Raw genomic sequence first — 138,626 nt, 5'->3', positions numbered from 1 at the left:
TTCTTAACCTGAGGTACTATTTCTGGGTTAGCGGTGTCTGTAACCTGAAGCGTCTGTAACCTGAAGCGTCTGTAACCCGAGGTACCACTGTAGAATAAAAGAAGAAAAACATTTGTTTAAAGATGATTGGAAAATGTTTATTGAATATATGGGGGGACATCGTGTACACGTGAAAATGTTGGCAGCATTAAGATAAATTCAACAGTGATGTTTTACTGTGGTTATATATTTTTTTGGAAACTGACCAGAGTGGCTGGGGCAACCCAGTCAGATTGGCAGCAAACAAACAAACAAACAAACAAACAAACAAACAAACATTTATTTACTTACTTTGCTAGATGAGCCTCTAGTCTGATCCATTAGGTTAATTATATTCTTATGATCTGGACTGGGATCCTGGTGGGAGACCCAAAGATTAAAAACCCCAAGCCTCAAACCTCTCTGCCAGAGTTTATTTATTTTTATTATTTATTTATTTATTTTAAAAAACACCAATTTTCGCAATCGCTAAATGATGCAGCAACCTTGCAGCAGCTAAACAGGGTCTGGTCATCTGCCTGGATTTGTGGCTACCTGAAACCTCTATGTGTGACACTTTGCATCCCATGGAAGAAAGGCAAGATTCATTGTAATAATATGTCCTATATTTCTTTATTCTTTATTTCTTCACTATATTAGATTCAGGTGCAAACATCAAACATGCAATAAAACACAAAGGAAAGATAAAGAAAAATAAAGCTTCATTCACTGAAGCTGTAATGATGGTTATAAATATTTGTAGGTAATGTAAAAAGGAAGCGATTCCTGCTGATTAAAAACCATGGACATTGGTACAAACTCTTAAATGCATCTGAGAAACAGAGAGAGATATTTTTGAATGGAGTCCAAAATTTATAAACTGCACAAGCCTCTTAATTCTTGACACTTGGAATTAAAAATTAAATAGGAAAAGTTTAAGCAAGCAAGCTCTTCTTGTTTAACTAAGGCTTTGCATCTTTTTAAATTGGCTTTTCTCTCTAGCATAGTTGGAGACTCCATGTGTATTAGCTTATTTGCTTTACAGCTTGTGGCTTTAGTGGTTTAGGCCTGTATTTTAAGATCATTGCCCTTTACAGGAAAGGGAAAGGTATGGAATGCAAAAGATCAGTTTAATAGAAATAAATACCACCTAACAAAAGCCCAAATGATTTAGTGTTTGTGTGCAAAAAAGACAAGGGCCTCACAATTTCAAAATACACACCAACCAATCTCAATAGCATTTTTTTTCTTCCCCGGAGAAGGATAGATACATGCTATCAATATTGATTTGTTGTGCTTATCTATGCTGTGCCTTTATGTAGCTGTCAGCAAGCACTGAACTGCAGAAATTATACTTTTAATGTGAAGTTTCTGGTTTTAACTCGTCTCCAGCCCACAAACCACCCAATAAATTGACACAAGTCTATCCGGCAAACCAATCACAGCTGCAAGGAAGAACAGGGCAGAATTAGCAACACTTGTCAAATAAAATAAATATTTATGGTCTCCCTGCTTCAAGTCTCTTACCCACATGTTACTTGGCCCCGTGCGATGGAAATGTTTTTCTTGGAATGGATAATTTGCTAGAGGAACTGAGTGGGGTGACATATATACACACAACACATCCTTTCGACACAGTTCCCACAGTCTATACTCACAGAGGGGTCCCGTTGTGGCAATGGTTATTCATGCAGCAGGTCCAACTCTGGCTATACACGGAGGTGTCCTTGCACATGGCTGGGCAGGGCTTTTTTTCAGCTGGAACTCAGTTCCGGCACCTCTCGGGTGGGCACCACTGCCATTGTTGTTATTGTTGTTTAGTCGTTCAGTCGTGCCCAACTCTTCGTGACCCCCTGGACCAGAGCACGCCAGGCACTCCTGTCTTCCACTGCCTCCCACAGTTTGGTCAAACTCATGCTGGTAGCTTCGAGAACACTGTCCAACCATCTCGTCCTCTGTCATCCCCTTCTCCTTGTGCCCTCCATCTTTGCCAACATCAGGGTCTTTTCCAGGGAGTCTTCTCTTCTCATGAGGTGGCCAAAGTATTGGAGCCTCAGCTTCAGGATCTGTCCTTCCAGTGAGCACTCAGGGCTGATTTCCTTCAGAATGAATAGGTTTGATCTTCTTGCAGTCCATGGGACTCTCAAGAGTCTCCTCCAGCACCATAATTCAAAAGCATCAATTCTTCGGCGATCAGCCTTCTTTATGGTCCAGCTCTCACTTCCATACATCACTACTGGGAAAACCATAGCTTTAACTATACGGACCTTTGTTGGCAAGGCGATGTCTCTGCTTTTTAAGATGCTGTCATTACTGCCACTGCCATTACCGTATAAGAGAACAAGGGAGATGTTTATGGTGAGTTCCAGCACCTCTTTGTCTAGAATAGCACTGGGATGGGGAACCTGACGCACTTCAGATGTTGTTGGACTCCAACTCCCATCATCATCATTATTATTATTTATTGAATTTACATACCGCCCTATACCTGGGGGTCTCAGGGCGGTTCACAGAATAAAATCAAGATATAAAACCACAAAATACATTAAAAAATGAAAACAACAACCCAATAGCCCCCCCCCAAAAAAAAACACATTTTAAAAGGGCATAGGATGTAAATCGGATCAAGCAAAGACCTGGTTAAAAAGGAACTTTTTTACCTAGTGCCTAAAGGTGTATAACGAAGGCTCCAGGCGAACTTCTCTGGGGAGAGCATTCCACAGATGGGGAGCTACTGCAGAGAAGGCCCATTCTTGTGTTGCCAGCCTCCAGACCCATCAAGTAGGAGACACATGAAAGAGGGCCTCAGAAGATGATCTCAGGGTCCGGGTAGGTTCATATGGAAAGAGGCGGCTTGGGCCGATGGGAAGTGGAGTCCATCATTACCACAGAGGAACAGGTTCCTCACACCAGGTTTAGGGCTTATTTATTTATTTATTTATTTATTTATTTATTTTATTATGTATTTATTTATTAAATTTGTATAGCCCTGGTGGGAGCATATTGCAGATATTAATACAGAGTCTGTGGTAAATCTGGCAATGGAAAATTTCTGTGGTGCCCCTACTCCCTTGATGCCCTAAGCATGTGCTCATTTAGCTCAGCAGTTAATCTAGCCCTGCCTATCAGCATGGTGATAGTTTCATCCCTATATGTGCCCATTCAGTCACCTCAATCTATGAAACTGGTTTGGCTCTGTTACAGGCGCCAAAGAATACTTGTTCCCACTTGTAAAATATCAGAATTTTTGCATGCGGCACCTAAATGGAATTCCCTGCCTATGGACGTCAGGCAGGAAACTTTGCTGTCCTCTTTTTTGTGTGCCCCCATTAAACACCACCGTTCATTTTAACCATCTCTTGAATGCTTTTGTATACTTGTTTTTGACTGTTGCTCGCCTGAGAATTTTAATGTTTTATTTTATATTTTTTGGAAACTCCTTATGGGTGGAGTGTTTACATATATATATATATATACCCTCAATCAGTGTATGCATTATGTGAAACAAAATATATAAATAAAATCCTATGGTGAGTAGCAGGTTAGACGAGGTGTCCTCTAAGGCCCTTTCCAACCCTATGATCCTATGTCCTTGCGCTGCTCCATTCAAGAAGGCTTGCTCAGAAAAAAATGTCACCGGAGGATTGTGCCTGATATAAATCAAGGTTTCCCTTAAGAACAACATGCCAGCACAATCCTACAAAAATCTGTAGCCAATGATACTGCTAATTCCAATAATAAGATTAAATGAACATTAGTTGGGCCATTTCCGGCAGAAATAACCTCACTTGACCTTGGCATTCACCTTGTGAATGATCATCCCATGTGATTATGCCCACCTGCAGAGCAATCCATATTTTCATATAAGTTCCTCTGGGATGCCAGTTTGAATAATTAGACTTGACATTTCACTGACCAGCAAAAGAGAGGTCTTTTATTTCCTAAAGGAAACCACAAGGATAGCAATATCTTTATACCAATCTGTGCACTGCCGTCAAAATCATCTAATTTGTTTTTTTCATGCATTTGCAATGTCATTTGGCCACCAGGCATATCCTTTTTCACTAAAGGTGAAGTACAAGGGAAGCCTCAGAATTGGTGTTTGCCTTTTAATACTTCTTTTTTAAAAATGTAAATAATAACATGCTGATTACGTAGATTCCTCCCCCCTGTTTTTGGCCAGTATTTTATCACTTGAAACATCTATGTCTTAGATTCTAAGACACACTCACTTTCCTTTCTTTGTTCATGGTTCAAATGTAACTGTGGAGTTGGGGCACCCGTTTTGAAACTGAAGAAAGATAATTGCTGCTGTTCTGAAAGTTCATTTACAACGTCCTGCAACCAGACGTCGAGCTTTTAACAGTAACAGTTGATGAAAACTGATAAATGTGCAGAATATGTGAGTGGAAAGAATAAGAGTTATGATAGCCTCATGTTATTAGGATTTAGCCTATCATGAATGTGCACACATTGTAAAAATGAAGGCGGTGTATTTTTCGTGAATAAACCAAAAACCCTAAGTAGAAGCAGCCTGCTCTGGAGATATTTGGATCCCTTTGGATCCAACCAAGGCAATGTGTGATGTCTGTTCAGACTTCCAAATAAAGTCAAATCCACTATCCAAGCCAATGAGCTGGGTTCTGAAACATTTTATAGCACTCTAGGTATATATGCACTGAACAGTTCTAGAGGATAATGAATTGTGCCTTCTGATTCATCACTCCACATAGACAACATTTAATTCTGAAAGAGGCTACACATGTCCAAACCAGGGGCAGCCTGTGCAATAGGCGAATGAAGCCATTTGCTTCAGGCTATAGACTGCCACCATTGGGCTGCTGTCAGACCCATCAAGGCTTTGCCTGGACCACAAATACAGCCCTGCCATCCCTCACTGATGTGTTAGGCAGCAGTGCAGACATGACAGAGGGGGCAAGGTGGGGCCCCAGATCTGTAGAGGGGTTGTGGGGGCAAAGGCAGCATTGAGGTGTTCTGCCTATAGTGGCAAAACTTCTTGGGCCAGCCCTGTTCCAAATTATATGCATGTAAAGAAGAAGAAGAAGAAGAAGAAGAAGAAGAAGAAGAAGAAGAAGAAGAAGAAGAAGAAGAAGAAGAAGAAGAGGAGGAGGAGGAGGAGGAGGAGTTTGGATTTGATATCCCGCTTTATCACTACCCAAAGGAGTCTCAAAGCGGCTAACATTCTCCTTTCCCTTCCTCCCCCACAACAAACACTCTGTGAGGTGAGTGGGGCTGAGAGACTTCAGAGAAGTGTGACTAGCCCAAGGTCACCCAGCAACTGCATGTGGAGGAGTGGAGATGCAAACCCGGTTCACCAGATTACGAATCTACCGCTCTTAACCATCACACCACACTGGCTCTATAACAACAACAACAACAACAACAACAACAACAACAACAACAACAACAACAACAACAACAACAACAACAATTTATTACTTATACCCCGCCCATCTGGCCGGGCCTCCCCAGCCACTCTGGGCGGCTCCCAACAGAATATTAAAAACACGATAAAACATCAAACATTTAAAAACTTTCCTAAACAGGGCTGCCTTCAGATTTCTTCTAAAAGTCAGATAGTTGTTGATTTCCTTGGCATTTGATGGGAGGGCGTTCCACAGGGCGTGTGCCACTACCGAAGAGGCCCTCTGCCTGGTTCCCTGTAGCTTCACTTCTCACAGTGAGGGAACTGCCAGAAGGCCCTTGGAGCTGGACCTCAGTGTCTGGGCTGAACGATGTGGGTTGAGACCCTCCTTCAGGTATACTGGGCCAAAGCTGTTTAGGGCTTTAAAGGTCAGCACCAACACTTTGAATTGTGCTTGGAAACGAACTGGTAAAGAGATGATAAGGCCAATGAACATGAGCCAGCTTCCTTGCCATCTGGGTTCAGTGAACACAGTTAAAATGCATATAGTTGTCTTCTCTGCTATGGATTAGGATGAGACATTAGGGTTCCTGGAACTTTCCTTCAACGCAGAGCACTGATCAAATAAGAAATGCTTTCTTTGAGTGATAATATTGAACAGCGTAAGATCATTTTGCAACTGATGAAAAAGATGTAGTATAAGTTCTCACACGGAGGCATCTTCATTAGTGTCTTATATTCTGAAGTAATGTTTTGAAGTGCTGGAGTATTGAGCCCTGTTAATGCATCATTACTCGTGTGTAGGGTTCAATACTCCTGCTGAAGGTGGAGTGGGGTTGTGCTTTCGGCTGCAACTCCTTCCTGCAACAACCACATGTTGCTTTTGTGTTCAAGATAACTGAGAGTTTGATTCCGTGGCTATTGCAAGAATTTGGAAAGGAACAGAGGAGGTAGCCTGTCTCCACCTCCAAGAGTGTTAGGTTGACCTTTATATAGCAAAAATCAATCACACTGACCAGGAAATTGGGAGAGAAGGACTGACACAGCATCCTCAAATGAATGAGTAGTGGAGCATTGCTAAACCTGTTGGACCTTTGCCCTCATAGAACCCCTGCAATCCAGGAATATGCAGCTGTCTCTGATGAGCACTAGAGTCTTTTGATTATTTACCTACTTGGAAATGTGTAAAAATATCCAAGCAGTGGATAAAATATTTAATTACATAACAGGTACATTTAAAATATCATTAAAAATACTAAACAATATGTATAATTCCTTCATATAACTGTATTAGCTGCAATCAAAACTATTAATAGTTCAGTTGACAAATCTCCTTTGTTTCAGCATGCAACATGTATTGGGGTGGTTCTAAGTAAATAGGTATTTTAAAACATCTGCAGCTGCATTTACACCATACTACATTTAAAGCACATTATCTCAGTTCCAAAGAATCCTGAGAACTGTGGCTTGTTAAGGGTACTGGGAATTGTAGCTCTGTGAGTGTCAAACTACAGTTCCCAGGATTCTTTGGGTGGGGTGTTCTTTAAATGTATGGTGTGCGCACACATCCCAAAAAAGTGGGAAAGATGACAGTTGGAGCCGTACCATCTTAAGGCACCAAAACACAGCTGTCAGTAGACTCAGAAAGAACACTTCTATTTGTTCTCCAAAAGACAGCCAGCCATTATCAACAGAATTTGTAACAGTTGTAACATGTTGGTAATACCTAAAAAGGACATGAAAAACCAGTGCACCCAAACATCTGCTGTGGTCATCATGACCAAAACCCTTTTATACAAACGGAGAAGATTTGGACGTTCAACTGCCTATTCTACTTGCTGACACAGATAAGTAATCTTGGATAACCGTAACATTTTATACACGGGTTTAATCTGCCCCTCTAGAATAATTCCCACAATATACTGAAACAAACAAACAAGCCAGCCAGCCAGCCAATAAAAGGCCAGTATTAATGCACTTGAATTCCTACAGCTTTCAGTTGTGTGATTCTAAGTTCCCACCGTGAAACCTGTGCATAAAAGCTTTGTCCCTCAACGGCAACCATGTTTGCTTCCTGAACTCATTGTTCTTCACATTTCTTTATTCTTGAGGCTGCTTATTTCCCCTGATCTTAGGGTATGGATGTGTGATTTACAGTGTCTTGAAACCGGATTCCACTAAAGACCCTTCTGCTGTGCAAGATGGCAGCTGTTTTCTTTTTTTAAGAAAGCAAATCTTTGAATGAGCGTCTCAGTCTCTTCCTGCACGCAGCTATCCAACGGAAAGTTCTTAGCCTGTCTATATGAAAGGGTGCTTGTATATTGAGCGTTGTTGCCTGCAGTTCTGTCCTTCACAGATGGGCCACTGGGAAATTGGTGAAACCAAGAAAATAGGGGCATTTAGCCAGGAATTTTTGTTTTCTCTCAATACACACAGCTGTAACATCGCTAGGTTGTTATTTCCTTCGGAACCCATACATGTCTGTGTTGGCTTCTTAGATGCAAGGCCTCATTCAAAGTACAATCCACCCTTTCTTTCTGCAAAAGCAAACAAGAAACCTGCCATCAGTTTTTCATGGAAACTACGCGAAGATGCTTTCAGAGAAGCTTTTTAATTAAAAATATGAATTAAGCAGACATATGTTATTGTCTAATCTGACTGAATGCAAGGGCTCTTAACAATGTGTTGTTGTTTTTCAAGTTTGGATACCTGAACTCTTTTGAATTGGAAAAGCAAGAGGCTGAAGGTGCTGTAAACTTGTTGGGAACTTTTGAGGCGTGTGGTAGAAGCTTCTACAGAATGACAAATCCCATTTGTTGTAATGTGACAATCAAACAGGCATACCTCTCAGAAGGGCATGGAGGGCGGACACCCACCCACCCCGAGAATCTTCCACTCATCACTGAAATGTCAAATGATGACTTCCCAAAGATGACACTCAGAGGTGTCAACATGCCATTTCTTGTGGCTGTTATTCCACTGAAGCCAATGCAAATATCAGGAGGAGGAAGTTTGCAAACTCCTAACCAAGCTTGCCTTGCAGCTGGTTCTGAATGCGGAAAACAGTATATGCAGATCAGCTTTCCTCCAACTGGTACCTTCCAGATGTTTTGGATCACAACTCTGATCATCTTCAGCCAGGTTGGCCCAAGGTCAGGATGATGGGAATTGTAGTCCAAAATATCCAGAAGGCAGCATGTTGGGGAAGACTGATATAAATCGTATTTTCTTCAAATGTAAATTGGTGCATCACTGGCCTGAATTTTCCTATACCAGTGCTTCCCAAACATTTGAGACAGAAGGGTGGTTTCTTTGGGGGGTATTTGCTGCTTCATGTGACAGTATAATGTAGCCAGCCTGGATATTATTTACCTTATTCTACTCAGGGACATGTGGAAGGAACCTCAGCTGTGGTTCCTTCTCAGGCACCAGAATGTTTTCATCATCCAAGACATTGCTTTCCTTAAGTTGCTTTCAAGAGTTCTCCAAAGATCAACACTCATGAAGACAATAAAACTGTCAATTAATTTGCAGCAAGCGGACTGAATTATTTAAGGCAAGAGATTTTGTGCTGTTTGTCGAAGATAGCCACATGCTCAGACAGAACGATGTTGTATACAGCCAACAATATTGTTCAAAAATAGAATATTGTGGAATAGTATGAAGGGAAGTATATAAGAGATTAATGACTATCTTGCAGTTTTATTATTATGGGGCATTTTGGATTCCACTATTGGATGCATGTAAACCTAACAGGAAGACACCTTGCAAGAATGCTGCAATCCTAATCCCAGTGATCTGGTAGTAAATCCCACTAAATTCAATAAGATTTCCGGCTGAGTAGACACGTTTAGGATTGTGCTGTTCTGATTTTCAGAGAAGGTGATGTGCTGCTGCTGGAATCAGCTTTGGGCCAGGAATTGCTGCGTCGGGATGTTGCCCAGACGTGGTCCAGATGGTTTGGTGCCTGCTAGGACAATTTCCCGGAGTGCAAAAGAGACTACAGTACAGAGAAATGGGAAATTCATGCACAGATCTGCTTCAACTCAAAGCTTTCCACTGGCTCACAAGGCCAGATTGCAGCAGCACCTAACTGTTTGGTATCGTTCCTTCATTCTTCCCTACCTAAAACACTACCACTTCTAAACGGGAGACGTACCATGGTGATGACAGGCCTTGCAGTGAACTGGACAATAAACAAGAAGTCCTTGTTTGACAGGGAACACTATTTCTATGCAGAGATATGCTGTGAATTAGAATTTGCCATACATTCTGTGCACAGGGAAAAACCAGAATGAAACGGTAACCAGAAATGTGAGGATCAAGCAGATTTTCAAGGGATTGATAATGACTTAAACCACAATGTGAACAAAGAGGGTCGCAGTTAAAAAAATAGTCCCTTTCCCACAAAATTACAAAAACCCACTGCATGGAGAAAACTAGCATTTCAGAGATCTAGATTAGAACTTGGGCAGCCCAAAAAGTTTTATCATGTGATGAGTTGTATGGTGAATTGGGCTGAAATCAGCTATATTAGCTGCCATTTGGTTATGCCATGTCATTAAATATTGCAAGAAAGGTGCCTGAATATTGAGACAGACATTTGTCATAGAAATATTTATTCCACACCAACCTCACTTGATGCGAAAGTTGAATCTTTATCTTCTTTCATTTATTTGTGGGTTTAATATTTGATTTCATCATTTGATGTGCTTAAGAGGTGAATAATAATAATAATGTGGGTTTTGCTGTTTTGTTTTTAATCATTTACTTGTTTTTATCCTGTATTTTATTCTGTGAACCACTCTGAGATCTTACGATGAAGGGCAGTATATAAAACTAATAATTTTATTAGATGAGGTGTGTAGATCAGCAAGAATAAGCCAGTCATAAAGCAAAGCAAAGAGACAGCATTTGTTCTATTTATTCACAGTTAAATTTCAAATTAAAACCTTCACAATGTTGTATATATTTTATACATTAAGTTGCTGTGCATCTTTGCATGCAGGATTTGGGGGAAGCCAGTAAGCCTTGACAGACAGCACAATGAGCATTTAAAACAGATTGCTCTTCCCACATGAAGATTTGTGAAGGAGTCTTTTCAATGTGCTTAATCCTATTTACACCCCCTAATTGGAGTAATCTGTTTGTTAAAAACACCAAAGTCTCCAGTCTTCAGGCAGGCTCATCAGTTTCAGAGGAAATAAAAGTGCTATTTGTTTTTATCATCCATCAAACCCAATCCCAAAAGAACATCATAACGATGTCAATTTTAATGATGATCTATTTCATCTTAAATTAGAATAAAGCTAGCCTGTGCTTGGCAAAACGACAATGGCAGACTCTGTTAAGAGACCTTGTAAACACAACCTAGCAAAGTGATTTTGAATCCTTCGTCCCTTTCTTCAACTGGGAAAAGAGCAGATTACGCACACCTCCTGATTTTCCAATTCAGTTTCAGTGCATGGAAAGCACACATAAAAGGATGGAACAGTATAGTACACACAGCTCTAGGATAGCTCAGATGGTAGACTCTTAATCTCAGGGTTGTGGGTTCAAGCCCCATGTTGGGCAAAAGATTCGTGCATTGCAGAAGGTTGGGCTGGATGAGTCTAGTGCTCCCTTCTGTTATGTACTGAAGTTCTCACCCTGGGCCAGCAGGGGGATACTGTAGATAGTTTTTACTCAGGTCCACATATGTAAATAAGGGATCAAAAGTGACATTCAGTGATTGGATAGTTACAGAAAGTTGTTACAGTTACGTTGTACTGGAGCTCTATATAAGCAGGCTGGCTGAACCCTTCAGTTCAGTTCTGTTCTGGCCTGTGAATAAACAAGAGCTGTTTGAAGAATTGCTGTGTCATCTGATATGTTCACCCACAACTTAACACCTTCAAACTCTACAATTGTATGATTCTGTGACAGATCTATGACTGAGCACCACCAAGATTGAAATGGGACAGAATCAGCTGCTCAGTCCGTCCCTATCTACATTTGAACTGGGCCAAAGTATTTTTTGGCCACTTCTATCTATTAGAGGAGTTTCAATGTGCAGCGCATACTTAGCAATCCTCCTTAGCAAGTCAATTTTCTCCAGCATTTCCAGAAATGATTGATTAGCATAATAGCATCTCCATCTGCATCATTCTGTATGATTAAAAAAGCACATTTTGAGTCTCTCTCTCTCTCTCTCTCTCTCATCTCCCTCCCTCTTTGAATAAGTATATACATGAATATGTGAGCCCTAGGGTTCCTGTGGCATCCCTGGGGCTTATTAAAAAAAAAGTGTGTAGAGTGTCCATTGATTTGTAAGGAATTCGCCATTTCCTTCTGTTCCCTTAGGAACCACAATGCAACTCTAAGGATTCTAGGAATATCACCTATCCCCACTTCAGACAACAGAGGAGCTGAAGAGTTTTTCAATAAGGGATATGTCTTTAAAACTACATATGTATCCTGTTATCCCATGTTACCTTTGCAAAAATCCCGTGAAGTAAGGAAGGCTGAGAGATTTCCCAATACTATCCAGTGACTTTCAGGAGACCTTCAAAAATTTGAACCCTCAACACCACCACGTTGCCCAATCTTTCAAACAAAGAACAGCCCCTTATACCACAACAAGAAGAAAGGGGATATATATATATTCATTAAATTTGTTTCCTGCTGGGTCAAGTATTATGCCACTTCTATTCTTGCTAAGATTTCTGAAACAAATGTGATATATATGAATAGAAATCACTCTCTGAAATGGTTTCATCATGGTGACAATACTAATGGTTGAGCTTCTAAAAGTGAAAACGCTAGACTGTCTATGAATCCCGGGGAAGAAATGGAACCACACATTGAAGTGCAAGTTGAACTTGAGGTTAAGCATGAGGTTTTAGTGCGTTGTTGGAAAATCTTTTGTTGAACTTAAGTGCCTTGAAACAGGCTCATTGTCTCTCAGTGTGTCTTGCCTGTTGCCTGGGAGCTCTGGGGTGCACAATACAGTTTCTCTAGCTAATTCTAGGATGAATGTGAGCTCCTAAAGTGGGGGGTTTATAATTAAAATTGCAACTGAACAGGCCAGAAGGGAATGAAGTGCTCCAATTAAACTCCTCCTAAAACGGGACTCAGCTGCTGTTACACTTCTTCCAGGCCAGAGGTGACTTCTTAGTAGCCTTGCTGGTAAATAAAGAATGAGGCTGTATTGTATGAGTCTGATGTGCTATGTAATTGGCTGTGCACAAGTCGGTTGTGATATGTAAATGTTCTCCTGACTCAGTGCTGTTTTGTATAACTAAAGGAGAAATCCTCGCGTGTCCTATTGCAGTGATTGGGACTTATTAGTCTGTGATGGGCGTCTTCTAGGTAGACTGACGCAGACCAGGGCAGGGGAGAATCGCATGTGGGGTTTTCTGCCACAGGACCATGTCTCCCCTTATGAGCCTGCCAGGGCTTTGAGATCTTCTGGGGAAGCTTTTCTCTCCATCCTGCCACCTTTGCAGGCATGTTTGGTAAGAACACAAGAAAGGGCCTTCTCAGCGGCTGCTCCCCACTTGTGGAACTCCCTTCCACAAGAAGGGAGAGGAAGTACCCTCTCTGCTTTCCTTTCACCAGCAGGAAAATACGTATTTTGTTCCAACAGACCTTTGGTCACTAATATCCATGATTTCTGATCGTTTGATATGCTTATAGGATGAGATGATAGTAGGTCTAATAATAAGACGTTTAAAACAAGTTGGAAGAAAAATTAGGAACCTCTTATTGGAATCTCATAGAGTTAATGGTTTTAGGAGAAAGAGAATTACAGCATATCATTGCAGTAGCTGGACAGTGCTATAACTGGCTATAGAATACCTCTTGCTTCTTGGGAAAGTGTGTTTTAAGGGAAATTAACCCGTGTGGTTCCTTCTTCCTCTCCCCTCCTTCTCCCATGCTCATTACTTCATCTACTTCTTGTGGTTTTGAGTTGTTTTGCGAGGACATTTGAACCGGCAAACTATGGTTTGGGATAATTTTTGATCCTGCTTCAAAGCATGGTTTCAATTTGCAGTTAGGAGGCAAAACACTTACCTTTTGCAGCTGAAGAATGAGATAAAAAGGTTTAAAATAAATAAATACCATAGTTTGCCAGTTCAAGCGATACAGCAAATGATGCTTAGTGGAAACCAGGAGGGGAAGAGGGGAACCATTTCATGTAAGGGTAGGTGACTGGGGACAGTGGGAGGGAGCTTCGTTTTGCCATTCCGTCTGAATTAGCCTTCATTGCCAATATGAAGCCTGCATCTACTTTTGCTGGCAAATAAGAGGTGATATCCAATTTAAGTCATACAGTGGTACCTCGGGTTACAGATGCTTCAGGTTACATACGCTTCAGGTTACAGACTCCGCTAACCCAGAAATAGTACCTCGGGTTAAGAACTTTGCTTCAGGATGAGAACAGAAATTGCGCTGCAGCGGTGCAGCTGAAGTGGTGTCTCAGGTTAAGAACAGTTTCAGGTTAAGAACAGACCTCCGGAACGAATTAAGTTCTTAACCCCAGGTACCACTGTACTTAGAGTGGGCCTATTGAAACCAATGGATTTACTTAATGATGAACACTGGATATCATTCATAGAAATTATATAATAAGCAGGAAGTTATTAGAATGTATAATACCAAAAGAGTAGGCAAAATTAGTGACGGGTGAAAAGTTCAGTTTCAGTTGGCTCAGAATCAGCTTTGTCATCCCTCTGGCAAAAACCTTGTTTATTCTGATCCAATCGGAATCAAAATTTGCTCTGTTGCCCGGTTGGCAGACAGTTCAGGATATGAACAGTTGTAAGTTTAGGGGGTTAGACTAGATGGTGCCCCTTGCCCCTTCCCGTTCTTGGGGTCCTTAGCCCAGCAAGGTTTGAAGCTGACAAGAGGAGTTTCCAGAACACCAATACAGTAATTGTGGGTGCCATGAGGCCTGATCCCTTCTCTGTTTCCCTGTGAGTCACCAATACCCTTCCACTTAAACACCTCCAAATTCCTACCCACCTACCTGCAAATCTCAAAGCCTCTTCTACCCATATGTTTACCTGGCTGTGAGGAAAGTTGGAGGTCTATCTCTCTTCTCTGGCTTCTGGTCCCCGAAGCAATGTAACAGAGCGCATCAAACACAACCCTCCCAGGGATACAAATGCCTGCAGCCGTTGTGGAAAAATTAAATTTTCCAGTATTAATTTGTGCCTGAAAGAGAAAGCCCAAAACAGAAGTAGCCAGGTGTCAGCGTTAGGCTAGTGGATTTTGAGGGGGAAGGCGCTGTGTTCTTATTTGGTTCCGATTAAAATCTAAGCTGAAGAAGAACTGGGTGTGCTTCATGCTTTTCATAATTATGGCTAGAAGCAGATGAGCATAAAACAAATGTACTGGTGGCAAGTAATAAAACTCCCTTTATCACAGATAGGAAACAAAGTGAGCAAGTATGGGAAGCATAATAAATGAAGACAGAAGATTCAGAAAAGATAAATAATTTCATAAGAAGAAGCACATGCTAGCCTGAGGAATATTTTTCAGCGCTGAAAAACAAATATACCCACACACATACGCATAGATATGGAGCAGAGGCTCATACAGATGTTTAGCAAAATGGAAGAAAGGAGACTTGAGGCTTTTGAGATGAGGGTCTGCAGAAAAACACATAAACTTTATTAGATGTAAAGGAAAACTAATAAAGAAATATTGGACAGGACTGGAGAGGGACGGAGGCTGCTGCAAAATGTGAAGAGGTGAGGTGATCAAATAGGATCAAGGCCTCCCACCAAGACACAGGCCGAGAGAAGGTTTCCATCTCTCAGGGAAGTGGGCAAATCCAGCTGTAATCCACACTTGGACAGCCCCCACCTTCATGCCATGGTCACCCTACCTTCCTGCCTTCATTTGCTAGACCCTGGCAATTTTCTGGGCTACATGGCACCCATGCTGGACAGAGTCAGCTGTCAATAAGAACTGACCTGGGTGACAGTAACAGTAGCATAGGGCTTGTGGTGTTGTTTGGTTTCAGTTTAGTTTGCTAGGACACAGATGTTATGTACTGAAGTTCTCACCCTGGGCCAGCAGGGGGATACCGTAGATAGTTTTCACTCAGGTCCACATATGCAAATAAGGAATTGAAAGTGACGTTCAGTGATTGGATAGTTACAGAAAGTTGTTACTGTTGCGTTCTAGTAGAGCTCTATATAAGCAGGCTGGCTGAACCCTTCAGTTCAGTTCTGTTCTGACCTGTGAATAAACAAGAGCTGCTTGAAGAATCGCTGTGTCGTCTGATATGTTCACCCACAACTTAACAACAGAGGTGGCTTCTCAGGTGTGCCAGAACTTTTACGCTGACTGTGAAGCTACCTTGAACCAGCTACTGAATTTGCAGCTGTATGCTAGCTATTTGTATCTGTCCACGTCCTACCACTTTGACCGCGATTATGTTGCCTTGTGTCACGTGGCCAAGTTCCTGAAGGAGCAGTCCCAAGAAAAGTGGGAGCATGCAGATAAGTTCCTGAAATATCAGAACAAGATAGGAGAGCGCATCTTGCTGAAGGACCTCAAGAAGTCAGAGAAGGATGAGTGGGGCAACAGTCTGGATGCCCTGCAGAGTGCCCTGCAGGTGAAAATAAATGTGAGCCACGCCTTGCTGGATCTGCACAAGCTCGCAACAGAGAAGGGAGACACTCATCTGAGTGACTTCCTGGAGTCTGAGTACCTGGGAGAAGAGGTGAAGGTCATCAAGCAGCTGGGAGACCACCTCACAAACCTGAGAGGCCTGGGACTGCCGCAGAACGGCATTGGGGAGTACCCGTTTGACAAGCTCACTTTGAAGAAGAGCAGCTGAATGCACTCATCACTTTAGAAAAAGAGTGAAATTTGTAGTCAAGTTTGTGTAGTGTATGTTCAAGAATAAGAAAGAAAGAAAGAAAGAAAGAAAGAAAGAAAGAAAGAAAGAAAGCGAGCCCACCTGGGTAAAGAGGCCATTAAATTGTTTGATTTGATATTTGCTTCTCGCCTTTCCAACAATAATGTCGACCGCAAAGCGGCTTACAATAGCACCATTAAAAATTAACAAATATTACAGTCACTATAATCATATCAAAAACACAGCAGCATAGAAATAAGGCAGAAAACAAACAAATTCAGCCAGCGATATACAATTCAATGCAAACTCGTAGTTATTCAGAATATCAGAAATGGCTGCAAGTCGTCTCCAGTCTCCATCCAGGCAAGCAAAAGTCATTATTAAAAGAGTCTAAGACATATCCCAGGCAGGCCAAAGCACTCAAGACAGGTACAAAACATGGCTGGTGAGCAGTGTGGCCTGGAAAAAATGGTGCAATTAGGGTTGCCACCTGTCCTGTATAATACAGGATTGTCCTGTATTTCAATGTAAATTGCTATGCCCTGTACTGATACAGTTTTGTCCTGTATTTCAGGTCTTCTCTATCTCACTCCTGTCTCCCCAACCCTGCCAAGTTGGGGGTCCTCTCCAAATGAATGTGTTTGAAAGGGTGTGCGAAAGGTAATGTATTTAAGTTCTGGACAGCCAAGCACAGAGAGATCCACAAATTAATGCAAATCAGTCAGATGGGTGGGGTACAAATAATAAAACTATTATTAGTTGTAGTATGGTGTGTGTGTGTGTGTGTGTGTGTGTGTGTGTGTGTGTGGCAAATTCCAGAGAGGCCATCCTATTAGGCTGCCATGGATTGTAATGGATTGCTTTGAAGTCACTTTGGCACCGGGGGGGGGGGGGATCTCCCACCAACTGCCCCGCCCTTTCCAGTATTTTGCCAGAACAAATGTGGCAACTGTTAAGTTGTGGGTGAACATATCAGACAACACAGCGATTCTTCAAACAGCTCTTGTTTATTCACAGGCCAGAACACAACTGAACTGAAGGGTTCAGCCAGCCTGCTTATATAGAGCTCCACTATACACAACAGTAACCATTTTCTGTAACTATCCAATCACTGAACGTCACTTTCGATCCCTTATTTGCATATGTGGACCTGAGTGAAAAACTATCTACAGTATCCCCCTGCTGGCCTGGGGTGAGAACTTCAGTACATAACAGCAACGCTAGGTCCAGCAGGGGAGGGGGCGCCTTGGGAGAAGCCTAAGAGAGGCTCTGAGGGATACATTTGGCCTCTGGGTCTATGGTTCGCCACCCCTCCTCCAGATGCTTTCAGTCCAGGCGCTGCAAGCTAACAGCAGATTGACACAGCTTCAGTTCACTATTAACTCATAATAAAGTTTCCAGTTGTATTTAAACTGATTTTACAAAGGCAACGGCAAAAAACCCCTTTAGCTAAATAATTATGTGTCATACTTCTTGATTACATTTTTTTATTTAAAAAAAATATGTCATGGGGTTGGTTTTTGTTGGGTGTTTTTAAACCACAGGCAGATCAGAACCTTTCAGTGTAAGTTACCATGGCAAACCCACTTGCTGTTATACTACTGAACTAGATAATGAATTAACCACAGCACCATCCGTATCTCTTCAACTAAGAACAGACATTGTCTGCATTATATCGTTTACTGGCTGGCCACGTAATACAACTGTGATCGGCAAGAAAATACGTTATCTTGCACTGATAGGACATGAATATCTATTTTTATGCCGTTTCTTCGACAGAGGCCCCCTTTCTTAACGATAAGAAATAATTATCTCCCTTGAAAGTAAGTCTTTGTGTTCATGTGGAACACATACATGTGGTTTTTCAAACAGAGTTGTCCCATATTGAATGGTGCTTGGTGCCCCAGTGAGGCCAGGGAGAGGGATCTATGGTTCGGTCACAAGGGGGCACTCAACGTTAGTTGTATCTGGGAGCAGTCTGGAGTTTCATATTTTTCGCCCTATAGGACACACTTTTTCCCCTCCAAAAATGAAGGGGAAATGTGTGTGCGTCCTATGGGGTGAATGCAGGCTTTCGCTGAAGCCTGGAGAGCGAGAGGCATTGGTGCGCACCGACCCCTCTCGCTCTCCAGGCTTCAGGAAGCTATCCGCAAGGCTTGCGAGCCCGGGGGAGTTCCCGCGGGCTCGCAAGGCTTGCGGGCAGCAGCCTGCAGCCCGAAGCACGGGGTGCCCTCTGGAGGACACCCCGTGCTTCGGGAAGGTGTCTGCAAGCCTCCCGCGCCCAGCGGGAGGTCCCGCCGGGTGCGCGAGGCTTGGGGTGGCAGCCTGCATCCTGAAGCACGGGGTGCTCTCCGGAGGACGCCCCATGCTTCGGGAAGTTGTCCGCAAGCCTTGCGCACCTGGCGGGAGGTCCCGCCGGGCTCGCAAGGCTTGCAGGCAGCAGCCTGTTCTGGGGGCTGGCGTCGGGGGAAGCTCGGGCTTCCCCCGCGCCAGCCCCGCGCCTGGGGGGGGGAATTCTTTATTTCCCCTCCCCAAAAAAACTAAGTACGCCCTATGGGGCGGTGTGTCCTATGGGGCGAAAAATACGGTGTGTCCTATGGGGCGAAAAATACGGTGTGTGTGTGTATGTGTGTATATATATATATGTGTGTGTGTGTGTGTGTGTGTGTATATAATTTCCAACATATCATTTCCAACAATCATTTAGCATACATTCTTATCTTATACAATATTTTAGACTTCCGTCAACCACCTCTGAAGATTTTCCATTCTTCATCACTTAATCTGCATTTCTTAATTTCTCTATTACTTTTAATTGTCCTTAACTAATAATTCTCTTCATAGTCTTCCTTGCAATATTTTGCATATTCCTCCCTCCTTACAAAACTTCTTGCAGTAATCTGTTTATTACGATTGCTTTTCATATAGTTCAAATATTTACTCCAGTACTCTAAGAATCTCTGATCCCGCAGGTTTCGATTCCTTCCTGTCAGTTTGTCTAATTCTGCATAGTCCATTAATTTCATTTGCCACTCTTCTTTCGTCGGCAGTCTGGAGTTTTCTGTATGTGTTTAAGAAAGAATCAATAAAGTTATTGCCTCAAATCCTTACAGGGTGTGTGTGTGTGTGTTGCGTGGCTCTTGCCTGCCATTTCTGCTCTGGTGTGAGGCAGGTTCCCAGACAATGGCTGTGTACACATCGTACATTTCAAGCACATCCCTCAAAGAACCCCAAGAACTGTAGTTTACCCCTCACAGAGCTATAATTCACAGCACCCTTAACAAAGGAAAAGGTGATAAAGTTCCACTACCTGCAGCCGTTAACTGTTCATCAGCTGCTATAGCCTATGTCTTACTCCTCCTCCTCTGTCCAGCAAGGTTTGGGCAGCAACAGCAGCAGCTCCAAGGCAATTCAAGGCAGTGGCAGGACCCTGGTCTCTTGGAGGAAGGTTCAATTTTGTCTCTTTGGAACCCAGTTTTCATCATGACTGTAATAATGGTTGTTCTTGTCCTGTCTTGTCAGTTTACAGAAATCAGCTGGGAGAGGATGTCTTCTCTCCCTTCCCCTCCATGAAGAAGAAGAAGAAGAAGAAGAAGAAGAAGAAGAAGAAGAAGAAGAAGGGGGGGGGAAGAGTTTGGATTTGATATCCCGCTTTATCACTACCCTACACGGGTGGGTTAAAACCTCAGAGCCTATGGCGGCAGTTCGAATCCCCACGACGGGGTGAGCTCCCATTGCTCGGTCCCTGCTCCTGCCAACCTAGCAGTTCGAAAGCACGTCAAAGTGCAAGTAGATAAATAGGTACCGCTCCGACGGGAAGGTAAATTGGCATTTCTGGTTCACTGCTCTGGTTCACCAGAAGCGGCTTAGTCATGCTGGCCACATGACCCGGAAACTGTACGCCGGCTCCCTCGGCCAATAAACCAAGATGAGCACCGCAACCCCAGAGTCGGCTACAACTGGACCTAATGGTCAGGGGTCCCTTTACCTTTACCTTTAAGGAGTCTCAAAGCAGCTAACAATCTCATTTCCCTCCCTCCCCCACAACAAACACTCTGTGAGGTGAGTGACGTTGAAACGCTTCAGAGAAATGTGACTAGCCCACATGTGGAAGAGCGGGGACGCGAACCCGGTTCACCAGATTACAAGTCCACTACACCACACTGGCTCTCTCATGGAAACAACTCTGATTTCCTGCTAAAACCTGCAGGGCATGTACAGGCAGAGGAGCAGAGGGCAATTGAAAAGTTGGCAACACTTTTAACATGCATGAGGGTCTCCTTCTGTAGAAAAAGTTCAGGAGGCTCAGAGGGATGGTCTCATCTGACTATCAACATGCAAATTCGAGCAACTACTCCTCCACTTTCATTTGCGCATAGGAATAAATATATGCGAATCTTTTGCATACCCTCTTCTTTAATAACATGCAAGTGACCACTCTAACCCTATGCTTACTTTGCTTCCAAGGAAAATGTCAGAGAGAGAGAGAGAGCTGGATTGATATATCCCCCGCATTCCCTAGGAGAGGATTGAGAGCTTTCCAATCCTCAGCAGACACTGGGGCTGAGCCACTGTTGTAAAGTGAGTAGTGTGGGTATGTGAAGTGGCAGGCATTAAAAAGGAAAATAAGAAATTGTATCCCAGTCAACTCTTTATTGTTGAATGTGCTATTGTTATGCTGCTCATCATGAGATATAACACAAGATTGGGAGACAGAACGTTAACATGCCTTTGGCAACAAAATACCTGGGTTCAGACCTGGCCTATATAATTACAATAAAGCAAGGCTAGACGTTTGCACGGAGACCTCACTGTTATCTAGTGGTGGTTCTAGGCTAAACTATTTCACAACAAAGTAAATCAGTGTTTTGCAGAGTTGTAAGGTAAAAAGGTAAAGGACCCCTGGACGGTTAAGTCTAGGCAAAGGCGACTATGGGGTTGCGGAACTCATCTCACTTTCAGGCTGAGGGAGCAGGCGTTTGTCCACAGACAGCTTCCTGGGTCATTTGGCCAGCATGACTAAACCGCTTCTGGTGCAACGGGACACCGTGACAGAAACCAGAGTGCACAGAAATGCCATTTACTTTCCTGCCACAGCAGTACCTATTTATCTATTTGCACTGGCGTGCTTTCGAACTGCTAGCTTGGCAGGAGTTGGGACCAAGCAACGGGAGCTCACCCCATCACAGGGATTTGAACCGCTGACCCTCTGATAGGCAAACCCAAGAGGCTCAGTGGTTTAGGGCACAGTGCCACCCACTGAGTTGTATGCTAATAGAAAAGATGGAAAGCCAGGGAACCTTCTCTCCAGTTTAACTTCTGGGCCATCTTAATGTACCCTAGTTTAAAAATAGTGGAGTGGACTTGAAAGAGGATTTACTGAGTATCCAGGCTCAAGGAATTTGGCTGCAGACTTACTCTAGTCATGTTAAAAGTGTTCAAATGGGTAGCATAATCTCCCCCCCCCTTTTTTTGTAGGACATCCCAAAGGTATGTTGAGGGACACAGGGCCTTCACTTGGTACCAAGCAATCTTGATTGTGTGTGTGATTTTTCATCTTATGATTTTCCATCCTAATACTCTAATCCCATTCTAAAGTTAAATAATTAGCGGTTTCCCCCCTCATGTTTAGTGTTTTTGAATCCGCTTCCTTTTATCCTTATAAAATGGTTGATGCCTCTGACTCCGGCATTGGAGACATAAAACGCGAAAGAGCATTTGAAAGACTCGTTGGGCATAAATGCTTCACTTTAATCCTCCCAGACCCTTTGGCAACCAATAATGTCACAAGGGCAAGTGGACAATGAATGCTTTTAAACTTCCTCGTTTCCTCCAGCTGTTTAAGCGAAGTGAGAACCTACAAGGCTGCCCATAAATATAAGTCAGACTCACGCAAGGGGAAAAAATAAAGGAAGTTTGTAAGCAAACTCTATCTGTAACCACAGCAGATGCTCTTGAAATACTTTAGGTTGTATCTAGACAAAGGTGCACATAAGTTCTGCAGAAATCAACCAGAACAGTTGGCCATGGTTAGCACTGTAGCCTTTGCCTGGATCCGGCCCATTACTTTTAAAAACAGTGTTTCCTTTGAACTGGCCTTTGATCATAGAATCATAGAACTGTAGAATTCTACAGTTCTAGTCCAACCGCCTGCGATGCAGGAATACTGCCACAGCCAGCCTTCTGGTTCACAGCCAGACACACTGACAAATTTGTTGACATGAATCTTGCCCCCACCCTGTCCTGACATCTCTTCCCCGCAGCAGAAACTAGGAATGTTACCTTTGTTAAGCAGTGAAGCGCAGCACTATAAATATTTGGAAAGCAATGCCGAAAAGGTGCTGGATATTGAAAATTGCTGTTAGTGGGTTCATAGAATCATAGAATCATAGAATCATAGAGTTGGAAGAGACCACAAGGGCCATCGAGTCCAACCCCCTGCCAAGCAGGAAACACCATCAGAGCACTCCTGACATATGGTTGTCAAGCCTCTGCTTAAAGACCTCCAAAGAAGGAGACTCCACCACACTCCTTGGCAGCAAATTCCACTGTCAAACAGCTCTTACTGTCAGGAAGTTCTTCCTAATGTTTAGGTGGAATCTTCTTTCTTGTAGTTTGGATCCATTGCTCCGTGTCCGCTTCTCTGGGTTCAAATGCAAAAAGGTAGCATTTGGACATCTACAGGTGTGAGAACCAACAAAACACTGCAGTGTAGATTGCTGTTCAAGATTCTAGCCGTCTCCTTTCATTCATTCTCCCAACTCTATGCTCGATGGTCATTTCCCTATATTTCTTTGTACTTTTGCAAAACTTGGAGCCTGGTGATACCTGCCATTTGTGAGTTGTGCCGTTTTGGTTACCTAAGCAACAACACTCAGGACTTGAGCATCAGAAACCCATCTTACCAGAAGAAGGCAAGGGAACCCCATTTTCTGAAACCCAGAAATTCAACCCAAATAGCAAAATAAATGGTTTTATTTAGTTCCAAAGGTAATGAAGTTGTCGATGGAGGGGAGAAGACCTGAGTAGCCATGTGGGTGAGTTAGGGTCAGCCATCATCCCCGAGATGTGACAGCATAGACTCAGGATTCCCCTTCTGACTGGCAGATTGGGCAATATCATACATTAGAAAGGGCCAGACAGAAGCCCATCATACTCACAAGATAGTGTATGCAATTCACCAGGCACAGCAAGAAGAGACAGAGCCAACTGATTCAAGATAATAAAGGGGAATGTAAATACTTTCTTTAAAAGGTGAAAAACAGATGTATAATCGCTGCCTTGAGTGACAGAGGTGTGTCTGGGACTCACATTTATGCTTGTCACCACACTTCTTTCCAGACATATTTTCCGACATGTTGATGATGCTTTTTAAAATGCATTATGGGAAACTTTAAGGTAAAGGTAAAGGGACCCCTGACCATTAGGTCCAGTCGCAAACCACTCTGGGGTTGCAGCGCTGATCTCGCTTTATTGGCCGAGGTAGCCAGCTTACAGCTTCTGGGTCATGTGGCCAGCATGACTAAGCCGCTTCTGGTGAACCAGAGCAGCGAAGCAGAAATGCCATTTACCTTCCCGCCGGAGCGGTACCTATTTATCTACTTGCACTTTGACGTGCTTTTGAACTGCTAGGTTGGCAGGAGCTGGGACTGAGCAACGGGAGCTCACCCCATCGCGGCGCCACCTTTTAGGAACTTTTAAAAGTAGATGTTCTGGGTGCTTCTTCTTTGCTTTGCTTGGGAGTAGAAACTTTGTTGCAGCAAATAAAATGATCAGGCTTATTAGCCAATGTTTTGCTTCTTTAACTTGGCTCTCTCTCTTGAACCTGACTGGTTTTGAAGCCGCAGATCCTGACAAAGTTGGGAAACCTTTCAAGTAAGGTACCCCAAGTTTTGATACTTCCTTAAGTGCATCATCCTTCAGTACAAAGTTTTTGTACCTTGCAGCGGCGTAGCGTGAGTTGTCAGCACCCGTGGCAACGCAAGTAATTTGCGCCCCCTAACCCGGGGCAAGGCAAGTAATTTGCGCCCCCTAACCCCTAACCTGCGAGTTGCCGCTGGTGCTGCTGCCCAAACGACGCCGCTTGCCCGGAGGAGGAGGGGGGCAGAGAGGCGAGGAAAATGCAACGGCCCAGCAGCTGCAGCAGCACCGGCGGAGGCGGGGCTGTGAGGAGGGGCTGCCTGGCGCGTCCTCCGCGGCGAGCGCTGAGAGCCGCTGCCTGCCGGGTGCCTTCAGCCCGGACGCGCGCACAGCTCGTCGGTTCCGCGAGACATGCGGCTCCGCTACAGCCTGCGCCCGAGGCTCTTCAGCGACTCCGGAGGCAGCGAGCGCGCCCCCCCCCCAGATGTTGCGCCCGGTGCGGCTGGCACCCCTGGCACCCCCCACGCTACGCCACTGGTACCTTGTACCAACAGAGGAGGTAGGACAGATAGGATACCTGAGGCAGACACAGCTCCTGTGGCACGAATTACTCCTTGTTCTACTGCATCTTAAACTACTCCATAGTAGTGGGCTGCTGAACCAGTTTACTGACCTACATAAAGATCAGTTTCCTGTACCTGGTGTCTCTCTGCATTCACACTGTTATAGGATATACAGTCCTTGTTGTGCAGAGCAAAGGGGCGAACTCCTCTCCACATTTTGCCAAGTGAGGTAGGTGAAGGTGCTTGCTTAACAAGCTGTTCGGTCTCCTGAGCCAAAAATGCAAGTCACTCCCAGCTTCCACCTGGGTATGTGCATGTGGCAAGGAACGTGAGGTTAAGGGAGAAAGACAGTGACATCTAACAGGAGCTTTTATAGTTGGCTAGCAAGAGGTACAGTGCTGTGATAATAAAATAAGAATAATACATAATATATATATATTATTATATTAATATAATATATTAAGGATGGAATAACAAATAAAGTGAATAACACAACAATAACAAAAATAATAGTAGGTAAAGAAGATCACACAGGGGTGGAGGGAAGTACTGGGCTGTGGGGGAGGGAGGTAAAGGGATTAATTGAAATTGTTAAAGATTGGTATAGGATTTAAGAGATTTAAATTTTTATAAAGTTTCTATAAGGAAAGCAGAAAGCAGCAAGAAATATGAAGTAAAGGTATTGGAGGGGAGTTCAGTGTAAATGAAAACATGGTTTTGTTACATATGATTTTATTTTGGAATTGTCTGTTTATTTTGGAGTTGTTTGTTGTAAAGAATGTATATTATGTGAATAAAATAATAAAGGATTTGAAAAAAGGGCTACCACAAAAAAAGAGAGAATAAGACCTCCAAGCAGTAGCAGCTGGTACATGCATGGGGCTGCACCACTCTTTAGCCTTCCAAACACCATTTAGCAAGAGGGGAGGGGGGCAAGGCAGTGGGGCTCAGTATGTTGTGGTTGCAACATGGTCACAGCAACAGGATCACTGGGTTGTCTCTGCCACAATGCCCCCGCTGCAGTCCTCCTCCCCTGCCTGGCCTCTCAGTAAGCAGCAGCACCATGACAAAGCAACATAGCCCCACTGTCTCCTATAACCGCCAAGTGACATGTGACACATAGCTTCTAGGCAAAGGGCCTTCTTGGTGGTGGCACCCTAAATTATGGAAATCCATCCCCAGAGAGGTTCTCCTGGCACCTTGGTAGTCTTTCCAGTGCCACATGGAGACCTGCGAACATTGCAATCCACAGATTGGAACAGCTTGCTCTTTGGCATGGAAAATTTTCTGGCGAATCTGTCTGCTGGAATTTGAATGCTGTTTGTATTATTCTGTGACTTATTTATTTTTTAAAAAATGGTATTTTAAAATTGTATTCCTATTGCTCACAAGCGGTCCGGAGAAAACTGAGCAGCATGTACATGCTGAAAATACGTCTATAAAATAAAGGCCAGCACTACCTCTCCAAGTTCCTTCCCGCTAACCTTTCTATTTGTAATTAGCCATATATTATAGAACATACACTTTCCAATGGGGTCTCCTCGCAAGGACATGGATCCCTTTCAGGACTGCCTCTGAAAACTTCTTACAACCCAGAAAAATGGAGGGGAGGAGGCAACATCGTGTAAGACCAGAAACTGTGCACATTTAGCTTATTTTCCCTATTTATTTCACTGATGAATTGACCTTCTTCACTTGGAAGAGACCAATATTGTCTAGATCGGAGATTATCAAGTTTTCCGCCTATTTTATCCCAGCCATGGGTGACTGCCGAATTTTAATCAATAGACACAAAAAGAAAAGTAATCTGTCAAGATTTAAGGCCAAGACATAGGCTTGGGTCCTAAGAACAATTAACTAAAGGAAGTACTCTCATCCCTGCATCTGCCTATGATCCACTTTTCCACATATTACTCTATGGATTTTCTACAGATTTCCCCAGTCCATAAAGACTAAGAGGCCAGTTGTGTGGCAAATGTATCTATGACCCTCCAAAACCAGTGTCTGGAGAACAGTGGGCACCCCTAGCCTAGACAGCAGCACTTATCTGCAGCATGTCCTGCCATTAATTGAAAACACAATGTTCTCTCAGCTGTGCTGATGTTTATTGTGAAGTGCTGTATAGCAAGGCAGTTAAGCTAAACCCGCCCGTTCTGTAATTTTTAATATGCCTCTGTAATTAATAACTGCCAGCCTCTTATCTTGTGTTGCAGTTGAGAAATATTTTGATTATAACTAACAGCAAACTGAAAAATTGGTTGTTTTGCTTGTATGCTGCTACAATTCCTGTGACAGCAAAATATACAACCAGGAGACTAAGGGCCTGTCTGAAAATATATATGCCGTTGGAGCATCCTACAGTTTAAACAAGCTAGCCAGTGAAAAATAGAAAGTAGTTTGGGAATCCGTTAATTTCAGGGAATAAGGAAAACAACAACAACAAATAAAATAAATTTTTATTTGTTCTCTGCCCTCCCCAGCCGGAGCTGGCCTCAAGGCGGCTAACATCATAAAACTAACACAGTATACAAAGGGTAATAGTAGTATTATTATTTTTTTAGAATTATACTAATACTATTTGGAATACTATTTACTTGACTATTCTTACGGAAAGGCCTACCAAATCCTGCTTTAGCCGCAGGTATTTCCGGTCTACACTCTTCAACAACACAGCCTCCCCCGCTTTATGCTTCTTGTGTTTTGCATTTCTCATTTGTTCTTCTCAGTTGTGAGTGTTAAGCCTGTTCCTCTGCTAATTTTCTCCACGGGGCTGGATTTGTGAATTAATGGATTAAATTGTAGCATACCCTCCAAGTGTCCCTATTTTCCAAGGCCCTCCTTAATTGAGAAAAGCCGTCCCGGTTTCTGATTTGATCCCGGAATGTCTGCTTTTCCTTAGGATGTCCCTATTTTCATTGGAGAAATGTTGTAGGGTATGGAATTATCCATCCTCCAAGCTGTCTGAAGGCAATCCTGTTTTTAAAATGTTTTCATATATGCTGCAAGCTGCCCAGAGTGGCTGGGGCAACCCAGTAAGATGGGTGGGGTATAAATAGTAAAATTATAATTATGGAACGGGACGTCCCTATTTTCACCAGAGAAATGTTGAAGTACACTAGTAAGAATCTCCTTCCAGGGTAGTCAATGTCCTCCATATACGATCGCCAAATGCTTACTGTACAAGACAACAGTCCTCTCTTTGAAGGAGACCAGTCCAAGTCCACTTGAAAGATAAAGAACCAGAAGAAGGGAGAGTAGAGGCCTCAGAGCTGGCACACCCATGAAGTTGGGTGAGGTGGTCACCTCAGGAAGCACCTCCCAAGGGGTGGCACACCAGTTCCACCACCCAGCTCTGCCACTGGTCTCCTCAGCCTCCAACTCCACAAAATGCCTCCGCTCCTGCCGAGTTGGCAAGAGGGGAGGTGTTCCACCATCCAGTGGCATGGTGACGCCATGGGCTTTTCCTGCTGAACAGCAGCCTAAAGGTGGAGAAGGAGGAGTGAGTCTACCTGCAGCTGATCTGTCTCTTCAAGGACACGGAGGAGAAGGAGCTGATGAGAAGCCTTCTTGCAAAATTAATGAATGTTAGAATGATGTCAGAATGAAGTTAAGTGGTTTAAGCAGCAATGTTATAAAGGTGCATGTAAAAATGGATTGTAAACAGGTGAGAATCCAAAGTTATAATATATTATGTTAAAGGACTAAGATAAAAACAAAGAGGGAAAGAAATTGCTGAATTAACTAACTGAATTGGAATACAAAAAAGGGAGGCGTGAGGAGGTCAGGGAAACAAGGAAATGAATGTAAGGTATGGAAAGACTGATGTATTTTTTCTTAAGTGTTTTTTATCTTTTTTGTGTTTTGTATTTTTTCTTCTATTTTTATTTTTGTTTTTCTTCTTTTTTTAAATTCATGCAATTCTTTTCTTTGAAACTTTAATAAATATCATTAAAAAAAAAAGATGAGAAGCCTTCTTAAACAGAGTTTTCAGCAGCAGTCAGATGCTGGAAACAGCGCTTGTCGTTCCTGGCCTGACCCTGCTTCTTCTTGCTCCTCTTGAACTTTGATCACCAGATTCGCTGACCCCTAGCCATGTGAACTGCTGTTCTCCTAACCCTACGGCTGGACCTGACTTTGGATACGGACTCTGCCTACAGGCAAGTACACCAGTTGGTTGGCTGGCCTCCCACTCCACTGAGCTCACTCGTTGTTGCTCACCATGAGATGACGACAGGTGGGGCTTAGCATCAGCTTCTACTGGAGGGAGGAACCAGTGCAAAACTTCACTGGTGGTCTGGAGGGGGGTCTGGAAAGGATCCCACTCCCAGCCTGCAGGAGAAACTCCTTGTGGAGTTTGTACGCCCATCATGGGGTAGCAGGTGCTGAGGTTCCTTGGGCTGCCCCTAGGAGGTCTTGAAGTTGGCCATCAGCAGTTAGGATTCGGACAGCAGACTTAGGCACACAGGTCACCTGATTACAGCGCCCCCCCCCATGTATTGTATTTCTGTTTTAAGTATAATAATTAGTTCCATCAACAATTAGAGACATCACCTTGTCAACAAAGGTCCATATAGTTAAAGCTATGGTTTTCCCAGTAGTGATGTATGGAAGTGAGAGCTGGGCCATAAAGAAGGCGGATCGCTGAAGAATTGATGCTTTTGACTTATGGTGCTGGAGGAGACTCTTGAGAGTCCCATGGACTCCAAGAAGATCAAACGCATCAATTCTTAAGGAAATCAGCCCTGGGTGCTCACTGGAAGGACAGATCCTGAAGCTGAGGCTCCAATATTTTGGCCACCTCATGAGAAGAGAAGACTCCCTAGAAAAGACCCTGATGTTGGGAAAGATGGAGGGCACAAGGAGAAGGAGATGACAGAGGACGAGATGGTTGGATAGTGTTCTCGAAGGTACCAGCATGAGTTTGACCAAACTGCAGGAGGCAGTGGAAGACAGGAGTGCCTGGCGTGCTCTGATCACGAAGAGTCAGACACGACTAAATGACTAAACAACAACAAGTAATTGTTTAGCTATCCATACAAATCAGCACATTTTATGCAGATCTGTGTCCCCTTTTGGGGGGTGATATGCTAAGTGTCCATCCTACCTGCATATGCTTCAGGAATCAATGTATCCTATAGTTGGGGAGGGTGTAGACTATTCTTTTGAGTTTCCCATTTGGAATACAAGGTTTCCACCCTACTCAGTAACAAAGCTCAGCATGAATAGCAATTTTAACATACCCTCTTCAAGTAGCTGGTGCATATCACTGAAATGCAACAGACAAACACGACCTATTTATTTTGGAGCAGAATGCCACAGGCTGACATCTTAATAGAAACTGTGTGAGAAAGAACAGATTAAACAAAGATTGCCCGTTACTGGCCTTTATTCATCTGTTGACAGGATCTGGGTATATTTGCATAGCCGGTATTGCCAGCTACCAATATCCAGCAGGATCCTGTTGTCATTAAGCCCTACCTGACTTATGCAAATATTCTTTCATGCTAAATAATCTCAAGGCAGCCTTACCAACCGTACTATTGTTGTGTCACTTGTGTCTTAAAACAAAAGTGCAACGTGTGATATAAAATTATCTGGAGAGGAAGAAATTTGCAGTATTGTTCAACAGATGCATAATAAGGCCTGATTTGAAAGCGGGCTGTTTTTGTCAGTGTTAAAAAGTGTCTTTCCATTTTGACCATTCGGGGAGAATTTCTACAAAATGGGACAAAAGTATTGTCCTAGTGCACTCTGAATAAGACTTGTTGCTTTCAGGACATTGGTATGGGCTCAAATCTTGGTTACAGAATAGTGTAAAATATTTTCCCTGTCCTGCTAAGCCAAGAGCAGGTTCATATACCCGCTGTTTCTCTTCCGACATGGTGAGGAACCACTTCAAAAAAAAAAAGACAAAGTTTCATATATTTGGGGTGTATTTTTTCCTCTTCAGAAAATATTTCTGCTTCCTTGTGTTTACTACTTTTAACTTTAAGCAGATAAGCATCTGACGTAACCTTAATTATAAGCATGCAATATTTATGTATGGAAATGCTACACTGAAATCTCAAGGGCAAAACAAGGATCGGTTTACTACTATTATAATATGCACAATATTATTAGAATAATTATGCAAAATAGCCACTGCTTTTTCCTTTTATCAGCTGGAGAACAAAGGCTGTGAGAAAATGGATTTCCCACTCAGAGTTAGCCAGTGAGGCTGCAGCTAAAATGGAGGCCAGATTCAATTAGGTAAAGGTAAAGGGATCCCTGACCATTAGGTCCAGTCACGGACGACTCTGGGATTGCAGCGCTCATCTCCACCACCTTGCTGCAGCTAAGCAGGTCTGAGTCTGGTCAGTGTCTGCATGGGAGTCTCCTGGAAACTGCACATTTGCCACTTTGGGTTCCATGATGGAAGGACGCTGGTATATAAACGTAAGTAAATTAAAATAAAAAAAATCTGAAGAAGTGTGCATGCACATGAAAGCTCATACCAAGAAAGCTCATACCAAGAACTAACTTAGTTGGTCTTTAAGGTGCTACTGGAAGGAATTTTTTATTTTGACTATGGCAGACCAACACGGCTACCTATCTGTAAGTAAATTAGTTTCTCACATGTATAATTTGAATGAAAAATCTGCCTTGACTATGAGACCTCCTTCTTCAGCTTCCTATCCAGCTTGCAAAGGATTTCATACCTACACCTAAAGAATGTGAGAGAAATTCAGAGGCAGTTTTGAATAAAGTGTGGAACTATTTACTTCATTATTTTCTTTTACTGAGGAGGGGGCGTCATAGAACCATGGAATTGTAGAGTTGGGGATGGAATTTCACCATCTGTTTTAAAATTTATATTGCTAACCAATAATGTATTTATTATTATTTTATTGATGATTACATTTATATCCCACTTTTCCTCCAAAGAGCTGAGGGTAGTATGCACATTTTTCCTCATAACAACCCTAAGCAGCTTAGGCTGAGAGTTGACTGACCTAAGATCACCACAGCGAGAATCATAGCCCAGTGGGGATCTGAGCCCTGGTCTCCTAGGTTCCTAGACCATCACCCTAACCACTACACCACACATTTAGGGTGGGCAAATACCTAAGGTGAGGCATAATCAGCTAGGCCTTGGCCCCCTGGTCCCTTGGCCCCATGTTTGTGGGAACCACTGAGAATCAAGCTTCCTTTTAAACAGAGCCAATGAAGTGAACTGTGGGTAGGGAAACATTAATGGATGATTTCACATCAGACACATTTTTTGCAATGTGTTACTAGCAAGGAACAGGGGAGGCACTATTGCTGGTCCCTGTAACATGTGACTGCTCTTTCATAATGCTTTACTTATTTTTTTAAACCTAGTGCAATATCACATTATAAATGGTCATCATAAAGAACCTAGGGCCCTCCGGATTAGGACTGGGTGATATATTGATATATTGTCTAAAACTGGTTTGAGGTCCATATTGCGATATCGGTTTCATACGTTTTGACTTAGCAATATAGCGTGAAGCGTGTACCATGCAAAAATCACAATGTGGGAAAAACCATAAAGCCAGCCAATGTTCTTCTCGATTCCTGCCACCTCTGTTAACTCTGTCGGCTCAACTGTCCCTTGCCTCCTGCAGAGGGGAGCAAGTCACAAGAGCAGGCACTGCATAAATCACGATGCAGGAAAAACCATGAAACCAGCTGTTATGTACTGAAGTTCTCACCCTGGGCCAGCAGGGGGATACTGTAGATAGTTTTCACTCAGGTCCACATATGCAAATAAAGGATCAAAAGTGACGTTCAGTGATTGGATAGTTGCAGAAAATGGTTACTGTTGCGTTGTAGTGGAGCTCTATATAAGCAGGCTGGCTGAACCTTTCAGTTCAGTTCTGTTCTGGCCTGTGAATAAACAAGAGCTGTTTGAAGAATCGCTGTGTCGTCTGATATGTTCACCCACAACTTAACACCAGCCCATCCTTATTTCGGACATTGTGATATATTTAGCTGGTGATATATGGCAATGTTGAAAACCAGCTGGAGGGCCACAAGATTCCATATCACTTATTCATTTTGTTGAAGCTTGTCAGTCATGGTTAGCAGCCGGCGACAAACACTCTTGCATCACAGGAAGAAATCTTTCTCAGCTGCAAGACCCCCCTCAGCTGAAGTTTCTGGGGAATGCAACACGAGGTTCTGAGCGCTAGGATGCAGCCTACCCTGTGAATTTGAATTGTTGCATTTGCAACCCAACAAAGAGATCATTTAAAGAAAGGGCAAGCGTATGCTTTTCTCTGTCATAGGTTATATCTACATTTTACCAGGGTTGATTATGCCACTGAGATCCAGCCTGACCATCTGTTCCTAGGAGGCCTTTGATGAACTTTTAGTTCATATGCAAATGTCCATAATTCCCAAGTGTTTGCAATTATATAAATAGAGCCCTAAGGACACGTATCATTTGTCAGGTCTCAGGATAACATGCGTTGCTGAAATACATTTTTCTTCACCCATATGCTTATATTTCCATTTTGTAGTCATTCAGTATTGCAGAAGGTAGCCTAAAGGCAGAAAAATAATGAGACTCCAATATAACATGAGGTTGGCTTTAAATTCATTAGATTTCTCCCACCACTATTTTAATTTTTTTAAAACACACACACACACACACACACAAAATTTGGGACTCAAGAATTATTTACAATTATAAGATTGAGAACTAGAGGAGGGTGGGACTGGTGATCCTGCAATTTATACATTCATCCTGTCCAGTGACGTAATCCCTGAGAGAGTTCTTTGTTTCACGAAGTACGGGTGATCTGTATGGTTAGCAAACTTGACATGACTTTGTAGGCTGGCAAAGTGGGTAAGTCTCAAGGTTCAAGACAGATCATCCAGGAGACTGCTGGCAAATCTTACATCTCTATGGCTTGCTGAAAAATAATTTGGGGTAAAACGAAAAGAAAAAAACCCTTCTGGGAGGGATCAGATATCAGATATGGTTTCTCGTGCAAGCTTAATTTTCAATGCAAGTTCCACATTCTAATTCCAGAAAATAATGTTACATGCCACTGCAATCTCCCAGCAGTGAGAGATTCCAGGCACTTAGTCAGGGTTTGCGTTTCCTTTGGAAATGAAACACAGTGGAGACTGTGGTGTCTTTATGATATATGGTTTATTTACACATATATACAACCTGAGCCTATGATGGTGGGGTTCAAAGCATTAAACGGCCATCACAGATCAGACACCACAGACACATTAAGGGCAACAGGTCACATCTGACTCTGAATTAGGGTCTATACCTACTAGAATATTTTCCTAAGAAAATAAAGAATCATGTTGCCATCAAGGCACTAGGCTAGTTTCGTTAGTAACCTTTTCCTAAATTTCAGTTTTCAATAACAATATCAAACTTTTTAAAAAAGTTGTGATTTATGATGTTTGGAAACCACTTTGAGATTTGGATTGGAATGGACTGTATCTAGTAAGCAACTGCTGCTTTAAAAGAAAGAAATAGGCATGCCTAAGATTCAGTCATATGATCCACTGCTGAGCATCCAAAGATAATGAAAATTAGGCTATGTCTCCTTGTCTAATGTGTTCTTTGGAAGGGAGTGTTGATGGCACAACGTAAAGTTATGATCATTTTAAGTAATCATGTTTTTGTCATGCTTCATGCTTGGTCTATTCTGCTGGTATATTAGTCAGGAAGCCACATTCCAAACAAATATGGGGATTTATGTATTGCAACTGCTCAGGAACTGCTTGAAGGTATAACAGCAAGCAAAAGAATCATTTCCATCAGGTTACAAGACATGGTGCCTGATGAGGGAAAATGTTATTAATGGTTGGTAACCTGTCCACTTGAACGCTAGGGGACTTTCATGTAGTTTCTTTCCAGATATCCCTTTCAAAAATTCTCTTTTCATTTCCAGTCACTTATTCTAGGGCTCACCCAGACTTGTACTTGCCCCACTGCTTTCCCCCAAGGAAACTCAATCTTCACTGCTGAATCAGAGCCAACATCAGTCTGGTTTCCTCCATATTGACGTTTGCTCCCATTTATCACTAAATAGTGGGTTTTCCCAAGGAAAGGAGCAAACGCACTCAGACCCATGTCTAGAAAGTGTGGGATAGGTGGGAAACTGCTTGGACCTGTGCACAGGATAAGTGGAAGTGGGGATGAGCCCCTAATTTAGTTGCATACTGGACTAGACTACTGGTGCTACCAAATCTCAAAATTGGTTGGCTCTTAAGTCAAATCTTGAATGTATCTTAAGCCGTGACTTCAGTCCAACAAAGTTTGTTCCATAATTCAAACCGAGATCAATTACAAGTTGATTTGTATTTCCTGTACCTGAACAGTAGGCAAAGGTTAGCTTGCCTTATCAGTCAAACTGCCATCTTTGCACACGCTCAGTTGCTTGTTGCCATAAATTTATGCTAACTTTCCTGAGGAAACGGAAAAGGCACATTTGCGATGCACATTAGTACCTGATCTACTTTGGCAGTTCCTGCCTCCAACTGTTGCTCCAGGTCCAGGTCTACCTTCCATTGTAAACAAATCACATGTGATATCAGAGAAGAATACATCACGACACAAGAACATTATATTATATACAACATGTTCCCAGTATGCACTTTGGTGACATGCCAGCACAAGGATTAATTGAACTCTTGTAGTAATAGTGTGCCTTTGTCTCCTCACTAAAAAACACAAATTATTCTCTTCACATCTGTGGGCGGCAGAAGAGGTTCCATGTAAGAGGTGCCACGTATGATTTGTAAGCCATGCCTCTTATTCAGAAATTACGGTAAGTCACACCACAAGACATAAGTTTTTGAATGAGTGTATTGATTACACCTTTGTCTCCAAACTAAACAACACACACAATTATTTTTTTTTAAAGGTGAGGAACATTTGCTTCTGGTTGCATGCAGTATTCATCCCGACAAAAAACAAGTTAACTTTTCATTATCCAAACCATTTTTTTCTATCTAAATCAAAAGAGAAAAGGATTTCAAGCAACAGACACACACACAAAAAAAGGCAATTGTTTCGTTTGAGCCAGAGCATATTTGCAATGCATGGCTCAGCCCTGAAAATGTGAAGTAATAATTTGTGCTCTTGTGCAAAGTGCATCACACCCATGAGTAATCATCAGTCCCTTGAGTGTGAGATTATGGAGAATGTCTTCCAAGGTCTGGAGAAGGATGTGGAGTTGGACAGGCATTGAGCCTAAACTTTTCACTGTATAAACTCGTTGACAAATTTACAAAAGAGCAAGTTTGTTGTGGTGATGGTTCTCGCCCAACTCAGTGTTATTATAGTCCAGCTTTGGGGTCTGTATATGAGAATCTCATGCAAACACTACATAGGTAGTGGCACTGGAGATATGTGATGCTTTGTGAGTATTATCTGAGCCTAGAACAAACTAGTTTAAGACCCATGAAACATAAGCTAACCGCACTCACATTGAGCCGCATGAAATAGAAATCCATCAACCTCACCATATATAAGGGTCTGGCGACTTCTGTTTCAGTGTATCTGAAGAAGTGTGCATGCACACGAAAGCTCATACCAATAACAAACTTAGGTGGTCTCTAAGGTGCCACTGGAAGGAATTTTTTTTTATTTTGTTCTCACTTAAGTGGCTTTGGGAACTACATTTCTCTTTTACTGGTTCAAAGCTGGAAGATATAAAGATCATCTGTAAGGTATGCCCTCTCTGGGAGAACAGAATATGATGAATGGAAAGAGTATGAGATATATTAGAGTCTCAGACCTCTCCCCCCCCCCAATTTTCCCTATTTTTGATGGACAGACCCATATTTACAGAAGCTGTCCCAGTTTCTGATTTGATCCCAGAATTTCCTGCTTTTCCTTAGGATATCCCTGTTTTCATCAGAGAAATGTTGGAAAGTATGGAGTAATGCAACCTGTGAGCCAAGGAGATAAGTATCCATACAACTTTTAGAAGACATCTGAAGACAGCCCTGTATAGGGGAGCTTTTTAATGTTTAATGTATTATTATACTTTTATATATGTTGGAAGCTGCCCAGAGTGGCTGGGGCAAGCCAGTCAGATGGGTGGGGTATAAGTGATGATGATGATAAATTAATTAATAGAATAGGATGTCCCTATTTTCACCGGAGAAATGTTGGAGGGTATGGAGTCTCCTCTGGCCAGAGGTCTGCTGTTATTTAAAAAATAAATAAAATGTCAGAACTGTATGATGATTCACCACTCTCACTGATATTTATTGGAAAGTTTAGTTAAAAGCTATTTTAAACTTGAAGCAACTTAGAGCAACAACTTAATGGCCGTTGCAGATCCTGCATCTCTTTTATAAATGAGATCATAAAGTGGCTCTTTACAATATTTGTTGATGTTTTTGAGATGAAAGCTAAGATTCTAATGGGCAACAATGAGAAATTATTAAAGGTGTAGAAGTAATGAAAGTTGCAGCCAAAATGTTTGTTAAAAACAACAGGGTAAAATTGGGTTTTTTTGCAAAATCTGTTTATCGTAACTGATAGCTGATCCCTCTGGAAGCAAGCTTGGATCCTACTGTATCGATTCACTTAACAGATCTGAGCATCCCCCAGGCCAGATTTTTTTAAAACAAACAAAATTGACAAAAATGTGGTCCTTAAATTGATCTCCCTTTTAGGCTTTCCAAAATGCATCAGTAGAAGAATCCGCTAGTTAGATAATTTATGCCTAAACCTGCTTAATACCATTTCCCCCCCCGGGGCATGATTTACACATCTCCAATTTCAGATGTGTATTGTCTTATTTATTTATATGCAACTTAATCTTTAGCACATTTTCTGTAAGATTTAGAACACAATGCCTGCTCTTTTAATTTGGGTTATTGTTTCGGTGACATTTATATTTACTTCCTTGCTGTCTTACGCTGATCAGTTTAAAATGGCCTCCAGCAATCTGCTGTGTGTTTGTATGTGTTGCCATTCCTCTGTGTGCCTTTCCTTCCAAGAACTTATTTTTTGAAGGGTATTTCATGGAAATAACTCATCCCTAGAATGTTAAGCTTATATGTCCAATAATAACATTTGTATAGCATTTTCAAGTGTCCAGCACACTTGATATGTGTTATCTAGTTGTAGTTCTTACAACAACCCTGCAGGGCAGCAAGGAACCATAATTGTTCAATGTACAGTACAGTGGTACCTTGGGTTACATACGCTTCAGGTTACATACGCTTCAGGTTACAAACTCAGCTAACCCAGAAATAGTACCTCAGGTTAAAAACTTTGCTTCAGGATGAGAACAGAAATCGTGCTCTGGCGGTGTGGCGGCAGCAGGAGGCCCCATTAGCTAAAGTGGCGCTTCAAGTTAAGAACGGACCTCCGGAACGAATTAAGTACAGTGGTGCCTCGCAAGACGAAAAGAATCCGTTCTGTGATTCTCTTCGTCTAGCGGTTTTTTCGTCTTGCGAAGCAAGCCCATTGACAGATTAGCGGATTAGCGCTATTAGTGGCTTATCGGATCAGCTGATAAGCGACTTAGCGGCTTAGAAAAAGGGGGGGAGGGGAAAAAAACCTGCAGGAACTCACAAGACATTTTCGTCTTGCGAAGCAAGCCCATAGGAGATTCGTTTTGCGAAGCACCTCCAAAACGGAAAACTCTTTAGTCTAGCGAGTTTTCCGTCTTGCGAGGCATTCGTCTTGCGGGGCACCACTGTACTTAACCTGAGGTACCACTGTATATGGTATTGCGTTTGATATTATAGTGACTGAAATGTTTGTTGCTGTTTAATGCTGATGTGGCCTGGAGGCAGTTGGAGGATGGATGGCAGCTAACAGATTGAGGTTGAATCCTGACAAGACAGAAGTACTGTTTTTGGGGGACAGAGGGCAGGTGGGTGTGGGGAATTCCCTAGTCCTGAATGGGGTAACTGTGCCCCTGAAAGATCAGGTACGCAGCCTGGGAGTCATTTTGGACTCACAGCTGTCCATGGAGGCGCAGGTTAATTCTGTGTCCAGGGCAGCTGTCTACCAGCTCCACCTGGTACGCAGGCTAAGACCCTACCTGCCCGCAGACTGTCTCGCCAGAGTGGTGCATGCTCTAGTTATCTCCCGCTTGGACTACTGCAATGCGCTCTACATGGGGCTACCTTTGAAGGTGACCCGGAAACTGCAATTAATCCGGAATCCAGAAACTGAGGCCAAGAGATGGTGGCTTGCTTAAGGCTGCCTAGTGACGTCATGGCAGTGTCAGGATTTGAATGGGGACTTCATGATTCAAAGTTCTCTCTCTCAGCCGGTATGCTACATCAGCTCTCAGTCAGTTATGGGTTGTAAGTATGGGCGCCAAGCCTAACTTTTACAATCAATTTTCTCCCACAACAAGAAAAGACATTCCGGCTTGTGGCGACAGATCAGAAAAAACAAAACTCTTTGGTATTAAAGAACTCTCTATGTGACAATATGACTGAAATCTTCACAAGAGATCTAGATTTCCTCAGGCTGGTGTTGAAGGAAGAGAAGCCAACTCTGTTGACAAACTCCTTCTTAGTCTTTAATTTCCTCAGTAGTCAGAATCACATGAACCCTCAAAAGGACTGGATCGGGGATGATTATGAAATCATTATTCATTGTAACGGCTTACAGAAGCACAAAGCAGGAAAGGCACTGAAGACTGAAAATTTTAAAAAAGGAAAATAGCATTTTCTCAGTGAATAAAAAAATGTCTACCACAGTGATCATAAGCAAATGAGCAATAATTCTCCTCTGTCTCCCAAATGCCTAATATTTACTTAGAATTAAAAATATATATATAAATACAGTCATATATTTATTTTGCTCGCAAAGAAATGCTGCCCTGGCAATGATATTATTATATTTTGATGGATAAAAACTGACCTGTGTCAAACACTGACAAAGAGAAATATGAAGCCCTGGTGGGTAGAAAGTTAAAAGAGCCCTTGGCTAGCATCTCGGAGTCAGAGTGAGCAGTTCAGGCACACATTAAAGGGAGGGTTTATGGGACTAACAAGCCTTTTGCTTTTGTGTCTCCATTTGGAGCAGCAGTGTTTGTGTGTGGACATCAGTGGCGCTGCTGTTTTCCTGGTTGGGGCTGGGCTGGGGTAGGGCAGCAGTGAGGTCAGGGCACCATCACTTAGTTGTAGTTCTTGCAGCCCATCTCGTTGTTTGGGGATGCAGATCATTGCGGCTAACTACTCCGCCACGGCTACTGTCCCTAGACCAAAATGGTCCAACAAGACCTGGGAGACCAGGGTCCAAAGTTGCTATGAAGTTCACCATCAAGGTGGGATGCAACTAATGAAGTAAATAAATAGGGCCTCAGAAGAAGAACATAGCAAATCCACGCTAGGATTTGTATTTTTTATCCCATGGGATAAAAATCAATGGGATTTCCTTAAGTCCCATTTCTTGAGGAATTCCCATTTCCTTAACTCCCATTTCTTAATGAATTCAGCCCTGAGTGCTCACTGGAAGGACAGATTGTGAATCTGAGGCTCCAATACTTTGGCCACCTCATGAGAAGAGAAGACTCCCTGGAAAAGACCCTGATGTTGGGAAAGATTGAGGGCACAAGGAGAAAGGGACGACAGAGGACGAGATGGTTGGACAGTGTTCTCGAAGTTACCAGCATGAATTTGACCAAACTGTGGGAGGCAGTGGAAGACAGGAGGCAGTGGAAGACAGGAGTGCCTGGCATGCTCTGGTCCATGGGGTCACGAAGAGTTGGACACGACTAAAGGACTAAACAACAACATCCCATAACTGCTCAGTTTGGTATTTACCAAAGAAAATTCAAATCAGACAAAGGAACATGTCCATTATAACAAAATTAACAGAGCACAATTATGCAGGGTGGGGAAAAGCACTGGGCTTTCTTAAAGAACCTAATTTCTTTAGACAGCTCAGATGGAAGAAAAAGGGAAATATCCAGTGTTGATGTCTTGTGAAAGCTCAGAGTGCTTTCAGAGCCCTTTCAAAGACTAAAGAAAAAGGCCACACCTGAAAGGACAGTAGGGTTTGTTTACCATTCCCAACAATTGTCAACAGCACCTCAGGGTTGATGGTATCAAGTAGCAGCTGCTGGGTCTTCTTATCTCTTCCCAGGGATCACAAGGCACAATAATGTCTGTGGAACATTACCTAAAACTCTGACATAGCAAGAGACAATGATGTTAGCATCCAAAGTTGCATGGTACCTGAAAGTCTTTTGGAATGGATTTTGTAAGACCAGACTCTAGGTGTTGCTAGGATAATTTAAAATGCCTTAGCGTGATTTTAAACTATTCAGAATCCAAGAAAAGTGGAGAGTCTTGTTCTGGTGTCAGAGTTTCACTCAGAACTTCATTCTCAGTTGAGTTGCTCTTTTTATTGTGATTGTGGCTGTTATTATAGCACCATCATTGACAAGGAAGGAAGGAAGGAAGGACTACCCCTACTTTATTGGGGAAGGGACAGGGAGAGTGTGACCTTGCTGGTCCTCCATGACCTTTCAGCAACTTTTGACACTATTGACTATGGTGTCCTTATGGAGCAACTCAAAGGGATAGGACTTGGACATATTGTACTACAGTGGTTCTGCAGGGTCACTACCAGGAAGTAGGATATTGTTGCCCAGCTTCATAGCTTCGGGGCTCTGGGGTGCCACAAATCTGGGGATTTGGAGGTCCATGCAGCTCTATCTGTACATTTCATCATAATCAGAAGAGGCTCTAAAGGCGCCAAATTGGTATCTGGTAGCAGTGATGTATGGAAGTGAGAGCTGGACCATAAAGAAGGCTGATTGCCGAAGAATTGATGCTTTTGAATTATGGTGCTGGAGGAGACTCTTGAGAGTCCCATGGACTGCAAGAAGATCAAACCTATCCATTCTGAAGGAAATCAGCCCTGAGTGCTCATTGGAAGGACAGATCCTGAAGGCTCCAATACTTTGGCCACCTCATGAGAAGAGAAGACTCCCTGGAAAAGACCCTGATGTTGGGAAAGATGGAGGGCACAAGGAGAAGGGGACGACAGAGGACGAGATGGTTGGATAGTGTTCTCGAAGCTACCAGCATGAGTTTGACTAAACTGCGGGAGGCAGTGGAAGACAGAAGTGCCTGGTGTGCTCTGGCCCATGGGGTCACGAAGAGTCGGACACAACTAAACGACTAAACAACAACAACAAAAGCAGTGACCTACTGGATGGGGGACAATACACTGAAGCTGAATCCTGATAAGATGGAAGTGTTGTGGATGGGTGACTAGGATTAAGTGTATGGCCTGTTCTGGTGGGGCTTGGGGAGAGTTGCACTCCCCATGAAGGAGCAGGTTCAAAACCTGGGAGTATTCCTCAATTCCAGTTTGTCACTAGAGTCTCAAATGGTTTCTATGACTAGGGACACTTCTGCCCAGCTTAGGCAGATTCACCAGCTATTACTATTTCTGGACTAGGATAGCTTGTCCTCAGTTGTCCATTTGGACTCCTGTGATGTGCTGTCTGTGAGGCCGTCTTTGAAGATGGTCCGGAAGCTGCAGCTAGTGCAGAATGTCCTTGCTAGGCTGGTAAGTGAGGCAGCCCTATGGGACCATTTGTGACCACTCCTCAAAGCACCACACTGCCTGCTGGTGAGGTACAGTGTTACCTCGGGTTAAGAACTTAATTTGTTCTGGAGGTCTGTTCTAAACCTGAGGTACCACTTTAGCTAATGGGGCCTCCCACTGCCACTGCCCAATTTCTGTTCTCATCCTGAAGCAAAGTTCTTAACCCGAGGTACTATTTCTGGGTTAGTGGAGTCTGTAACCTGAAGCGTCTGTAACCCGAGGTACCACTGTACTTGGTCCTATTCAATGTGTTACCCATAGTATAAGAAGTCCTAAATTACTTGGGACCCAAGTACCTAAAAGAGTGCCTATTCCAGTATCAACCATCATAGAAATGCAGAGTTGAAAGGAATCACAAGGGGGTCATGCAGTCCAACCCCCTACGATGAAGGAATCTCTTGCCCACCGCGGGGCTCGAACCCATGACCCTGAGTTTAAGAGTCTCATGATCTTCCAACTGAGCTAAAGCTAACGATCTGCAGGTGAGGCCTTGTTGGTGGTTCTGCCACTGGGGACTCCCCAGTTGGTGTTGACCTATGACAAGGCCTTCTCAGTGGCAGTTCTCCATTGGTGGAATGCCCTCTCTGATGAGATGGAGTTGTCCCCCTTATTATTGACTTCTGGGTAGAATTTAATAATATTGCTTTTTACCCAGGCATTTATCGGCTATTTAAAAAACCAACAACACTTTTGCTCAAAGTAGACCCATTGAATTTAATGAACCTAACTTAGTCTTGTTCATGACTTTCAATGGGTCTAAATTTGAGTAAGAATACTACCCACAATTCCTGGTGGCTGTGAAATCATTGGATGACAGAATGTGACGGTTTTAAACAGTTTTAGAATGTGTTTAATGATACTTTTATTTATATGTTTGCTGCCCCACCCTCCTTTGGGAAGAAGGGCAGGATATAAGTGTAATAATAATAATAATAATAATGGCTTGAAAGCTAATATTTGTCAGTGAGAAGAGAATAGGTGGATTTGAGGGAAGGTGAGGGTATCATGGGATGTTTGTCTTCCTTGCATCAAAAAAGATGTCTCACTTCTTCCTCCTTACCACCGAGTAGGGTAACTTAGTCAGCTCATCAACAAACTCGTAGAATGAGTCCTCATAAAATCTAAAGATTGTTGATATGTCTTCTTGTATGCTGTTTTAAAATTCCATTGGGGAATATAGTATATATGAAATACACAAGCTGAACATTTAATAACTCCACAGTCAGGAAATTAAAAAAGTAATGGTTCCCACTGCTGATCCATTGCCACTGCACACCTGATATTTACAAGCACATAAAATATGAAAATAGATTTAGCAGTTGCTGAAGGAAGTATACTTCTGAATTTCCTGAGAGTTGCGCGCTTCTAGTCTCAGGCATAACTTTGCAGTAACTGATTTTTCAGAATGGCGTCTTACCTTTCTGCAATGTATTGGGTTACATAATCACACAAAATGTTGTTTTATTTTTAAAGGAGAGAAAAATCCACTGCTGCCCGGTTTGATTGGACACAGGAATTAGAGACACACTTATTGAAAAGAAGTGCTTTTAAGCTGCTGCTCAAGATAGTTTAAAATGCCATGCAACATGGATGTCACGCTGCAAAAATAGTTATCTACTCTGAACCCTGAAATCATTAGCTTGAACTGCAAATCATTATAGCTAATTAGCAAAACCAAACAACGTTAAAATAAGTGAGCCATTTTGATATATGCAATAAGCGACTCTTTGATTACGAAGGCATCCTGTAACATTATGGCTCCTTCTTGCACACCAGAGTCTTGTTGTGGAACAGTTGGTATCTCCATCCAAAATGGATGTGATCATTACCCCAGACTTTTTCATTAGATTACTGTATAGAATACAAATATAGAATGCAAAATTTACCCAGAGTCAGTGACTTTTGAAAGCTAGACATCCATAATCCCAGACCAATTTTGTTACGGAATATATAAGATGGAGTTGTCAACCAACTAGTATTCTACTTATCTGATCTGACCAATGAAACTGTATTTTGCAGTGGTGTAGAGGCATACAATATTTTGAAGGACAAGAGCAGCAGTGACTGTTAGCAGCCTTGGGTATCTCAGAGATGCAAAAAAGGTGGAGTAGAAATATTTTAAATAAGTAAGAGTAGCAGAATCCTACATAAACCACAGAGCCTAGGGCTTGCAGATCAGAAGGTCGGAGGTTCAAATCCCCGTGACTGGGTGAGCTCCTGTTGCTCGGTCCCTGTTCCTGCCAACCTAGCAGTTCGAAAGCACATCAAAGTGCAAGTAGATAAATAGGTACCGCTCCAGCGGGAAGGTAAACGGCGTTTCCGTTTGCTGCTCTGGTTCGCCAGAAGCGGCTTAGTCATGCTGGCCACATGACCCGGAAGCTGTACGCCGGCTCCCTTGGCCCATAAAGCGAGATGAGCGCCGCAACCCCAGAGTTGTCCACGACTGGACCTAACGGTCAGGGGTCCCTTTACCTTTACCTTTAGGTTCATATTGTGAGTTGTACCTCATTTTAGAGCTCTGCAGATGAATCCCCTCAGGAGGGACTCTAAGAAAGAATGAGTCTCACACCCAGCTCTCACAGGCCTGAGCTGCACACCCAAGCAAGTTTTGGTGCCCTCCCCACCACTCACCTTTCTGGTTATAGTACTTTATTTTGATGTTTTCCCTGTACACAATGGAAAAAAACTTAAGAGATCTTACAATCCGATATCATACCCTCCAACATTCCTCCGGTGAAAATAGGGACATTTCTCACATCCCACAACTGACCCTCCTTCACACACACACACCATTTTTGGCCCCCTACCCAGAGCATTTCCACTACCACAAACCAACAGGACACACACACACACACACACACACACACACACCCTCCACCGTCCTGAAAACACCCCTTAATCTCGATTTTATTCTTTGGTAGATTTACAAAAAGAAAAGCACACACCAATAAATAAATTTTAGAAAGGGGCAAGGTTAGATGTGGGCACGCAAAGCATTAAAAAACAACACCACCTCTGGTCCTCTCCCCCTTTCCTCTTGCCCAGGGCAGGCCTATGCTCTGACTGTCCCCCAGACCCACAAGCTGCCCAAGGGAGGAGGCTGGCAGCGGTGGAGAGGCAACCAAGAGGCAACAGGATGCTTCAGTGCAACTGCTGCTGCCGCTGCCGCCACTCAGAACAAGCACTGACTCATCGTCTTCCCCAAGCTCGGTGGTGGTGGTACTGGCGGGGGAAATAGGGACATTCCGGGAATCAAATCAGAAGACTTCCATAATTCCTGGACTATTCCTGGAAAACGGGGGCACGTGGAGGGTGTGCAATATAAGCGTGTCTGTTTCCAGTTGCGCTTTCCACATCAATGAATTCCGTAAGGCCCGGAAATCTGATTGGTCATGCGTGCCTGCCATAAAATAAAAAAAAAATCTGCAGTCCTTTAAACTAAGCATATTACAACTCACAGGTGGGCCACCAGCCATATATTGACCTATAAGGGATTGACAACCCCACCCTTTTCCTTTGCATTCCCAACCAGGCAAGAAAAGGAGGTTTGTTGATTTCCCCCACTCTACATTTTTTTGCTTGGTTGGTCATAAGTGGTGCTGGCCTGCTCTAAAGAACCAAAATCACCAAATCATCATACTTTGCATGGTGATTTGTGCGTGTTGTTTCTTGTTTTGCATCTGACTTGAATTTGCAAAATAGAATTAAGTGAAATGCATTTGTTAAAATCTTACAAAATGAATAGATCTGTGAGGAGATATTTGTGTCATCGTGATGTGTGTACCACAGGCAACTGGACTCATGGAGGAACTTTGAATGATTTCCTTATTTCTGAAGAGATTAAGTCATATCCATTCTGCAGAATCTAGGACAAATAACCACAAAATATGGGCTAGTCATGACTTTTATTTTATTTTTTGGTAATTTTTTAATCCCCCTCTTCTTCTCCTCCCCTTAAAAAAAAAAAGGTATGATGAGATTGACCCTAATGTGAAATGAGTTTTGAAGTACTCTATCTGATGTAAATATATCAATATTTTACTTTGCAAAGAAGGATGGATCCACCAGACAAAAGAGAGTCCCTGTCAAAAAATGAAAACGAGCAAAGAAATGGAGAGACAGACAGTTTCTACATACACGGCAAATCTTTCATCTGATGCTGCCAGACTATGTGGGATAAGGCTGTTAACCTTTGAAAAAAGATTTGCAGTTTGGGACAGCAACAAAACTAACATCTCACCACTGGCAATTTCTTTCAAGTATCTGATGGCCTTGAAGAGGGAGGAAGAGAAATTCTCTTTTATCCTGATAGTGGCTGCATTGTTATGAACAGCAATATGTCTTTCTCTCAATCTTTGTATGGATTTTTTTCTGGCAAGTTGTTTTGAATTCTTCCATCAGTAAGCAATGTGCTACCTTTGGAATATTATACTATGAATGAAGATAGGACTTTTGTATACATCTTTGCTCTCTCATTGTTGATACAGCCTTTCGAGACCCATCTACTCCTACCAATTCATAAAACTGAGATCCATGGTGTGTACGTTAATTCCTGCCTCCCCATATTTTAGGCCCCATGGAATTATTTATCAGGGCCACCGATATCTCTGGACAAATGCCTGCTCTAATAAAGCCAGAAGGCCCTCAGCGCTGGATCTCAGTGTCCGGGCTGAACGATGGGGGTGGAGACACTCCTTCAGGTATATAGGACCGAGGCCGTTTAGGGCTTTAAAGGTCAGCACCAACACTTTGAATTGTGCTCGGAAACGTACTGGGAGCCAATGCAGATCTCTCAGGTCCGGTGTTATGTGGTCCCGGCAGCCACTCCCAGTCACCAGTCTAGCTGCCGTATTCTGGATTAATTGCAGTTTCCGGGTCACCTTCAAAGGTAGCCCCACGTAGAGCGCATTGCAGTAGTCCAAGCGGGAGATGACTAGAGCATGCACTACTCTGGCAAGACAGTCCGCAGGCACGTAGGGTCTCAGCCTGCGTACCGTAAGTTTCTGCTTCCATTTTAGCTTAATCACAGTTTAGTGTTACATCCTAACTTTCAAATTATGGTTAATCGTAACTACGGTTTGTTGAAAGGAGCTGTTTTCTTAAGCTATGGAAGGCCTCCGCTTCTCCACCTGGAAGGACACACGTTCCCCATCCCTGCTTTTCTTGTTTGCTGCTTCTTTGGAAGCGATTGGAGCAATAGAAGAACAAGCACAAGCCAAAGGGCATAAATTGGGTCTGAATCTAAGCAGAACTAGAATGTGGTGCAGTGGTGTGAGAATAGTTAGCCATGAGCCGGATTCACAACGTTACATTAATTTCCTAAGGTGGAACAATTTAAACCTCACTTCGAAACTGTCACACATGCATACACACAAACATCTTCATATCATATCACATACCAAACTCTGTATCCATTCCCTCATTTTGCCCTGATATGCCTATTTGGTGCATGTGTGAATTGGCTATTCGTCAGTAAAAATATTATAATAGCAATGGTTCATAATGCACATGATTTAGCCTAACTCAAGCCCTTTTGATGTCCACTGATTTCAGCCCTTCCATTGCAATTAATGCAACATAAACATGCTTAACTTGGGGCAGATCAAGACTTTCCCCCCTCTGGAGTTGCACAACTTCATGTGTTCTGCACACCTGGGTGCTAAACAATAGAAAAGGGTTCATATTTTGGCACAATATATCTCATAAAGAACAGGTGACTCCATAACAGCAACTGTTATAAATGTTTTCTTTGTAGAGTTTTGAAGGGAAGTCATGGTGGCTTTCATTGTTGGAGAGCTACTTCTGCTCTGCCTCTTCCCCTTTCCATAAAACAACTACAGTACTACCTTCTTAATTAACACCTCTCCCTTGGAGTGTCTGGGAGACTTGGAGGGGAGAGAGCGGTTTATTTATTTATTTATTCAACTGAAAAGGGAAAGGATTCCTCTGTGTACATTAGAACGCTTCCAGGAAAAAAGGAGAGATAATTTGCTAGGTCTGATAGGCTCCCTTCAGCCCTCAACATTGCAAGTCCCCCCACTCACCACCCCGCGCCAGCCCCTGGAGTTTGTCGCGGGAATATTGTCTGTCGGAGCCAGTGGGCTGCTGGAGAGAGAGAGAGAGAGACAGAGGCGTGGCCGCAGGAGGCGAGAGGCAGTGCGAGTCCGGCTCCCCGCGCGGAGCTGGCTTTGCTCGCGTCTCTCTCTGTGTGTGTCTTTACGCGCGCAGGGGACCCTTCTTCCGAAAGGTCAGCCTCTGCGCTTGGAGGATCGGACGCCGGGCTGCGGCACCATGGAAGGCTCCCCAGCTTTCTGGGCGGTCGCTTTGCTGGCTCTTCTTCTGGGCGAATCAACAGGTGGGAAGCGAGCGGGTCGGATCCCTTCTTAACGGCGGCGTTCCGGGAAGCCACCGGCGGCACCTGGCGCGCTGAGGACGGTTGCGCACGGCAGCCGAACGAGGGGCGCGCGCGGAGAGGCACAAACGGTGCCCGGGTGGGAGGCGCGTCCTCGGGTTTCGCGCCTCTCCCTCGAGATCCTTGCCGGGGATCTGGGGATCGAGGAGCACAGAATATGTACACGCCTGAGGGTCAGGCGGAGAGTGGGGAAATTGGGGGCGTGGGGGGCAGAAGGGATTGTTTGGCAACCAGCTTGGAGGGCTTCGCGCGTTTGGGTAAACAGCTCGGCTTCTTTTTTCCCAGAGGAAGGGCAGTTGGAGCTCGAGGTCAGCTTCACCCGCTTCCCATTGGGAAGGGATCTCGAGCCCGGTTTAAGTTGTAGGTCAGTATTTGCAGTCATGCCAATCACGGGATGCGCCTTCCCTTAGGCTCCAGCGCTCCGATCCGCAGGAGCTTTAAGCGTCAGAAAAGGCGCTGCAGGTTTATTTTGCAAGCCGCGATACTTAAATGCGCAACTTTAAAGTTATGATATTTTGAAGGGTGGGGATGGTAACAAAACAAAACAAAACACAGCGTTTCATTGATTGCGAAGGAGCTTTTTCCAAATAACGTGTTTTAGTAGGATTCAAATGACCGCCTTAGTGTATCGCGTCAGTGAGTCCTGTCCTAAATTCTCTGGAGAAACGGGTATTCTGCAAGGAGCACTCCCGTCCTAGAGGGAAAATCAAGTTATGTGGCAAAATCAAGGGGACAACGCAGTCACATCCTGTGCACCTTAGAGCAGAAGCAAGCCCATAGGACTTGGAATCATGCCAGTTTGTCCCATTGACTTCAGTGGGTCTACTCGGAGCATAACTACCCTTTATAGAAAAATGTTGCTTTGAAAATGCAGGGTGTTTTTTTAATTATTGCATAAAAAGCAAGTTGTAATTTCTACAAATCTTTTGATATTGAGAAATAATTTTTGTCATGTTAGGTTAGTAGAGTGGACCTACTCGCCGGTACTTGCAATAGTTTGTGTGGATTCCCCCTACCACTTGGTTGTGTAGCCACTGCTGAAGAATCTTGCTCATCCCAACTCCCAAGCCATGTCTCCACAGGTCATGTGTATTGACTATCACACACAATTGCTATTGCCACTGCTGTTTTTTTTAGTGTCAGACAACACGTGCTGAGAGCGGAACCTGCATATGGCATATAAAATGACCTGTTTCTTTGGGGAGCCAGCATACTGAGTCTTAAAGTGGCAACTGCTGCCACGTTGTTTGCCGGATCATTCCTTTCCCCCAACCTCATAAGGTGACTTTGTCAGGCGATTCCCACTCTTTGCTGGCACCTGTCAGTGAGAGCCATTTGGTACATAGAAAGGACATATTATATAGTGAACATGCGTTTTTCAGCCTGCTACCGGTGGACGTACCTGTTGCTGGTAGGTGCATGTCAGAAGCCACTCAAAGAGGCTTAATTGTATTCCTACAGCAGTGAAACCTAAGCAGAAATGTGTTGTTAAACCTTGCCACTAATTCCTACCCGAAACTCAGTGCAGCTGAAATCGGTGAGTGAAATCAACTGAGATGTCTGAATGGCTCTGGACATCCACGGAGCAAAGGTCCGTGGATTGCCACATGCATGGTGTATTATTCTGTTATACAAACTGTGTGAAGTGCCTATCTCACATGTAAAGAAACAACCCTTCATTCACTTTGCAGACCTGCTATTGTGATCTTTTAGGAGTGTTATTTACTGGAAATACGGAACATTGAAATGTGTTTTGGAGCAGGACGTTAGTCAACAACAACAAAAAGAAGTGCTGAGATAATCCTTTTGGGGGAAGAGGGTGTTTCCGTATAGAGTAGTTACAGATAGAAAGCTTGTCTAGGATTAGTAAGGATCTGGGTTAGGAACACCATACAGAAGTCACAGTATTCCCTGGATATCATTGTAGAGGCATAATAGAGTGGTTTACAGTGCTGGTTGCACAGGAATAATTGCTTAAATGTTCTCAAGTTGCTCTATGTTGGCTGCAGCTACAGACGTCCAACATGTTGGTTTTGTTGCTCTTAAAATACCTTTTTAACCCCACCTTTTAATACCATTTCACGAGGAGTCAGCTGCATCCTGCGCAGGTGCAATATTAGAATTTGCCACTGAGAGGAGACTCCAGCAACCATATACAGTTCTCACTCCCGAATGCCTGCAAAACTGCCTATGCGAACAACTTTTGAAACTTCTGTATTATTATTTTTTTAAGCAAGTTGATGGGTTTTTCCGTATCGTGTCTGTCATGGGGGAGCGAGTGTTTTTGAGGCTAACTTATCTCCTAATCAGTACAGCGTGCCTTTGCGGTTGAAATGAACGTTGCAAAGCGTACAGCGGTGAAATAATGCACGAGATTGAGGGCTGTGTCCAGCACTTTTCTAGTGAAGGAGAAACCAAAGCTGTTTATATCTGTTCTTGGTTAATGTAAATGGGTTTGTTGGGTCTACATTTGTCAGTGCAACAGATACGTTGATGGTTTCTTGGTCTAACCCAGCACACCTAATTCAGGGTTTCCCCAATGGCTAATTAAGGAGCCCAGCAATGTAATTTTATTCCTTTGGTCCCAGTTGCAGTTCTGCATTGACCTTGTCACAAATCCCTCTGCTCTGTTCTGTCAGTTTGCATGGAGCCATCTAGGTAAAACATGGTTTGCATTGCAGTTTTAAAACCATTAACTTGGAGGTATAAGAACCAGCTCGCATGGCACTTTTGGTAACCTCAGATCCTTACATGATTTGAAAACAGCTGCAGCTGCACCTGTTTCTTATTAGGCATACCTGGTGACCAGCTGCAGCTTTTAGCAGCAAAAGACACCTGCCCAGTCTTTACCAAGCTACCACTCACCTGTCTTTTGCCAGTGGACTCCCATAAACGTGCACTTGGTTATTTGATGTAGCATTGACTGTGAGCACAAACAGCAGTTTACAAAGCAGAATCTTAATAGCTTGATCCCAAGAGCAACTGCACACAGCAGGAGTAACACAAATTGCTGCACAAGCCCAGCATTGTATTTACATTATTGTTGTTTACCACCTTGAGCGCCATTGGTGAAACAGTGGGAGACAGCGTATCGTAATAAATAAATGAGCACACACCACAATTTGTGCGGCAGAAGTGTTGGCAATTCTACATTGGCAAAAGCTGCCGCTGCCTTTCAAGAGCTTTGTGATTGAATATGGCTTTTAACCATGATAGCTTAACAATGTGAAGAGGCTGCCTGGTTAGCCCCACACCCTAGATATCTGTACACGTATTGGCCATATCCACAGCTGGCATTTGATTGGCATCAATGCGAAAAGGAGGCATGCCTTTAAGGAGATGTCTTTGTAGAGCTGTCCCCACAAGGAGGCGAACTCTAGGCCATCTGAGATCGTATCCTCATGTGCATGGACCCCCCATTCAAACTGGCACCAATCATGCATCTAGGGCTAGCTGCCATTTTCTCAGAAGAACCTCCATGTGTTCTCTGCACCTGAGTACAGGGCTGAGTACAACTGAAGAGGGCTCATGTTTTTGTGCAATACATCTTGTGAGTACCAGATTATGTGAACCGCCCAATGGCAATAAGCAAATAAATAGCTAGGAATTGGACCTAGTGGTTGGTGGTAGTGGAATCTAGAAGTAGGAGAGGGAATGGGCTTATCTATCTGATATCCTGAAGGTCTTTGGACACTGCACATTCAGCTATGTTTGTTAGTGATTGCAGTAAGAGGGCTGTGGAGTTGAGCTATTGTGGCTAATAGCCATTGATAAACTGCTTAGTGTCTGCTGTATTGTTGCAAAATGCTATAATTGAATTGCAATTGGCAGGTGGTATGGGGAGAACAGATTCTGATCTTTCAGAGGATGGTGCGGCAGCAACAGCTGCGTAATTAGAATCAAGACAAAGCCAGGGACACAAATTGGAGGAAGTTGAAACAATACTTAAGCCCTGTTGAAATCATTGGCTTAAATTCACACACTTTAGCATCTATGTGTCATTTATTTCTGTTGGGCTTAGCACTACAGTGGTACCTCGGGTTAAGAACTTAATTCGTTCTAGAGGTCCATTCTTAAACTGAAACTGTTCTTAACCTGAGGTACAGTACCACTTTAGCTAATGGGGCCTCCCACTGCCGCCGCGCCACCGGAGCACAATTTCTGTTCTCATCCTGAAGCAAAGTTCTTAACCTGAGGTACTATTGCTGGGTTAGCGGAGTCTGTAACCTGAAGCGTCTGTAACCTGAGGTACCACTGTATTCATTAAGGGTAGCTCTCCTGATGCATGACTTAGAAATGGTGACTTTTGTGGTCCACAAAATCTGATGGGGACCACTTTGGCTACTGATGAACTTTAGAACTGAACTTTAGGTGAACTTTAGGCTTTTATAATAGTTGGATTGAGCAAAACTACCGGGAAACAACCTCTTGAAGACGCTGAGATAGATGCTTTGTTTCAGGCTGATCTCAAGTTGTGCCATGCGAACATAGAAAAGTCTTAATATTAGATCAGGTTGCACACTAATACCCAAGGTTGTACAGTACATGCCTTCTACAGGAATATGCGAGGTATGTTAGTGACATCTTTACTCTTCTGCCCTGGCAAAGGACATGTCGCAGAAGAAGGTGTGGTTTGTTGTGAGCAAAGTTGATGGAATCCATCCGATAGAGTGATCCAGGGAGTTATGTTAACGTTCACAAAAAGAAAGAAAGAATTGCTGGCATTCTTAACCCAGGAACAGGGAGCGATTGGTCCTGATTCCTTGCCTGAAACATTGCTTAGAATTACAGTGGTGCCCTGCAAGACGAATGCCTCGCAAGACGGAAAACACGCTAGACGAAAGGGTTTTCCGTTTTTGAGCTGCTTCGCAAGACGAATTTCCCTATGGGCTTGCTTCGCAAGACGAAAACGTCTTGCGAGTGTTCCGATTTTTTTCGCTTTCCCCCCTTTTTCTAAGCCGCTAAGCCACTAATAGCCTTTTAGCCGCTAAGCCTTTAATAGCCGCTAAACCGCTAATAGCGCTAATCCACTAAGCCGCTAATAGGGTTGCTTCGCAAGACGAAAAAACCGCTAGACGAAGAGACTCGCGGAACGGATTATTCTCGTCTTGCGAGGCACCACTGTACTGTTATCAGCTGGGTACTTCTTAAGAAGGCATCAGTACATCCCTGAGAAGCTGTAACCTTAAACTTGCATCATTATGTTCTGCTTACCAGGAGCAAGTAGCAGTTATCCCTTGACAGGAATACAGGTGGCAAACTGCTGCACCTATTACAGCACATTCTGTCCCCGCAACCACATGGGCAGGCTGCATAGTGCAGCAACATATTGTGCAAGTCTTGGCCCGGTTTACATGTTTACAGACCAGTTCTATATATTTCTTGGTTGGAGGAGTGGGTTGCAGTCTCCATATACAACACATGTAGCTGTGTGTGTTCGTGTGTGAAAGAGAAATCACACAAATTGGATTTCTGTGCACATAGCCTTCCATTTGGAATATCCACTTCGCACTGTGTGTGGGTATTCACTGCTGTGGAGAGGAAGGGTGTGTATCTGTCGCTGTGCCATTCACATCTGCAGATTGCTGCACAATCTTCCCAAAATGTGAGCCAGGCCTATGGCAGTACTGTGTGTGTCTCTGTGTGCAAGAGGGTCACTAGACAGCAGGTTTTTAAGGTGAAATGAGCTAAAGGCTGATCTACTTAAATCCGTCATCTCAGCAGTGCTGTCCCATTAACACAGAGAAACAGTGAGTTGGAATTCTCCTTCCGTGTTCTGCCCCCTGAGACCTACCAGCCAGCCCACTAAGGGGCGAATCAGAGCTGCCTCTCTGTCATGGTGGTGACAACAAGAAGGAGGAGGATAAAAAGCAGAAGCAGGCAAATGGAGCTAAACCGGGCAGACCACCCCCTATACAAACACAAACCCTGCTGTAAGCTTGCTCTTTCCACCTGTTGACCTCCATATTAATAGTGAAAACCACATCCATTTTTAATGCATTTCTGAACATTCTGCCTCAAAACATGGTCTCGCATTATTGACATCAATGGTTTAATTATTGCAAAGATTAAATACTACACCAGAGATAAGGCAACTGAGCTTTTCTTGGTTCCCCCCCCCCCCACATGTGTGATGGGTGCCTCATGATTTCTGTCGGATCCGATAGTGTGTCTTTTTTTCTTCGGGGAAAAGCTGGGAAAACAGGGTTGGCCTTACAGCTTCTTTGGAAGGTCAACACACCTTCTTAAGCGTTGGTGTGCAAAGGACAAGAGGTTGCTGGAGTGATTATTTCTGCCTCCTGTTTCTTTGTTTAACTATATTCGGGCATTGGGTGTTCTCTGGAGCCTCACAGAAGAGAACGTTTGTTTGTTTTTTCTCTGAGTGACACATTGGATTAATTTATTAATATGGAGGAGAAGCATGAAGATACAGAAGGAGACACACTGCCCTAATGGATCTCTACCTAGGCAAACATAGCGCAGACATTTACATTAGGTTTAGTTTCTTTGTTTACTGTTCTGCTTCACGCTTTTCAATAGAGGGGAACTGGCACAGTACCTAACTTTAACCTTCCTATGAAACTGAGCTATTAACACCTTCAACTCTTCAAATTTTTCACATTTTGCATCTTTGTGGCCTTGGCTGGGTGGGCTTCCAAACTTTCCATACAGTTCCCCCCCCCCCATTTTACACCTTAACTGGAAGGTTGCATACTGTGGCCTTCCTTTCTCCCTCAAACCATGGACATTTCGGACTCGTTGAATTCCCAGTTGGTCATGAATTTCACGGGCTGACCTTGATCAAGTCGCAGTCTCTCTGTTTAACATCCTGGCAGGGTGGCTGTGCTGATGAGGTTGAGAAAAACCCATGCATGCCACCTCCATGAACCTTTGAATGTAGCTGCCACCTTACTGTTTTGATTTCATCCGACCTGCTTCATGAGACATGGTTGAGAATTGCAAATGAGGATTCACAACTAGAGACTTCTGTAGCACCTTAAAGGCTGATTTTATTACAGCATAAGCTTTCATAGGCTATGACCCACTTCATCAGATGCATGCTGCATCTTGGAAAGTTGTCCAGTAATACACAAGCATATTCTAGAAATATTTATATATTGTATTGTATTGTATTGTATTGTATTGTATTGTATTGTATCGTATCGTATCGTATCGTATCGTATCATATCATATTATTATATTATATTATATTATATTATATTATATTATATTATATTATATTATAGAAATATAGTATTTCTCAAGCTTGGCTATATAGAAGCCTCTTCTCTCCATAATCTCGTGTCTTGGGCCAATTCAAATGGATAGTTTTTCACTTTAAAGCCTTATATGACCTAATTCTTCCTATCACCTTTTCCTGTATATTTGCCCACATGCAGTGTTAGAAACTGGGATAGAAAAGCTAGGAGCCAGATGGCTTCTGCGACCTGTGTTGTGGGTGCCAAAACAGAATGGCTACAGCAACCCTTTTTATTTATAATTTTGATAAGCATGAATTAATACACAATTCACATAAGTGACACATTGTTAATACCACATTTTTGGCAGAAATAGTTAATAAATGTTTAATTTGGTGTTTACAATAAAAATAATGGTACCATACTTCAGTTTTCAACACACTCTACTCTTTATTGTTAAACTCCATATATTGTCTGTTCTTAACATATACAGAAGTTGCTTCAGGTTGAGTGCTTTCGGATTGTGCTCCGCAGCGACCCGGAAGTAACGGAACGCGTTACTTCTGGGTTTTGCCGCATGCGTAGCCGGTCAAAATGACGTCATGCGCAGAAGTGGCGACCCACAGATGCGCAGACGCGGGTTGCGTTTGCTTCAGGATGCGAACAGGGCTCCGGAACAGATCCTGTTCATATCCAGAGGTACCACTGTACTTCAAGGCTTCAAAGAACATACATTTCAATAATCCTTGAGTGTCAGCCAGGCACCCAAAAAATGGCACCCAGATTTTTGGAGGTGCTGGCAAATGGAGAATCCTTAGGTGCGAAATGAGCCTGGCACTCTGCTAATTTCGAACCCTGCCCACATGCACTGTACAAGGATTGTACAAGGAGCCTCTCTTCCAAGCACCTCCATCATCTCAACTATGTGTACAGGATTGCAAGCCTTCTCACCACAGCTGTGAATGTCCCTGCCTAGAGAGGTTTGCTTGGAACCCTCCCTGTTGACTTTTAGATGGCAAGTGACACTCTGAAAAAAAATTCAGAGAGATTTTAATTAAAAAAAAATTTTTTTTTTTGCTTGTCTTTGTGGTGTTCGTACGGAGCCCCCAGTCGTCTCACGGACTATTGACCCGTACACCACTAATCCGCTGCCACCAACCAGGTCCTCCCTGGTAAAATCACTTCAGTCTCAGTCAAGTTCTCAATTAATAAAGAAGAGTGTATTTTATTTCAATCACAAACAAAACTTTTACAGCATTCCAAACGTTGTTGCTCTCTACTTTCTTAGTCTTATTTTCCTCTCTATCTCTTCTACCTCCCCACACTCAAGAACCCACTGCCCTAACTGTCTCTCTTTTACCAACTGCCTTTCCCAACCAGCCAACCCACTAAATCCCACCAACTACCCCCCACCAACTACCAACAAACTCCTCTCAGAACTCCTCCCAGAACTGGTTTTATAGTCCCACTGACTCCACCCCCCCCCCGGGTCCTGTCTGTGCAACCTATTTAACTATTTCCCCTCCAGCACTCTCTCATATATGTTAACGTCACAGTATTTTACCTCTTACTACTTTTACCTCTTACTATTTATTTTTTTAGTTGGGTATGGTATTTTGTTGTCGTTTATTGTAAACTTCCCTCCCTAAATCTGCTCCAGAAGGTTTTTCCGGGGCGTGGGATCGTCTCCAAAACAGATTTACTGGAAGGTGGGGATACACAGGGAGAAGAGAAGTAGAAGTTCCATGGTGTAGCCAAAAGTCCTTGCAATATTGGAACTGGTTTTTAAAAAATATACCACCCAGTGTCTACACTGCAATTTATTTTTTCCCTACCCGATGCCATGCTGAGCTTTGAGGATCTCCCAGATTTGATGACCTAGAATTATAGAATTTTACAGTTGCAAGAGTTTTTGGAAGTCATCCAGCCCAACTTCCTGCTCAGGGCAGGAATCTTGCAGTTACAACATCCCTGACGGATAACCGTCCAGCTTCTACTTCCAAGGAAGGAGCGCCTGCCCCCTTCCTGAGGCAGTCTGTTTTCTGGTAGTTCACGAAACATTATGGGGGGAAAGAAAACACTGGTTCAGAGGATGAAATAATCCACACAGAGCAAAGAATGACAAAATAACAGTGCAACATAAGACACCTTTATTCTCTCTTACCAACTCTTCTCACTGTATGATCATGGAAGGTGTTCTGAATTACAGTCCTTTGTTGAATAGCACAGTGTAAACAGAAATATTGCAATATTTGGAACTGGCAGCATGGCAGGTGTTTGGGTGGGGTGGAGATATTTGCATTATTGTGCCCTTCCTCCCTTACCTGTCCAATAGTGGAAAAATATTTCAAAATATCTAGAAACCAATGTCAAGAGTTTTGATATGTCAGGAAAAAAGCGAAGTAAGTATTTCAAGTTTGTAGGTACCAGCATCATATTTCTTGGCATCCAGACAGCCACCTGTCTGGGATTTTTCCAGTACTGTCAGCGCCTTCCTCCTCCACTCATCGTTTTTGTCCACAAATATTGACTTGGCTTACTAGTTCTCCCCTAATTTTTTGACTGGGTTCACTACTGCCAGCCCTAAGCGCCCTGGGGGAGAGGCAGAGATTGTAGAAGGTAAGATAAAGTGGGAAAGACTTCTGTTGTGCCTTGAGTGCTCCAAAATACATTGCAAATGAGAGCCATGGGGAGGTGTGCTACTGGGCAACCTTCTTACAAGAGGGCCAGCAGTTTTTTCGATGAGCTGGTGGCTTGGTTTGTGGCTGCCTGCCTTCGTCCACAATAAAATCACGTACCCACATGTGCCTGTTCCACCTGGTGTGAGTGTCTTACGTTTCTTCCAGGCGGATTTTCATATAGCCTAACCTGCATGTGCAGGTTTTTGAAGGTTCTCCTTGTCCTGTTGTGCGGTAGGAGGATTCTCACAGGATCTGAAACTTGCGTGCGCGAGAGAAACCATTTAGGTGGGTCTCCTCCATGCCATTGAGGCTGGAAGGCAGGGAGGTCAACACTAGGTGGAGTCAGAGGCAATGTAGCTGGGGGAACTATATGAATCGTTGTATATGCTAGATTGACTGCATTGCATACTTTAGACGCAACGTGTCACATACTTGCCTAAAAAGGTTGGCCACCACTGTTTTACTACTTTGTGAGACCTTTAGCAACTATGGATATATAAAATATACCAGTCTTATGCTCATCTGCTCAGAAGTGACCTCCATTGAATTGTCGTAGGCTGCAACCCTCAACACAGGTGCTTGGGAGTAAGTCCTTCTGAACTGAGTGTGGCTTTCTTAGTAGATCTGCATAGGATTGTACAGTGGTATCTCGGGTCACATACGCTTCAGGTTACAGACTCTGCTAACCCAGAAATAGTACCTCAGGTTAAGAACTTTGCTTCAGGATGAGAACAGAAATGGTGCGGCGGCAGCAGGAGGCCCCATTAACTAAATTGGTACCTCAGGTTAAGAACAGTTTCAGGTTAAGAACGGACCTCTGGAATGAATTTAGTACTTAACCCGAGGTACCACTGTACTGTTATCCTCATCTTAAGCCTTCATGCTAGGGAAGGAAGCCATCTGCATATCCCCTCTTATTCCCCCCACTGAAACCAAGTTTTTAGTATGTATAACTGAATTGAATATATACTCTCCCCCTGTTTGTACTCGATTCCTTTCTGTATTACTTTCCGTAGGCTTTGGGGGCAGCGACCTATCTTTTGGATGTGACCATTGTAAATGATATAGCCTTACCCAGGGGTTTTCAACCAGCGTGCCGTGGCACCCTGGGGTGCCTTGAATGATAGTCAGGGGTGCCACAGGCAACACTGGCCTCTGTCCCTCTTGTCTTCCCTCCCTCCTCGGATGCCCTTTTGCATCTCTGACTCCCAAAGGCTTGCACAGCTGTTTGTTGCAGCAGACCTGGCTACCAGCTCCCCAGGTCCTCTGGGACTGGTTAGGGGTGCTTCGCAGGCCTGTGTGGGCCTGTGTGAGGAGGCACCTCTCTTTGGGGCAGGGATGGGGCAGCTCAGAGGCCAGAGGTGGCGGTGGTAGCTCCCAAGTAAAGAGGAGAGGAGTCTGAGGGGACACAACACAAGGGAAGGTGTTTGAAAAAGGGCAAGAGGCTGCCAGATATGCAGGCAAGGGGTGACATAACTGGGCTCCTGAGCCCCACAGGGGTGCCGCAGAAAGAATGGAGTTGGTCAAGAAAGCTGTGGACTCAAAAAGGTTGAAAACCTCTGGCCTTGTCAATTAATTGGAAAAATAAAATTATATACACATAAAATAGCTGTGTTTAGAGGGTCTTAATGGTGTACTTTGAATCTGAAGCTGTTCAAAATATTTAGAAATAAACCTGGGATTTGATGGGACAGAAATAATCTGAGGAAATAGACAGAGTTGGAGGAAAGAAGGGCTGAAAGGTCGTCAGGATTTACACATGAGACATAAAGCTGAGGCTGTAATACTATATGCAGCTAGCTAGGCATAAGCTCCATTAAATCCAGTGGGATTTACTTCTGAGTAGACATGTCTAGGACTGTCCTGTTAGCTCCAATATCATGCCCACCTAAGTTCCACTGAAGTCAGCATTAACTTAATTCGTTCCGGAGGTCCGTTCTTAACCTGAAACTGTTCTTAACCTGAAGCACCACTTTAGCTAATGGGGCCTCCTGCTGCCGCCGTGCCACCGGAGCATGATTTCTGTTCTCATCCTGAAGCAAAGTTTTTAACCTGAAGCACTATTTCTGGGTCAGCAGAGTCTGTAACCTGAAGCATATGTAACCTGAAGCATATGTAACCTGAGGTACCACTGTATAGGATTGTGTCATTAATTTATGAGGTGCATTTTATAAGCAGAGGCATTAATAAGTCAAGGTGAAACCTCTTTAGGCAGGTTCTTTTCTTGTCCTCCTGTCATTTTCACTCCTCCAAAAAAGTGCCATCTCACGCAGTGTTTCCCTTTACATTTGAGCGCCGTTTTACAGATGTTGTTTGTCTTTTTAGTGTAGTACAAACATCTTCCAGGATTTTGACTCATTTCCTCAAGTCTCTCTCAGCTATTCTAAAAGGACAAGAGGAAATTAGCTCTAATATCCTGAAAGCGATTGATTTTTTTTTTACTCTGTGTAGTACTCAGTTTAGTGAAATCTCAGTTTGTTTCCAACTTTCCCCTCCACCTATATTTCTTTTTTTCCCATCCAAGAGAGGGACATCCTACATTTATTCTGTTCCCCTGTTATTCCTACTGGACAAAAACCCAAGTGTAAACTTCAGATTCATTCTCATCCTCTATTATCCTGGCCTTCCTATTCTGAAAACTGAACTATCTAAACAACTGGAGTTCTCCTGTTTGAAGTATCTAAACAAAAGTCCCATTGTTTTGGCTTGTATTGCCCTTTAATGTGTTGGGGTCAAGCCACATCAAACTGTTTACTTGCCACTCACTTCCTTCAAGTAACTGGCAATGCCTGCCACCATGGCCTGTGGTGAATTTGTTGAACCCTTTCTCTTCTCACCTTCCATTTCTTCATCCTTCACCTGGTTAAGGTTGTTTATAGGAATCTACCTTTGACAGTCCAAACGTTGGTCCATATAGGTCCATATTATTTAAACCACTCTTCCCCAACCTGGTGCCCTCCCAAGTTGTTTTGGACTATAATTCCCATCATCCTAGGCTGCTTGGGTTCTGATGCAAGTTGCAGTCCAGAACATGGAACTAGATCCACAAATGAAACTAATAATGACAACAGCTGTAGGGTAGGTGGTTGTTGTTGTTTTAAATCGTTTTTATTGATTTTTTTCCACATTTTTACCAAATCGGCAACATTAAAACAAATTTAATACAAAATTTCCAAAAATTGGTTTCTGACACTCTGTTCTTGATGTGTCGGTTCTTGTTGCTGCATTATTTCCCTACTTATTTCTAATTAACATTTCGTTCCTTACAGTTAACCTTATAATAGCTTTTTGTTGTTTTATTATTCTTAACCATCAGCTATCCACATGCTAATTCCTGCATGTACAATATTTTGACGTTTACAATATCTGCAAGTGAGGTAAATCAAGTAGGGCACCAGGTTCAGGTTGGTAAGAATAGTCTATTAACGGTTGGCAGAAGTCACACCTGGAGTTACCCGGGATAGGGATTGTACTTGGAAATGTGGTGTGAAAAGTATGCACTTTGTCAGTGGGCTACATCTCTTCCCCTCTCCCCTGCTGGATAGTTGGGATGCGAGGGTGGACCTCTAGATGCAGGTGGGCTACAAATTCCATCATTCCTGTCTATTGGCTGTGATAGCTGAGGCTGTTGGCAGGTGGGAGTCCTATAACACCTGGAGGGGTGTAGTAGAAAAGGCACTTTGAGGATTGCATCACCACTCCCATCTTGTCATTCAAGTTACAAGACTGCCAGTATCCAAGATGCTACACATCAGACTGCAATCTGCTGAAATCAACGAGAACTGACTGGGACTGGCTTTTGAATAGGCATGTATAGTTGTTGGCACCCGTCCCTGTCTTCACCTCCAGGGGTGAAGTCAAACCGCTGGAGAATGACAGCACCTGCAGAGACTGGTAACTCATAACTGTTGCCTCCAGAGTTGTTTTTGATGCATTAGTACCAGGGCGCAAGCCTGGCCATTGTGTATGGAGGTCCTGGGCTGCCTAGATGACAAGACCTCATCCCCCTACCTCTGCCTTGCTGATGTGGTCCAAAGGAAAGGAAAGCAACATATTTGGCACTAGCTGGGCTGCAGGAGTTGCCAAAAGAAGGCATACCAGGCACCATCCAACCATCTTAGGGACTCCACTCAGTATTTGTGTAGGGCTTACTCCCTAGTCTTTTCATCTCCCAAAGATGTCCCACAAGGTATGTATAGAATTGGCCTTTTAATTATATCCCTCATCCTTTTGCATCTTACAGTAAAATTACGCCTCTTGTTTTGTGCATGTTCAAAACTGTTAGCTGTTGTTTTATACTGTTACAAATGTGTTGTATGGTTAATAATAATAATAATAAATTTAATTTCTATCCTGCCCATCTGGCTGGCTTCCAACATACACAACACAACAAAACAAAACATCAAACATTTTTAAAAAAATATCCTACACAAGCAATAACTCAGTAAAAACCAATAACAATAATAACAAACAATTTACAGTTAGTCCCAAATTAAAGTCACCGCCAACCCCAACTAAACATTTAACCAACACCAACCCGACAAAAATGAAAGAGAGGAACCAAAATTAGAACCGTTTAAAACATTTTAGTCAGTTGCCCCAACCCAAGAGTTGTTCCAGCAATGTCCCAGTGGCTTCCCAGAAGCCTTTTAGCTGTTCAGGGTGACTGTGGGCCTTGCCCCCTAGGCCAGGTGGAAACGAGCCTTGCAGCAGGGAGCAGATTTCTCTTCCAGCACTCAGACAGCAGCTGTGGTTGGGGGTTTTATGATTGTTTCATTGGTTTTAACATTCTATGGACTGCTCCTAGAGAATGCAGATGGATAGGCAGTATAAAAGTATAACTAATGACTAATAATAATAAATATGAGCCAATATTGTAACTTCTGTGTAAAAACAATGTAGTACATTTCCGAGAACAATTCAAAGTGGAGGTGCTGACCTTTAAAGCCCTAAATGGCCTCGGTCCATTATACCTGAAGTAGCGTCTCCACCCCCATCATTATGCCCGGACACTGAGGTCCAGCTCCAAGGGCCTTCTGGCGGTTCCCTCACTACGAGAAGCCAAGTTACAGGGAACCAGGCAGATGGCCTTCTCAATAGTGGCACCTGCCCTTTGGAACGCCCTCCCACCAGATGTCAAAGAGAAGAGGCAGCCCTCTTTAGGGAAGCTTTTAATGTTTAACAGGCTACGGTGGTACCTCGGGTTACATACGCTTCAGGTTACATACACTTCAGGTTACACACTCCGCTAAACCAGAAATAGTTCTTCAGGTTAAGAACTTTGCTTCAGGATAAGAACAGAAATCTGGCTCCGGCGGTGTGGCAGCAGCAGGAGGCCCCATTAGCTAAAGTGGTGCTTCAGGTTAAGAACAGTTTCAGGTTAAGAACGGACCTCTGGAACGAATTAAGTACTTAACCAGAAGTACCACTGTACTGTATTTTAATACATTATTATTCTGGCAACTCTGCTCATTTTGCTGACAGCACTATTGTTGTGGTCTCCCTGCAAAGATAGGAAGGAGGCTAACAATGGCACTTTGAAGTACACCGTCCAATCTGTGTAAGTGTACCCTGAAAACACATGAGTCAACTGACTACGTATATGAGAATGACCCCCCCCACACACACACATTAGTTTTTCATGGTGTGCAAAGAATACTCATGCAAGTCAGTCACATTATGTGTATAAAAATAATGTAGGACGGAATTGTACAGGTTAACAATGCAGGAAAAGGACATATGTAAACATCATCTTTGGCACCCTGATTGCAATCAGTGGGACTACTTCAGAGTAGATGTGTTTAAGATAGGAATGCCAGTCTTGGGGATGATTATGGCTTACATTTGGGGGGGGGGGTTCACAAAGGCAGGTTGTACAGTAGACCTGAAATAATACTCCCGGCTTATGGTGAATCTTTGTAAACGAACCAATTATACAAAAATAGAAAAGAAAAAGATTCAAACTTCCTTTTTCTTCACATGCAGGTACAAAGAACATGTCGATCTATCATTCATGGTAGTTTTACTAAAATGATTTTAATAACGTAAAGTGATTATGAACAGTACTGATTATGTTCCGTTGGTAACATAATCAGTTGCACATTTCAAGCTCTGCATTTTAGTTAATTAATCAGTGTTACTACTAAGCATCCGGGACCTGCAGAGTGGTGGTTGGACAAGTGTTTACGTCTTTTTTCCTGTTTTCCTCTATCTGAACAATTCTTAGAGCTACCCGACACTGGGAAAATCCCATTAGGCAAATCTCATAGTCACACCTGCAGCTGAGTTTGGGAGACTGGAACTGTGAATAATATATTTTTTTTAAAAAAAAAAAATCTGACTTGATCGGAGAATGGCAAGCTCCCTGTGACTGTCGCTGAAGACTTTAGCTTTCTAGAGTCTAACAGCTCCAAATCTGCTTCATTTTGTGGTTGGCAGCACCAGTGGGATGTTTGATTTTGGAAGCCTGACAAATGAGTTAACGCTCTTTGAAAGGAGAGATAACAAAGGTATTTGGATGTGTTGTGCCTTTTCTTTCCTGTGAGTAGTAGACTTCGCTTGGCAGCATTCGACTTACCGAGAACGGATGTCCCTCATGGCATCAAGTGAGCTATTACAAACAAAGACTGGCTGGGAATAAAGAGGAACCAAAACTCATCGGTTCCGATATCTAATGAAGGCTAGAGTGTTTTTCCCCTCTCTTTTTTTTTAAAAAAAGGAAATAAAAAATTCGTATGAACGACAGCAGAAGCTGAATCATGTTGCTTTGATTTCCTGTACCGTGGAAAGATGACTTCAGAGGAATTTGTTTGGGATAAGGAAGCTGGAATTGGGAAATTTCCTAGAACACATGGGCACAATTGGAATGTTGAAAGAATTCCTGCAAGCACACACACCTTTTGGTTGCTTCCTTCCCATCCTAGCAGAGAGAATCTTTGACACACATAATTCACTTTTCCATGGTTCTGGGTAAAAGTCAAATCTAGTAGAATTTGAACGGACCCTCTTCCACAGGGATGGGGAGAGTCAGGCACAGGGGGCGGCCCACAAATGTGGCTCCCACAGGCCTCAGACCACTCCTACTCTTTTCATGCACCCCAACTCACAAGCCCTAACAATTATTGTTCCTGGAGAATGTGTTCTTGAACTCTTGATAATGCCTCTTCATTGGCTGGGTAAACAATAAGAGAGTGGTATAGTGGTACCTCGGGTTAAGTACTTAATTCGTTCCGGAGGTCTGTTCTTAACCTGAAACAGTTCTTAACCTGAAGCACCACTTTAGCTAATAGGGCCTCCAGCTGCCACCGCGCCACCAGAACACAATTTCTGTTCTCATCTTGAAGCAAAGTTCTTAACCCGAGGTAATATTTCTGGGTTAGCGGAGTCTGTAACCTGAAGCGTATGTAACCTGAAGCGTATGTAACCTGAAGCGTATGTAACCCGAGGTACCACAGTATGTCAGTGTTTGTCAAAAGTGATTTCCTGTCCAAAGGTAGCATTAGTATCATAGTTGCTTTGCCCGTTTCTGCCTCTCCCCCCATCTTCAAAATCTCACCTACCTACCAGCCACCTACGTCAAGCATCGTTATGAGCCAACATTTAAAAATGTTTTACGCAATAAGTAGAAATTATAAAAGGCGTGTTCGTGAGAAATAAGGAGATCCATGATATTCATATGGAGTTGATGCCAGACACTGGGATTTGATTTTTTTTTAAACTAAAGGATAATTAAAGAAGGCAGGCATTTCCAAATGGTGATTCAGAATCCATGCATTTAATCACAGCAGTTTAGACGGTGGCTTGTCAGGCTACACAGGTGGTGTGTAGTTAACAAAACAAGCAGAGGGATTTTTAAGAAAAGTACAGTTAGAACTGGATATGGAACAACTGATTGGTTCAAAATTGGGAAAGGAGTACGACAAGGCTGTGTATTGTCTCCCTGCTTATTTAACTTATATGCAGAATTCATCATGCGAAAGGCTGGGCTGGATGAATCCCAAGCCAAAATTCAGATTGCCGGAAGAAATATCAACAACCTCAGATATGCAGATGACACAACTTTGATGGCAGAGAGTGAGGAGGAGTTAAAGAACCTTTTAATGAGGGTGAAAGAGGAGAGTGCAAAATATGGTTTGAAGCTCAACATCAAAAAACCGAAGATCATGGCCACTGGGCCCATCACCTCCTGGCAAATAGAAGGGGAAGAAATGGAGGCAGTTAGAGATTTTACATTCTTGGGCTCCATGATCACTGCAGATGGTGAGAGCAGTCACGAAATTAAAAGATGCCTGCTTCTTGGGAGAAAAGCAATGACAAACCTAGACAGCATCTTAAAAAGCAGAGACATCACCTTGCTGACAAAGGTCCGTATAGTTAAAGCTATGGTTTTCCCAGTAGTGATGTATGGAAGTGAGAGCTGGACCATAAAGAAGGCTGATCGCCGAAGAATTGATGCTTTTGAATTATGGTGCTGGAGGAGACTCTTGAGAGTCCCATGGACTGCAAGAAGATCAAACCTCTCCATTCTTAAGGAAATCAGCCCTGAGTGCTCACTGGAAGGACAGATCGTGAAGCTGAGGCTCCAATACTTTGGCCACCTCATGAGAAGAGAAGATTCCCTGGAAAAGACCCTGATGTTGGGAAAGATGGAGGGCACAAGGAGAAGGGGATGACAGAGGATGAGATGGTTGGACAGTGTTCTTGAAGCTACCAGCATGAGTCTGACCAAACTGCAAGAGGCAGTGGAAGACAGGAGTGCTTGGCGTGCTCTGGTTCATGGGGTCACGAAGAGTCGGACACGACTAAACGACTAAACAGCAACAAACCTCTTCCACATCAAGGGATTGTGATCAAATGATTAGTGGCTTTTCTTAGAGGCAACTTCTGTGGGGAATTTGGGAACCACTAAAGCATGATGTCCTCACAGTGGATGAACCCATTCAAAACTTATTTTTTTGCTTTGGTTCAGATAATTGTTGCCAAAAGTGGTGGTATTGCTTGACCTTCAGGTTGGTTTTAATTGTCATTTTGTGGGTTCTGGTTGGAATAGAGCGCTTTCCACAGTGGAACTGGGAAGCTCAGAAAGGTCATCGCCATAAACTGTGTGCAAGGTGAGGGTCTACCTGGCTTGGGGACACTCCAGAGTATTGCTAGATCTCCACTACACATACAAACCCTTATCTGCTGCATTAAGACACCTCCAGGTATGTGCAGTGGGGCATTGATGTGGGACATAAGAGCCTGCCATTAGTCCAGCATTCTGTTTTCACAGTGGCTACCCAGATGTTTGTGGGAAGCCATCAGGCAAGAGTTGAACACGAGCACTCTCCCCTTTTGTGATTTCCTGACATTCAGAAGCAGGCTGTAGAGGCAGAGCATAACCACCGTGGCTAGCCTTATCCTTCAGCTTTGTTGTCTAGATCCTAAACAGCCTTGGTCCAGTATACTTGAAGGAGCGTCTCCACCCCAATCATTCATCCCAGACACGGAAGTCCAGCTCCGAGGGCCTTCTGGCAGTTCCCTCACTGCGAGAAGTGAGGTTACAGGGAACCAGGCAGAGGGCCTTCTCAGTGGTGGCGCCTGCGCTATGGAACACCCTCCCGTCAGATGTCAAGAAAATCAACAACTATCTGACTTTTAGAAGGCATCTGAAGGCATTTTTAATGTGTTTATAATATTCTCTAGGAAGCTGCTCAGAGGGGCTGGGAAAACCCAGCCAGATGGGCGGGGTATGTATGTATGTATAAACAAACAAACAAACAAATTTTTGGGCATGAAAACATAAACCCAGCAATGCTACTGCAGGTTGTACTGTTCACCTTAGGCTCCAGGTTGACTGACATTTCCAACAAAGTTCTTGAGAGGCAGGCTCCAAGGAGTTCCTCTTAGCCCTAGCTGAGATCACAGCATTAATGTGGGTGCTTTCAAACAGAAGATAAGGAAGGCAATTTGGGGGCTTCCATAAAAAGTGCGGGCTTAGAAAATTCTTTTTACATTTACTGCCTGGTCAAGAAGTTTAATTGCCATCAGTGCTCCAGCTGGCTACGTCATCACTATAGAGACAGTCATGTTCCAGGTTTACTTTAGTTTATGCCTAGAAAACAAGCCCCACAATGTATTTATTGTTTAAACTACTGAGTGTGGTGAGATTGCAGATGTTGTGGTGAGATTGGGAGTGAGCCATGAACTGCCTTGTTCATTTCCCAAAATAATGACTTGTCAGTTTCCCAGACTAAAAGAGTGTAGCCTTTGACTACGTGACAGGAGAAAATCCCCGCAAAGAAGATGTCCTCAATAGTTGGCTCAAACAGCGTTTGAATCCATTACGTTTTCCTCAGTTGCACTTCGCAGACAAAGGCTGGATTCTGATCTCTGCTATTTCAGTGACATTTTAGAGCAATCGAAACCAAAATGGCGCCTACATATTGTGCAACTGGCATGTGGATTGGTGTTCATCCCACTCCTTCGTTGATTATGTAAGAGAGAACTGTTTACAGACAGGTTATTCTTCACATCCACAAATAACCGGAAATATAAACATTCTGAATATGGAATTTTATTTTAAAAGACAAGATTGAAACCGTTTGTTTCTTTTTTCCAAAAAACGTTTAAAATTATTTACAACGGAAAACCATTCAGATATTTGAAGGGAATCAGGCATATGAGCCAAAGCAAACATTTTACTGTGTGTTCAAGGACCTTATCGATCAGACTTTCACAACTTGTAACCAGCTAAGCCAGTTGCAACCTACCAAACATGTATGACTGTTTTTGTTCTGTGTTGTTTTGCAGTTTCAGATAGGCAGCAAGAACAGGAGGTCTGTCAAGTCCCTGGTGATCTGATGGCATAATTGGGGCCAGATTGCTTTGGGTAACAAGCTGTATGGACTTGCTATAAGTAGTAAGAGTTCTCTATAAATTGAACATAAAGTTATTAGCAAGTCCTGTAATCACGGCTACTGCTATGTCTGGAAATTGGGGTTGGCAAACTGAGCAATCCCTTACTCCTGCAAAAAATAAAGAAGATCGTAAAGTAATTAGAGGTTGTGTCCAACATTACTCCGACTGTGACTATTACATAGTTGGAAACCCATTTTGGCCAGCCATTCTGTACTGCAGATTGAAGGGTTCTTGGACTCGGATGCCCACACAGACTCTAAAATGGCTACCTACTTCTGCACTCCCTAAATGTCTATGCAGGTATTAAAGACGTAGGAGGCCCTTTTGAGGCCAGCCACTGTCAACTAGAGTTGAGATATAATATTAACTTTCTTTCACCCTCAGTTTAGTTGTGTAGATTATTTTAATCTGCATGTTTTATTCATTGTTGCCTTTTTCTCAAAATGAGATATATTGCAGAGGGAAAAACCCAGAGATAACAAAATAGCAACAGTAGAATAATTATGTAGTTATTGCTATTTTTTTTTCCTTTTTGTAAAGGCTTTATCTAGGAGACTATCGGAATATCTTTAATGAAACTTCAATATCTTGATTAAATTGCTGCCAGCCCTTGAAATAATTAGCATTCATATAACCAAGAAAGCTGCACTTCAGTTGAATTTGGTGTTTTCTAAATGGCTGGTGATTCAAATGGTGCTATGGGGGAGGAAAGCTTTGGGGCTCTCCAGATTTCCTTTCCTTTTATTGATGCTACTTTCTTAAAGAAATCTAGAAAACATCATCTCACACCCTTGTGGCACATTACAATAAACACTTCTTTCAAATAAAAAAGTAAAAAGATAATGCGCTTTTAGAAAGTGCCTCCAAATATAAGTTGAGGGCTAGAGTGGGAATGCAAAACCATTAAGCAAATTGTCCTGTAAAGGTTACAGTGAATGAAAAAGTAAGAACTCAACACATTTGAATGATGAATTTTCCATTAGTGTAAGTTTTGATCTGTTTTAATTGTTGCATCTTTTTTAATTGATCTGTTTTAATTGTTGCATCTTAATTATTTTATATTTTGCATATGTAAATGTTGGGAAGGAAATTAAGAGGGGGAACAATTAGTTGATTAGCAGTTTTATTAATCTGGAACAAAACTGAGTATATTTCGGAAAGTGGCATTAATTTTGTAGCTTTATATGAAATCAAAAATTTCCACGTGTTCTCAGTAGGCGACATTTTGATTGAGCAAAATGCATGGGGTGTCATGCTGCAAAAACCCACCACAATGCTCAGATAGAGATGGTCAGCAAGGCCAAAATGGGGACTCTGAGAAACAAGAGAGATGCAAGTTTGGGAGAACCTGAGGTTTGCAGAAGTAGGTATTTTTGGTGGATGGGGACAAATGGGGAAATCCTCCCTCCCCCTTCTGTCTGGGGTGGAAAAATCAATAGAGTTTAGCATATTCATTCAGGTCAATTGGAGAGGGTAAAAACAGGTGTATATGTGTGGATGTGGGTACATTGGTCTCCTTGAGCTTTTTAAAGTATCCTGTCTGGAAGGAACCCAGAACAGGGACATTCCTGCCAGAAGGTGAGGCTCCATTGTCTAGTCAATAAATACGGCCCTGAAATCAATCTAACTCACATTTTGATTCAAAGCTTCATCTTTACTTCCAGTTCATGAGCTCTAGCCAAATATAGATCTACTTTTGCGTTTCCTTTCACATCCTGTTACCTGTTACTGCTTACGTATATCCGTTTTTGACACGAATACCCTCAAGGCGACTTTCAAACTAATCATAATAAAAATAGTAAATTCAGTATCAACACTAAACATCAGTAAAAACCGCAAAATAAAACCAGCGGACGAAGCAGCTAAAAGCAGTTTTAAACCAATACTATTAAAAGCGCAAGCAAACCTTCCGCACGCCACATTTAATTGAGTTGTGTCCAGTACAAGTTGTTGTCTATAATGAGCATAAAGTTGAGCACATTAAATTTTCTCACTTCACTATAAGCTCCTCTCAGTAGGGCCAAATAGAAGAATCCTCAGCCAAATATAGCGGCTGCAATGTTCAAGTTATGTCATGGGTGTGGGAAGGCTTGTTGAACCAATTTGGCATCCATTTTTGTAATTCTATCCCTTGGCTAAATAACTGGCAATTCTTCTACCTTTTCTATTCCTCCAGGTTTGCTATGGGGTTGGTTCCCCCCACACACTCCGAATATGCAGTACGTGAGGAATGAAAGACATTTGAGTGCTTTGTGTGCCTTTTGTGACCACATTATATATATATATAACACACACTGAATTAAAATCGCTAACACGACTATGGAAGTCTTTTCTGTCTATAGCTGAGGACTTTCTGGTGCAAGTGAATATGCAGTACATGAGGATTGAAAGACATTTATTTGAGTGTTTTAATTCAGTGTGCGCATATATATATAATGTGGTCACAAAAGGCACACAAAATCACTAAGTCTTTTCTGTCTACAGCTGAGGACTTTCTGGTGCAAGTGAAAAGTGATCCTGGCTTGGCTCCAACAAGCCATCACAGCTCTTACAACCACAGACACATGTGCAGCTCTCACACCACAGACACTGGCACACAACCTCAGCTGCAATTTGGTGGAGTCGGTTCTCCCATTCACCTGCCTTCTGTCCTTTTTATTCTGGGTGCTTTGTGTCCCTTATGTAGCAACGTGGCCATACTCACCCTCTTTCGACCTGCCCCTTCAACCTCCATGCTTTGGTGGCTGCATTAAAATTCCCTCATGGACCACGTCTCATCCACCATGCCCTGGGAGAATGTTTTTTTCATCATAGGAACACTAGAAACTGTCATAGGTCCATCTAACTCCACATTGCCTGTCACTGACTGGCAGAAGCGGCTCTCCGTGGCTTCAGGCAGGGAACCCTTTCCAGACTTTCTTGGTGATGCCATGAATTGAACGTGGGACGTTCTGCATACAAATTTGATTCTCTTCCACTGAGTTACAGCTCTTCCAACAACCACCGTAAGCGATGCCTCCTGCAAGAACCATCACCTTTATTTTATTTTACTTAATTGTTTTTTTAAAAAAAATGTACTTTCTGAGGTAAACCTCGATTCTCCCACCTATCCTCCTCGGGCCCTTTGCATTTTGGCTTGTTGCTTTTCAGAGTTTTTAAAGATAAAAGGATTAATGTTAAAAGAGAGAAGGAGATTATCATTATCACATTATCTCCACAGATGGTGCAAACAACCCATTTGGTAAACAACAGAGTCCTTGTTAATCCTGTCTCTCTATCTTCCCCCAGTTTTAAGACTTTCCAAAGAAACCACTATTGATCTGAAAACCTTTGGGATATTTAGCTCAGGAACTGTAACTGAAGGATGATTGACCTGTTTTTATTAAGCCTTGCTAGGCTATGGTGTCAGTTGTGTTTAATTTTGGCAACACAGTGCTTTGTTCTGCAGGGAGACCTTGCGGAGGTACATATGTGCCAGTGTAAACAACGAGTAGGTATTGTGGTCATTGTTGTTTTCCCCCTGGTGTTGCGAATCTAAGTAGGAACAACAGGGACCTGAACTTTCTGTAGCCCCTCATTGACTCGAATGAGAAATGCAGGTGATAATCACCTCTGATAACATTGTTCTTGGTTAGCCATGTGCAAAATGCACCACAGGTGTCAGTTGTGGAGCAGAGGATGACAGCGTCAAGTCACAGGGAGCTCAGAAGCTTGGCTGAAAGACATCCGTGTAGCTGAGCAGCTTCCATGCTATTTTATATTGTTGGTGTGAGCAGTGAAGTGAAGTACTTTTGTGGTATCCTACCCCTCCCCAATCTGGGGGAAGCTTAGGCTGGGTCTTGCTGGGTCTCCGCATTGTAGGGCAGGGCTATAGGGGTGATTTGCCTTCCCACATGAAGCAGCCCAGCGGCCTTTGAGGAACTGTTGTGTTCCCTTTGCTTGTGTGGGTGGGATACAGCCCTGAATTTTGAGCTACCCAGCTTTAGGGTTTCATGATTGATGGAAGACTAATAGGAGACCTAACAAAAGGTCTGGCTTTGCATTACTTGCCTGTTCTGTGTAGTCTTAAAAGAACTCAGGCAAAATCAAAAAGTGTCACCGGATTAGAAACTGTACAGCAGTTTTGGGGAAGCCCTGACCCACAAGCCCAGTCTGGCCCAGCACGACTCCTAATTTAGCCCACAAGACCCCAAAGTTTTGGCCACCTGCCCTGCACCTGATGCCATATATGATGCCAGGTATACGGCAGGTAAAGTTGTGGCTGCAAAGACACAATCAGGAGTATTTAAGTGTGCAAACGGCTTGCATTGGGTGCCTTTTAAATTTGACACTCAACACAAGCTCTGTTGAAAGTGAGGGTTGTCCTGCAAACTCCATCTGTCAAAGTGACCCACAGGAGTGGGGGGAGGTCAGCATCTGCTCCCCACCACTTCTCTACAGCAAGAAATCTCAATGTTGGTTAAAAAGGTAATTTTGTTCCCGATATCCAACGTGCTGTTTTTCAATAGTGAGGTGTTATTTAATATAGTAAATGCTCCTATCTCAGTTCTGAGGTATTGCAGCAGCCAAAGCTGCAATCCCACAGCAAGAGCTGGTGCCATCAATGGTTCTTCAGGATAGTTAACTTTAACTCCCTGTTGTCTAAGGATGCACATTCCCATGGGCAAGGAGCTGATGTCACCAGTATCAGTTGGGGCAGTAAATGGCTCATGAGATCATGGAACAATGTGATGAGGCCATCAGCAAACTATTGTGGTGAGTGCCCTGATGACAATTACATTTCTCATTCAATCACATTGTGTTCTCTTCCTTTTTGGTATTGGAGGTCCATGAGTGGAAGATTCCTATATGTGGTCTGTATGGCTACAGGGATTTACTGTATATGCACTCAAGTTCTGCTGGTTTCCGTACAGTTTTTAAGCCCCATGTGGGACTGCGGCCCTATTACTCCTCTTCGCTGCAATATATTGCCATGATGTAATAATTGCACTGCATTTTCATTCGAAGATACCATTCCTCTGCCAAGGTTGTATATTGTCTATATCATAACAGATGTGCAATATGTTTATTGGTGGTCCTGTGCTGCATTTTCTAGTCTTCATCATATTGTGGGGTATGCTTGTTTCTCTTGTGTCATCTGGAGGACTTTTCACCTCTGCAGCCATCTTTCTCTATTGGGCCAGTACTTGGTTTTGCATTTTGGGGGCTGTTGGAACAGGAGCATTGTGTGTTATGGGTCCTGCTGGGCTGGGAGTTAGAAATGTTTGGGTCCTTCTGTGTTCTAGGCCAAGCTTATATTTGAGGTAGGGCTGTACTGCTTTTACCCTGTTTTGAACTTTGTTTTGAACTTTGGCACCAAACTGGGCATAATCATCCCACCTCTAAAACAAGGTGGCTGATGAAGGGGGAAAGCAAAGCGATTCATCTGGGGCATGTTTATTAAAGCGAAGTGGCTTTTTACTTCTGCTTCCAACCCCAGGTTGAATGGCCACCCATTGAATGTGCAGTGGTTTGCCTGTAACATCAAAAGCAGGAGAGCTGACAGACACTTGTCAGGTCACTTGCATGTCTTTGTTTAGCTTGGTGGGGCACACATTGTGTTCCAATGAATGCAAGTGTGATTTGTGCCATTTTGAAGGTCCGTAGTTCAGTGGTAGAGCATCTGTCTTTCATATAGGGTAGACATTAGTGAGGTAGATGGACCACTGGTCTGACTCAGTATAAGGAGGCTTCCTATGTTCCCATGATGTGCGCTGTGTGTTTCTTTTAATACCATAAAGTGGTTTTTGTTGCTGTCTCTTCTTGGGAATCATAAACGTGCACATGATGAACTGCAAATGCTGCTCTCGGTCCTGTGACTTTGGATTCATTCTTGTCAGGAGGACGTATGTAGAGTACCTTGTTAGAGGTGGCTTGGAAGAGAAGATTCATTGTAAGCCAAACAGAAGCCTTTGAATGTATGACTTGGAAATTACACGGCCGCACAGAGTGAAAGAAAGCTATTGTTCCCTATGGATGCCAAAGCAGCAAATAAAAGGAACGCATGCATGGAAATAAAAGCAAATATGCATATTTTTTTGGAGGGGAGGATTCAAAATGTTTTAGTGTGTGCATGTGCTTCTGTTAAACTTTCTCCAAAGAATAAGAGTTTAAAATGAATATAGAAATAATAAGAGTGATACATACTTTCCCATCTTTTGTGTCACATCTATATATAATGCCCCCTTAAAAACTGACTTTAAAAATATTCTCTTGGTAACTCCATGAGGTGAATTAGGTTGAGTGATGGGCCCAGGCTCAGCTAATCCTGATTCATGCATTCATAGTGTTTCCATGGACAGTGGAACCTTGGTTCTCGAACATTTCGGCTCCCGAATGACGAAAGCCCGGAAGTAAGTGTTCTGGTTTTCGAATGTTTTTCGGAACCCGAACGTCCAATGTGGTTTGTCGGCTATTGTTTCCTGGGCGCCTGCACCAATCGGAAGCCGTGCCTTGTTTTCGAATGTTTCAGAAGTTGAACGGACTTCCAGAACGGATTGTGTTTCAGAACCAAGGTTCCACTGTAGTTGTTGTTGAAGTTGCCTATGGAAAAGGCAGGATGCCTTTCTAAATATTAGGGAGAGATTGCAATACCAGGCGCTCCCCAGGATCTGGCATCAGTGTGGCAAGTTCATAACACACACACACACACCATTGTAGCTGTGGTAATGGAGCTATTCCACATGTGTTATTGAGTGTATGAACAGGCTCCATGAACTTTACGACTCAGCAGAAATTAAAAACCTAGTCCTATCCAATGTGCTACTAAATATACCATACTTAAGGTTAAAATATGTTGCATGCTTAATTACAGCCATGGAGGTGGGATTTTTTTGGGGGAGGGGGTTCGAAACACACAGGGAGAGGAGGTTTTTTTCTTTTACTCCCTAACCAAAATCCTCCAATGTCACCCCCTTGGGGTGCCAGTAGGATTTTTTTTTTGGGGGGGGGTTGGGGTTGGGTTGAGGACAGAAGAGGGAAGAAGTCTTACCATCCCTGCATGCTGTTATTTTTGACACAATCCCTCCCACCCCAAGCAACTGTAATTGATTTAAGGAAAAAATAGAGACATAGCATCATGCTACACGTTAAGTGTAACATGTAGTTTGGCCCCCAATCTGTGTTGATTGGGAGGGGTCTCTATTGATTGGGTTGATTAGATTCTGTAGAGAATCTGACCTTCTCTCTCTGCCTTATCACCTGCATTTAACTACCTTTGGATTTCTCACTAGCTGGAGTGTTTATCTGACACCCTCTTAATCCATTGTACTTCTAAGTGCTGCTAAAGTTGCCGGTTAAATAAATTTGGTACTGCCCTATAATCCATGCAAACTTCATTTGCAGGCTGAGCCGATGGCATTGCCCCTAATGCTGAGAAAAATCAACTTTTTTTCAATAATTAATTAATTGAATTGTTCTTACCGTCGGTATCAAATGAGCACGCTGTAAGCCAAATGGGGCTACACTGGTTTTGTTTGTTTTTTAAACTTTGTGGGCATCTACAAATCATAAGCAAACGCTAATACATAAGCTGTCAGATTTAAACTATCTCTTGAAAAGAAAAGAAAAGAATTCCCATAGCATCCCCTTCTAGGGAACATACACTGTTTGTGTGGCTTAACTGTGATAAGACATACACCGTAGCTGAACTCAGGTACCTGAACTTAGACCTCCCCAAGATGGCCAGAATTAATTTAACTCCCTTTGATTCAGAGCTGTAGCTTAGTAGGAGAGCGTATGCTTTGAATTCGAAAGGTCCCCGGTTCAATCGCTGACCTCTCTAGGTAGGGCAAGGAAAAAGAGCCACACAGCATTAGAGAGCATATCTTACAGATGTTCTCTTCCTGTGCAAATGCCAGAAGAGGAAGTTGGAAAGCTAGATTTCTTCCTCCTTTGTTAGCATGTAGGCATAACCTTGAGGGACACATACCACTCTTCCCTATTCAGACAAAGAAAGACTGGATGAAAGAACAATAATTTGGATGTCTTTATAAATAAGTCCTCTTAATTGTACATAAGACTAGCAAGGCTTAATAAAAGGTCAGTTTTCCGTCAGATTCACATCATACATTTAAAACACATTGCTTCCCCCCCAAGAATTCTGGGAATTGTAGTTTGTTAAAGGTGCTGAGTATTGTCACTCTTAGGTGCAAAGTACAGTTCCCAGGGTTATTTATGGGATGCCATGTGCTTTAAATATATGGTGCTGATGTGACTATATCTCTTAGAGCTCATTATTGTTTATGTTTCTGGATTTCTAAGAACCTGGCCTTGAAGGAGGAGCTGGAGAAAAAAATCAAGCTATACTAAAAGTCCTTCCTCACCTTCACAGTGAAGGTGGGAAGGCACTTTATAAAACATTTCAGTGTAAGGGAGAGATTCTCGTGATTTTGTGGCAAGGGGGATACCGTCCAGATGAAGCAGCAGACGATAAGTTTCTTTTCAGTTTTTGAAACCAACAGCAGATTTTTCTGCACCTTTAACTTCCGGCAAGATTGTTCAGCCGAGCAACATCCATCTTCATTAGTAAACAGATGCCCAGTGGGAATAACTACATCGTGAAAAAAGATCATTACCACGGAACTGAATGGAAAAGAAAATGGCTGCCCCCATGGGCAGCCCATGATGGCAGCCATCTTTTTCCTTTTTTTGCATAGTGTCTGGAGTAATGGTACTATGTTGTGATGTAGCCTCGGGGCATCTGTTTGTTAATGAAGACTGATGCTGAAATTTTTGCCTTGTCCGAAAAGATTTAATCCCACCCCAAAATCAGATACTTTCTTTCAACTCTTGATATATCGGGGACTGTCTTCATGGAGCCCCCCCCACCGCCGTTGTGGGAGCACCAAAAACAGCCTGGTTTAGCAGTCAAGAAATTTCAGTCATCAGCCATGAGGTAATACTTGAATTGTGTTTTGAAAAGAAGTTAAACTACAAATCAAACTGATGTAGGCTTGTGCAACATGATTTTCTTTCTTTCTTTCTTTCTTTCTTTCTTTCTTTCTTTCTTTCTTTCCTTTTTTTTGAAGACCAATGAAAGGAAATATACGAAACACTAAACGCTAAATTTTATTTTTGGCAGGTGGTACCAGACCTTCTATTATTCCAGCATTTTCCACTTTGGTTGTGAATAGTGGACAAGAGTTAAAGCTGTTGTGTAGTGATGGTGGCTCTGTGACCTGGGATTTTCAGAGTTCGGACCCATCAGGAAAGCCCCTCATTTCAGAAACGAAGGAGTTACACATAAGTAAAGCAGAAGCAAGCCACACAGGAACATATACATGTACAAACACAGAGAGATCGAACAACTCAATTTATGTTTTTGTTAAAGGTAAATATTATTGTTTTTTCCCCCTTCTCCTTACCTGAAAACTTGGTTTGTGCTTCCATTTATATTGATCACATTGGTGCTTTTGATATGATGTTTTCACATCCTAAGAAACCAGTGTATCGGATGAACCGTTCAGATACCTGCTGCACCACAAGGTTGTCTGAACAAATGCTTAGGTGTGTACCAGTTAAACTGTCACTGAACTGATAGGTACAGGCTACTTGCTATCCATTATTCTAGGACGCGGCAGTCTTGATCTAAGACCACATTACCCTCAAACAACTGCTCCCAAGAAGCATTCCGGTGATGGATGTGGCATAAAACCTTTGTTTGTCTTTATGGGAAGTTAGGGCCATGTCAAAGGGCATATTGAAATGAGCCTTTTAGGCTGCAATCCTAAACACGCTTTTTAGGAAGCATGTCCCATTGAACATGGTGGGATTTCTGAGCAAATGTGCTTGGGATTGTGTGCATGTATACTAATTCAGGGCATCTGCCTATCACAGGCTTCCCCCTCCTATGAAACTTGGGCATTCCTCCCCTCCACACACACAAAAAATAATCCTCCCACATTTTTACATTAAAAAATACAGACTTTTTGCTCTTGAGGCCTGCAAATAGACATGCTCAGTAGATAGACAATTTGAATTGTTGTGCTTCCTGGCAACCAGATGGGTGGCTGGATCTATGCCAGCAGGGAAAAAGTGAGCTCAGATACCGGTTGGGAGCAGTTGGATCAGTTTTAGTTCCATCCTGCTCCACAGTTTCGTTTATGCTTGTTTGCTTATGACATTTGTATGCTGCCCTATAACACAAAGTTCTCTTGATGACCGACAGTAAATAAGTAATGAAACAATGAAAATGCAAAATAGGTCAAGAAAATCAAAAGTTTCACAGCAAAGCAAAAACTCACCCCACCTGGTAAGTTAAAACACAGATTTAAAAATAGAGAGGAACAGACAACAAAAGTCTTCACCTGCTGACTGAAAGATAGTGACTGGCCCTGGGAAGGCTGTTCCACAACGAGGGTGCCACCACCAAAAAAGCCTTCTCCCTGTTAGTTATCCAACGCTCTTCATTCAGCGCAAATGCTGAGATCCGGGCCTCAAAATTGGATTGTACGGTTTAGGTAGGTACATATATTCATAGGTACATAGTTGTGGAAAAGAAGAGTAGATGTAGCCACCTGTATCAGGACTGGACAGTGAAGATCCACCTAAAGGCCAAGCTGTGGTCCTCAGGATGTTTCTGAACTGCAGCTTCCAACAGCCTCAAGTCAGCATGGCTAATAATAAGGGATGGTGGCTATCATTGTCTAGCAACATCCGGAGGGCCACAGCTTAGCCATCCCTGAGCTGTAGGATCAGTGAATTTACTTGCAGTATCACCTACCACAAGTAAATTATTGGATCCTGCAGTTGGGGGCCAGAGTCCTTTGCATCTCTCCTTTGCATGCATCATTCCTGATCATGTGGCTACATAACAGCACTATTTCTGCTGTGTCTCCTCTCTTTCAGGATAATCAGGCACAGTTTTTTCTCATTGTCATTTGATGAGAAACCACATAGTGTCTATGGAGAAGTATCTGCTCTGCCGATTTCCTTAAGTGAGCCACTTTAGGGATTTCTGTATATTTTGTTGACTAGATGTCAAAAGGAGCTGACTCCATTGACAAACATTCCAATGGAGGTAACGCCAAAAGGTACTGGAGTTCATATCGGCAGTGAAATACTGTAATGGTTGATTCACCAATGCGTATGATCTAGTAAGGTTGTAGCCATCAAGTGTTGAAGATGTACATCTGAACAAGTTTCCAGGTGGAAACTGCTGAACCCTGCCCAATAGTTTTGACCTCGGTATTTATAGGGTTTAAACTAAGGATCAATGCTGAAACTTGTTTTGAAGGATAAAACTCGGTATATACTGCATGATAGTCATCAGAGGCACATCTGAGCAGCATGCTTTCCCCTTACTACTGAGTAGCCCAAGGCTGTTGCCACAGAGCTGAAACTGGAAGCAGGACTGAACTTCCAGTAAAACTTGAGGTCCAGTAACACTATTTTGAAACATTGGTTTGGGGATTTGTTCTGGGCCAGAAGGCTCCAGAAAGATCCCTTTGAGACACAATTGTTCCTGTTGTTGATGTTCAGGCTGGGGCTTTTTACTTGAGCAGATTGGAAAGATGCCCATGTAAAGCCCAAACATCTTCAGAATATCATGAAATAAGGGGATCTGAAGTATGAGTTTCTAATGAGTTGTGGGCAGCTGTTCTGTGGTCCTTTATCTTACTAAAGGGATTTGTGGAAGCACCGCCAAAAGTGCATGTTTTCCCTAATTTTTATAATCTGCTGCTGGTAACACTTAAGGACTAGTTCACACATGTGTACATATCACTAAATTTTTCATTAATTGATTTTCCAATAATCCTGAAGGGCAGTTGAATGTGTGAACTTACTTCATGGGAAAACTTTGCTTCCGTGATGTGAGATGGTTTGAAACATCTGATTAGTGGTATTAGAACTATGATACTACATTCATATATGTAAGACAGGAAGTGATGAACAGAAATACGTGTGAACCAAGAAGCACTTTTAGTACAGTGGTGCCTCGCAAGACGAAATTAATTCGTTCCGCAAGTCTCTTTGTCTTGCTGTTTTTTCGTCTTGCGATGCACGGTTTCCCATAGGAATGCATTGAAAATCAATTAATTCGTTCCTAGGGAAACCGCCTTCAGACCAGGTCCGGGGACAGTCTGTCCCCGGACCTCTTCTGAAGGCTGGGGGGGGGACAAGGGCTTTTCTAGCCACCCCCAGCATTTAAAAAAACCCTGGGACAGCGGAGGACTTCTCCGCTGTCCGGGGCAATCTTAAAATGCTGGAGGGCGGCATTTTAAAATCGCCCCGGACAGCGGAGGACTTCTCCGCTGTCCGGGGCGATTTAAAAGCCCCTGGGAAGGCAGGCAGGGGGGACAAAGACTTTCGCCCCCTGCCCGCCTTCAGAAGGTGTTCCCGCCCCCCCGCCCCGCTTCGGAACAGCGTTCCGAAGCGGGGCGGCTGGGGCAGGTGTCCCCGCCCCCCCTCCCCGCTTCGGAACAGCATTCCGAAGTGGGGCGGCTGGGGCAGGTGTCCCCGCCCCCCTCCCCGCTTCGGAACAGCGTTCCGAAGTGGGGCGGCTGGGGCAGGTGTCCCCGCCCCCCCTCCCCGCTTCGGAACAGCGTTCCGAAGTGGGGCGGCTGGGGCAGGTCTTCCCGCCCCCCTCCCCGCTTCGGAACAGCGTTCCGAAGTGGGGCGGCTGGGGCAGGTGTCCCCGCCCCCCTCCCCGCTTCGGAACGGCGTTCCGAAGCGGGGCGGCTGGGGCAGGTGTCCCTGCCCCCCCTCCCCGCTTCGGAACAGCGTTCCGAAGGGGGGCGGCTGGGGCAGGTCTTCCCGCCCCCCCTCCCCGCTTCGGAACAGTGTTCCGAAGTGGGGCGGCTGGGGCAGGTGTCCCCGCCCCCCCTCCCCGCTTCGGAACAGCGTTCCGAAGTGGGGCGGCTGGGGCAGGTGTTCCCGCCCCCCGCCTTCGGAACAGCATTTTAAAACCTCCCCGGGACACGGGGAGATTTTAAAATGCTGGGGGTCGGCAGCGCTTCGCTCCCGACCCCCAGCATTTTAGAACCTTCCCGGGACACGGGGAGATTTTAAAATGCTGGGGGTCGGCAGCGCTTCGCTCCCGACCCCCAGCATTTTAAAATCTCCCCGGGACAGAGACTTCTCTGCTGTCCCTTGGAGATTTTAAAATGCTGGGGGTCGGCAGCGAACGCTTCGCTCCCGCCCGCCAGCATTTTAAGATCGCCCGGGGCAGGCGGGGGGAAGGCAGGCGGGGGGGGGGAGCAAAGACTTTTGCCCCCCGCCGGCCTTCAGAAGAGGTCCTCTTCTGAAGGCCGGCTGTGGGCGAAAGTCTTTGCTCCCGACCGCCAGCATTTCCCTATGGGCTTTCGTCTTGCGATGCAAGCCCATAGGGAAATTCGTCTTGCGAAGCGCCTCCAAAACAGAAAACCCTTTCGTCTTGCGGGTTTTTCGTCTTGCGAGGCATTCGTCTTGCGGGGTACCACTGTAGTGCATTTCTGGTACCATTCCCACCACTGTCTGCAAAACTTTTTCTGTGGTGCTTGGTTGATGTCTTTGAATTGCTTTTGGCCTTCAATTTGTTGATTTCTTCTGCTCTGTGAAGTTGCGCAGAAAGAAAATGTATCTATGCTGCCCATCTGTCACTGAGAGTTTATTTTCTTTGCAAAATGTTCTGTTTGTTATTTGGTGGTAGTCAGGGAGTATGGCGTGTCTGTCCTATTTTCTTACATTTATATCCCATATTTATTCCATTGTGGAACCCAAATTGGCCTTTGGTTCCCATTAAGTCTCTCATCCAAGCTCTGACCAGACTAAGACCTGCTTAGCTTCAGCAAGGTGGTAAGTGTAGAATGGCTGCTGCATCGCTGGGACAGATCATATGGGAAATTCTTCTGTTGGTGCTACATCTCATTGATATGTTCCATGTGTTTTCATCATGCAGATGCTACCAGTGTGATGCAGGTTCCATCCACAGATAGGAAAGTTTTACCTCAAAAAGTACTCCCAAATGAACACAGAATGCTTCCTGCATTAGGTGGCTTCCCTGTTTTCTGGAGGGGGCAGTTCTGCACACGGATATAGATGCATCATAAAGCCTTTGATAGGAATAATGAACCCCGCTCATGCAAGTGCTGTGTGCCAATCAGAGTGGACTCAAGCCTGTGGATTGTGGTGGGAGGGGAGGAGTATGTCTGTTAAGGTGTTTTGAGGATTGCAGTAGATGAAATAAGCCTTTGCTACCAGTTAAAATAATTTCTGTTAAGGTTATGGAGGGATCTCCTAACACTTTCCGTAGGAATTTCTGTTTGTGAATGAGATGGAAAAAGCTATTCATGGTAATGTACTGAAGTGTGAATTTTACTGTGTGGGCTCCCTTTCATACTGAAATCTAAATAAACAAAAGGAAATTGTACTATGAAAGGAATTCTGACATTCTGTGATCTTATTTCCCCCATTAGGGCTTGCTAACGCACAGTAGGATGAGCTGGAAAGCATAGCTAAAGTAATTCCATTCATTTAATTTGCTCTGTTCTCCTGGAAACTTAAAAATACCTCACCAGTTTCCAGAAGGAGACAATTTTAGTATTTCCTTTGGCCTCACAGTTTGCCAATAGTGAGCAACAACTAAGTCTGTTTCTGGCTAAAAACCCAATCTATCTATAGACTTAATTCAAAATCCCTCGTCATAATCACAGTGTTATAAGACTTTAATTTTGCGGAAGTTCTTTCTGGATGCTTTGGGGAGATTTTTCTCATTTCCCCCAAATCTGTCTGGTCTTAAAGTTAGCAGGCCTTTGAATACATTAGGACAAATTGAGCCAATGACAGTCAGCTTCTGATGTGTGGGTACCACATGTGACAGTAAGAGGCCCACTGTAACAGAGCACTGATTAGCCAATGACATCAAGATCCAAGACAGGCAGAGAGATCAGAGACCTATGAGATGTTTACAAGAGGAAAGAGGAAAGGATGAAGTGGGTAGTAAAAGACCCCCCCTTTTACTGGGGCCAGTGGTCAGGGATGATGGGTGTTGTTGTCCAACAACATATGGGGACCCAAAGTTGGGAAAGGCTAATCAGGAGCAATGTTCATGGAGGCTCAGAAACCACTCAGCTGACAAGCCATTAGTTAATATCCTCATAATTTTCATTCTGTTATTTTCAAGTCATGAATGTCTGAAGTACACTTGGAGGTGAATTTATAAAGTTTTGGGGACAGTCCCAGCAAAAATAAGTCCCAGAGGAGTTTTTTCTTGTTTTTCAATTATGCTGGAAAGCATCTTAATGATGATTAAAAATGGATAAGGATTCTTTAGTACAGAATTCTTTAATTGCCTAAATTTCAGAAAAAGGACATTTCAATAGTTCCAAAAAATTCAGACTCTGTGACTGCCTGAGTCTGTAGCTCTGCTTGTAAAAGGGCGACGTCCACACTTTCACAAACAAGTAGAATTACAGGGGACCACAAGACAATAGAATCCAACCCTAGCACAAGACTATTCACTCAGTATATTCATCAGTTCTCAATGTCTGGGTGAAATACATATACCTCCTGTGTATCAGATGATGGGAGCAAACAACACTGGGTGGCTATTGCTTTTATGCGTTGTGTGTGAAATTCCCGTTGGCACCTGGCAGGCTATTGTTGGCTTGAAACTGAATCCTCTTAGCCTAAATCAAGGTGCACAACAAGCAGAAAAGATGCCTTACTCAAAAAGGTTGGCTCCAAATTTGATCAGAGTGGTATCCAACATTAGTCACTGAGTACAGTAGACACTTCCTTTCTCCTGAAGTCAGACAAGCTCACTCCCTACTGCACTTCAGGTACCATCTGAATACTTTTTAAAGTTCCAGCAGGCATTTTAAACAAGTTTTTCTGATGTTATGGTTAATTTTAACCAATTTTATCTATTCTGTTTAATTTTTGACCTCATTGCACACCAGTTGGAAACCTCGATATTAAGCGGTATATTTATTTATAGAAATATTTATATACGACAGGGTATCAAGATACATCACAGCAGTTGGAGGGTGGGACATACTTGTGTGAAGATTTGTGTTTTACTGTGTTTTCAATATTTTGTTGGGAGCCGCTCAGAGTGGCTGGGTTAACCCGGTCAGATGGGGGCATATAAATTATAAAAGAAGAAGAAGGGGATTAGGAGGAGTAATTGTTGTCATCATTATTTAATATATAGTCTTCAGGAAAAATGTTTTTGTTTTCATTTCAGATCCAGCGGTCCTGTTCTTTCATGAGCCTGTCACATACGCAATGGAAGATGGTGATGCTCTCATTCAGTGTCCAGTGACAGATCCAGACATTTCAAGTTTCACTTTGAAAAGGTGTCATGGGAAACCTCTGCCTGGGAATATGGAGTTAGTTCCTGATCTTCAGAAAGGAATTACCATAAAAAATGTACAGAGATCATTTTCTGGTTGTTACCAGTGTGTGGCGTATCAAAATGGAGAGGAGAAGGTGTCAGAATTTATCACACTAGTTGTGAGGGCAGGTAATTCCTCTTTACTGGAATATCTAGTAAAACCATATTGATGACTGCTATTACTGTGTACAAACTTCTTCCTGCAGCTCAGGCAGCCGTTATAGTTGGTATACCTTTATATAAGATTGCATGTTAACAAGTGTAAAATAATTAGATAATTATTTCTTTCAGGTGGTACACTCACCTTCCATCAGTGGATGGAAAGGCTTTTGAGTTGTAACCTTATAAAATAGTCATGGAATGAGTTTCCTGATTATGCTTCAGTCTTTGCAGGATTAAATATTATGTATGCTTATCTGTGCATGCTATATAGTACCTATAAATGTTTTCATACTTTAACTAAGAGATGTACTTGGCATGAAAGAACAATTCAAATACATTACAGAAATTTAAAATACCTCTAGGTGGTCTAATATTTTATTAGGAGGTTAATAACTTTTGATTTTTTTCCTCCTCTCTCTTGGAGGCACTCCATGTAATGAAAAACAATGCACATCTAAATTGTTTTCCAGTTCACAAATCCCTTCCAGCCATCTCCTTATCCAAAACCAACCAACTTCTCAAAGAAGGTGAAGAATTTGAAGTTACATGCACAATCAAGGATGTAGATAGCACTCTGCAAGCTAATTGGATTTTTCAAGGCAGCGCGGTGAGTTCATTATACCCCATCAGTCTTAACTAATGTACTTGAAAGAACAATCTTAAAAACACACCACAGGATCGCATTGGGGGTGCGTTCTTCATTAGTTATGACAAAACAGTATTCCTGAGAAGTGTCGTTACCCAGAGCAGTAGCCTTGACAAGTCTCAAATAAGATACCTCAGTAGATTCCTAGCCTTTCAGTGGATTTTTACCCTTTCTGCCACACATAGCATGACAACAACCTACGTGGAATTGCATGATCTGTCTCTTTCCTTCTGACTGACAGCAGCTACCGGACGCTACTCACAAAAATTCTCATCTGCTTCTTAGGATTTATTTAAAGTAGGAAGTCATTCTCTCCCAGTAGGTACCATAGGCCCTCTTGCAACTTCAGATTTTATTCTTGCTTTATCCTTCTTCCTCCCTGCTTTAATACTTCTTGCTTTGTTTTGTGCCTTCTGGCCATCCTTGCGTTTCCATATTTTCAACCCTGCTGTCATTCATTCTTTTTGTTTTATTATTATCTAGACAAAAGACCCAGTTTTGATATAAGCCCATGTCTCTGAGTGCATTTGAAATCACAAGTGCAGAACTGCTAAAAAAACACAACACCTTGCCAGGCCTCACAGAGACTTCCATTTTCAAGGGGTAAATACATGTTACATGTTAATACATGAAAGGAACCTAACACAAACATACTTTGGTTAAGGTAAAGCAGGCTAGACTCTGAAGCTCCTTTGCTTTTTGAAATTATTGCATTGGGAACTTCTTAAATGCGTTTGTATGCTAGTTAGCATCCCAGGAACCATTTTATAGAGGGAAAACTATTCAGCGGCTGCCTAGGAAGCAGGCGTCAAGGGCAGGTCTGAATCATGTAGCCAGTCAGTAAGGCAAGGAGGAATGAGAGTTCAGGGAGAGAAAGCGCAATGGCTTTAGGAATCGAGGCAGTGGTTGAGAAAGCTCCAAACTCATATTCACAGGTTGCTGCAGGTTCCTGAGGCTGGTAGTGCTTCTGTGAATTGCTGGCATAGGTGAGAAGCTGATCCAGTAGTTATCCCCTATCAGGGCCCTGTTATTCATGAGCAAGAACCAATTCCCAGGAGTGGAACCCAGCAAAGTTCAGATGCATAGAGGTTCCCAGCCAAGAACTTTTTGAAGTCAAGCAAAGACTGCAGGCTGCTGTTGAATGTGGTCGTGACTTTACCAAAGAGCAACAACGCAGAAAAGTAGGTCAGGCTTTAATTTGAGAAAGCCAGACATATGAGAGGAGCCTAAAGCAGCACTACTACCGCATGAAAGGCCTGGATGTCAAGTCACAATGCTTTTGAAGTCCACAGTTCTTTGGCAAGGAATCACAGATCTCACTGATTCATAATCCGAATCTCAGCCTCCAGAGCTCCTCAATCCTTCACACACACACACACACACACACATATTCATTCACTCCCTTGGGACCCACTTGCCTGTGGCTGTTCCTTTTGTCCTGCTGCTACTGTTACCTGGCTGTGGTGGTGTTTATTTCTATTCTATTTTTTAAATTTCCATACCGCCCTTCACCTAGAGACCACAGGGGTGGTATACAATATAAAAACATGAAAATACATACAGTGGTACCTCTGGATACAAACGGGATCCGTTCCGGAGCCCCATTCGCATCCTGAAGCAAATGCAACCCACGTGTGCGCGGGACGTGATTCGCCGCTTCTGCATGTGACGTCCTTTTGATCGTCAGCGCGTGCCCGAGCGGCGAAACCCAGAAGTAACGCGTTCCGTTACTTCCGGTTCGCCACGGAGTGCAACCCGAAAGCATTCAACCTGCAGCAACTTCCACCCGAGGTATGACTGTAAAAAACAACAACAATTCTCCCTTCATGGTAGAAGAGTTGGCCTGTGTAACAAAGACCCAAATGCCAGGCGACAATAGCTATAGCTCTAGCAGCAGCCAGCTAAGAATATATGGTGGGATTGAGGCTAATGGGGATTCATAGTAGGAATTCCAACCCCATAATGCTCCTGATAACAATTGTTGAGTGTGTCTAATGAAGGTCGAAAAAAGCTCTTTGGGGCTTAAAAATTACTGACCTGTTTTCTGATTTTTAAGGGGATATTGCTTTGTTAACTGAGCCCAATTCCAATTTGAGCTTGGTCATCATGAGTAAGAAGTCGATGAGCAACAAGTAGGCCAGAGACAGTAAAACAAGCAGGCCAGGAGGAGTCATCCAAGGGATTTGGTCCCAGTGCTGCTAGGCCCTTTACCTATGTGGAATTCATTTTTATTTTATTTTGGGTAACACCCACTCTGCTCTGAATCACTGGTCGTGGCATATCTTGTAATTTAAGCATGCATGGAAAACTTCTTAGAAGGTCACGTCTAACCTTGCTGAGTACAATCCCACGGTTAATTGTCAACTGTTAATGGCAGTGATTAGAATATATAATCAGTGATTCATGTGTACCCAGAAAAGGACTAGGGCAGCACTGTAATGCTAGATAAATCGCACAGCCTCGGGGGGGGGGGGAGATACGTCCTGGGTAATCTGTCCCTGGAGCCCATTCTCAGCAGAGCTGCTGACTCTTAAGTGCTTATCTGTTGGCAAATCGCAACTCACCCACTCCAAGGGTGAATTGAGCCTCAGCAGCATGCGGTCAAATATGGGACCTGCAGATGGGAGATCTGGGACAGTTCCAAGAGCATTATAAATTTTTCATACAAAAGCTTGTTTTCGTATGTACTCAGATTCATACTCTTTAGTTTTGTTTGTTCATTCTATTTCCCCGCCCCACATTTGCATGAATTAAAAGCTACTGAAATATTGGGGAAGGGCTGATACTTTCAGCCCTATTTTTAAGAAATAGTGTTAAGAGGAGTCAGTCTGCTAAATTTGGAATGAGAGATGAAAGAGTATTGGCATTTAGCTGTGGGCTGGTAACATGGATTTCCTGCTAAATGTGCTTAGGAAACCAGGAGCCGGTCTCAAATATGGATGCTCCCTCCCTTGGCCAGAACATACATTCTCTGCTGCTACGGTGACGGTTAATCAAGCAGTTCATTGGTGCCCAATTCTAACCCTGGTTACTGCCAACCAGTGGCTGGTGGACCAGAATTACATGACCAAAAATTTCAATTGTTGGAGATCCAGGTTTCCCTGATGTGGAATTTTGCCAGGCCAAGACTGAAATCCCTCCAGTGCTACCTCAGTGGTGATGAAAGAGCCACTGCAATGTCTCTGGACCACATGGGGGGAGACATTGATACAGCAACTTACCAAAGCAGTGTTTCTGGGAACTGGGGCTATATAGGCTCCGCCCCTACCGCATGACCCATGTTCCCCTAGTGTATTGAAGCAACATTGGAAAAAGACAAGCTTTTGTAATGCTTTTCTTGCTGCTGAGGTAAGACTGGGAAGAGTCTACAGAGTCTCCTAATTAGAAGGCAGACTACCAAGAATGTAGGAGTGGATCTGAAGAAAGGAAATAAGAAAAGGGGAAAAAAAGGGTGGTGGTGGGGGAAGTGAGTTCAGCTTTTTTAAAAGAGAGCTCTGAGAACGTAGTTGTTTTGTATGGAGAGGTTCCAGTGACAGGTTTGTCATGATGGCTTATTATTCTGGTTTTAAGTTATGAATATTAATATGGCAAAGTTATAATTACATCTATTTTTAATTTATCTAGGAAAGATGCTGTATACACTGTATCTTGGATGTTAATTTTTTTCTCTCCCCCTTGCCGACAGACTGTTACAGGGAGAAGCAGGAATACGGGCGCTTATGGATATGAAAAGAAATTAAAGCTGAACATCAGTTCAGTGGGAGTTAATGATTCTGGAGCATTTGTGTGCCAAGGAAGAAACACTTTTGGAACAATCAATTCCACTATAACCTTGAAAGTACTAGGTAAATAGTAATACTGCAGATACATAAGATGTCTGTGCCATGGGGAGAATATAACATACAGGCTGAGATGGTTGGAAATATATAGATATATATAATACTATATTATGTTATGCCAAATATCAAATAGCAAGTTTTGCAGTGTGTGTACATTACAGTGTGAAAACAGGTGCACTAGCATGTGGAAACAGAAAGTCCTGCTCCTGGTCAACAAAAGAGAGCACCCTTGGGTTTCCCTATGTGGTTACCACCCCTTTAAGAAGCCACTAGGATGTCCTTTGTGTGTACACCCAGCTGGCACAATACAAATAATGTGATGACAGGGTTGATCGTATAGACCCTTCTCACAGGATCAGCACCTTCCTGTCAGAAGGATTCTAATCCATAGGAAAGGCCCATTCAGTTGACCTTGCATGACTCACATGCATCCATGCATGCACACCCCTTCATTGTGGGACTGTAGACCTGTGTGAGCTGTTCTTGTTTATCTTGCCATTGCAACCTGGTTCCCTGACCTCATAAGAATGTCTTACGGAGGTGCACCTGTTCTGCAAGATGCAAAGTGTGAACTGGGCCTAAGACACAGCATGTGAGTGTAGGAATTGTTTCTGTCCTTCAGCAAAAGTACTGCTGCTTTCAAAGGAGAAATTAGCCACACAGACCCTTAGTGGTGCCCTAATTAAGAACTGGGACATTCACAAGCATATTATGCATGTGTATTGTAGGAATGCAGAACCCTCAGTCATTGCACAGTCTGATTTCTCCTAAGTCATAGCCTCTATGCTATTTTTAAGTAAGGTAGTCTAGCTTCAGTAGTTTTGGGCCCCATGCCTGCCTATGCAGTTTAAGAAGAAGCATTACACTCAACAGTGTAATGACTCAACAGTGACTCAACAGTTGGGGCAGAGCTGCTATGCTTGCTTGCCAGCAGATGGGTCCCTGTTGCTCACCGGGAGTGGACAGGGAGGTTGGTGCAGTGAAAATGCACCAGTGGAACCAATTTCGTGCTCCTGCCAGTGCATGTGCACCACACCAGCTTTCCCACCACTTCACTTCTCTCTCTCCCAGTAGGCAACAGTGACCCACCTACCAGTAAGATAGCATAGCTACTTTTGGCATTACGTGCTACAACAGCCTGCAATCCACAAACCAGGTATTCTAATTTTTCCACATCTCCTTGAAGTCAGAGGGATTGTTTCTGGAAATTGTGGATTTCATCCATTATCTTTTCATCCATCTTTTCCCTGACCTTTACTTTATCTCTTGGTTAGTCAGCCTCGGCCAGTGTGTCAGTCAGTCCTCAGTCAACATGAAAAACATCTACAGTGGTGCCCCACAAGACGAATGCCTCGCAAGACGGAAAACTCGCTAGACAAAAGAGTTTTCCGTTTTGGAGGTGCTTAGCAAAACGAATCTCCTATGGGCTTGCTTTGCAAGACGAAAATGTCTTGCAAGTTCCTGCGGGGTTTTTTCCCTTCCCCCCCTTTTTCTAAGCCGCTAAGCCGCTTATCAGCTGATCTGATAAGCCGCTAATAGCGCTAATCCACTAATCCGTCAATGGGCTTGCTTCGCAAGATGAAAAAACCGCTAGACGAAGAGAATCACAGAACGGATTCTTTACGCCATCTCTGTGCTGTAAATGGGTTTGGCATTGCAGAGGTATATGGCTGTGATCCAGTAATGCATTCCTACTCTCACAAAGTTTCATTTGCCATAGATGATCAAGTAGCTTTGTGTAAACCATTTTTTTGAATTGCACACTGCGATAGGCTCTCCTGTAGTAAACCGACCTGATTCACACATAACACTTAAGTCAAAACATGACTTGGTTTGATTGAGAGAACATTGGGGTTCCTGAACCAGATATCATGGATGCAGCACCGCTCCCATGGTCTTGCTGCTGATACGGTACCCAGGACAAACTCTTGGTTTGGCTTAGCATTATGTCTAAACCTGGGTTCATGGTTTGTCTTGCTCCAGCAAGCAAGCTATAACCAAGGTTTTTTCACCTTATACATGAACTACGCTACTATGTCAGAGTATAGAATTGTAACCATGTTGCATCTTTATGTAAAATTCACTGAGTAATATTACAGAATGGGGGATTGATTGATTGATTGATTCCATTTATAAATCTCTTCACCAAAGGCAACACACAATAAAATAGTTACGTACCGGCCTTTGCATATTACGTACTTAGGCTGAAATTCTGTACACGCTTACCTGAGAGTACGTCCCATTGAACTCAGTGTGACTTTTTGTCTGAAAGGGTTTTTGCAAAGAGTATACAGTAGCAGGACTTGGTAGCAATTTTTGAAAGGCTAACTTGGTAAAATGGGCACTGCAGCGGAGATGATCCAATTTCTATACATTAGCAGATTTTTTTACTTTGCAAATGGAAAACACAGGAAACAAGTTCTCATCTGGTAATTGACCATATGAGAGAGAAGCTGCTCCCCAAAGTGTGCTGGAGTGTGCCCAAAAAGTACATTTTAGCATGAAAGGTTTGATTTCCAAAGCCCGCTAAAAAGCCTGATCCATTGTGTCTCATGAACTCTAGATGAGTTCTGCCAACCAGCCACCAAAGATGCTTACATTGCCCTGTTTATTAACATACTTTCCTGAAAAGCAGCCCAGAGTGTGGGATTGCAGTGACATGTAGTACTTTTTAAATATTAAAATTACCATAAGTGCTAAACTGATTAGGAGCATATTCATGTACTGTAATTAGCAGGAGTATTCTGAACATGTCTTTATCCGTAATTGGCGAAAAGGGTGGGTACCCCCCTCCTCCACCCCCTCCTCCACCACCACCACTCTGCTTCGTAGACCTTTTAATTTCACACACGAAATGAATAAAACCTAGCTGTTATATTGCAGCCTCTCTTGATTCTGTGGATATTCCACTGGACCAAATTCATTATCACTGTCCCAGAAATAGGATGGGAACACGGCACACCTGGGCAAAAAGAGATTTATTGATTGCTGGATGCAATGCATGTTGCTGGTTCTGACTTTATAAGTGCTTTTATTTAAAGCATTTATACCCCGCTTTACATTTTCTGAAGAAGAAAAAAATCAAAGCAGATCAAAACATCAAATAGAATATTACAAAATATCAGCATAAAACATGACGAATGAATCTCAGGTACTGAGTACAATAAAGTTCCATATTTAAAGCAGTGGAATAAACAGGAAAATAAAATATTCTAAACATATAAATATATGGAAAAATAAAATATAAATGTACAATTGAAGTTTGACATATAAAGCAACATTAATGGCAAAACGATAACTTTCAAGAAGCTTTCTGTTTATTTGTACTATTGCACAGCTCATTTTACTGATGACTCATGTTGGTGTTGTAGATGTGTTTATTGTTTACTGTTTTATATTTACGTTGGTTGTATTCTTATGACATTTTGTGCTATGGGCTGCCTTGAGGTCTTGTATATTTTTCAAGGGGTAGGTTATAAATTAAATCCAAGAAATGCAGAAGTAAATAAATAAATAACGTCCCGTGGACATTCGCGTCCCACTCAGTGGCTACATATAGGCCTGTCATGCAAAATGCCTGTACAGAAGTTCAGGATCCCTTTGTGAAGCATAGAGTTATTGTTCACCTCACTCAGTAAAATGTCATTGACGCTCAGTCTTGCATTTAGCTGATAAGACCTGCTTTTCCACAGGTTGCAATTTCTACCATACTTGTCAGTAAAGTTTGCTTATTCTCTGCTGACCTTGGTTTAATTATACGCGGTTTTAAAGAAACCCAGATAATTATTATTACTTTTATCTTTCCGTATGACAACCATCAGGTAAAGGATATGTCAATTTATCAACTTCGGCAAACACAACAGTAAATGTAAATGATGGAGAAAACCTGGATTTAATCGTGTCGTATGAGGCTTATCCAAAGCCAGAAGAAGAAGTATGGATGTACATGAATGAAACCTTGCAAAATTCATCCGATCATTATGTGCGGGTCACAAACATAGACAAAAACAGGTAATGTAATACATTGCAGAGAAGCATGCTTTGACAAAGCTGCTGGGATCTACCCCTTTTCTGGGGAGGGAAGAGCACCCTAAATCATTCTGACAATTCCCAGCCGCCTTTTGATATGATGTACAGGAAGGTATGTTTTGGGGATTTCCTACTTAGCTTACTGACCGATGACCACTAAACCTAATGATCAAACCCAGTGCCTAGGCTTGTTTGCTGGACTTCTACTGATTCCTTAGCTTGCTGAATCCTCTTCCTCCATTGGTCTTAACCAGGGGTCAGCAAACTTTTTCAGCAGGGGGCTGGTCCACTGTCCCTTAGACCTTGTGGGGGGCCGGACTATATTTTGAAAAAAAATACGAACAAATTCCTATGCCCTACAAATAATCCAGAGATGCATTTTAATAAAAGCACACATTCTACTCATGTAAAAACACGCTGATTCCCAGACCGTCCGTGGGCCGGATTTAGAAGGCGATTGGGCCGGATCTGGCGCCCTGGCCTTAGGTTGCCTACCCATGGTAGGCAGCAGCTGTGGCAGCAGAAAAGCCAGTCAAGTCATCGTGCTGTTGCTGCCGCCACATCTATCCTTCCACAATGCTTCTGGGGCCCCAACATAGCTTTTCTCTGGACCAATGTCACATCAGGACCACGGAGGCAATGTGTGTGTGGAGTTGGTTTAAAACGGTCCCAGCCACAACCACTTAGGCTCTGGTGCTCAGTGGCTGGTGTGTTTCCCTTGCCTTGCCTTGAGACAACTGCAGGGCCTGGATTGCTGCAGATGGCCTCTGGGGTTAGTGGTGGGTCCTCACGGCTTGGACAGTTAGCAGCTGTGCCAACCTCTGATGCTGGACAAAGTAAGTGAGCTGTCATACTGCCATTATACCCTGAAGATTCCAAGTATCAACTCTCTTCCAGAGTTGGGGAGACACAGCCTTCTGCTTAAGAACACATTTTGATAATTCCCATCAGGCATAATTACCTACCAGAGCTGAGAGAGAAAATAACCTGATTTGCCATAGCCAGGTTGATGGGTACAAGCCTACATTAACCTCAGGAAAAGCTTGAAATGATGGTGAAAATGCTGCCCTGGCCTGCTTTGGGATATAAATTTAATTCAATCAATCAATTAGAGGGCAAGGTTTCTAAAGCAAATAGTAACAAATAGCAAATAAATCCAACACAGCAGTGCCTAGCTTTGCTGTTGAGCTGGTGGGTGTTACTAGATGCATTTCTGTCCCACCTTGGATCCAAAGAGTGCTTACAGTGTGATGCTACATGTTTGAAGGGATGCGAGTGGCACTGTGGTCTAAACCACGGAGCCTCTTGGGCTTGCTGATCGGAAGGTCAGTGGTTGGAATCCACGCAACGAGGTGAGCTCCTGTTGCTCTGTCCCAGCTCCTGCCAACCTAGCAGTTCGAAAGCATACCAGCGCGAGGAAATAGGTACTGCTGTAGCAGGAAGGTAAACGGCATTTCGGTGCGCTCTGGCACTTGTCATGGTGCCCTGTTGCACCAGAAGCTGTTTAATCATGCTAGCCACATGATCTGGAAAGCTGTCTGTGGACAAACACCGGCTCCCTCAGCCTAAAAAGTGGGATGAGCACCACACCCCGTAGTCAACTTTGACTGGACTTAGCCGTCCAGGGGTCCTTTACCTTTACATAAGTTTATTTTGAAGTAAGTATTACTGTGTTTAGTGAGGATTGCTACCAGGTAAATGGATATCCATCTTAGTGTCATCTTAGCTACCCAACATCTCTCGGAAAAGTTAGTCTGGGAAACAACAACTGTTGATATAAAGTGGCTATCTGAAGACTGCCCAGTGAGCTCCATCTTGAATAAGATGCAAAATTCACATAGCCATGCAGTATGAAACTGCCTGGCACTGAGATTTGCACATGCATCTGTACCAGAGTGCAGAAGCGATGGTCTTCTGATTCAGGAGCCTTCAAGCAGCCTTCTGTTGCCTTTGGCAACATAGCAAAGTGTGGTTGTCCAAAAGGAACAAGCAGACTGGGTTGGTGTCCTTGGTGGTTTTAAGATTCCACGTGTAAGCACTACCTGTTTAGTTTTTTAAAATGTCTCAGGGTAGCGACTGGCCTTTCTGTTTGCGCTGTGAGTAATATGAGTAATAATACTAAATTGCTTCCTCCTCCTCTAGGTATTCCAGTGAGCTTCACCTTACTCGACTGAAGGGAACAGAAGGAGGCGTATACACATTTTTTGTGTCCAACTCAGATGCCAACTCCTCTATAGCATTTAATGTCTATGTGAACAGTAAGTAGAAAAGAGCAGTCTGCAATATTTCTTTATCACAGTTCACTGCGTTTAACAAAACACATTGTACATGCAAGGCATCACAGTGATTAATGGGCACCTTGTAAAACATGGTTTTGCAAATTGGGAGCTAGCCCCAGGTGTGAGCGCTCTTTCCTTTCTCTCATCTCAAGAACAATCCCTCCTCTCTTCCCTTTTTGGCATTAAACGTGCTTTTAGTTTTCCGTGCTGGCAGTGTTCTCTCCAAACTCTGGTTTTCGATTCTCCTCTATCTCCACTTCTTTACGTTAACCATTGTTTAGCTAGACATGGCTAATCATGTTCTCTCAGAGTGATGGTTTGCAGACCATGGTTTCAAATTGTGGTTTTAGGGATACCATAGGGAAGGAAAGGGAAAACAGAAAAGAGTGTGCATTGTTTCTTAAGACTGTTTTCTGGTTTGCAAACTACTGAGTAAATCTTGACTAGCCCTATAAATGTAAAAAAAAAAAAGGTTCAACATTCATAAATATATACTACTGCAAATTGGGTAGCTAATGTGGTGCCTTTTAGGTGTTGCTAGATTGCAATTGTAGTCAACTCTAGCCATTGGACATGCTGGCAGGGGATGAAGGGAGCTGTATTCCACAGCTTCTGGAAGGGGATTGCGTTAGCTATCCCTGCCTTGAATCAACTGTATATCTCATTCATTTTCAATGGACAAGTTTTCCTGAGCTTAGACTAAATACTTTACAAGATATAAGGCCTTCAAAATTCAGAAAACATTATTCCTCCCCTCCTACATATTTGGCAGAAATGTAGTGGACTACTACTAGGTTATTTAAAGCAAACAACCACCTAACCTAGTTCTGCTGTCAGAATAAGATGCTAGCAAACATGCCAATCTCTGCATATACAATATAACTCTATAAACATTTGAATCACATTCCCCTCTCTCAAAGAATTCTGGGCACTGTAGTTTGTCAAGTGTTGCTGGGAATTGTAACTTTGTGAGGGCTAAACTACAGTGCCCAGAATTCTTTGAGATAAATGTGTGAATTTAACAGATATGGGACGCGGGTGGCGCTGTGGGTTAAACCACAGAGCCTAGGACTTGCTGATCAGAAGGTCGCGCTTCGAATCCCCACGACAAGATGAGCTCCCGTTGCTCGGTCCCAGCTCCTGCCCACCTAGCAGTTCAAAAGCACATCAAAGTGCAAGTAGATAAATAGGTACCACTCCGGCGGGAAGGTAAAAGGTGTTTCAGTGCGCTGCTCTGGTTCGCCAGAAGCGGCTTAGTCATTGCTGGCAACATGACCCAGAAGCTGTACGCCGGCTCCTTCGGCCAATAAAGCGAGATGAGCACCGCAACCCCAGAGTCGGTCATGACTGGACCTAATGGTCAAGGGTCCCCTTTACCCTTTAACAGATATAGTGTGTAGGCAGATTAAAAGTCTCAGAAGTGGTATGGTGCACAGCGTTCAACTAAATTCAGGTAGGTGGCCATGTTGGTCTGATGCAGTCAAAATAAATTAAAAAATTGTGCAGTAGCACCTTAGAGACCTAAGTTTATTTTGGGTATAAGCTTTCGTGTGCACTTCTTCAGATACACTGAAACAGAAGTCACCAAGAATAGACCCATTGAAATGAGTGGACCTAACTTAGTCACGTTTTCTTAATTTCAGCGGTTCTATTCGGAGTACATCTTAGCTGAATACCACCCTACTGTCTGTTCTCAGCCGGCAAGACTTACATGGTCTAAAAGGTTGTTGTAGGTTGCAGATGTCTCTCTCTCCCCTGTGCAGCAGCCTTGCTTCTTCTGACTGACAGGGTTTTAGAATCAACGTGTAAATTAAGGAAGGATTACTTGGTGCACTTGTATCATAGCCAGTTTCAGAGTGCACACAGCCCATATCCACATATTTAGTGTTCATTATCACCTTTGTATCCCAGGCTTCAACCAAGGACTGGATTATATCATTTTAACTTCAGTCTTGTGGTTCTCAAACTTTTTTCCCTCTGGGCCACAGCTTTCAGAATAAAAAATTTGCTCGCACCATGCCATTTAAAAATAATATATATTGAAATACTTTGGGGTGAGGGGAGAAACAACTAGCAGTGTTTGATTTATAACATAGAACTGCTGTATTATATGGTCATGGGACATTCAGAAAGTATAAAACAATGCAGATACATAAGAACATGAATCATTCCAAAAATATAATGATAAACAGGCTTCTTGCACATGTACCTTTAGTATATATGTAAGCTCGATGAGAGGCGTGAGCTTGCTTTTGCTAGGTAATCTCATTTATATTAGGTCTAATTTGAGACAAACAAACACTCATCTTCGCATGAGCACAAGGAAGCCTTTCTGTTTTCTGATCTTTCATATTGAATCTTCCTGCCACGTTTGCCCTGCTTTCCTGCCACGCCAGGGTGGTGTGACACAGCCTTTGAGAACCACTGGTCTAAGACATAGCGAGTACCCCAACATTATTAGAAATCTACATGGGTGATTGGATTTTTGAATATTACTGCTAGCCCAAGTCCTAGAATCTCTTCCTCGTCCTCCTCTTCCTCCTCTTCTTGCTTTTCTTCCTCTGCTGATGACATCATCAAATATAGTGAAAGGGATGTAATGAAACATCGATCCAAACATGGACCAGTGCTAGCAAGCGTGGGCAGAGGTATCCTCCCTTACCATTGCATTTTTCAACTTTCAACTTCCAAAAATGACGGGTGCTAAAAAGTTGTAACATGACTGGGGACTTCAAAATATATTTTGGTTAAATTAATACAATTTCGTTTTGCTTGGTAAGTAAAATGTGTGTAAAATTGCATAGAAATCATTAAAAATGTTTGCCAAGTACTTACAGGGTTTTTTTATATCAATATAATTTTTATTATTTAGCATTATCTGACATTTTCAGAAGGTAAAATTATTTGGTTTCCCAAAAGCAGTTTATGTGCTTCTTCATCAAACGTAGACTTACCAAGCTAAATGTTGTCCAGTCACAAAAATAAAAGCAGATTTGAATTCCTCACGCTCAAAAACATGTTTTTAAGACCCCTCGCTGAAGAAATTGGCAAAAATTAAAGTTTCACCCTCTGAAATGACACTCCCTACTCTCACAGCCTCATTCTGGGAGCAATTTTTTTTAAAAAAAATTACAGGGACTGGCTAGATTCACTCCACTGTTTTTAATTATCCCCAATATCAGGAAAAAAGCAACAATGAGGCTAATGGCTATGTATTGCTCACTGCTTCAGCTGCAACAAATTAATTATTGAACATTTCATTAAGCTGTTTTGCATAGTTCCATCCTCTTGTCAATAATCAGCCATAAAGCGCTTTAAATCTCTAATTTCATTAGTTTATTAAGTGCTATTGAGCTACCAGCAAGGCAGATTCCAAGCACGGTTGAAGAGAGCTTAAAGAAGTTACTTTCCTACTTTTGCATCTCCATAGTCATCACTTCAGCACCATTGAGTCAATTTGCGTTGCTTTTATTGCCAGTTTCCTTCTCCCTCCTAATTACCAGAGGCAAATAAATATTTAAGATTACACGGTGGCAATATGTACGTTCTCACCATCGCACTCTGGAGAGGAATTTGTCACCCACAGGCCCAGAGCTATGCACTGCGGGGCTGACAACTTCGGTGTGTACATTGGATAGAAAGACTGGATGTGCCATTGCCACTCCAGTTTGCAGCACACAGAGAGGCACATGAGTTGGTGCAGAAGGTTGCACCAGAAGCTTCTGCTACTCTCGTGTGACAGCTAGGAGCAACCAGTGGAGAGGGTGGGTGGAGTGGACCTGGCCTTCTGGCAGGGCCATCACCACTGCAGAGCATTTCAAGGTGGTGGTAAGGGGTGGACGATGCAGCCGAGCCAATCCAATGCTCCCATCAAACCACCCCAATCTTGCCAGCTCCCTTGCACCCACACCATCTCAGTATGTGGCAGTGACGTCACTGCTAGGAGACCAGGTTTGTGGTGCTGCCCCTCTGGCAAATAGCTACTCTATCTGCCCAATGTGGAAATGTTCAAGCAGGGTTACACCTGACGCTGGACCCACTGGACATGAAGTTGCATGTCTTGTTTAGCAGATGCCATCTTGGGATAGAGTCATTATATATGTCTCTCTCCAGCTAGCCTTCTTTTGCCCATGCTCAGAATCCGTCCACCCACCATTGGGTGACAGCATAGGATTTTTTAATTTTTGGCCTGCCAAATATGTTGGCACTGGAGGAATTAAGTTTTTTTGCTTCTTCTGCACTGTTAACCCAGCTTAGACTTTTGGCAGCATTGGTACGGGATGCTGATTAATTAGAACAGAGGGACGACTTTTTTTGCAATGGGTACAATTGCTAACAGCAACATTATCCTGCTTATCAATAAATAAGAGATGCTAATATTATTTTACTCGCTTAGGGGTGTTAACAGAACCACACAATTCCTATGCTTAAAATATTTATTTACCCAAAGTGGTTGACAAAGGATTAAAATGGCTTTTATGGCTTGGCAAGTGGGTGCAAAACTATGGAAGATTAAAACAATTAGCTGGTTTTGTTTAATAAAGTTGTAGACCTGGTTTAACCCACTGATGAATGTCTGGTCCCCTTATGCCGTTCGTGCTCGCATCACGTATAGAAGCCGTGGCCAAGCCTTTTATGTAGCTCAGAAATGAGAAGAGGTAGAAACAGAGTTCACCCCAGCGTTCTCTGAGTCAACACAAGAGCAACTGGAGATACTAGCCAAAGTCTCTTGAGCTTGGTTGGGCTTGGAAACTGATTTCAGGGGCATATAAAAGCCCACTTCAAAGGAGAGGTGACCTTTACAATTCCAGCCGAACTCATTTCAACAAATCCTGAACTCATTTCATCCTCCAGTTTGTTTACATACCCAGGAACAAATCAAGAGACTGAAAATGAATTGAGTAATCTTAAACAAAACTCCCTTGGCTCATCTCTTTCACCCCAGGACCAACAAATCTGAAAGAGGAGGCTCTTCAATAAGTAATTTTAATGAGGCATTTAAAAATGTATTCTAAACTTTGGAAGACTTTTCATCCTGAAAATACATCCAGTTCTGTAATTATTTGAAATCCATATTTGCTGCCAAAAGCCCAATGAATAAACAGTTGAAATGGTTTCCTGGGAATATATTTGCAGAACTCCCATTAACTTTGGTGACAATTCCACAAACAGGAGAGCCAAACAGAACTTGGCCCTCAGTCCTTATGCAGATAGGTACATTTATTATGTATCAAGTATGGCTGCAGCTGCTTTTGGGTAGAATGGTATCTGAAAGTGGACTGTGTTGCAGTCAGTGACTTGTTCAGTCATACCTGGATCCTGGTGGTAGGAATGGAGGACATAAAACTAATTTTAAAACAGGCACACACCGTGTGTGTGAAATTCAGCAGACCTCAACATAGTAGTTAAACATGCAGTTCCAGCGGCCTCCTTCAATCCATATATATTCTGTCTTAATTGACTTGCATCTCAGATGTCTGTGTGCATGTTATCTTACCAAGGCTAGTTGCAAATGAAAAAGAAGTAGTGAAGGGAATACCTAGGTTTTGAGTTTGTTTAGTCCCATAGATAAAAACAGGTCTCACGTCAGTTTTACTCCAAGTACCCTGGCATAACTGAATCAAGGAGTCATAGCCTCAAGGCGTGTCTGCATCAGCTTTTCATTGGAACTAAGGAGCAAACTGGATGAGATGCTATGCATGCAATTAGCAATATTTCAGTGGCTTTTTAAAAGGTAAATAGGAGGGTGGGTAGCATGACCCAGGTTGGGATCCTGGGGGAGAGGGTGGCTTTAATCTCTTGTAAACTCAGGGGGTGTGGAGCAAAATATACATTAGGGTGCTAAGTTTGGTCAGAATCTAGTATACACTTCCAGAGTTAACACTAAATACATTACTTCTGGTAAATTAGCCAGGGCCGTTAAAATATGTGTCCCAGACTTTTTAGACTCATCTGCCTATGCCCTATCTGAAACCAAAGGGGTGCATTGGTTGCCAGATGTGAATTCCCCCCCCCAGCTCTCCTACCCCACTAAGGTTAGTATCTACAAAATGCCCTCTGCTGCAGAATGCAGTAATCACTTTGGTACGGGGTTGAGTAGGCAAAGAGGCAACCTTTTAGGTATCCTGGACCCAAGCTCCCTAGTGCTTTGTACACCAGTGCATCCTGAATTTAGCCCAGTAGCAAATTGGCATTTAGGAGGAGCTGGCTGAAGTTCCCAAACTGTTGTCAAGGGCAGGCAGTTTTAGATGTTGCTCTGTAAACTTGTGTTCCCAACCCAGCATAAGATCAGGCTGCAAAATCCAGTGAACAGTCAAGTTTCTTAGGCATGATGGGGGTTGCGAGGAACAGTATTCATGAATGTGATTGCTTGGGAGTTGAATAAATAAGAGAGCTCTTCTCTTGCCTGAAGCTGTTTTTTCCCTCTGACCAGGATGTGCATGACCGGCGAGTTCGGCACTCAGTTGAGTCATGTTGCGAATCCAGCCTGGCGATTTTGCAAAAGGGTTGGTTGGTTTGCTATTTTGACTGAAGTGTTGCATGCAAATACAGAGGGGAAGAAGGATTTTCAGTTCCTGTAACATAATACACACAGAAGCTAAGGCCCCTCCATGCATAATCTCAAGACGTAGAAATTATCCAAGTGTTTAGAAGTTATACACCTGGTAAAGAGCTGACCTGTTGCGTCTCGACTATAGTTTTAAAAATTTGTAACCTCCATGGAGGCAAGAACACTTCCCTTGAGTGTGTGCTTGGCATGAATTGGCCCAGACAGTGGCTTATGGATGAATTCATGACTGAGAGTTGTGCTGAAGATCTCCTGGCCCATAGCGTATGCCATTAGTCTGCTACAGCATTTGAGCAGGCTGCTGCTCTGCTCCCCTGAATCCTTCAAGTGGTTCTGCTGCCTCCTCCTCCTTTCTCTGTCCATAAGACTTCATTAACCTTCCTTCAGCAGTGCAGTGGGTTCTCTCAGGCACAGGCAGTGGTTTTCCCCCACTGAGGATGGGACTATGTTGAAGGGCCTTCTCCCTTTGGAACTGACAGAAACAGAGATTCTGGGGCCGGTAGTCCCAGTCTCTTGCCCAGTGAAGATGTTCCAACAGGGCCCATGAAGAATCTCAACTGCTACCTTAACCTTCCCTCTGGCGCCAGTAAGATTCTCAGCTTTTGAGAGGGAAAGGGAGGCAGTAGCAAAGGGCACTTTGCAAGCATCCTCTGGGCTTTTGGCGAGTATTTGAATTGAACGCTCTCAAAAACCCGGGGGTTTTGCAAGCGTTTCTCTGAGTGCTCCCAAACTCGAAGTCTTTGTTTTGTGTTTGAGGATTTGGAATGAGTGGGACTGTCAAAATTGCATTGGCCTCAGTTCCTGCTAGAGCTGTCCAGGTCCTCCATTAAGTAAATCCTTACAGGATGTTATGGAAAAGTTTTGTCAAAAGTCTTTTCCTTGGTGTACCTGCTCTTCGGATGCCTTTTCAAAGACAGCTAGAACAAATGTCTGTAAATCCTATTTATTGCTGCTGTCTTCCCCATGGGCTCTGATAATAATCTTTTAAATGCAGCAGTGCTGCGATTTCTTAAATGTAATAAAAGAAAGTGTCATGTCTTGGAAAAGGAAGCAGAAGGCCACAAACCTTAATCGGCGGAGAAACTTACGTGAGGTATGTAACAGCATAGCAAGCCCGTAATCTTCATTTGACTTCATGGGATGCCTCTTTGTAAAAAGCAGTTGAGCAGTTGCCCCGAAATCTCTTTAAGGTACCTAAGCTCTACTCATGCTAAAAACTGGACATAATTAGTCTCAAGGATCAGCCTTTTCGCCAATACCTCAGTTTCAAGTAAAAACAAGAGGTCAACTTGAGACCAATATGAACCTGTGGGAAGATTATACAGTGGCACCTTGATTCTCGAACTTCACCCATTCCAGCAGTCCGTTCAACTCCCGAAACAGTTTGAAAACCAAGGCGTGGCTTCCAATTGGCTGCAGGAGATTCCTGCAGTCCAGCAGAAGCCACATCGGACGTTCCGCTTCCAAAAAATGTTCGCAAACCGGAACACTTACTTCTGGTTTTGCGGTGTGCGGGAGCTGATTTGTTTGGGAGCCAAACCATTCAAGAACCAAGGTACCACTGTATAGGTTTATGAATATCAATGGTATTTTTTCTACTTCCTGTTTTAAATTCTTTACATTCCTATTGAGATTGACTTGGTTGTTTCCCCCCCCCCTTCTTTTTTTGCAAGATTTCTTTGTAACATATTGGCGGCAGGGGGGTGGATTTTGCAGAGAAGCAGCACCCATGGTTTCAGGACACAAAGTGACCAAAGAACACCTAGTTCTGTCCTTCGAGTGCTGTTGACTAGCAAGACTTGCTGGGGCAAACACTGCCAAAAGCTTTGATGCCTGGGGAAAACGATGGGCGTTTCCAAAGATGAATATTATGTTTCTTTTTGTACGTCCAACACATGTTTACTCAGAAGTAGCACTGTGTTCAGTAGGGCTTACTTGTAGGGAAAGCATTTGCCACTGCCTTGGGGGCAGATACTTAATTTATTGGCAGACGTTGTCAACATATTTCTAGTATTTGAGCCAAAGTATGAATGCACAGTCATAAGGAGATCTAAGGAATGACTATATATCTGTCCGTTTTATTTTCAGCCAAACCGGAAATTGTTGCTTCAGACAGGCTTAGCAATGGCATGCTTCAGTGTGTGGCTGCTGGTTACCCTGCCCCGAAAATAGACTGGTATTTCTGCACAGCAGCTGAGCAAAGGTGAGTGAGGCAAATATATATATATATTTTAAATGATATTTATTAAAGGTTTAAAAATTACAGAAAAAAGAAAAAAAACAAAAAATTTAACAGGACATACATTACAATACATAAAAAGAAAGACATAAAAAAACAATACAGCAAAAAGAAACAATAACACTAAAACACACATCCAATATTCCATATCTTTACCTTTCATTTACTTGTTTCATCGACCTCCTCGCACCTCCCTTTTTTGTATTCTAGTTCAATTAGTTGTTTCAGCAAATTCTTTCCATCTTTCTCAATTTTTGTTCTATAATTTATCTTAACAGTCTAACCTTAAATTTTTCATTTTGGCCCATTATCAATCAGCTTTTACTTAATTCTTTATTACATTTCTGCTAAAACCATATAACTTCATTCCAGCATCCTTCTAACATTCATTAATTTTGCAATGTTTTTGTAAATATACTTTAAATTTTTTCCAATCTTCTTCCACCGACTCTTCTCCCTGGTCTCGGATTCTGCCAGTCATTTCTGCCAGTTCCATGTAGTCCATCAACTTCATCTGCCGTTCTTCCCTGGTGGGTAGATCTTGTGTCTTCTAGTACTTTGCGATAAGTATTCTTGCTGCTGTTGTGGCGTACATGAAAAAAAATCCTATCTTTCCTTGGCACCAATTGGCCGACCATGCCCAGGAGAAAGGCCTCTGGTTTCTTCAGGAAGGTATATTTAAATACCTTTTTCATTTCATTATAGATCATCTCCCAGAATGCCTTAATCTTTGGGCATGTCCACCAAAGGTGAAAGAATGTGCCTTCAGTTTCATTACATTTCCAGCATTTATTATCGGGCAGATGATAGATTTTTGCAAGCTTGACTGGTGTTATGTACCACCTATAGATCATTTTCATTAAATTCTCTTTTAGGGCATTACATGCCATAAACTTCATACCAGTGGTCCATAACTGTTCCCAGTCAGCCATCATAATATTATGTCCAACATCTTGTGCCCATTTAATCATAGCAGATTTCACCGTTTCATCTTGAGTATTCCATTTCAACAGCAAGTTATACATTCTTGACAAATTCTTAACTTTAGGGTCTAAAAATTCTGTTTCCAATTTTGATTTTTCTACCTGGAAGCCTATTTTTTTGTCCAAATTATATGCCTCCATTATTTGATAATAATGGAGCCAATCTCGTACTCTGTTTTTTAATTTTTCAAAGCTCTGCAATTTTAATCTGTCACCCTCTTGTTCCAAAATTTCCCAATACTTCGGCCATTTGGCCTCCATATTGAGTTTTTTCTGAGCCTTTGCTTCCATTGGTGACAACCATCTTGGGGTTTTATTTTCTAACAAGTCCTTGTATCTTATCCAAACATTAAACAGTGCTTTTCTGACAATATGGTTTTTAAACGCTTTATGTGCTTTGACCTTGTCATACCACAGATATGCATGCCAACCAAATACATTGTTGAAACCTTCCAAATCCAACACATCCGTGTTTTCAAGAAGCATCCATTCTCTCAGCCAACAAAATGCGGCTGATTCATAATAAAGTTTAAGGTCTGAAAGGGCAAATCCACCTCTTTCTTTAGCATCTGTTAATATCTTAAATTTTATACGAGGCAAATAATTTCCAGCATGCGTTTTGTCTTTGGGTTAGATCTTCAGTGCAATAAATTAATATGCTCAGAAACAAATGTTCAGATGAGTGGCGTGTTTATATGGGTAGAAGGGCAAGGGCGATACAAATGATAGTACTTTTCTAATAAAACGAAATACAGTGGTGCCTCGCAAGACGAAATTAATTCGTTCTGCGAGTTTTTTCGTCTTGCGAATTTTTCATTTTGCGAAGCACGGTTTCCCATAGGAATGCATTGAAAATCAATTAATGCGTTCCTATGGTCAAAAAAAGTCCAAACAAAGCCAAATTTGGTACAAAAAGAGTTTATTAAGTGCTCTTTAAAGTCACACATACTGTAAAGAGCATTTCAAAAATTGAAGGAACAATAATTTAAATTTGATACCAATAAACAAGGGAGTGCGCCAAGGATGTATATTGGCTCCCTGCCTATTCAATCTATTCATCAGCGACATGCGAGCACCCCTAGTCAACTCATCTCCAAGTATACATGCGCCTAGACTAGCGGATTACCGCTGTCCACTCCTTTTATATGCGGACGACGCGGTAATTCTATCTTATACACGTGTTGGACTAACCAGAGCTCTGAAGATCTTTGCCACGTATTGTCAACTCAACCAATTAACCATCAATCATGCTAAATCTAAGATTCTGATTTTCGCCAGAAGTCGGAGATTATACGAATGGAAGCTTGGTGGAGCAAAAATAGAGCAAGTCCTAAAATTTCAATACCTAGGAGTTATTTTTCAATACAATTTGGGGTGGAAAGCACATATTCAACACCTACTTAACAAGGCCAAAACTCTGTCATATGCGCTCCTCCGATTTTTCTTTTCGGATGGAGCTTTGCATGTTCCCTCGGCCCTAAAGGTGTTCAAGGCAAAAGTGGTTCCCGTGCTTGCTTATGCTGCCCCGCTCTGGGCCGTGATGACAGACCTTGCTCCTCTTGAGACTCTGCAAAACCAATTCCTACGTCGGCTCCTAATGCTCCCCCTGTGCGTAAGCAACGCAGCCATGCGACTAGAATTGAAGATCGCATCCTTAGAAACTTGCCTGTGGAAGCAAGTCTTCAATTATTGGTTATCATTGTGGCATAGATTACCAGACCATTACCTTGTCCAATGCTTATGGCGAGATGAATTCTCCAGCCTTTGGACTAGTAGAATTCATGCCAAACTCCTAAGCTATGGAATCTCTCCCTTAGATTCCCTAAAACTAGATCAAATCACTGCTCAAAGACTGATCCGCCAAAGACTGGATGACATCGATTTACAGAGAAATTATACGCTGGGGGGAGGTGTTTGTTCACCCCAGAACATTGGTATCACTTTAACTTACTGTGTTCCATCATACCTCTCCTCCCTTTCGACTGTTGCCCATAGGCTGGCCTTCACCAAAGCGAGGTTTAACGTTTTTCCCTCCAATGTCCTGAGACATAGATTCTCAAAGGGCCAAGCCTCCGCCATGTGCGAATGTGATAAGGAGACGCCGGAGTCGCTTCAGCACATTATGTTCACTTGCCCCTTATTCAAGGTGCCACGGGCAAATTTGTTGGGATCAATCATACAGAAACTAGAGGGTACCCCACCAAAATTCCACCTTGCCCAAATCTTGCAGGATAAGGATACCCATACGACCCTGAAAGTGGCTAGGTTCCTGGTCGCTGTCCTTACCCAAAAGCGTTGCCAAGGAGCACCACAAGCTAATTAAGGCGTAGTATGCCATTCCATCTTATAGTATTTTATTGTTATAGTAGTGTTTTAGCGGCTGTTTTTTCCCACGTGCACAGGCTGTTATTTATGTCTTGTTTTTATCTGTATGGGCCTACGGCCGTAATAAATTATTATTATTAATTTAAGTTTCTAAACATGACAGAAAAGCATTTAAAAATCACCAAAGTGTACTGTACATACATTTTCTAAGACTCTGGGGGACAACTCGAAGAATGTTCCTCTTCCACTCTTTGCTTCTTGCTGAAGAACCTGTCCATGGTCTGCTGCTTCATCCGCCTTTTCAGCACCTCCCTGAAAGACGACATGACCCTCGTATCAAAAGTGTTCGCAAGGTCACGTGTCAGGTCCTTGTCAGGGTGGTGCCGCTGTGCAAAAGCCTGCACATCTTTCCACTTCTGGCAAATGTCCCTCAGTTCTTTGGAGGACAGCCGTTCCTCAGTTGCTTCCTCCTCTTCCAGCAAGGCCTGCTCCTGCGCAGCCTCTGCCTGCAGTTCGACCAGCTCCTGGGTGGTCAGCTCGTGGTCGTGCTCCTCCACCAGCTCGCTGACGACTTCTGGCTCACCTGAGGTTCCTGGCTGTTGCCGGACGAGGTCTGCGTGCAAGGCCTTGGCCTTCTCACAAATGACGGCCTCAGTCACTGTGTCCCCTGCACGCTGCTTCTCTTCTAACCAGATGAGCAGCAACTTCTCCACCTCCTCCAGAACAGCTGGGCGGTTCTTCACGATCCTGGTGACTCCCTTGGCTACATCAGTCGCAAGGATCTTCTCCCTCATCTTCAGGATGGTCCCAATGGTCGATGGATTCCTCCCGTACTCCCTGGCGAGGTCTGTCACACGCATTCCACCGTCGTGCTTCCGGATGATCTCCTTCTTCATTTCCAGCATAACCTTCTCCTTCTTCCTCTCACCGGCCTCTGCAGCAGCAGTCTTCTTGGGCCCCATGGCAGCACAGCTCCTACCTTCGCAAACCCAAAAAATAATAATCAGTGCTTCACATCCAAAAAATTCAAATCACCAAACCTCCCAGAAAACACACAAGCTTCCAGATTCTTGCAAACCCCTTCTCAACAATTCCCTGAACCCCCCCCCCCAGCCACCCACCACACAGAAATCCAAACCCAGAAATCTTTTTTTTTAACAACAGCAGAATGCCCCAATGGTCACAAAAAATCATAAAAATGCAGGAAAAAACACACAAGCTTCCAGATTCTTGCAAACCCCTCCCCAACACCAAGTCCTTGAATTCCAAACACCCCAACCCAAAATCCAAAAACCCTAATTTTTTTTTTTAAAGTTTAACTTACCAAATGGCTGCAAAAGAAGTTTTGGAAAAGCTTCAAAAATCACCAAAGTCTTCAAAAAAACCTCAAAAAAGGCTACCTCACCGCGTGCTATGAGTTGCTCCTCGAAGTCAAGTCGCAACTGCACCTCTTCAAGCAATGCACCCTGGGTATTAACGGTTTTAAGAAAAAGGAAACAAACTTTTTGCGAAGCAAGCCCATAAGGAAATTCGTCTTGCGAAGCAACTCAAAAAACGAAAAACTCTTTCGTCTTGCGAGTTTTTTGTCTTCCGAGGCATTCGTCTTGCGAGGTACCACTGTAAAGAAATGCTGTGCCTGTGTGTCATGTGCTCTACAGCTCTGAATCAGCCACTGGAGAGTCGCTTGAAAAGTGAGGAATGGGTTTGATGGCTTGGTTTCCCAACCTTGCCTGCCCCCAGTGCCTAACAGAGGCTGTCAGCCAGTTGTGTTGCCACAAAAGTGTCATTGAAATTCTACTCAGTATTGATCCAGGGTAGATTCCAGTGTATAGTTAGCAGAGTAACAACTTGAACACATTGCAGGATTCCCAAAAAATAGACCAGAGGCAATTATACTTCATCCAGCAGAGCTTTACTGCTACTGAAGGCAGATGAGCATAATAGTCACAAATCCAATACCTTCAGGATTGGCACTGTCCATAAGAAATCCAGTTGCAGCAGACTTACCTTAAACTTACAATAACTTGTAATAAGTCTAAATCTTAACACTAACCATGCTATGTACAGAACACCACACCTGAAGGAAAGAGATAGAAAGAGAAAGTGAAACCCAGGCTCCTTCTGGCCTTACTTTTATAGTCAGCATGACCTTGACAGAGGTAAGAGAACCAGTTTAAGCCAGCTCTACTCAGCTTCTCTGAAAGAATAACCCAGACATCATGAACCTACTACTTGTTTCTTTCACATACAGAAACTTCCAGAACCCTCTTGAAATGGGAAAGATCTCTACATATCAGATCAATACAGACTAACCAAAAGTCCCTTTCTCCATAGGGCTGTTCAGGTGGAAACATACGTAGGAGCTATTCAGATGAACCTTCCTACACACATCCTCAGGGAACACGAGAAGTGAGCAAAACCCACCCCTGCTAGCAGAAGCCAGCCATGCCCTTCCAGTAGTCGTGCACAGAGCTATACACAAATACAACTCTTTGCAATTGTTTTTATTTATAATACAATTTATAATGAATTTCCTTTTTTTTTTTTTACAAATTAACTTCAAATGGAACAGTTACATCATTTCATGTATTGACTTCCCACCTATGCCTCAACAGTGTTAATGTTCAAAACCTTTTCTACTGCAGTCTTTCAAACTCTTTATGTATTACAAAAATATGCCTAATACAATTACTTTATCATTTTTCTCCCACTGCTCCCTATCTCGAATCCTGCTCATTTGACTGTATTTTTTCAGTATATTTTTTTTCAAATGCTCCACAAAAGCCCTCCATTCTTCTATAAAAAGGCCATCGTTTTGATATCTTGATATTGCTGTCAGCTTTGCCTTTTCGGCATAGTCCATTATTTTTTTAAGCCATTCCCCCTTCGTTGGAACCTTCTCTTCTTTCTATTTCCGTGCACATAACATTCTAGCTTCTGTTGTCACGTACCTAAATGATTTGGTCATTTTCCTTGGCATGTCCATCCCTATTATCCCTCTGAGAAAAGCTTCAGGTCTTTGGGGGATAAACATCATCTTCATTTCATTATATATCATTTCATAGAAGCCTTTAGCTTTTTTTTTTTTTTTTTACATATCCACCACAACTCTTTGCAATTGGGAGCAGTTCTCAAAGATAAGCCCTGGACATGCATAGCTGTACACATTTAGGTCCCTTTCACTGCACCTATGGCCCTTGAGAAGCATGGCACATGGATTTGTCAGGAGCAGGGCTAACAGGTCTGTTTCCTCCATGAATATTTGTGGGAAGGTTCACTGGAATAGGTACCATGTTTCCTTTGCCCATCGGTTGGCAACTGAGGGACCGGTCAGCATCTCTCAGCGAACTGGCTTAGGCTAGGAGGACTCCACATTCTAACACACTCACTATCCTAAGTAGCCTTACTTATGGCAAGACTTCTGTGGTTCGCTTCTTGCTCTTTTCTTGAAGGAGTCACTATAATTTATGACTAAACATTAAGGACCAAACATGGACTTCAGAGGGCTTACACCCACTTGCAGCCGGGCTGTTCTTGGCCCTAATGATTTAACCCCGTAGAATGACAATTACAAAATAGCTCCCGTGTATGGCTATTATCTTTTGGATTTATCATGTAATAACACAATTTTCCAGGACACAGGGTAATTAGATTTTCATTTACACACAGTAGATTATAGGGTAAATGTGTCTTGTAAGCTTGTGGGGGGAAAGAGAATTAACTACAAAGGTAATTACCAAGTTTCTAAGAAGATTGTATGTACTTTCTGTGCAGGTAGATGATTTGCAAACAAGATTATAAAGCACTTGCTTATTTTGACAGCGTTCTACAGACATTCTTGCTAGCAGATAATGTGTTTCCTATATGAATCATTTTTCACAAGTTATTCTTTCCTAAGTTTAATTTTGAGGTGTGCATTTTTCATCCACAGCAATGGGCAACATTTCTCAACTCTGCATATATGTTCCATCCTAAAAAGGATTTTAAATTGTGACATTGTAGTAGATAATGAAGAAAGAGCATTCCGCTGGCTGAAAACCACTTTTAGGACGGCCTTAGTTTTCTCTGTATCAGAAGCAGAGGTTCCTGCAGAGAGCCTTCAGGCCCAGCCCAAGACATTTTGCTGCCTACAGCAAGATACAAAACAGCTGCCCGATTCCAATCCATATATAAAGAAGCTGACTGGACAGTCAGTCAGTTTTTATTGTATATAGCCAGAGGCCTTTGCAATGGACGACAGAGAAGAAAAGGAAACTTTCATCTTAAATCATACACATAACCTGTAGCAGTTTGCAACATGAAAAGAAATTTACAACATTAAGACTTAAGATTGGAGTGCATTCACGTAGGTGGAACAGAACTTCTTGGCTGCAGGTGCAAATCTAGCTACCTGGTGTGTAATATATAGATGTTTATCTGCTAGGAGTTCAGCAGTCACTTTTTGCATGAATCAACCTGGAAGCCAATTAAGAATTGGCGCTATAAATTTTCCTCTAGGCGTTGTATGCAGGGGCCAAATAAGCAGGTAGTGTTTGATGTCCTCTACCGGACTGCATCCATGTATACTTTTGCGATCCATATGGGGAATTCCCCAATATCTCCCCTCTAAATATGCCAAGGGCATCTGTCAGAATCTTAGTTCTACAAAGGCCCTGCATAGTTATGGGAAAGTCAGAGTCTCAAGGTAATGGAGCCTTGAGTGAACGGTCTTAATTTGCTCAGAGAGGAGATTTCCTAGAAAATGGTGCCTGCTGCTATCTTGGCTGAAAGTGCAACATGGCACAAAGGAAAAAATAGCCATAGGGAATGCACCACCATTTATGCTACTTTGAAATCTGACATTAAATATATTACCCTTTGGATTATTGTAATGTTTTTAATGAATTGTCATAACAGGCTGTGAGCATTTTGTTGACACACTTTGTTTTCCTGTTATATGTATTCTGAAAATTAATGAGAAGAGAAATGGGATAAGACCATGAAATCTAAAGTCATACTTTGTGGAAGATGCAAAGTAGGCTTTTAAGCAGATTTACATAATTTGGGGCATGTTGTGCTAGAGAAATATGTATATATTTGACGTTAGACGCTATACATGCACTTCAGGCCTCGTGGGTGGGGGAGACAGACAAAAAAATAGAGGAAAACATTTTTTCGAGAGAGGTTTTGTTTCACCTTTTTGGAAATGCTGGAGAGTATGAGATATTTTCCCTCTTTGAATGGGCAAAGCTTTTTAAGATGAGGTTTTACTCACTCAAAATGTATAGTACATGGGGATTTCCTGGGTGTCAAAAAAAGGATATTTATGTATGCCACTACTGTGGCCCGTGTTTTGTTAGTCCAAAAATGGAAAACGAGTGAGGTCCCAACTAAAGAAGAATGGCAACTTAAAATGGTGGAATATGCACAGCTTGCAGACCTAACATATAGAATAAGAGAACAAGAAGAACATAAATTTAAGGAAGTTTGGAAAACGTTTATTGAATATATGGGGGGGGGAATTGTGTACACCTGAAAACGTTGGCAGCATTAAGATAAATTCAACAGTGCAAACAAGTTTTGTTCGATCTAATCATGGAATACTGAATGGTTTAGTTTATGTAAAATATGCAGGGATTTATGATATGCGAAATGAATCACGGAAAGAGAAGAAGGGAAGTCATTGACATTTTAAGGTTGTTTAAATGAATATTCTAAAGTGTAAAACAAAAAATTAATTAAAATTATATAAAAAACAAAATGTATAGTACATAGATGTTAATGTTAGACAGTCTAGTACAGCATTAGGGAATGCTAATATAGATATAAACAAGATGCATTTCTTCACCTAAAGCAGCGATGGCCAAACTGGCCCTCCAGCTGTTTTGGGACTACAACTCCCACCATCCCTAGCTAACAGGACCAGTGGTTTGGGAATTGTAGTCCCAAAACAGCTGGAGGGCCAAGTTTGGCCGTCACTGACCTAAAGGGTGCTGCTATTTTCCTGGCATCAACATTCTGGATATTTTCTCTCTTGTCCACCAAGTTGGCTCACCCGGGTGAATTGTTTCTTCCAGGTGTTCAGATTCACCAAACATTTCACCAGTAGACGTGAAGACCAATTATAAAGATTCGCCTTTTCCTCCTTTTGGGAAGATAGTTGTTGAAAGCACCGTGGATGCCAGCATGTTCAAGAATGGCACTGTTGCATGTGAAGCTTCCAACGACATTGCCAGGAGTGCTGCTTTTTTCAACTTTGCCATTAAAGGTAACTGGCAGCCCGAGTGATATTTGAAACGGCATACTGTGTTCATGCTGTAATCTCCCTGAGACGGAGAACACACCTTTTGGCTCATACCATAAAGCACTGTGTTCCTTGATGAGTCAAGGGCCAAGTCTCTTAATGCAAAAATTTAAGCCAGGCTTCTTTTGTGTGTGTCTTTCCAGAACAAATAAGCACCCACACCCTTTTCACTCCTTTGTTAATTGGCTTTGGAGTAGCGGCAGGACTGATGTGCATCACAGTCATCATTCTTGTGTACAAATATCTGCAGGTAAGAATTATGCTTGTGGTTATACCACCCACAATCTTATTTTTTCCTTTACCTCCGTTCACGGTTTTATGCACTCAACATGGCTGTATCTCTCTTCCAGAAACCAAAATATGAGGTTCAGTGGAAAGTAGTTGACGAAATAAATGGAAACAACTATGTTTACATAGATCCCACACAGCTTCCTTATGATGACAAATGGGAGTTTCCGAGAAACCGGCTAAGTTTTGGTTAGTTTACATGTATTTGACCTATAGAACACTGTGTCAGCAGAATGGCATTGTTCCTGGAAGGGGGTGGGGAATGTAGGACCAGTACTCCTTTTTTAAAGAAATCCTGTAAGGAGCTTGTGTCCTCTTCAGAGCAAGGTTAGGCAAGTGACCTTCTTTGCATGTAACCATGGCTTGCCAAGAACAAACAAGCGTGTGGAAGGGAAATCACAGTCACTTCACTTCTCCCCTTGTTTTGCTGCTCCTGCACTATCTAAAGCTGAGCTAATAGCACGTCTCCTGCAGATGAACTACAAGTAGAAAACCAAGAGCAAATCTTGGTTACAACTCATGTTTGTTGGGAGCAAGACAAACCAAAAGCCCAGGTTTGGATGTAACACAAACCAAACCATGGCTTAGCTCTGGGTAGCATGGCAACAGCAGGACCAGGGGAAGATTTTATTTTTTTAATTTATTTTTCTACTCCAGGTATTTGTACATTAAGCCATAGTTTGGCTTGTTGTTATGTGCGAACCAGGCCAATATAAAACCAGTCAAGAGTTCTCCCTAGCCCACAGACTGGTCCCCCACTAGACTTGCATTGTGTTACACTGCGGCCTGTCACAAGCTGAGGAAAATGGTGGGGAACTTTCCTGGAGGAAAAGCTCTGCATTATTTGTGCCATGTTCTAAGTAACTCTGCTTCCGTAATTTGTTGTTCTGCTTATAGTCACCTCCAAATTACGTCACACATACAGCTAAACCCCAGCATGCATTTTAGATACCTTGGGTTAAGTACTTAATTATTTCTGGAGGTCCGTTCTTAACCTGAAGCACCACTTTAGCTAATGGGGCCTCCCGCTGCCGCCATGCCGCTGGAGCATGATTTCTGTTCTCATCCTGAAGCAAAGTTCTTAACCCGAGGTACTATTTCTGGGTTAGTGGAGTCTGTAACCTGAAGCGCATATAACCTGAACCATATGTAACCGAGGTACCACTGTACTTTGTTACTGTTTTTTTACCTGCAACTGTTGTCAAATAGCGAAGACATAGAGACAGGAGAGATGGAGTCAAAGAGGGAAAGGTTAAGTCAGATGTGCGGAACAAAGGGGAGCTGAGGGAAGATAAGGAACTGTAACTTTGGGCCCCAAAATATTAACAATAGTGTTGGACTTTGTGTAACAAATTTGCTGCCCCCCACCCTCTACCTAGATTCATGAAATAATGGAATTGACAGCTACTCGGTGGGACACTATTTGTGGATCTTACAATGGCCTATCCCTGCTTTAAATTTCTTTAAAAAATAGGAATTGGATCAGGTTGCATTGCTAATCTGTTTGGTAGCAGCTCAATGTTTGGTTGTTGTTTTTTAAACACTCTGAAAATCCTTTAGGCAAGACTCTTGGAGCTGGAGCTTTTGGGAAAGTGGTTGAAGCCACTGCCTACGGTCTCTTCAAACCTGATGGAGCAATGAGAGTAGCTGTAAAGATGCTCAAACGTAAGTTCCCATCACCTCCGTTGCAAGTTTTACTTATTTAAAAATATCTCTCTTGCCCTGTCTTCCCAAGGGTTCCGAAAGTGACATACACGCCAAAAGATGAAAACCATACCTCATCACTACACATTGCCTTCAGCCCCAAATTCCTGCATAAATTGCCAGCTTCAAACATCTGAAGAGCTGCCATGCAGGAAATATTAGGACACTAGTGCTCTGTTGTTCCAGAGGACAGAACTAGAATTGGTGGGTGGAAATTGCAGGGAAGTGGATCTCAGCTAAACGTTAGGAGGCGCTTCCTAATAGTACGACCTGTTTGAGAGTGGAATACAGGCTGCCTTTGGAGATGGTGGGTTCTCCTTTGTCGGAGGCATTAAGCAGAGGCTGGGCAGGCATCTGTCAGGGATGCTACAGCTGCTTCCAGATGACCTGGAATCCTTTCTGGTTCTGTGATTCTAACTGGTAGAGTGTGAGCCTGGAAGCGCCTCCTTGGGAAGGAAATTCCATAATGAATCTTCAGGAACGCTCCTTCCCACACACACACCAGTAGCCATTTTCCCAACTTCAGGAGGGAGTTTGAGGTGGGGTTGCCATCCAAGGATCTCCAAAATATGGAGTACATTGTATGACCATAAGAATGTATCCCATTTGTTAGAACACTGTAACACATCAGATTAAAGAGAGTTTTCCTCCCAGTTATTGTATCCTTTACAAGTAAATGTTCCTAAGATCAGAAACCAGTGTGGCAAGCCTAGTTTTAAGCAGAGCCTTCTTGGAAGACCTGAAAGCACATTGGGCCAGGAAGCAACCTGGAACACCTCGTGGTGTGTTCCTTTGCGACGCCCTTCTCCCTTTTAAAGTCCGCTGAATTTCTCATCTTTCTCTCTCCAGCCAGCGCCCATTTCACTGAGAAGGAAGCCCTGATGTCCGAGCTGAAAGTCCTGAGTTACCTTGGCAACCATATTAACATTGTCAATCTACTCGGAGCCTGTACAGTTGGAGGTACAGTTTTCAACCTGTTGCTCAGTTTGGGGAGGTTTGAGGAGAAAGCTAGTAATGTTCACACACAGAGAAATGTCAGATTCCGGCATTCTGGCATCTTGTGTGTCGGCAAACAGGTGAGGAGAAGTGGGGAGTGGTCTGTGCTGCCAAGCCCCGCCCCATATGGCAGTTCAGAGCCCTCCATGAATTTGAGGGAGAAGGTGTGAAGCAGAGAGCCTCCGCTACCCATGGATAGTCCTCACAGGACAAAACCAGTGCTCCAAATTACACTGGGAGCTTCCCTGCTTCAGGGCATCAGTCTTAAACTTTAAACCAGTGGTTCCCAACTGGTGGATTGTGATCCCCAGGGGGTCCATGGCACCATTCACATAATGAAAACTACCATAGAGATAGCAAAAATTTCAAAAGTTGGGGGTCCATGGCTTGAAAAACAGGAGGTCCACGGGACTTAGCTAATTGGGATCCGCTGCTCTACACTGTGTACAGGTGACACATTGGAGGGAGCTTGGTGGAGCAGCCCATCCTTGCTACTCCTCATGTGTTTGCTTACTCTGAAGGAGATCAAACGCCCCATTCTACACACAAGAGGAGGAGGCATCCTCAAGCTCAGGGGGACCCCAAGGTTTGCAGAAGTACACAAAACCCACCAAAGGAAAAACCCACAGGAGGGCAGGAAGCAACGGGCAGTTTGATGACTGAGCACACTTAGTGGCCGCCGGATGTCCGTTGGGGGTGCGGGGGAAAGGGAACAGAGTGTCCTGAAAGAAGGCAAGCTTGACTGGGATACTGAAAAGGAGACCTCACAGCCCCAAGAGAAGGCTTGTGCTCTTTTCATAATACCTCACCCGGCATAAACAAGTGTAGTTATTGCTATTGTGGAAAATAGTTCCGGTTCTGTGTGAGTGGAGAGGGAACTATCCAGAATAAGTAGCACTGATACAGAACCCTATATTTGAAATCTCAGGCATCCGGTACTTGAAATGACTTAGAGGCAGCCAGGCATTCCGAAAAACACATCTTTGATATAAAAACTTTAGAACCGTAGACGATTTGATTCTGCCCTTAAATTTCCCTTTTAATCATTTGAAAAGTCTGGAGCTTCTAGCTTTCTGTCTCAGTAGAGAGTTCTGTCTGAATGGTTCTCCCTCCCTCCCCCCAATTACGGTGAAAACTATAATATTTTATATCATTTCCAAAACATTACTATAAGAGCGAGAAGTCTACTGTAAACACGAGTGAATCAAAAGGATTAATGTTAGAAGCTTACATTTGGAACAGATAACTTCCTTCAGGAAGAGCTCCGGAATGAAACAGATGTGTCTGGTTTGCACCATTATCACAGGACTTGCTTAATTTGTGTGTATGTGTGTTTCTTAACACTGCAGCCCTATTGATGTGTGAAAATAATTAATTGGGAATGACATCGTCTTAATTGGAAATAAGGCTCAGTGCCTGAATAGAGAATCCGCTGATGTAATTTCACCCTGACTTTTCAAGCTGAAACACTACTCTATAGTCTGATTTGAAATGGCCCGTTCTTGTACATGTAGCCAAATAATCGAGGGGCTTTTTGTTTGTTTGTTTGTTTCTGTTTTTAAATATGCCTGAGCCAGAATGGAAAATTCACCCACTGCTTTTGACTTCCTCTGCATCTGCAGGTCCTACTCTGGTCATCACAGAATATTGCTGCTATGGTGACCTTTTGAATTTTCTGAGAAGGAAACGTGACTCCTTTATTTGCCCAAAGCATGAAGAAACAGCTGTCTACAAGAACCTTCTCTATCAAAAAGAACACATGTAGTAAGGATGTGGTGCCAATATTTGTGGTCATTGCCAGGAAATCACAGTGTACCTTTTGTGCGCTTGTGCATTTGGGAGGGGAGTTGTTTTGTTGCTTTTCACAGCTTTGTACTCATTTTGTGTGGGGGTTGGTTTGGGGGAGAGCTTTTATTTATCACATTGCTTCTATTTCATGCTTCCGCTGAGGAATTCAGGATGGTGTACATAGAGGCTGTCCTATTTTACTATCACAACTACCTTGTGAGGTAGTCTGGGCTGAAAGATAAGGGGCCTGCCCAGGACTACTCAGTTAAGCTTAGAAGCTGTAAAGGAATTTCAATCCTGGACTTTGTGATTCAAGTCTAGCACTCCCATTCTGGCTGTCTTTTAAGCGAGCGCTCAGATTATTCCTCACAAACTTTTGACTGAGTCTCCCCGTTCCCTGTGGATTAGATCAGTGTTTCCCGAGCTTGGATCTCCAGCTGTTTTTGGACTACAACTCCCATCATCGCTAGCAACCAAGACCAGTGGCCAGGGATGATGGGAATGGTATGGGATTAGGAACCACACAGCCAATGAATATCTGTTTCCATTGGACATTCCTTCCCGTTGTCTTGCAGCCTGGCAAAGTTATGTGCTGTACAACTACAAATTTGTCAGCCAACAATCTAGAATGCGAGATTGTGAGACAGTTGATAATATGGATTAAATAATTCTCTCTCAAATAAAAAAATGATATGTTCATTCAGGTCATCTTCTTTACATAGCTGAAAACCTTAGTCACTCCTCATCATACAAACCGCTAGGGGTCCAGTGACCCAAGCCAACAGATTCCCCATATATTTATTATCCAACCTCATAGTTCTTCTGTTTTCCACATAGTGATGCCACTGATGAATACATGGACATGAAACCAGGAGTTTCTCAGGTCATCCACACCAAAGCCACTAAAAGGAGTCCAGGAAGGCCAGGTAAGCTGCCAAGCAGGATTGGAAAAGAAAGAAGGAAAGTTCTTTTTTTGAAATGGCTCCTACCTATCAGAACATGTCCATTTAAAAAAAAACACCAGCCCTAATTCAGTGTATTAGAACTTTAATAATCTACACTAAAACGGAAAACAATTTTGCAGTTTTCCATTGGGTGGGCTCATACGGAATCGCTTCATGTTTCAATAGCAGCTTAGGGGTATTTCTGTGTTAATTAAGTGCTGTGCTCTGTTAATAGAAAAACTGCTATCTTCCCAAATGTCCATAATTAATCCATTTATGTATTGTCCCTACTTGCGTCGCGTAGGATCGTTTGCTAATCAGGATGTCACCATTGCCATCTTAGAAGATGATGAACTGGCTCTGGATATTGAAGACTTGCTAAGTTTTTCTTATCAGGTGGCAAAAGGGATGAGCTTCCTTTCCTCCAAAAATGTGAGTGGAGAAGTTGGGAAATAATAATTTGTTCACCTAGAGGAGCACTAAATTGAGCATCTTTTTCACTGCTGAGTAATTTTTGAAAGGATGGGAAACCAGCTATCGTCGGGTGGGATGCATTTGCCTCCTGCTCTTGATGTTTTTACACCTTGGGAGAGTAAAATAACAATTCTCCCCCAGCAGGTACACCTCCCATGGGGAAATAAGAGGTTGTGGAATATGGGCAGGGAATCAGCTATGTTCTTCAGCCTGGAGAAACAGACCCTTTCCAATCATGTTGCTTGGGGAAAGGAGGATATATGATGATATTGTGACCTGGGATGGTCCTTTGGCTTCCAGGTCAGGAGTCTATCTCTGTAGATTAACAGAGCTGGCATTCAGTACTATGACCATCAGTCAGAGGAAGTGTTTTAAATTGGGGCGATACTATGGGCAACTGCTTTGTACAGTTGGCCTTTTTATATACTTTTTAAAAAGCTCTTCACCTAACTTTATCTGCTTCATACTAAATGTTTGTACTAAACAACACCATAGAACAACCCAAGCCACCTGGTGGAGGGCATCCATTTCTTTCTTCCTTGGATCATGGTGAACTAGATTAAGTAGGTGCAGTGGGTGAAGACCCCAACGGAAAACATTCCAGTTCTGAAGACATTGCTTGGAAGCATATTCCATTGATTTCCACGGACCTTTCCGCCAAGTGACTGTGCCGTGAACAACATTCTGAGTTGGCAGAATCAAGAGAACTAGGGAAGGAAAGCTGTCCTCCCCTTTGTGGAATCAAATGGAAATAGAAACGGACACAAAGTAAAGCAAGGCGAGCTTACTAACTGTAGGATCTTACTGTACTTACCTTGGTACATTCCAGTCTTTATTCAATAAGATCCTGGTTCTCCTATCCTCAAAAAGTCATTTGGCTATATAGCCACAGGACTTCGACCAGTAAATTAAGACCAAGGTGCCCAAATATAATAGAAGTGCAGTTCTGCACAGTTGTATTGGTGGTGTGCAATGCAAAACAATCATATTTGGTGTGTGTATATATATATATATATATATATATATATATATATATATATATATATTGTATATATATATATATATTTTTTCCAATCCCTTCAGTGCATTCACAGAGACCTGGCAGCAAGAAACATATTGCTTACTCATGGGCGGATTACAAAAATATGTGACTTTGGCCTTGCAAGAGATATCAGGAACGACTCAAATTATGTGGTCAAAGGAAATGTAAGTATGTTTGAATGCAACCTGTACCTCTGTGAAGTGTGTTGTGGAACTGCATTTGATTCTTAGTGGCTGGAGTTCATGCCTTTCAGCGTCTGTGTGCCAAATAGCCTTTGCCTAGGGGGACCAACTTAGAATAGGAATGGAGAGATGGACAGTGGAAACAAATTGTGCTGATTTTCAGAACAGAAGGTATGGAGGAGGTCCCTTCTGTCATAGGTTCGTTTGTTGCAAATGGCCTCCCCTCAGATAAACTTCCTCTCAACTAAATCTCTTCATTAAACCTGTAATCTCTTCCTGTGTGCCATGTGTGCGGTTGAAACTGTCTCCTGAGATAAGGAGAATCTGACTCATCTGAGGCTCAGGCAAAGAATATTACATTCTTTCCTTCAAGTTTTACCATCACTCCTTTTTCCCTTGAAAAATTCAATGTGATATGCAGGCACGAGGTGTGATGACAGAATTCGTGCACCACAGGGAAGCAAACAAGAATATGAAAGCCCCTTAAAAGCATCTAAATGTGCGAAGAAACTTAAGTGAGGACCAGGTTTAATTTTGAAGCCTCAGACTAATTATCTGCATCTAGGATTTTTAACATACAGGGCAACAGCTTGCAAGGGGGGCAGTAAGTAATTGAATTTCATTTGCCTAGATTAAGGGGTTTCCGTGTCCTGAGTTGCCTGATGTTTCATAGTGTGAAAGAGTCAGGAGACGAATTGGCTGCAGCTGTCAGGAGCCAGGGATGTTCCATAATTGTTTCTGGCATAATATCAAAGCTGATGCTAGGGGAACTCCAATCACCCCGAATAGTGACAGCAGCCAGCACCTACCTCTGCCTCCAGCAAAAAACAATTCAATCATCCTTCGGTGATCAAAGATATGGTGGCTTTTAGATTATTGCTCTAATTCAAGGCTACCACTTCATCTAATTACACTAAACAGTCTCACTAATTGGTTTCCTGAACCCAAACAATGAATTGTGGTTGTACCATACAATGGCAGCCATTTGATGAAACGTGATCCTTTGAAGTGCAGTGATTTTAACCTAAGATTGCCCTCTAATGCCCAAAACCAACTTAAAAGGGGTTTCATTAGAGAAAACGAACTGCTTTGTGATGAGAAAACTAGAAACGTGTAATCATTTAGGAATTATATAGGCTACAACAACATTAAGAGTTAGACCGACTTGCAAGGTGCTGCTTTAATCAAGCCCATTGGAGAATCCACTGGGACGTCTGACTTACTATCTTTTAACAGGAAGATCTCAGCTATATCACAAAATGTTTTGAAAAGTCCCTTCAGGTGCCTGGGGCCCTGCTGTTCAAGATACATACCCAAAACCTCATAATACAGCTCTTGGGATACTGGCCTTAGGTTGTTTCTATTTTATAAGATTTTTTCATTGTATTTATAAACAGTTTCAAACGGTTCAAACTACTCTGTACAAATAAAAACACAAAGTACATTGTGGCATAGCCGTGGGATACTATAAAACAGCAATTGGATAAATAGGATCATCATCATGGCTAAGTGTGTTGTGACTCTTTTTTAATCGATACGTTGTGCTCTCTAGATGTTGTTGACAACAACTCCTATCATCCCTCAATGGTGGCCAGGCTGACTGAGGCTGATTGGGGGGGGGGGGTAGTCCTAGACATCTTTAAGGCACCACTGCTATAGGCAATACTGAGTACGTTTGGTTGCCATGATTGCCTGATTTGTCTTTCCTTTAGCTGCCTTTCAATGCAAAAGATGTAGATGTTTGGCTACATTTTTGTAGAAGCAGGCCAGGGATTTTCCTCTAGGTGGGTTCTATGCATTTCAGAATATAGTCAGTCAGTTTTATTGCACATAGCCAAAGGCTGCCGCAATGCACACAGAAACATTCAACAATTAAAAGAAAATATACTGGATTGATACAAAAAACTTAAAACATTTATATTATCAAGACATTACCTACTCTAAACAGAGCTATAAAAGTACCTTAATACACAAATTAAGACATTAAACAATAAAATTTATAAGCTAAAATTATCACATGGCCACTAATATATTAAAAAATAATGTTAATTAATACAACGTGCAATTATATTCAGAGTTCGGCGATAATATCACTTCCATCTTTGTTACCTGGATTAAGCTCCTACCTAAAGGGTTTTGAAATGAACCCTTTCCAGTGCCTGGGTGGCATTGTCTTATGGCAATGAATGCCCATCTTATACTATAGCTGCTATTTCTAATAGGAATGACTCTTTCAATGAGCTGTGCAATCCTATCGCTGGCTGCTGGCGGGGCTTAATGGAGCAATGCAGCCACGTCTGCAGCCCAGCCGGCTGGGGCAGAAGTTGAAGGAGCAATCACTTCCCTGAACCAGTCTGGAGGTAGCACATAGACTGGACCCAAATCAGGCCTGTTGTAATCTTATGATGGCAATGGGGTTGGCTCAGCCCCTGCCTACCCACGTAATGCACTCATTTTTCATTTTCCCTTCCTTTCTCTGTAAAGGCACGACTTCCTGTGAAATGGATGGCACCTGAAAGCATTTTTGAATGTGTATACACGTTTGAGAGTGATGTCTGGTCTTACGGAATCCTGCTTTGGGAACTGTTCTCTCTAGGTAAGACGCATATGACTATCAACTCTTGTAGTTTATACAGAGCTGCAACAATTACTTCTTGGATCTTTTGTTTCTCACATTTAACCAAACCTGATATGATATATTAACAGACAGCTCTGTGTTAACAGGAAGCAGTCCCTATCCTGGAATGCCTGTGGATTCCAAGTTCTATAAAAGGATTAAGGAAGGATACAGAATGTTTACTCCAGAATTTGCACCTGCTGAAATGTGAGAGGCCAAATTTATAACAACGTTGAAGTGGAAAATGTCAAACTTCTAGATTTAAGCTTCTTGATTTAAGCAGTGTATTTGTGTTCTCCTGCTCAAAGTTGTAGTCATGAAATAAACTGCAACTGAATATTTACAAAATCCCCTATCACTGCCTTAACTGCTGGTCCTAGATTCATTTACTTGGAAGTTTGCCCCAGTGAAATCAGTACTATTGATGTCCCAGATACATGCGTGCAAGATTGGGATATTAGTTTGCATTATGATCTGTACTCAAATTTCTTTAAAAATAGAAAAACAAAATCTAGCCGCAATATGACCCAAAGCATGCACCCAGAAAATCTAGATTTGGCAGTGTGAGTAAATGAAGCACATTATCTGTGAATTTTGATCTGGGTAGCCCAAGCAGTGGTCCAGTTCTCTAGGGCCACATGTTCTAGCATTAAGGTGATGGCCCCTTCCCAAATTTGTTCATTTTGAACAATTGCACTTAGATTTTGGAGAGGTGAAATGACATAGACTGGACTCTTCACTACCTCAGCCCCTAGAAGTTCTGCCCAGATGACACCCCACATGACCTTTTGAAATTTTGAAAGCCATTGCTGATGACCTTCCAGACCTGTCTTGAAACTTACAACTGGTACAACATGATCACAGAAGCATTAGGGCTATACAACAGCTAAACAATTAAGCAAATGATGATGATGATCAGAGAAAACAAAACTTGTGGAATTTTGTGTCCCAAAGTTAGCTAGTTTCAGTTTGATTTTCTCGTCGTAGCTGATGGGATGTTGTTGATAGCCAGCAGGCCATGACTGTCAGATGACCTTAGCAAAATAACAACAGCAAACCTATGGTTACGTGAAACATACTCAATAAACACACAAGATGTAACTGGCTGTACTTTTGAATAAATAAGGTATAGTATTCACTGTATCAAATTGTAGATTCCAATGGAAATCTCATAAAGTTCAACGAAAAAAGCAGAAGACCCGGACATTTTCTAGAGTGCTCATAATCAAATTTCTATTTGCCTATACCTATTAGACTCTGTGAAAGGATTCTGTGGAACTGTAACAACCCTTCATGTGGATTATTGGACTCTATGAACAGACAGGTGGAATAGGCACTTATACATGTATGGACCTTATGAATGAATTGACTAGAGAATGAACTGATCCACTGGGTCTTCTGCTTTTTTCGTTGAACTTTATGAGACTTCTGTTGGAATCTACAATTTGATACAATGAATAGTATATCTTATTTATTCAAAAGTACAGCCGGTTACATCTTGTATGTCAGATGACCTTGACAGCAGGGTCTTCAAGATTTGATGTTCCCATAAGTCCTGCTCTTTATTTCCCACCGACAGTATGCTAGACCATGGATATGGATCTACATGGGTAGCGCCTCTTATCAGAAGCAAAAAGCGTGAATGGAAAGGGTGCACTAAATAAAGAATAAGGATGGGAACAAAGGGCTAGGGCTACTTGACAGCAGAAAAGCGAGGTGTCTATGAGAGATAGGTTTTGAAAGAAGTTGAGATGTTCCATAGAATGTCCTTTGATGACAAAGGCATATCAACTCACAGCACCTGCATGGTTGAATGTAATATGGGGTCTTCTCAAAAATATGGCAAGGCAAGATCGGAACTGAGGACATAGGCCACCATACAGCACCAGGTTGTTGTTGTCTTTTTAGGATTCCACACACAATCACTATTTTTTTTAATCTTTCTACTTATTCTAGTAAACTTGGTTTGCTTTAAAAACTGCAGTAAAATGGTATGCATTTCGATGCCGTATTGCTCATCGTTGCTCTACATGTTACTTAACATTTCACCGACTGGCTGAAATCTCAGTTGATAAATTTCTGACCGCATTTGCAGGTATGAGATAATGAAGAGCTGCTGGGATGCTGACCCCGTGAAGAGGCCGACTTTTAAGCAAATTGTACAATTGATTGAGCAGCAGATTTCAGATACCACAAACCATGTAAGCACTGAGCCTTTCAATCTGCCTTCTCGATGGAGATGGGTGCTGAGTGCCCTTGTTTAATGTCCTTACGCGCCGTAAATGGGTCTCCCTGCCCCCAATTTCCTCTGCATTAAATGCCTTTCTCAGATGCTTGAAAGAGTAGAAATGAAAAGAAGTTGTCACCAAATACTGTTCCTGTTTTTGTATATCTTGATGCAGGAATGGCACTTAGCAGATTTTGGCTCAAAATTAGAAGCCTTGGCTATTTGCAGAAATTCCAGAGAAGAATTGGCTACTTGCAGAAATTCCAGAGTAGAGGGGAAGTACACAGCCAGACAACTGACCAAAAAATCAGGGACAGCAAGTGGGATAAAATTGGAAGGGAACAGCCACAGTTTCTTAACGAGGATTGGGGTTTGTGGTGACCCCAGAGCAGTTAGATGGCATGGAAGCACTTCCAAGGCACTTTTAAACTTTATGTAAGTCACACTGGAGATCCTTATGGATCGAAAGAAATCAAATAATCTAGACTGAAGTGAGAAGCCTACGAATGTTGCCATCTAATGATGTTCACTGTGCTTTTTTTTACTAAATCCAAAGCTTACTGTTTTTTTTAAAAAATGGAACAAATTTGAAAGCTATTTTTGGTTTGTATCGGGGTGGGGAACCTCAGGTCTATGGACAAAATGCACCCCTGGTTCTGATCCAGTTTTCGTGTGTGGCTGGAAGGTGTCCTTTGATTACAAAAATGCCTCTAGCTTAGATTCATAGAATTGTACAGTTGGAAGGGGCCCCGAGGGTCATCTAGTCCAACCCCCGGCAATGCTTGTCTGGATGGGGAGATGTGCCATGTAGAAACCCCTGACACTTTCACAGATGGAGTGAAGCGATAATTGAAATCCAGGCAAGATGCTTGGAAGTTCCTGCAAAGGTGCAAATAAATAAAATAATAAAGTAAGTTAAGGGATACAGTGGTACCTCGGGTTACATACGCTTCAGGTTACATACGCTTCAGGTTACAGACTCTGCTAATCCAGAAATAGTGCTTCAGGTGAAGAACTTTGCTTCAGGATGAGAACAGAAATCGTGCTCCGGCGGCGCAGCAAGAGGCCCCATTAGCTAAAGTGGTGCTTCAGGTTAAGAACAGTTTCAGGTTAAGTACGGACCTCCAGAACAAATTAAGTACTTAACCCGAGGTACCACTGTATCTCTACAATTGTAAATGGGAGCAAAATCCAATAACAAACAATTGGTTGTGACACAAGTTTTTGTAATCGCGATCCATGGGGCAGGTAGTTTGTTGTCATTGCAGTCGTTCAGTACTGATCGCGTTCTTGTATCTTTCTCCAGATTTACTCAAACGTTACAAGTGGCGTTTGCACTCAAGGAAATGCTCCAGATCACTCGGTGAGAATAAATTCGGTTGGCAGCAGCGCTTCATCGACTCAGCCCTTGCTCACACATGAAGTTGCTTGAGAGGAGACTCGTCCAGCCTTGATGAAGAAACCACTGTTGTTGTTTTCGAAATGACTACTGGTTGTTCGCAGCATATTCACTACTACGCTGAGGGTAGTAGGAACATTGCAATGATATTCTTGCTCTGTTTCCCCCCCCCCCCCACCTCTCTTTTTGAAAATCACATGCTGTTAAAAACAAAAGTAGGTTACCCATCACGGTTAACAATGTTGTTACACTGTTTGCTAGAATCTGTGTATAGTTGCTATGTTAAATGCGTTTGTAGTGTAGAACCAGATTTGGGAGTGGGAAAACAACCTGTTTAAAATCTTTGGTATGGATTAGAGATGCATCCAGTGGCGTAGGAAGAGGGGGGCGGGGGGAGCAGAGCGCCCCGGGTGCCATCTCTGAAGGGGTGACAAGAGGGCACTCTATGGGGGTGCCATCGCGCCTGCAGCCGCGGGCAAAGGATCCTCCACGCAGCAGCGCCTCTTGGTCTCTCTTGCGCGCTACAAGCCTAGGTCACATTTCTCTCCCCCTCCCACCTATTGGGCTTTTCCTTCTTGTGCTGGGTAGGAGGTGGGGCTGGCGACGTTGCCGCCTCCCTCTTAAAGGCGCAGTGCCAATTCTTGCTGTCAGGGCAGAAGCGAAGTGTAGAGCGCCTTGCCTCCCTCACAACTGCACCCTTTGCTGTCAGCGAGCAGCTCATCCTCTCCCCGTCTCCCTCCCCCCCCCCATCTCTGGATACTTGGGAGTCATGGGGGGCGTCGGCATGCCATTGCCCCCACTCCCGAGTCCTGGCTGGAGCCTGGAGGAGTAGGCAGGAGGCAGGGAGAGGACGAGATTTGCTCGGCTTTGCTGGCAAAGATGTGCAGCTCACACACACACACACACACACACACACACACACACACACACACACCACTCTTTCTTTTTGCTCGGCAAAACTTTGGGAGTTCTTACTTTTCTTCCATTTTCATTTTTGCAAAAGCATGTGGGGCGTCTGAAGGCTGGAAGCACTTGTAAGAAGGTTCAGGGGTTTGGTTTTTCCTTTTGCAAAACCGTCACTGTTTTCTCAAAGGGAAAACGCCGCAGGCAGGAGCAGGGGCAGTGGAAGAGGAGGAGGAAAGAGTTTTAGTACAGAGAATGGAGCGCCCCTGTGGTGAACCGGGTGGTTTGTGTGTGTGCATGGAGAGTATCCGATCAGTGTCTGCAAAAACTCTTCAACTTTGCCCCCCAAAAATAAAATTAAAAATTCTAGCGGGGAGTGGGTGGGAGAGAAGAGGGGGGGAAAGCACCACGAGGAAAGAAGGAAAGAAGTGAGAGGAGGGCAGAACAAGAAGTGTTTTCCAGGCTATGGAAAAGCAGGCAAGAGGCAAGGGAGTTGGGAAAAGGATCTTTTCTCTGGTAACATTCAGTGCAACATTGCGAGAGAGATCCAACTTCTTTCCTGCCTTTTCTCTCTGAATGGAGGTGCTTCTGTTGCTTCCCCCCTCCCCCGGTCTGGCTTTCTTTAAAGGACACACACACTAACCTTTTTTTAAAAAAAGTTTTCGAAGGTTTCTCCTCCCAAACCTGCTTTCTTTTACTTTTACATGCTTCTGTTCCCTCTTGATCCCAAAATGGCAACTTTCCCAATTTTCTCTTTTGCAAACTCCTCCCCACATCTGCTTCCCCCCACAAAAAAAAACCCCTAGCGATTTTGGACTCTGTAAATTTAGGTTTCTTTAAAAAACCCTCCACAGAAATAAAACCTGGTTTCAAGTGCTTGTAAAATGACAGCTTTTGGTGGGAGGGGATGGATTTGTTTGGAGGAAAGCCGGGGTAACGCGTGCTATTGGGGGGAGAGGGTGAGTTCCGGTTTCTTTAGGAACAAAGAGAAATCTGTCTAGGCAGCTGTCACTCAGTGAAAGAGACATGAGAAACTTTTTGCGAGAGCGTTTCTTGTTTTCCCATTGCTATCGGCCCTTGGGTGCTGGGGACCCCTCTTTTTGGGGGGAGGAAGTCTCTGCTTATTTCAAGTCTTGCTTGAATTCAAACGGAAGAAAATGAAATGTTTGTTCTGCTTTTTCTCCTCCCCCTTTTTTGCCCCCATTTCCAATTGTATTCTCTTTGCGTAGAAATGGTCACAGCAGAGGAGGCACCTTGTTGCTGTTTTAACTTCCTTTTGCTTGCATTTTGAGGTTGGGGGTGGGTGGTTGTTTTGACAAAGTGGATGGTACGAGGGGCAAACGTAGCCGACCAAAAAACCCCCAAAGCAAACCAAAAACAACCCGTGCTTTTAGCCTGATTCTCCTCCGTCCTTCCTGAATTGTTTGCATTAAAAAAAAATATATTCTTATTTTGCTCTGGGCTGGATTGTGTCATTCCCATGTGCAGCTGGTGGTGTGGGGAGTTCTGGGCCAGGAGAAAATGGCAGCAAAAAAAGAGGCAGCTCCTCCTTCATCCCTGAGGAGTTGCAGACTTGAAACAGGAAAGAGAGAGACTCCTTCACGTAGCCAGCAGCTCCTTCTGCACTGGCATTGCTTGGAGGAATAGGAGAATGAGGATCCATTTGCTTTTGCAGATTTTTTAAAAATAGGTACAAAGTCTTGCCCCTTTCTTTCCCTCGAGGGGGTGTAGAAGAGAGGCGAATGCACCCTTGCATTTCAATGCACTAGAATTTGCCTGGCGTTTTTCTGCGTGTGCGCGCTTGCTGGGGGTGGATACGGACATGTTGATCTCCGAGTGCCTTCCTCCAAAGAAACCACGCGGCGCCGTTGGTGGGATCCCTGCGCTGCCGCTGCAGGTGCATGCAGAGAATCCCGCCACCGTACATACGGCACGCGCATGTGCTGTACGGACGGTGTGCACATGCCCCGCCAGGCGGTTTGCGCCGCCCCGGGTGCCGGTTCTGCTTCCTTCGCCACTGGATGTATCTATCTGTATATATTATATATAATGCCAGACGTCGAGAGCTCTGATTCTAGAAAATAGGTGTTTATGTTTGGAAATGAATAAATGCAGATATCTGAATCGATTTCCATTACTTTCCCAACCCCAGAAATGTTAGAAATGCAAGCAAAAAGCAAACGTATAACATTCCAAATCCTGGAGCAAAATAGACCACTTGACCAGAAGGGAATGGAAAGACCCTGAATATCGTAGCACCTCAGCTTGAGCATCTGAGATGTTGGGCCACCTCTTAGGACAAGGGTGGGGAACCTGTGGCCCTCCAGATTTCCAGTTCCTATGATCATAGCCAATGGCAGAAAAGAGTCTAGCAACATCTGAGTGGCAGTTCTCACCTGGTTTGTCCCCCTCTTGGTGCTTCTGCATTCTAGGTAGAAGATACGTTGGGGCATGGGTGGGTGGGGCGCAGAGAGAAGATTATGTTCATGCTTCATTTTTGAATGCATATGTTCACATTCATGTACATGTACCTATATTTTGTAACCTGTGAGTGGCTGTCCCGTGGTTGGTTTTAATTATTTTTCATAGCTTCATCTACTTTCGAAGGTCTCTGCATCCCATTTCTTCCACGGCATATGCCAGGAAGAAGAAAATTCTCTGCTGGGTGGCTATTTCCAAGTTATCAAAATAATTGTGTCCCCATTGACTACTGCTTCTCAGTCTGGTGAAGAAATGTGTCTTATTTGCATTTCACAACATACAGTTTTATGTTCTCTGTAAAGCTCTTGTAGTCGGATCAGAGACTAGGCAAGGTGTTAATGGTATGAACTAGGTACCTTCTGTTTTTCACAGCTTTTATTACCATCAACGTGATTATTGTTTGTAAAGGTCCTTTTCTTTCCCTTATTCTTCCCCAAGTATCTCCTGGTTGCATTTTTCTACACAACCTTGAAAGCTTTGTGTAGAGGCCCACATAGCCACGTCCTTGGGAAGGGCTTATCCCTCTGTAACATTATGTACTGCAGGGATGGCAACACTTGATAAATAACTTGCTTGAGGTTTGTGGATTTTCATGTTAGAGCCAAGCGGAGTATAGCAGGTAGATTTAGGAATGGCATATCGATATTGCTACTGTTGTTCCAGAACGCATCCTTATTGTCCTAGACCATAAAAAGATTCTTAAACATTCTAGACCCTTTGTTTTTTTCTAAAAGATCCAGTTTTCCCCAAAGGAGCAAAAATCTAGAAGAAGGCATGTGGTTAATAGACCAATTTTGAAATAGCTATTTATTTATAGCGCAGCAGCATTTCAGCACCCTGTTATTTCAGCACTCCTTTTGTTGAGTTTACATTATTTTGTTGGAAGTTGCTATTTACCCAAATGCAAGATAATTTAAAAAATAAAATACACTGCTGGATTCCTCAAATTACACTGAATACCACTCACCTTTACTGTATGACCTGATCTATAGCTACATTTTCCTCCATGTCACTTGGGGCTCTATTTACAGATGTTTGCTAGCCAGTCTTCACAGTAGACACTTGCACTGGAGTTATTTACGCTGTTGCACCTTTCCGAAGTTTGGGGGAAGAAGGGCTCAGTCCAAAATCCACATATGCAGGGGTTTCCCATTCTCTTCTGTGAAGGGAAACTCTCCCAAAATGCACCAGGTGTTCCCATTGCACATGCAGGTCATCTTCCTGTTCTGAGAATAGGGAAGCCTTGGCTTCTATCCTGCACCTGACCCCAACTTCTAAGGATATTTCCAACACCTTTTTAGCTCCTATAGCTGTCGGAAGGCATAATAATTTTCCACACCGCGGTACTTCATTGGCACTTAGATGGAAGACTTTATTCCTTTAAATGTTCTGAAAAGTTATATTTTTATAATTTTTTTTGAAAAATTAGTTTTGCAGCAGCTTGATATTTTCAGGTTTGTAGCAATAATGTCTCCTCAACTCCTTTAGGTTCTTGAAAAATATTTTTATATAAATATATATATATATATATGCAAAGCAGCTGTATGTATAAATATGTGGATGTTTGAAAAGTTGTATTGTTAAAAGAGTTTAAATAAAAGTGTAAATAATATACATTCATTCATAGCCGTGCTGTGATATACTTTGCTAGTTCCATCATTGCCCTGTACTTAATCAACCTGCTTTTTATGGTCTGTTTGAGCTTGCTGGAAACCTATATTGGAGATCTGCAATGTGAAAGAGAGTAGGGAAAGGCTCAATAGTATGGCTGATCAACTGAAAAATGTGTGAAGGATTGAAAAGCCATATTTAATTGCACACATGTGCTACTGCAACAAACCAGTTATGGAGATGGATTATATGCAGGCCACCTCAAAACCATCTGGTTTTGAATTAAGTTCATTCACCAGCACCCCATGACTGGCCTCTGCATTCCTAATACAGGGAGCAGTGTATCTTTCTTTCTTACTATAAAGGAACTAGAATGGATAGGCCCGGTACCAGAAGTACTTTAGGTACTAGAACAAGGAGGAAAACCCCTCACTCACTGGCATGTAGGTTTTCCACATCACCAATCCGCTCCTGAAAGTTGACTGCAGGCCCATGTAAGCCAGACAGCATAATGCAAAACTAGGAGGTGTCTAAAGGAACAACAAAGTTGTTATGTGAGTTAGGCAGCAGTGACAGTTGGCAATGATAAATAATGAATTTCCAGTCAATCTCCTCTATGACCTTTTCCACCCTTGTGGTCTCTCCGCTCAAAGTTTCTTGGGGGATTCTGCATCCATGTGATTGGTGCCTTTTCCAGACTTCCATCCTTTTCTGTTTCAGATCCTGTTTGGAAGTTGACTTGGACCTCAGATTCAAAAGAGTCAGTCTTAAGAGTGGAGGCTTCTGATTCATTCCCTGACGAATATAAGCTATGGGGACCTAGTAAAAATGGGGACAGGGCTCGCACACCTTTTAATAGTTGGGTACAGTCTCCCCCATTTTGGCGTGCACACAGTGTTTTGGACCCCAATTTCCATTAGCTCTAGCATGCTTAGCCAACAGTCAGGGAAGATGGGAGTTGTGGTCCAACATCTGGATAGCATCAGATTGGTGAATATTGGCTGTGTAGAAGAGGGAATTTCAGCAGGAGTAGTTTGCCTTGAATTCCTTCTTCTGCACTACTTTTAGATGTGCCAGGAGTCCTATATACCAGCTTGCATTTGCTAGAAGTGAACAGTCATGTACCATATTTCTCCATCCCTTATAGATGTTCCACATTGGGAATGCCTGTACAGTGGTACCTCGGGTTAAGTACTTTATTCGTTCCGGAGGTCCGTTCTTAACCTGAAACTGTTCTTCACCTGAAGCACCACTTTAGCTAATGGGGCCTCCTGCTGCTGCCACGCCGCCAGAGCACAATTTCTGTTCTCATCCTGAAGCAAAGCAAACCTGAAGCACTATTTCTGGGTTATCGGAGTGTGTAACCTGAAGCATATGTAACCTGAAGCGTATGTAACCTGAGGTACCACTGTACTAGCCTTCCAATTTCCCTTCTCTCAATTGCCATCATTTTTAATATTTGGGAGCCTAATGTGTTTGACTTTAAATTAAAGAATCACGAGCATAACGGCAACCCCTATTAAATAAGGAAAATTGCTCTCAAAATGGTTTATAGATTGTGAAAGGAGAGTAACTTCATTTCTGTTTTGAGGTTGAAAAACACAGTGGCTCAGAAAGCATCTTATGGTAATGATACAGCTTAACTAGGACTCCATTCTGAGTTTTAAAAATGCAGTTTTGCAAATGAAGACATTGAAAATCCAGAGTCAAAAACCTGCAATCGTGCTAAATCAGATGACTCAATAATATCCCATCGTTGGTGACTGTTATATGCAATTAATTATTATCATTAACACTTACTTAATAGTAATCTGTTAGAACTAGGTCAACCCACTTACAAAATATGTCAGCTATATATCTACTTGTGGGTGAAAAGGGGAAACACTAAGACATCCGGGCTTGAAAACACAGTGATGGAGGAGACAGAAGGCATGAAAATTAGATTAGTAGCTATGAGACGGGCAAAACAACAGGGCTTGGAAGAGAATCATCTACCCAAACAATACACATGATTACTCCTGCATCTTACCATTTGTTTGATTTCTTTTTTTCCTTTTTTGCTGCACATGGGTTTTTACTTAATCCAAACTTGGGCATATAATAGGATTTGGAGGTCTCTAGCGCAAACATATGGTCATCTTTAACATCAGTTTATCTCCAACACTCTTCGTGTATATAGCAAATCATATTTTTGTTTTCTCTCTGACCCAATGCATTTTTCCGTTTGACAATATTGCATGAAGACACTGGACCTAATTCATTGGATTCACTATGTGGGCTTAACACAATGATCTTTTCTTTCAAGTTTCTTGCTGCTAAATTATAAACACTTATTTGTTCTTTCATTTCAAAACAACAGTTAAGGCAAGGCTGGTTTGGATGCTAGGCTAAATCAATGCTTAGCATTCCAAGGATGAACTTAGCCTCTTGCCAAACTCATATACTACTCCTCTTTCTCAAGTCTGACTGGAGGAATTCAGAATCTTTCTCTTCCATCTGTGGTGAAATGAACTTTGTTGTGCCTCAAAACCCAGACATATTGCTGTTAGTCTTAACTGATTGGTGGTATATTTATAAAGTCATCTTGCTTTCGCTAACCATGGTTAAATGTTAACCACAGTTTAGGATTTGGATGACACACTAAACTGCTGTTATTCTAAAACGTAAGTGGAAGCTTCCAATCACCTTGCAGCAGCACTAAAGGAGAAGAAGGGGAGTGCTTAAGCCCAGTGGAGGCAGGACACGTTCTTGTAACACTAAACAATGGTTTGGTGTAACAACAGAACTGGGCAATTTAAAAATAAATACTCCGCTCTAGAAGCAGATTTGTGCTCTTATAGAAACTCAGTTATTGGGACAGAATGATATTTACTGTGAACTTCAGCTATTCAAGAACTACAGGGATTTCCTGGATACAATTTTATGCCAGACATTCTTCAGAAATCATTGCACAATTTTATAAATTCTGTGACTCTGGCTTGCTATGTATAAAATTGTGTTTGGCTTTAACACATGTGAAAGTCAGAAACACTGTAAGCACATGGCTGTCTGCCACCCTTCCTGTTCTACATATGTGATTTGCCATGGTCTTGGAGAGCCAAGAAACAGTATCGGGATTTTTCAAGTTTTGTGCTACTGGTAAGTAGAAGCGCACAATAAGGCAAACACGTCATCTGGCGGTAATCTTGCCTACTGGCTCTCCTGTATTAAATTTTTAGACTGTTAATTCCTCAGAGCAAGGATCTCTCTGTCTTGCTGTACACACCACACACACAAGTACACATGTGCACATGCACACAAAATACAACCCTACACATTGTTTTAAAAAATTAAAAGTCATTGGAGAACCAAGCAGGTAGCAGATGTGCAGTTTTTAGCTGCAACGCTGTTTACGGACTCTTCGTTCCCTCTTGCTACTGCTTCATGCACTACATCTAAAGACAGTGGAGCATTTGAACAGTGGTTGCTTTGAAAGGTTTGTTAGAAGAATACCAAACCACCGCCTTATGGCTCGGCCCCTGCCTGCATTGCTTAGAGGAAAACTGACATCAGCGAGTGACAGAAAATGAGTGAGTTGTTGTTTTGAGAGATAAAAGTGCCACAGTAATAATCGATGCACATGACTATCATACGCATAGCGAGGCCACATCATTGCTGTAAGGGCTCGGAAAGTGACGTAAAATAAACAATTGTTGCATCTGCAGTTTGGAGGAATGTTAAGGGCTGTTCCTGATACTGTACTAGCGTTATTCAAAAACCCTTGTGATTTTCCTCTCGGTGTTCCTACCCTGGAAAATATTCCAGCAGACCATTGCCTCTTCTGAATGATGATGATGATTTTGTCATTGCCTGCTATTTGTGAACCTTTCTTCATGAGTTATTCTCCATTTTATGCCTTCACTTTAGCTCTAGCTCACCTGAATGCAAATCCTGTTAATCTTCCCATGGTACGTTGGGAGAAAGAGAGCTGTGGATCTATCATCATCATCTCATCACCATCTATATACCGCCCTATACCCAGGGTCTCAGAGTGGTTCACAGAATAAAATCAAGATATAAAACCACAAAATACATAATCTATGGCATAGCTGCACCCACACCGCCTCTCCTCTGTCTCTTCTCCAATGTCAGAGCTTCATTCTCAGAGAGGAATTGACTGCAGTCCTTTTGCCAATTTCATGGGGAAATAGCTAACATTGGAAATCCTCTCCACCTTCCAAGAGGGAAACTCCTGAGATGGTCTCCCATTGGATTGCAGCCTGAAACTCCTATCTCTCAACGCTCCAGCCACAAGTATTGTGTCAACTTTGCTCATTTAAGGAAGAGGTGGGGATAATCACAGGCAGGTACAGTGGTATCTCGTGTTACGTACCGTCCCGCTTACAAATGCTGCGGGTTATGCTCTCCGCTAACCCAGAAGTACAGTGGTACCTCATGTTACATACTTAATCCATTCTGGAGGTCTGTTCGTAACAGGTAACCACTCATAACATGAGGCACGCTTTCTTTAATGGTGCCTCCGGCTGCTGCTGCACTGCCGGAGCGCATCTCAGTGCAAAGGTCGCAACAAGGGGCATCTACTTCTAGGTTAGCGGAGTGCCGGACGGGGAATGGTATGTAACACAAGGTACCACTGCAGATGCCCCTTGTTGTGACATTTGCCCCAGGATGCAAGCGGAAGTTGCGTTCTGGCAGTGCAGTGGCAACAGGAGGCACCATTAGAGAAAGCGTTTCTCATGTTACGAGCGGTTTCCTGTTATGAACGGACCTCCGGAACAGATTAAGTACGTAACACAAGGTACC

General features: G+C 42.9%; 2 protein-coding genes and 1 pseudogene across 4 annotated transcripts; 2 read left to right on the top strand and 1 right to left on the bottom strand.

The window, feature by feature from the left end:
- Positions 1-15,680: 15,680 nt before the first annotated feature.
- Positions 15,681-16,238, top strand: LOC308594469 (ferritin heavy chain A pseudogene; annotated as a pseudogene). The gene has a single exon. The product of its transcript is annotated as a ferritin heavy chain A pseudogene (transcript).
- A 32,174-nt stretch (positions 16,239-48,412) lies between these two features.
- KIT (KIT proto-oncogene, receptor tyrosine kinase) lies at positions 48,413-129,584 on the top strand. Of its 2 annotated transcripts, XM_081208778.1 has the most exons (21): positions 48,413-48,621; positions 78,579-78,827; positions 85,665-85,943; positions 86,447-86,583; positions 90,308-90,467; positions 94,283-94,472; positions 96,633-96,748; positions 105,426-105,540; positions 114,941-115,131; positions 115,311-115,417; positions 115,518-115,644; positions 117,016-117,120; positions 118,009-118,119; positions 119,778-119,919; positions 120,781-120,869; positions 121,192-121,319; positions 122,445-122,567; positions 125,070-125,181; positions 125,310-125,409; positions 127,298-127,403; positions 128,736-129,584. In XM_081208778.1, the coding sequence occupies exons 1-21, from the start codon at positions 48,558-48,560 to the stop codon at positions 128,859-128,861; spliced, it is 2,877 nt and encodes a 958-aa protein (XP_081064904.1). In that variant the 5' UTR covers positions 48,413-48,557; the 3' UTR covers positions 128,862-129,584. The 2 variants fall into 2 exon arrangements, with proteins under 2 accessions (XP_081064904.1, XP_081064905.1); XM_081208779.1 differs by lacking the exon at positions 78,579-78,827 and having other exon boundaries at positions 48,415-48,621; positions 128,736-129,579.
- On the bottom strand, positions 109,079-110,242 carry LOC308595130 (uncharacterized protein). Its single transcript, XM_081209108.1, has 2 exons — positions 110,209-110,242; positions 109,079-109,863 (listed from the first exon to the last, which is right to left on the bottom strand). Exon 2 carries the CDS (start codon positions 109,844-109,846, stop codon positions 109,091-109,093), a length of 756 nt encoding a protein of 251 aa, XP_081065234.1. The 5' UTR covers positions 109,847-109,863; positions 110,209-110,242; the 3' UTR covers positions 109,079-109,090.
- Positions 129,585-138,626: the final 9,042 nt, after the last annotated feature.

The sequence above is a fragment of the Podarcis bocagei genome (assembly GCF_964188305.1).
Source record: "Podarcis bocagei genome assembly, chromosome: 9".
NCBI classification, from domain to species: Eukaryota; Metazoa; Chordata; class Lepidosauria; order Squamata; family Lacertidae; genus Podarcis; species Podarcis bocagei.
This window is presented reverse-complemented; position numbering and strand designations above follow the sequence as displayed.

Excerpts from the sequence above, each read along its gene's own strand:
- KIT (XM_081208778.1), top strand. The coding sequence starts at position 48,558 with ATGGAAGGCTCCCCAGCTTTCTGGGCGGTCGCTTTGCTGGCTCTTCTT. Across the intron at positions 90,468-94,282 it reads TATAACCTTGAAAGTACTAG|GTAAAGGATATGTCAATTTA; the intron begins GTAAATAGTAAT and ends GACAACCATCAG. Across the intron at positions 118,120-119,777 it reads CGGAGCCTGTACAGTTGGAG|GTCCTACTCTGGTCATCACA; the intron begins GTACAGTTTTCA and ends CTGCATCTGCAG.
- LOC308595130 (XM_081209108.1), bottom strand. The coding sequence starts at position 109,846 with ATGGGGCCCAAGAAGACTGCTGCTGCAGAGGCCGGTGAGAGGAAGAAG.